This window comes from Hakea prostrata, chromosome 6, assembly GCF_041222555.1.
Source record: "Hakea prostrata isolate BN-2017 chromosome 6, UWA_Hpros_2, whole genome shotgun sequence".
In the NCBI taxonomy this organism is placed as follows: Eukaryota; Viridiplantae; Streptophyta; class Magnoliopsida; order Proteales; family Proteaceae; genus Hakea; species Hakea prostrata.
Window position 1 is genome coordinate 29576957 of NC_142605.1, and position 121896 is coordinate 29698852.

Below are 121896 nucleotides of genomic sequence, written 5' to 3' on the forward strand. Positions count from 1 at the left end.
AAGAACGAAGAGGGTTCACCCCGACTAGCTTACATGTACCGTGACTACTCCTATGGTGGATAGCTATTACATATAATTTAGATATTAAGGTTTGCCACAAATAGTTCCTTTAATACTAGACGTCTAAATTAAAACAATTAATTTATATTAAATAAAATATCATAAAATTTTAAGATTTTGTTTTTCCTAACAATGCCATATAAGAGGATTTTGTAAAAGGTGACTTAATTATGTTTCAAGAACCATGTCATAAACAAGGATGGTTACCACATACGAATGTTTCATTCAAAAATCTGGGGTCACTGTTACGAAACAGTGTCTTATATATTGATATTTTTCTACATTTACTATTAGAGGTGGAAAATATGGTCAATGTATGTTAAAACATGAATCACCATTGATTTTATTATTTTAAAATTCTTTATCGGTTAGCTTCGCAATGCCTTTTCACTGAAAATTAAGTTTAGATTGAACCTTTGTTCATTGTGTATACAATACATTTACATCATTTGTTTCATTGCTTGAAGTTTAGAATTCTCAGTGCATGAGTCACGAGGGATAACTATCTACCACCAACCCGACATTTATACAATCTTTTTTGAAATTTTTATCTCCATAATTCAAATATATAAAAAAAAAATTTGGATACTCTTGTATCGTGTTAAACAATAATTAAAGTCAAATAATAACTTTTCCGAATAACAAATTACATCAATTAAATGGGAGCATTGTAAAATGCATCATTTGAATCTGATATACATATGAATCAAATTCTAATTTTTTCCTATTGATTTTTATTTTAGATAAATTATTTCTGAAAATGATAACAAAAGGAACGAGGGTCCAAAATTTTCATTTTCTCTCTCTCTTTTTAATTATATATTATGAAGTCGCCCTAGTGTAAGTGATATAAGTGACAGCAGAAGATGAGCTATCTTTACAGGCCAACAGTGTTGAACGGTCAGATTGCCAGGAGTGAAGCTGTAATTTTTTAAGCTATAAATAAATTTTATAATCAGGATTTGTTCAATGATAATTATGATTAATTAGTATAGAATTAAAAATAAATTGAGAATTAAGCATATGATTTGATAGCCACATAGGGATAACAGCTTCTCATTTTAAGTTTTTCCATAAAATAATTGGGTCAGTGATGAAAAATTCGTGGTCAATATAAGGACTGAATTCCTTATTTTTTTTAATGAGGCTTTAAAATTTGATCTTTCTATTTTTGGTAAAATTACAAGTTTATTCTGGACTTTTTAAATTATCATGTGTTAAATTTCAGCCTATCGTTTGACATCTATGTGCACTGCTGTGCAGACGATTTTTTCCCCAATTTGGCATAGTTTTGAGGCATATGTGTTTTTAGCCAGTAATCTTTTGGTTTCTCTTGAAGTTTTTCCATTTTTTTTTTTGTAAGACCAAATTTTCATTGACTAAGAGAGATGAATTAGTTTAATTTGCGGTCACCTACCTCTTCAATGTTATTAGGGAGATAAACATTCCTAATATATTCAATATTAATAATACTACTCTGACGTTTTTTTATCACACATTTTTTAGGGGCTCCACCTTATTAGTATCCAAAAGTGGACGCCATCTTGAATGTATAGTTAAATGATATAAAAGTGAAAAATCCCAACTACCTATATCTTTAGGTTGTTGTGATTCATATGTCCGATCCTTGGATGCAGGCAATTGTTGCCTTGGATTCCTCGGCTGTATCTCGCTCATTGCTTAATGAAGACTTTTCTACCCAAAAAAAAAAAAAAATTTAATATGTCCAATGAGAGCAATCAATCATTCTAATTCAAATTTTTTATTGTTCCCAATTAGAAAATGGAATGTAAATAATCAATTCATTAGAGATTAGCCAAATAGATGATGCAAACCATGATTTATATTACAATATCTTTAATTGTGGAAGAATGCTTCTTAGAAGCTTTCTTGCCTCCCATGATGTTTGTTTAGTTTTAGCTTATGTATTAGATATTTGATTAGGTGTTTCACTCATAGTTCTTTTAATAATACTAAGTCAACATCAACTTATCAATATCTCTTCTTTTTTTTTCCCAACACAGTCTAATATAGAATTTGGATCCTTTTCGCTGAGCCTCCCCATACAACCATACATTCCTCACTCACATGAGTGTGGGACCTACGCTATGTGGTCCCACACTCGTGTGAGTGTAGAAGTATGAATGTATGGACTTGCTCGATGGAGAGGATTTGGACTCTCTAACATGTATGTGAAATTTACATTTTTCACAAAGTATGATTATTTCAAAATACTTATATTTTGACGTAATATAGGAAATTAATTACATCTTTACTTAACACATGTACAATTTAAAAGGAAGCTTAGCTCTTTCTATTTTGAATTTTCTTCCACATAATTATTTTCTAAAAAAAATTTCGACCCCTAATTTCTTGCCAAGTCGAATCAAGATCGTCTATTCATAGCGTTGACTCTCCTTTACTTTTAGATCTCTCTTATAGTCTTCTTTACTTTTGGTCTCTCCCTGTCCCTTCTAAATGCTCTAGTTCATTCAAAGCTATCTTGAGTCTTCGTGACCATGGTAGTAGATGTATTACCAATTTGATTTATGATGGGAGAAACACTTTGCTTTGGCATGATCCTTGGTTATCGGGTTGTCCCCTCATAGTCAATGACAATGACCTAATTACTACTCTAGGATGGGATTCTATAGCCATAGTGTCATCAATTCATAGTGATGGTAGGGGTTGGCTTGCAAGGATTGAGGATAGCCTCATTCTTAGTAGATGGGGTGAGATTGAGAAACCCTTATTCATTGAAGTCTACCTTGTGACACTGCTATATGGAGGCTTCATCATTCTGGTAAATTTACTTTGAAATCAGCTCTTCTTCAAGTTAGAGAACCCAGATTAATTGATCAAAGGTGGTTTGGGGTAAAAAACATCATCCTCATTTCTCATTTATAACTTGGATTGCTATTCTCAATCAGCTTCCCACAAAGAAGCGTTTGGCCTCTTGGGGAGTGTTGATGGATGTTACCTGCCCCTAATGCAATTCAGGAGAGGAAGACATTGATCATCTCTCATTTAGTTGCTCTTTTCCAACTGATCGTTGGAAATGTATCCTTCATCTCAATGGGTTTTCTATGCATGCTCTTATGCAATGGGGTGAGACAATGCAATGGGTATCGAAACATTTTGCTGGGAACTCCCTAATGAGTGTTGTTCGTTGTTTTAGTTTTAATATCTTAGTTTACTCCAGTTGGCAAAAACGCAAAAATAGAGTATTTGGGAGGGGGCAAAACACTATCACTCAGTTGTTCTGTAGAATCATTTGTATGGTACAATACAGGTTCTTAGATGATGCGCCTTAGGTGGAAGATACCTCTCTTCAACGTGACTTTTTGGGAAGTGGGATATTTATGTTTCATATGCTCTCTGATCGTCGTCGTTTCATCATTGGAATCCTCCGAACAATGGCTAGGTAGTCCTTAATACCGATGGATCGGTTAGAAATAATAGGGGTGGTTATGGTGCTCTATGTCGTAACCATGCTGGTGATGGTGTTTTTGCTATGGCAGGCGGTGTTGAGGTGCAGGATATCACTTCTTGTGAACTCATAGGGATGGCTAGTGGCCTTAGGGAGGTTGTCTCTATAAGATATAGTAAGGTGGTGCTTTATTCAGACTCGAAGTATTGTGTGTACATGGTCAAGAAAGTGGTGACTATTCATTGGAATGTACTTTTTTTACTTGAAGAGATCTAGGATTCAATAGGGAAGTTGAAACAATGTTAGGTGGTTCATTAAGTTAGAGAGACAAATAGAGGTGCTGACTTCTTGGCAAGTTTGATGAATGATAATAAGGAGGTGATTTTTTATCCGGGAAGGTTCTCTGAACGCCTCAAAGCCATTGTGACTGAAGAGGTTGGTGGGAGAGTTTTTATGAGACTATAATTTGCTCTATAATACTATTGTGTTATTTCTCTTATATATATTTATATATTCTCTTTGGCTTAAAAAAAAAAATTTTATTCTACCAAAAAAAATTATAGTATTTTTTATAAATTAAAAAAAAAATTACTTAGCATGCTTTTAACAGGTTTTTTTATTCATGAACCAACATTAAAAACAGAAATGGGTCCACTTAAACCTGATTCGACCAGTCGGTTCACTTTAATTGGTCCAATTTTTTTTCCACCTCATTATTTGAGAACCTTCATTTGTCTTTAGCAAACATGGTTCAGGTTTATTTAATGAAATAATAATTTATTTGACTTTATTTCTCATTTACCTTTTCTAGTCTTCCATGTGAGATTTGGGCTGAGTCTGCTGGCTGAGTGTGTGACATCTCTCTTGATAGGTGTTCCTTCGAGAGCTTTACAACCACAAATTATGTAGGGCCTAGAAATAAAAAATAATAAAATATTAAAAAAAATCCATCATCTTAATCTTGTGGGACCGTTGAGTTTATGTTTTTATGTGATGGCAGCATTAAAAAGAAAGTCTGAATTTTCCACTGTAATTTGTGGTCAATAGTCATCTCGAGAGATCATCTGGAGTCTGCTTGCAAGTTGCAACCAAGATAGAAACCACGAGGCCCACCTATGGCCCAAATTAAAGTGCCAAGGAGTCCACCAGTTATAAATTGGATACTGGCATCTCATCGGGTTTACTTTGTCAACCAACCCAATGAAAACCCCAAAATGGTTTGTATTGGTTTGAATCTAAACCCAATTGAACCATATTACAACAAATATTTACAACAGTAAAAAAAAAAAATCTTAACAATTGAGCTGGATTTTGTTTAACGTTATCAAAATCTAACGGTCATAATTGGTTTGGATTGGTTTGACATTCAAGCAAATATGACCGCAGCCTTTGATTCGGGAATATTGACCTCAAATTATTTAATTTCTGCGACCCCTATTTCCAATCATTGATTCATGTATCATGGCAGGTGGTTGTGGGTGAGTAATCTCTGTTTAATGAATTTATTTATTGATTAATTAGTCAATGGCTTGAGGTGTCTTAGATAAGTTTTTTTTTTTTGGATAAGCATACTAAATAGATAAGTACATACTATAATTAGAAACTTCAATATTAATATAATCTATACTTCTCAGTACAATATAATGATAAAAGCAATATAATGAGGTACGCAAGCTAGCAGATGAACCTCGGATACCAAAAAAAAAAAAAGAGAAGGTAATTTTCATCTGACCCCCTGAGGTTTAATCAATGTCATTTTTAGTCCAAAAAAAATGAGGCTTTACATCTGCCTCCCCTGTACTATAGAAAAAGTCAATTTAAGGACAAATTATCACTTTTATGACCAATTTGTCCTTATTCTTTTTTTTTAATTTAAATTTTTTATTTTTACATTTTAAGAGGTTAAAGTTTATTAATTTACAAAATCAGACCCTTCTTCATTAGCCGATTCTCAAATCCCTAGTTCTACCAATTATGAATTCTTATTTTTTAAATCATAGTTGAAGATTAGGAAATGAAAATGAATGCGCAAACGTAATCTCTAACTCGCGAGCAAATCTTTATTACAATAATGTGCAAGATTTTGCTTCGAACAAAGACTTAATGACGAACACATGACTAATAGTTGAACAATAGATAAAAATCCTAAGCAAATGGAAGGAGCTAAAACGTTGAAACCTAATTTATGCAGAACCCGAAGAACAGAGGCAACCATTATACTAGCTAAAACCATTTAATTTCACAAAAGAAAAGCAACAACGGAAGGAAACTGAGAGGGCTAATGTAAATAAACAGAGGTTGAAACCCACAAACAAGCAACTAGTATTATGGCTATAAACATCAACCAGTAGGTGCCCCACCATATCCGTACATTTCAGGAGTTTCCTGTTCCCAGCAGGAATGACGCCGCCATCATCCTCATCATCATCGTCCATATAATCACTCGGTGGCCTAATCCTACCCTTCTTCTGACCAAACATTGGCGGGGTAGGCTGTTTGGTGAAATGAGCAGGACCACCCAAATGCGACGCAGCTGAAGATGTGGCAACTTGGGACTGGGGCGGAGGATGGTGGGCAGCCATATGGTGAGGAGGAACAGAGCCTCCAAGGATGTTTCGAACAGGGAGTAAGAAGTGCAAGATTTGTTTCACAGGTTGGAGGTTACCTTTCAGTTTTCACCAATTCATTTTTATTTAGGATTTGAAAAATAAGGATTCATAATTGGTAGAACTAGGGATTTGAGAATCGGGTAATGAAGATGGATCTGATTTTGTAAATTAATAAACTTTAATTCTTTAAAATGTAAAAATAAAAAATTTAAATTAAAAAAAAAAGAATAAGGGCAAATTCGTCATAGAAGTGATAATTTGTCCTTAAATTGATTTTTTCTATAGTACAGGAGAGGCAGATGCAAAGTCTCAGTTTTTTTGGACTAAAAATGACATAGACCAACCTCAGGGGGTCAGATGAAAATTACCCAAAAAAAGAAGAAAAAAAGAAAAGAAAAGAAAAGAAAAGAAACTTCAATATTAATATATGTTTCACATCTATATGGAGTGAATCCGAATTTTTTTCTACTAACATTAATTTTTTTTTAATAATGTGAATTTGTGATAGAATTTTATACTCTTCTCTCACCTTTCTCTCACCTTTCTCTCACCTTTCTCTCATACATTAGGAAGAAATCTATTATTAATTTTGACAAAAAATAAAAATAAACCTTTTTAATATGTAATGAAGACTAGAGAAGTGTAATTTTTACCGGTCATAGTGGAAGATTTTTTTTAAAGGTCAACAACATCCAGAATCTAGACTTTATTAAATTTCAAAACAAAATAAATTTCTTATTTATTTTATAAAAAAATGGGCAAATTCGCTGTTGTAGGCTCCCACGCAAGTAGAATTCGTCAGCCAATTCATTAAAAAAGACAATTTTCTTAAACGGTGTTAACCGGTATTTTAACGGAAAGACTCTTTGAATAAAATAAATGGAAATCAAAAATATTTTTAAAGGAAAGCAATTTGCACGCCTCATTTATCATTGGTCTTTTTTTCTTTTTCCCTTTCTCTTCAAAGATGCGTTACATATGGGGATATTACTTTTATATATATATATATATATATATATATATACACGTTGAAAGGGTTTGAATCTTGGACCTCCAATGCTAAACTCCCATGATTCCGAATCTTTTTCATGGTTTTACCATCACAAATTACAGAGGGTTCCAGGAATTGGGTGATAAGATTTTTTTAATATATTTTTTATATGTGGAGCCCACCAATTTTATGGTGGCAAAACCGTCAAAAAGCACTATGTGCTCCCCTGACAAGTGATGATCCGGACTCAACTCTCATCGGACCGATCTATACTTCTACCTTAGAAAACATTTCTTATCCAGAGAGTTTTGGCCCTACAATACATTTGTTGGTTAGCTTCGATGGATAAGGGAAGGAACACACAAGTTTTATAGGAAAAAAACTTCTCCGCAAGAGTATACTTATAATAAATGCTGTTATTAAAAATTTTAACTTTTAAGTTTTTTCAACCAGCATATTTACTGTATGTTTTTTCGTTTTCTAGTTATCTGGAGTGAAAACATAAACCGACTTGTTTAATGCGTTTTGTCACGCTTTCCATAAAAATTTAAATTAAATTTTTTTTTCAACCACTTATTTAACATATTTACTGTACACAAGAGAGTATGTTTTTTCGTTTTCTAGTTCTCTGGATTCTGGAGTAGAAAACATAAACCGACTTGTTTAATGCGTTTTGTCTCGCCTTCCATCTCCCTTCCCTTCTCCAGCGTCTCTGTTTTGAGGTATTCTCTCTAACTCTTTTCTTTTCGTGTTTTGGACTTAAACCCTGTAATTCTTCTTCCTGATCTGAATTCCTGAGTAATTTTTGTTTTCTTTTATGTAAGTAATATGACTAGTAATTCCAAAAATCTCCTGTAACACCTTTTCCTGGAAAAATGATTCGATGTTTGCTGTTTGATGAATTACTTTACAGTTTAAGTGTAATTCTGATGGAACATTGAGAAGATAGAGGTTTGCTTCTGATTGATTATATCCTTTCCTATTTCCATTTAAAAGCGATTACAAATTGGACTCTGCTGTTGTATGAATCTACATTTGAAAACAGTGCGATTAACTAAGGAAATTAGATGTATGCAATACTAGAACCCAATTGCTGATCTTAACTCGAGTCGTATCTTCGTTTTCAGAGAAATTCGGGACTGAAATGATGCTAATTAATAGTTTAGCTCACTAGGTAGAGGGTCTGATGAATTGGTTTATGTTGTACAAGGTTTCATTAGGTTAGTAAAAGACTCATGAATATTTTTGATTGACATGGAAGATGGGTTTGTTGAGTGGTACTTGATTGAATTCATGGTTTGAATTTTAGCTGTGGTGACAAAGCAGCGGTGGTCTACAATCAATTGGTAGTTTCATACAGAGATTACGGATTACATTGTGTTGCGAATGGGTTCATTTGTAATAGTCGCTGATTTTTGGAAATTTTACAACTGAACTGGAAAATATGCTGAGGCTGAATTTGAATTTTGGTGGAGCTTTACTATTAGAATGATGCTTTTGCTCCCCTTTCTTTCATCTGTTCCCTAGTTGCTAGATTCAACAGTAACCTGGCCCCTATGATATCACTTACTTTTCCGCTAGAAGGTCGAAGATTTTATTAGAAAGGAAAATAAAAAGGTACAGATTAGTTAGCCATTATAGGAGACAAACACAAAAGCATAGAAGAATCTAGCTTGCATCCATCGTAAAAGACTAGACAAGTATAAAAATCTGTATTGGGTCAGCATCCCTTTCCAACTTATGATACACTTACAGCTTTTGCAATGTATCTGTGAAAAGGACATACATATTGCTATAATCTTCTTACGAATTCAGTGGTTAAGATGAAAACTTAAGTTGAAACGATTCGGAGAATAGGCTATTAAATCCGTTGACCAACACGACTGCCCTCTTCCCTTGTTTTTGTGTGTGAAATTCAGTAGCAAAGGGATAGAAACTTGAATATAAAAGAAATAATCTTTTTCTAGTTGATCATCCAGTGACCCTGACTTCAGTTGTTTTTTCAATAACAAAAAGTGTAAGCACAATGATCATCTTTATCTGCTAATAAAATTTCACCAATTTGAAGTCATTATGTTTTCCCAAAATTTTCAGACACACAAGGCTCATGGCACAGTCATCAAATGGTAACAGCTCTGGAAAGAAACTCATCCAAATTGATGTGAGTTCAGACTCAGTCTGTCCATGGTGTTTCGTTGGAAAGAGAAATCTGGACAAAGCCATGGATTCAATGAGGGACAAATATGATTTTGAGGTTGGTTCTCTCTTTTTTGCATTTTATGTTTTTCACCTTTGGGTCAAATTTAGTTACAATCAGTCTAAATTTGCAGGTTAAATGGCACCCATTTTTCCTGAATCCTTCTGCACCTAGAGAAGGTGTTCCCAAGAGAGAATACTACCAAAAAAAGTTTGGGAGCCAGAGTGAACAAATCTTTGCTCGGATGACAGAGGTTCCTTTTGCGTGCTCATTTGATCAACCTATATACACAGCACTTACATATTTGGTGTGGTCAGTATGTAAGTAACTTTGAAGTCTTGCAGGTATTCAGAGGGCTTGGTCTTGAGTATGATACTTCTGGACTTACGTAAGCATGGAAAACGATGCCTTCTATATCATTTAGTATTGGAGAGGAGCTCCTTAGTCTTTCTTCTTCTTCTTTTCTTGCCCCCCCCCCCCCCCCCAACCTTTTGGGTTCTTTTTTTTTCTGGGGCGGGGGCAGCTTGTGAAGCTTAACTGATGGCAACCAAAATACGTATGCAGGGGAAATACTCTTGACAGTCATAGACTTATCACATTTGCTGGTCACCAAGGCTTTGAAAAGCAACATACTCTTGTTGAGGAGTTGTTTTTCGGATATTTTACGCAGGGCAAGTACGTTGGTGACCGGTAAGCATAATTTCCTCTTACTAGATATTTTGATTTTGTTTTATTTGTTTTATGTTTTCTTTATATTTAGAGTCACGGAAATGTACATCCTTGTATGACACTTGAGATCTGCATGAATGTGTGAAACTATTTGTTTTCAATATCACCATATCTAAGTCCTAGTATATATTTCAACTCAGCATAAAAACTCAAAACTGTGCAGCATCTGGGTTTAGGTCAGATCAGCTTATGTGGATCTGATCTGCATTGAGACTGGATGATATTACCCGTCTGATTCCTGGATCCTGATCTTTTAAAGCTTGGTTCTTAGTTCCATTTGTAAAAATATCATGAAAAAGAAAAGAAATGGTTTTGTAATGGTTTTGTTCCTTCTCTCCAGAGTAAGGTTGACTTTCTGAGTTTTTTGATGCATTTAAAGTTGTCTAATTTGGTCAGTTGAGGCTCAAAGAATTTTCATTGATTCATGATTGGGTTCTTTGGACCTCCGGCTTTTTTTTTTGGTTTCTTTTGAGTGGTGAATCTTATTTTGGTGTACCAAGGTAAATCTATAAGCTCATAGTGGACACAGAGTTGTAGTTGAGTGTCAGTTATTAGTGATAATGGTAACATGAGGTTGGTAGTTGAATGTTTGAGTTAGATTAGGATACTTCATAGCTAGGTAGAGTTCTGTTTAGAGTTTATTTATGTAATAATTTATAAAAGTAAATGTGACTTGTTTTATAAGTCAAGTTTAGGCCTCTAGTAGGTCTTTATGTATATAATACATCTCCCCCCAATTAGAGATGATATGTAGTAAAGAATAACACTTTTTTTAAAGAGTTTTAGTACTATTAAGGAGCGCATGCAGAATTGTTTCCCAAACATGAATTCTTCACTTTTTTGGTTCTATACCTCCTTCCAAGAAGATAAATCTCATCTCTTTTGCCTCCCCTTCCATCGATTTGGTTTCTTCCCGTTACAGCATAATTTCTTCTACTCGCATCTGAGACCCAGAATATGGACTTTTAGATTTGCATTATTTGGTAGCAGAGCTGAACCTGAGTTTCTAAAGATTCATGTGATTCAATTATTGGTAAATCTCTACACTCCAAGAAAATCTTCATGGGACTTCCTGATTTTCAACCAAGGCTTCTTGAATTTAGGACAGATTGTTGAAAGGTTGTAGGTAATACTGTCCACTTCTACGATGAGATGTTTAGCATGATCAAAGATGTTAAGACACTAAAGTTGAAGGTGTAGGGGTAAAGGAGTTGTAGGATATCAAAGTAACCATGTCAGGGACAAGAACAAGTAGCAACATCCTATTGGGGAGCAGCCTCTCTCTTGTATTGGTCTGTGTGGAAAGTGGGTAGGTAGGGTTTGTTGGGGATCTTTATTGGGGCTATATTAGTGGGCACAGGGATTAGGCAGGGGCGAGGAAAAATAATTTTGTAAATGGAAGGGGCGAGCTGTGGTCGTAGGAGAAGGGAAGACCCTTGGTTGGGGCAGTCGAATGGGGCATTCTGGGGACTGGCTACCTTGTACTCAATCTGATTGAGTTCTCTTAGCGATCAAGCTAATCGATTCATTCCTCCTGTTTATTCCTTTTGGATTGCTCTGTGTGTGTGTGTTTAAGCGATTAGTGAATTACCAGGGCTGCTGTGAGCTGGTTACAGGGGCTGCCAAGAGCTGACTAAGGGGTTGATCAAGAGTCATAAATAGATTGGAGCAGTAACTTTGATCGGCCTTATTTATCTTATTACGGTCAATAAAGTATGTCCACTTTTTAAAAGAGCAAACTGAAGACCACTGGCAGGCGTTCAAGAGGATCTTACGCTACCTTAAGAGCAATGTTCTTGACCTAGGCTACCTTAAGAGCAGTGTAACCCATGGATTAGCCATTTCAAAGACCTGCAAGAACCAATTATCTGCCTACAGTGATGCAGAATGGGTATGATTTGTTGATGATGTCGTTCAATAGGAGGATATGCAATTTAAGCAACTTCATTTCATGGTCTGCATGAAAGCAACATATCATTGCTAGTTCATCCGCAAAAGCAGAGCATTGAGCCATTGACCGAGTTAATTTGGCTTTAAGTCCCTGCTATAAGAACTGCAGATAACACTGCCTCAATCACCATCTCTATGGTGCAAACAACCTAGGTGCTACATACCTTATGACTAGCCTCCGTCTTTCATTAACCAAGCATATCAAAGTAGATTTTCACTGCATCTGCCATCTAATGCCCCAAAAAGAATTGCAGGTCAAACCCATTGCCTCTTAAAGATCAAATAGTGGATGTATACACTAAGCCACTGGTAAGCAAGAGGTATATTAGTGAGAAACAAACTAAACATTTTTACCAAAAAAAAAAAGAGAAACAAACTAAACATTTGCAAGCTACCAACTTCATATTTAGGGAACTCGGAATTTGAAAATTCCATACGTTTCTCACTCTAAAATTCAAATTGTACTCGCCCATTTAAACTGATCTACATGCTGTAAAAACTCATCGCTACCCATCAGTTAGTGTACGCAAGTTCCTTAAAACCCATTCTTTACAGTACCCATCTTGCCAAAGATTGTAATCAGTTTCAACAGTTCGAAGCTTTCTTCGCCTACCAAAGCACACTAGCTGACTTACTGGGTTTAAGTCAACCTTTGGATTGCGTTTCCTTGAATGTAAGTTTGGTACATTGTCCTGAAGCTTTGGTGAGAATCTGAATTTTTGGATCTGGATGCAGGGAATTTCTTGTAGAGGCAGCTGAGAAAGCTGGAGTGGAGGGAGCAGCAGAGTTTCTTGAAGACCCAAACAATGGTGTCGAGGAGGTGCTTTTTCCAACTCTATTTGCCGTACATCCTAAAATATATATAGGTTCCAGTTTTATCCAGTATTTTTATTTCAGCTGATGAACTTTGCTCTTTTATGCCTCAATGAAGGTTAATGAAGGACTGCAAAAATACTCAGCACACATATCAGGAGTTCCATACTTTGTTGTAAGTTTATATTCAATACTCTATTTCCTGACTACATTTTGCATTCCATGAGGCATTTCCTTAGTTGACCAGGGTGTATTGACAGATAAATGGAAAACTGAAGTTGAGTGGTGGCCAACCACCTGAGGTCTTCCTGCGAGCTTTTGACAAGGTGGCTGCCTAGCCTAGTGCAGCTCTTGTTCTTATGGTAATATATATATTCTGAGGATACAACCCCACTTTTCTCACTTTGTGGAAGAAATAATAATGTTGAGCTGTGAATAAAAGAAGCTAGGAGTTGAAATATACTCTCTGTAAATTCCTCCCTATAATATATATTGTTGTACTCTGTAACAGTTTACTAGTTGGAACTTGGAACTTACACAAATAAAGTTGAGCTATGCATATTACTATTATCTTTTGGTTTGTATTTAAGGCAAAATTCACCTCTCTAGTCTCTACATATACATATAAACCCACATCTCATACAGTGTATTAAATCATCATAACCCATTGGTATTACAAGCTTCTTACAGAGGAAACCCTAGCTCACAGACAACACGGTATACATAGAAATTTGGGAAGGGGGAAGAAAGGGGAAAAAACTGTCAAGAGATGTTATTTGATAATTCAAAAGAAGATTTCCAACGTTGTCTGAGTGATGATATGGGAAAGATGGTTTCTAGCTACTAGCGAGAACGGCTGGCTTCACGGTGGGGTTCACTGTAGCTGGCGTTTCCATCGTGCTTGTTCTTGTAAAAGACGAAGTAACCTATGCCGGCAGCAATAGCTGCCCCAACCGCCATCGTTGTTGGTGAGTATGGCAGCCTCCGCCTGGTATTGTATCCGGCCGGCCCAGCCTGCCTCTTCGGTGCATCGTGTTCTGGCATTCTGTCTCTCTGTCTCGCTTTGTCTCTCTATAGAAGCTGAAGCGAAGGAACGAAGAGAATAAAAACTGAGAAGAAGAAACAAGAAGATGACAGCTGAAGGTGATTTCCACGTTAGAGCCATGCAGATGGGCTACGTGGAGTATTATGGAAGCTTCTATTAAGACTGGCGTTCTTTAAAGTTGTTTAGGCGGTTCAAGAACGGAAAATTCTTGTCACATTTTACATCTTTCTTATTTTCTTAAATTTTTTTTAGTATTGTGTATTTTATATTAATTTTGATAAAAAATTAATCTGAAAAAATAATCACAATCATCTTAACTTACAAATTTATAACAATGGAAAAGCATAGACCAGGGCACTTTAATTATACAATTTGTTGATCGATTTGGGGTGTTATTATGTATACGTATCTAATTGGTTTTTAGACGGAAAAACATCTTCTGCTGTGCAAAGCACATATATATCAAATGGTTGGCTGAAAAAACAACATACATACAAGACTTTTTGGATTTTTAAAATTTAAAATTAAACTTTTAACTCAATCAATTAGTTGGTAAAAAAATGTATTGTTGTGCACAGCAAAAAAATGTGCATACTGAATGATATATTTTTTTTTTCCAGACAATTTGAGTTTGATAAAGCATAGATTTTAGCTGTCCATTCTGTATTTATTTATTTTTTTCTTCTATAAGAAGCAATTTCATTGTGATAAGGGCAAGAGGAGCATGAAGCCTCCAAATTATAAGCATAAGAAGCCACGGAGTGGCCAGGGGCCTAATTGTCTTACTTACCAATTAAGAGTGTTAATATGTCTGTATCTAATTGATTTTCAGACCATTCGAATTTTTCTAAACATATACAAATGTGGATTACTAAAGCATATTTTGGCTATCCATTGTTTTTCCCCCTTCTTCTCCTAATAAGAAGCAATTTCATTGCGAAAAAGACGATTCTGATGCTTGAACCTAATGTTCAGGACCTGGATAATTTTGAAAGTCTAATTAACAAGATACTCTGTTTGTTTGTATAGCGTGGACACCTCTTCTTTGAACGTGTGGGGAGAAATTTCAAAAGGGCAGCAAAGTTGCTCACAAATATATTAATTAATGCACAAGATTGGCTGATAATCATTACTGAAACCCCTTTAGATTTGAGAGATTTTAAAGGGAGGACCTCCAGGGAGGTGTCTTGTAGTCTACTCCTTTTCCTTTTGTGCCTTTTGGGTCCTCCTTCTTTATGTACAAAAAAAAAAAAAAAAAAAAAGAGGCAAAGGAGCATGAAGCCTCACGATTACAGGAATCCAAGAAGCCCCAAAGTAACAAAGGCCAAATTGTCTTACTCACCAAAGACAAGGCCTGCTTAGCTAGGTCATCTGCAATAGCGTATCTCTAAAAATACACAACAAGTAACCAAAAAGGGAAGGATTGAGAGTCTTGAGATAATACCCTAAAATCTAAAATACACAACAACTAAGCAAAAAGGGAAGGGTTGAGAGTAATACCCTAAAATCTTCAATCATCGCGTATGCATCTGAGGGAAGAAGAAGAAATCTTTGAGCACAAAAAAAAGAAGCAAGCTATGGATAGTAAGTCTCAAAAACTATGTGGTTCAAATCAGCTTCAATTGCACCCAACATCCTAGCTTTGAGAGCCAACGGCGGCTTTGAGCAAAGAACTGAAGGGCCCACTACAATATTGGAGAAGACGAATATCCCACTTTCTCCCTACAATGAAATTTTGGACCGTCGGATTCAAAATCTCGACCAAGATCTAGATCAGATGGATTGAAATGTACCGCTTGACCATCCAGCACATTAAATGTGTAGGACTGAAGCAATGTCCTTTTTCCTGACACCTTAGAGAAAGAATAATCACAATTGATTTTCACCACCTATGCGGTAGGGCCCAACCTACACTTCAAGCTTGGGCATCACGTCGTGACAGAATATTGGTAGCTCCTCCAAAGCCCAAGCTGGCCCAATACTCCTGACGGGCTTTCGTAGCCCATTGAATAACCAGCTTGTTATGACCTAGCCACAAAGTCTAGCCCAATAAACAGAACAAACCAAACATGGATCAGTCCGTATTCTGGTCCGGGAAATTCCAATTCTTCCAATGATTCATCACCCATACCGGAGAAGCCCCATCTCCAAAGGGAAAGAGCTATCCATTCAAAACCCTACTGGCCTACTCACATAAGACATGGTTTTCTTAGACAAAAATCAGAAACAATGTTAATTACTCTAGCAAATAAGAGTGCCAATCTCTAAAATGGTTTACAATAACTTTTGGTAACTTCTTGGACATTGATAATTTTGAATCCGGTTCATGTTCTTGTTTGGTGAAGTCTACGATTTTTTAAGGTTAATTATTAAGAATTCAACCTCCATAAACTTTAGTATTTGGTAGAAATTTAAAGTCTAACTGTATATGTACTTTGACATACTGGTCCAATCTCCTAAGTAGAAGTAGTAAGACCAACGAGGTCTTGGTTCGAACTTTAAGTTGATCCTCTCTCCATCCCTTGTATACATATCTGGTGTTGGAATTTATTAATATGATTAATAAATTAAATGCCCAAGGGCAATATTGAAAACTCACTATTAGGGCAGTTACAAAATAGGGTTATATATTTTGGTAACCACCGCATTAGTGAGAAAAGGTGTGATTCATTCGCACGAGATTTATCTCTGAGAAACGGCGGCTCCATCTCTCTCTCCTAGAATCGCAGGCCAAAGAAGCTTTTTTCCTTTCCTCGCCTTTGATCTTCATTCCATTAATAGACTTCCGCTGCGAATACTTCATAAAAGGGAAAGGGAAAGCGAATTCAGGTAAATAATCTTTTCCCTATCAATTAATTGAATTGAACTATTTTTGAAGTATTACCTACATCTGGATTTAAAATTTACGCCATGTCATGGTTGGTGATATATTTTTTTGGTAGAAATATTATGGTTGGTGAATAATTCAAAGAGAACTTTCTCAAAACAGATTTTGTTTTTGTAATATATATATTTTTATGGTAGAAGCTGATTTTTATTGTTGAATTGTAAATGTGAACATTTTATCGGAAGAAAATTCATAGTCAGCACATAGCGAATCAAATCTTACATAGAGCTGTCCTTATTGGCCAATTCGTTTTCGGCTCGTCCAGTCTCTCGGGCGAAAGGTGACTTTTCCAGTTTCGGTCTTCCACGGCACCACCATTGTCCCTTTCTCTATCCTTTTGAAGTGTTTCCAACTTGTTAGCCGCAGACAATCTCCCATTGAGCAACAGTTGCAGAAGAAGTTAGAGCTGATCGCTTAACAAGATGTCGAATTTCTCCTCTCAGCTCCGATTATCTTCTTCGTCACTCATTAAACGCCTTAAGCAGCGGATGACAACGTCGACAATGATCATCAGCAGAAGATCATTCACTACAACTGAAGGCTCTCGACCTTCGATAGTTCACAAGCGCGGCCTCGATATTCTTCACGATCCATGGTTCAATAAGGTGAGTTTTTTATTTCCCTTAACTTGCTGGAACCGAAATGAAACTATGATGACTGGAATGTCAGCTTTAGAACGTAGGATCTCAGAATCTATAGTTTCATCGGTAACTAGTGTTGTTTGGGATAATGAAGTGAAGTATATTTGGAAGTAACTGTGGCTGATTTGTGTAAATCAGGGAACAGCTTTCTCTATGACAGAGCGAGATCGTCTTGATCTTCGTGGTCTACTCCCTCCAAATGTTATGTCCAGCCAACAACAAATCGATCGTTTCAGTAAGTTCCTAATCATTTTTCTGCCTTACTATTGGTTACTGACCCGCAATCTGAATTGATTCATTTTACGTCAATGCTTGAAACGTAGGCTGACAGAGACGGGCAACAATTTTTCTATGAATAGCCTGAAAACTGCTTCCTTTGCCCCATAAGTTGGATGATCTGACTTTTAGGTGACTTCTCTAGTTTTTAGAAAGTGAATTTTTCCCCACGAGTAAAACTATAATTGCCTTTTGACATATTTGGGTATCCAGCAAATGGGATTCTACAACTTCTTACAGTGGGAGTCTTCTATGAAATTAAGAAGAATAGGTCAGAAAGTGAAGATGACAGCGTGATAGGTGATCGTCAACAAGAGATTTAAAATACACTGAAAGGATATATAATAGTGACTATATGGTGCCATGAGGTTCTCAATTAAAATGTGGGTGCTAGCAGAAACTGTTATTGAGTCGATTTTGCACCACCTTGGACAAAGTGATAGTGTTTTGGATTTCTGGAGGTAATAACAGCATATAATCACAAAGAAAAGGAGGAAAGGGTATCCTAATTATAAGAAGGGAAAGTTACTTATGCAGCCCCTGTACTATGCCTATGTGCTTGTGCTCCCCAACTTTTGAAACTATTACTTGAAGCTTCATTAGACCTGACAGTGTTAGTCTGTTGGTAGTGGTTAATTGGGAAGTCCATTTTAACCTTATGAGCTATTCAACTGAAATTTGTGAAGTTATAACTAACTTACCCTTTAAAGATTTTAACCTAAATTGAGAAAAAAACTGAACTTTGTTGGCATTGAATGTTGGAAGAACTAGTTTGGTTCTTCTGACGGCTTTTATTGGAACTATCAGAATCATTGGCATCATTTACCCCTCTTTTAGACGTCTTCTCAATGTCTTCTTTGTCACTCTTGATGTGGAAATTCTGTTTCAACATTGAAAGCATTTTGCCTCTGCTTGAGGTGTACCAAACTATGATCTGAACAATTAAGAGATTGGTATTAAGACTAAAATATTGTTTAAAAATCCAGAAGTGCATGTGGTGGAGTGCCCATGATTTTAGTGCTTGGTATCAGAAGAACTATAGTCAACGTAGAAACTGACATGGTATCGATTCTGGTATTGAAGGGGATCGGCTGTATCGGATAGATTAGCCCTTAATCTTCTTCAAGAAGTTTATTTATTTTGACTTTCTTACTCTTGTCCCTACACTGCAACTAATACACTATCACCAAGGTGCAAAACTAGTACATATTGCCAAATATGGGGGATACTATACTGAAAGTTAGAAGTTAGAACCAGACTAGGGCTAGTTAGGAGGGGGAAACTTGGAAGAAATCAGAGTTGCTCGGGAGGTGAAGAAGGCATAAGAAGCAGAAGAAGAATTTTGCGCTTTATTTTTGTTTTTTTGGTGTTTTTTTTGGGGGGCGGGGATGAGAGGACTGTGACGCACAGCAACACAGGTTCTTAAACCATAATATTTTTATTATCTCCAATCTGTCTTCTGCTATGGGGAAATACATCCTATATGTATTAAGATATGTAAACTTTAAATTAACACCTAGCTCTGTAACTAGGAAACGTAAAGGGATTGGGCTATGCAGCTGACTTCTAAAGTAAATATAATAAATAAACTAAAAGGTATTATTTCCCCAGGTAATATAAATCCCTAAAAGCCTACTAGACCAACGACTCAAATTGTACCTGGTTCATTTCTTTTTGGGAGACCCAACTGACTTTGGGTTGATCAAAGGTAATGTATCTGCATCAATTCCTTTGATGTTGAGAAAAACTAACCCATGAGTTTTGTGAAATTGAGAATTAGCAGCATTCGATCGGCAACCCCAAATATTGACTTTGATGGGGGCATTGATGCAATGCATCTCATGATCAACCGTCAGCATCTGAGATATCTGAGGGTCTTGTGGGAGATGTATTGATGCTTTCAACCCCACACAGAATCGAAAGGAGAATTTGTAACTGTGTATGTTGAAGAGAAGATGAACTTGAGAATGCAACTGTCTCATTACATTTTTGAGAATGCAATATTTTTTGTTATATATATAATTCGTGTCTAAATATGAATAACTGAAATGTATCACAGATTATTTTTTGATGGACTATTGGTCCATGTAATATATTTTTTTTGGTAATATTGGTTCATGTAATATGATGTTCTTGTTTATTTGACTTTCTTTTTGTTGGTGGCCTTGTAATAATTATTTTCACTTGTAAAATAGTATAATTTTTAACATTCTATTGGGAAACGGAGGAGTGTACTAGGAAATGGCCAAATTACAAAAAAATATTTTAAGTAATTTACAGGTTAAAAATGTATTTAATTGGCAGTTAATTAGATATAATAATTAATGAAGTAGAATTTCAATTTTGATATTAGTAACAATTAATGATTATGAATTTCTAGAAAATGGGATGAAATTAATATTAATTAATATTAAAACAATGTAATGTAAAATCACAACTTTGAACATAAATTAGCTATGTTTATTCAATTAATGAATAAGGGATTTTTTTTAAGAAGTGAAAAAGTAGCAATAACTCTTCAGTTTATGTTTTATTAAATAGAGTGCTATATTCACATATAGGTTCAGTTGTTAGGATAACATACTAGAAGTCTTGGTTACACAAGATCATTTGGAACACTTGAAGCATGGGGTAAGAACCAAGAAGAAACCTTAGAACCATGTCTGATTTTGTGATGTAGCTCATTTTTCCTTCTTTATATTATTATGGTATCTTGCTTATGCTCGTTAAGAATTACATTCTGAACCTATACATTAACAGTGGTAGACTTGAAAAGGCTTGAAGTGCAAGCAAGAGATGGACCGTCTGATCCAAATGCTTTGGCCAAGTGGCGAATACTCAACAGGTTGCATGACAGAAATGAAACAATGTACTACAAGGTGAGCTTGTGACTTGCCATTTTGATGGTTGCTTGTATTGCTGATGTTAATGAAGTTTAACTAAGATAGAGACTTCTTTATGTTTAATTTTTTTTTTGGATGGGCGAAAATTAGATTCAAAGAAGGGGGAGGCTTATCCCTCCCAAAAGGAGAAGGATAAAGGAAAAGGAAAAAAATTACGAAGAGTAACCTCTATAATGATTCCCCTCTTAAATCTATTTGTGACTCCCCAAGAAATAGGCGCTTTATTGTTTCCTAGGAGCATGAATACCTCTGTTGGTTTACTTCTTCTTGACTGTGTGGTACCTTTTCTCCCCGACCCCTTCTTTTTTTTTCGCTTCTCTTTCGTCTCTTGTATATTCTCCCCTTTCCTTTTTGAAGTCTCGGTAATATATTTTTTGTTCATTGGAAAAGAGAAGAAGAAGGCTCAACATAGACTAAACAATAACAACCAACCAATAAGTGTTTGTCCCAACTAAATGCGGTTGGCTACATGGATTCTTGCTTCTCAATGAGCTGTGTTTGAGGCCATACTAGATGCAAGGCTTAAGCTATGCATGTCATTTCTCACCACTTCTCTTAAGTTTATCTTAGGTTCAACCCCAGTTCTTCTAATTCCTTTCAAATGAATTAAGTTGCTTTTCCGCATAGGGGCACTTAAAGGCTTCCAATGAATGTGGCCATGCCGCATCAATTGGCTTTCTTATTAGTCGTAACTTATCATTTATCGAAGCTACTTTGAGACTAGCTTTAATATGATCATTCCTTATCCTTCCTAGTTTTGCCACTCATCCATCTCAACATCGTTATTTTTGCTATAGTAAGTTTATTTATATGATGTTTCTTAATGACCCAATGCTTTGCACCATGCATTGTAGCTGGTCATACAAGGGTCTAGTAGAATTTTTCTTTGAGTTTTAAATGAAGAATGTTGATCACGCAAGACCATAGACACACCTCTCCACTTCATTCACCCTGTTTTAAGTCTGTAGGAAACATCATCCTTTATATCATCTTTTTTATTTATGATTCAGCCGAGGTACCTAAAACACTCACTTTGTGGAATTTCCCTCTTGTCAAGTTTCACCACATCATTATCCGTTTGGTCACGACCAAAGTTACATAATAGGTATTCCATTTTCGTTCTACTTAGTTTATGTTGTGAATCAGAATCGTGTGGATGAGGTCTTCCAGATTTGGGTGATTTGACTTAGTTACTTTACTTCTTTTTCTATTGGGAGTAGGTTCCTAGGATCTTATTTTTTTTAAAGATTTTGGGAAGGTTTTATTTGTTCTATATTTGGTAAGTTTCAAGTATAAATAAAGCTCTTGCTGTGTCCTTTAGACACAAGTTAGGATTCATTCAATTCTTCCAACATGGTATTAGAGCCAACTTTGATCCATCATTGAGCACCACCTCCTCTAACCCATCCTCCACCGTGTTCTAAACACAAGAAGGAGAAACATCGCCACCACCTGCAGCCACCAGGAGCAACCACCAGCAATTCATTCTTCCGCTAGATCCTGTACACCCCACATTTGTTGCTGCAATCAGAAGGGGAAAGAAGAGGTAAGTCGCCTCTCCATGTTCTAATCTAATTTTTTTCCCTAGACCGTCCTTTTTGAGTTATTTTATCTCCCACCAAACCTATTTTTTCTCAGTATGTGATTTGTTATTGTTCCTGTGATGGCCGATCCGTTTGCCCTTGCCTCTTTTGGTACATTAGGTGTTGAGGATTCTCTCGCTTCATCTATTTCTTGAGATCATGATTTCTTCTCCTTTCAGATGACCTCTGTTAAGTCTAATGGGACAAATTATCTTCGCTGGTCCCATTTTGTCTCCTTTGCTGTTGGGGCTCATGGCTTGACTAGCCATCTTAATGGAACTTCTATCAAGCCATCTTTATCTGGTATGGTTAGGGATAAATGGGAAACAAATGGGTGTTTGGTTATGAGATTTCTCCTAATCCCATTGAACACAGTACAGCAGAGAGTCACCTTCTTCCTAATGCTGCTATTATTTGGAAAGTTGCCAAGGAAACATATTCTAATGTAGGTAATGATGCACAATGCTTTGAGATCTGAAGGAAGATTCATCAGTTATAACAAAAGGAACTTACCCTGTCTCAGTGCTACAACAGTGTAAAGCTTTTTGATTCCTAAGTTGCTCTCCACTATTCCAACTTGGTATTATCCCCTATTTGTGTCTCATCCATCAAAACAATACCATCAGCAAAAAACATACACCAAAAAACCTAATCTTGAATGTCTTTGGTTAAATGATCCATTATAAGTGCAAATAAATATGGGCTTAAGGTTGATCCTTGATGTAGCCCAATTGTAATAGGGAAATCACTGCCTTGTCCCCCCCTTTATTCTTACACTTATCATTGATCCATATAATATATCTTTAACTATGTCCACATATTTATTTGCAACATTTGTTTTCTTTAGTGTTTGCCAAAGTAACGCTCTAGGGACTTTATTATAAGCTGTTCCTAGGTTAATAAAAACCATACAAAAATCTTTACTACACTCTCTATACCTTTCCATAAGTCCCCTAATAAGATAAATATCTTCAATTGTAGATCTTTCTAGCATAAAATCAAATTGGTTCTCCTAATAGTGATTTTTTTTCCAGACTGGTTTCAAACATTCAATTACTCTCCTCCTATAATTTCATAGTGTGACTCATAAGTTTTATGCCTCTATAGTTATACATCTTTGAATATCTCATTTATTTTTGTAAATTGGAGCCACAATGTTTTCCTTCATTTGTCTGGATTTTCCTGGTGAATATAATTTATTAAACAATTTGGTTAACCAAACTAGCCTGTAGGTTCCTAAGCTTTTCCATGCTTATATTGGATTTCATCAATACCTTGTAGCTTGCCTACTTTCATCCTTAGAGCTTCTTTTACTTCGAATGTTGTAATTCTCCATATGTATGTTTGAAATTGGTGTCATGGCGAATAGTATAATCATTTGGGTCATGAGATACTAGAAGTATGTTCATTTAGTAGTCTAGATAAATAAACATCCCATCTCTACTTGATGTCCTTATTAAGTACTAGTACTTTGCCATCTTTACTTTTAATACATCTAACATGATTTAGATCTCTATTCTTCTAGTCCCTTATTTTAGCCATCTTGTAAATAGCTTTCCCCCCTCCTTTATACCTAGCTTAGTATATAAATCTTTATATATCTTCTCCCTCGCTTTTCCCACAATTTTCTTAGCTTAATTTCTGGTCAACTTGTGTCTCTATACATCCTATACATCCTAGTCCTTTTCTATGGCTTAAAGCTAGCTTTCTTATGCTTAGTGGCTGCTTGAACCTCACCATCTTGCCACCAAGTTTCTCTATAAGAATCTTGCTTTCCTTTTGATTCACTTATGACATCTTTAGCCACCTTCATAATATATGTAGCCATCTCATTCCACATTGTATCGGTGTCCCCCTTAAATTCCCTATTTCCTTGTTTGACTACTTCATTAGTAAAACATTTTAAGCAATCTTCATTTAAGTTCCACTACCTTATCTTAGGATAATTAACCTCACACCTCTTATGAGTTCGTTACGTGAGGCATTACAGCCAAGACCATTGGTCCATGTAGTGCGGTTAAGCTTTCCGTTGGTATTACCTTGCAATCTTTGTATAACAATCTATCCAAACTTTTAGTTAGGAAGAAATCTATTTGGCTTTGATAATGTCCATTTCTAAAGGTAATTAAATACTCCTATCTCTTTTTGAAAGAAGTATTTACAATAGAGAAACCAAAAATGACAACAAAGATCTAAACCATATCCTCCATGTACACTTTCATAGCCTTTCTGATCTTTCTCAATATGTCCATTTAGGTCACCCCTATGATAATCTTTTCTCCTTGACAAATTCCTTGCACTAATCCATCAGTATTTTCCCAAAATTCTAACTTTAGACTTTCATTTAGTCCTACTTGAGGTGCATATGCTCTAATAATATTTATGATCTCTTTTCCAGTACAAGCTTGACATCAATAATCTTATTGCGTATTTTTTTTAACATCCATTAGATCACTCTTTAAATCTTTATTATTATGCCTACTCCACTTTTATTACTTCTATCTGCATTGTTCCAAAGTCTTCATCCAGCTCCTTAGCTTTTTAATCCTTCCATCTAGTCTATTGAATTTAAGCTATACTAATCCTTCTTTTCCTCATAACATCTATTAATTCTAATCTCTTATTTGTTGAGGATCCTATGTTCCAAAATGCTAATATGATCCTGCATTTATGGATTTGCTTCTTTATCCACACTCGTCTATGGTGCAGTAACCCTTGCCTACTTATCACCGAATCTGGGCGCTGATGCGGCACATCGCTTATGGGGGATGCCCTAGATAACCATTTCCCACTTATCTCTACACCAGGCTATAGTATAGTGCATTGCTTATTTTGTTGAAGAATGCACCAGCATTGTGTTTATCATGTAATGTTGTTGAATCCATGTAAAAAGGGTTTGTCTGGGTCCGCCCTCCGGTGCTTGGCGGACAACCCCTTGTCCTTTTCCGGGCTTGGGACCGGCAGCAATCACTGGTGGCGTTGCTTTACATAGACTAACCTACTGCAAAATCAAGCTGCAAGGCAACCACCAAAGTGGAATTAAAGGACAACATCAACTGATTCTAAAGTGGACCTTCTTCCCATTAGGATTTTGGGGAGTAATGGGAGCAATTACCCAGCTCCCGCTTTAGAGGTCACTGTGTTTCATGTTACATAATTCCTCTGTATACTTCAGTCTTGACCATCTTATTTTCCTTGGTTGCATTTCAAATTGACAATGTTCCTTGATTTGACAGGTTTTAATAGAAAACATTGAAGAATATGCCCCAGTTGTGTATACACCGACTGTTGGTCTTGCATGCCAGAACTATAGTGGCTTATTTAGAAGGCCAAGAGGAATGTATTTCAGTGCAGCAGATCGTGGAGAAATGATGTCAATGGTTTATAATTGGCCAGCAGAACAGGTTAGCATAATTCTTTTAGATATTGTAATGGCACATGAATAATGGCATTACAACTGCTGATGATTTACAATGTGTAGGCCTATCATGATTTGGAGCCAAGCATTCAATTATATGGGTTTGTGAACTCATTCTTCTTTCAGAATGAGCAAAAGAAAAAAAGAAGTAATTGGAAAGAAAATGGATTATCATCTTAAAGAACATCAAAGGAAACATTCTTGAAACTTCCTTTTGCAAGTTGTTATTTTATTTGATGGGTTGGCTGCTAAATATTCTTATATAAAACACGACAAACAAAAATGACCCAAGATTTTTAACTATAATATACGTGATGTTGGGCCCAAACAAATATTTCTTTTTGTTTGTAATTGTATGATCAGACTTCCTTTTGTGCATGGTATGTCTTTATTGGATACCAACATTTGTAGAGATTGTTAGCTTGTACACATATGTTGTGTTGCACACTCCATTGGTCAACTAGCCCTTGTTTAGACACTTATGGGGTCCTCTCACATAATCTGCTAGTCTTTTCTTTATTTTTTGATGGCTTGCTTGGTGGTTCTATAACTTACTTCTCGACCTTCATATATGAATAATCTGTAAGTTGAAATGATACATTTGAAGAACCTAATGTGTCAAATATAATATGCACACCTAAAAAGGTAGTTTGCCATCAAAACCCTGGAACTCCCAAAGCCCATTGCAACTGTCCTCTAGGTGGAATATTTGAAAAGAAATTTGAGCCAGGTATGATGCCTTCAAGTCCACCCAAAGTTTGAAGTGGACACTCCACAGTTGATCACTAAGTCTTGGTGATATTTCAGTTGAACTATGATTTGCCTGTTGAGTCTGCCCTTATATCATTTCAAAGCTTCTTGAAAGTATAGATGTTGAAGCATTGCCTAAGTGGTTGGTTGTTACTCTTGGCAGCCTCAGCAACTGTGCTTGACACCTAAATATTTCTCGAACCTGGGTCTCTAAAAATGGTGCTAATTAAGTTCAACTTGGATTCAGGATCACGTTTGTGGAAGTCTGAAACGATTAGTAAGTTATATGATAATTGAAATGGAGTGCATATGTAGGATCTATTTTCAGCCAGACATACACTTTATGAGCCAATATTTTATACATATTTCAACTGTATATTATTCATGTCATCATATAAATATATAATTTTTCCTTGTCTTGGTCTTGCAACTATGGCCCTTTTATTAATTTCCAGTTTATCAACTGGGTTGGTGACAGCTGGTGCATTTTCTGCTTTACATTATGACATTTTTAGCTTTGGATCCTTTGTATCTTAACTCTAGAATTAAATGCTTTTTTTTTCTTCTTCAATATAACTAGTGATTCTAGTACCGTCTATTGTAGGTTGATATGATTGTGGTCACAGATGGTGGGAGAATATTGGGTCTTGGAGATCTTGGTGTTCAGGGGATTGGAATTGCAATTGGGAAGCTGGATTTATATGTTGCTGCTGCTGGGATAAATCCACAAAGGGTAAGTTTGTGTTTCAAACAATCTTCTCCTCCAAGTTCTCGCTCTCTACACTCACACCATATATAGTATATTCTATTTGTGGGAGTGGGAGGCATGGTTTGAGATCTCGGTCTTGACAGGGATCTCTGGCAGTCTGTTGTTCAACCTTTAAAAACTTCTCATAGAATATTTCCACTGGCATGCTTGTTATTGAAATTGTTAATTAAGGATTAATAATTCTTTTTGGAGACCAGATCTGGTCTTACATATACACAAGGAAGGTTATCTAAAACAAAGAACTGAGTTTCTTTCTTTTATCTTTTAGGAACCATGCGAGATGAAAGCTTCATGCATGGTTTTTATTGTCTCTAAATGCTTCTTTCTATTGAATTTGTGGAGTCCTTGAGGAAGGAAAATGACTCCTGACGAATGCTTTTGAAATGTACTGAGGATTTCCTGTTCATGGATCCTGATTACTAATTCCATTGAGTCCCTATACTGGGGAAGTTCTTATCTTTTGGTTTTCTTCCGACAGGTGCTTCCTGTGATGATTGATGTTGGAACTAACAATGAGAGGCTCCTCAAAGACCCTCTGTGTAAGTATCTAAGTTATCTTATTGTTGAAAGACTGGAGACTCCACGGATGGTTAGCCTTGATATTATTAGCAAATGAAATAAATCCTCATATTATTATTACATTAAATAAACCCCTTAGGGTATCAACTATTTCTGCAAAGGGCTGCACAAGATATGCAATGCTCATGCTTGCTACACAACCTATACGGAATTTAGTTATAAACTTCTACTTTGTCTCTATCTTCAATATTTGGAGAAAGAAATGGGTGCCTAAGGGTTGTTGAAGCTACTGACTCGAGGTTCTCAGCCACAACTGGTATCTGTTTTATGCTGAAAAAAGGTTTTCCTGGCCAATCGCTTGGTTTTTTTTCTTCGAGTATTAGTGTATTCAAATCTTTTTTTGTTCTCAACCGGTTTTATTACAGGGTTTTGCTTGGAAGGGAAAATGTATAAACGTTTTTGAACCATTTTTGTTACACTTACTCCTTGAGAAACAAGTCGGGCATTTATACTAGGTATATGATTTACTCCAGCAAGTAGAGTTCTTATATTTCACCAGTTTTAGTCAGAAAATCTTTTGCCTTCCTAAAGATACATAAGAAGTCCACTCCTGAGCTAAACCTGTTAGAATATCAACTAAAGTCTTAAGAACTGTAGAATTTCTTCAGCATTTTCTATGGGAGCCATCAAAGGGGCAGAGGCCTTGGTGCAGTGGTCGGTGGACTACAGTTGTAGCCTGAGGTCAAGGTATTGAAACAGCCTCCCACCAAAAACTGCTGGGGTAAGGCTGCATAGAAAAATGCCCCCTTGGACTCTGCTTGTGTGGAAACCTTCGGCATTTGTTCACCCTTTTCTTTTCTATAGGAGCCTTCAGGGAATCTACCATGTTCAATTTACTCTGTTTTCTTGATTTTCTTTACTTATTTCCTGCCTCCTCCTTTATAAATGGAGCAGGGTACTGTATTAAAGTTGGTTTGTTTTCCTGCGGAATCAAATGAGAAAGTTGTATACATTTTTAGAACAGGCATTTGGTTGCTTTCCCTAGGAAAGAAAGATCCCTAATGAGAATCTTCGTAGGAAGGTGGTTTCCATTAAATTTGTCTGATAATGGAGGTGGGAAGTTTTTCTGAAGGAATTTCTTCCTGATTTTTGCCCTGTATTCTGACAATCTGACTGCAGTCAAACAACATTGCAAGTGAAACCCCTTCTTAATTTTTGCCCTTCCTGCAGCCTAAGAAGCACCACAAAGGATATAGTGCTTATTAACAAAATGATGAGCTATACAGCTTTTATATGAAACTGAAGGTGATAAAAAGTAGAAGCCATCATTAATGAAACCCTTATTTTCAAAATTTTTTTGTTAGTTTAAAACTGTTATAATAATACCTTAGTTTTGGTTTTCATTAATTCACATGTCCAAATTATAACTTCCTACAGCCAAGAGAAAAAAAAAAAAAAAAAAAAAAAAAAAGAAGCTCACATGCCATCCATGTATTCTGAGCTCATTATTTCTTTTCATGCTTCTTAATGTGTTAGTCTGAAAGAAACTTCGCGTTGAGGTTGATTTTGAGAGTAGACTCTCTCTAGCATAAGCCTTTGTGAGGAGTTGCTTCTTCCCAAAATTGAAATGCCAACATTATAATATTTTTTCAATTACTTTAGCATTCTTTTTTTTCCCTTTCTTGGAACACATTTTAAATGAGGAAGCACCTCTATTTTACCAAATTTGTAGCTACTGTAAATTTTTTTGGAAAATTTGCTCAAAATTTCAAACATTACCTTCGAGTTTTTTTACCCCCTGGGGTAGGGCAGGGAAGGGGAAAGAAGCAGAGTTAACTTTTGGATCTGTGGAAGATCATACTATTTTCTTTCCCACCTTTTGAGAGTGGACTCTGCTAGGGTTGTCATGCCTTTGGATGTCACTGTCCAAGTCTGGCATTCTCTGGATACTCCGACGGTCACCATCGATGGAGAATGACACAGGTTGGTTTCTGGCTTGTGTCTCTCCCTTGCAAGGTGAATGCACAGTTCAAAATCTTGTCATGATTTGGTGTCTTGAGTCTCTTGACTTGGTGTCTTGAGTCTCTTGACCCAGTGCAGACAACCGAAATCTTGAAATTTACTTTCGGCTTGATGTTCCAGTTGGCATTTTGGCTCAGAAACTTTAGGGGAAGCTTGTTTAGGTTTAATCAAACATATTTAAATGTTCAAATTGTAGAAAAAGGCACCTAGATCTGTAACAAGTACTAGGTAGAGAGAAGAAGAAAGAGAGGTTGAGGGAGAACAGGAGAGAATAGTTGGAGAACAGGGCTGGGCAATAGAATCTGTGTATTCTACCGTACCAGCCAGCACATGTATATAATAGACTGAAATAGGATTATAAAAGGATACTCAAATATAACTCTTCACACTTTTCTAATTAAACCTAAATCTTAGTAGGAAACCTACTTAGACTAGGACACTAATGACCATAGACCCAACAAGGAAACCACTAGAACCAAAGACCTAAACCAATAAGGAAACCAAGATAGGGGGACTCCCTCTATAGTGTTACATCATGTTTACTCTCATTATCTCTAACAGGACCCATGGTTGGGAATAAATATTGAACTCTTGTCTACATTGCCTATTCTAGACATTATTTGAATAATTGAATCCTGTGAGACATAATTGGTGAGTGAAACAAGTAAATTATGCAAAAATGAATGAAGTGCAGTGAACTATGCATTCCACCTAGACACCCAACCAAAGTACAGTAAAACACTTATGCCAAAGACCGCCCAGTTGATATCTTGAAAACCTTGATGCAATCTCAAAAACTCTAAAAAATTTGATTGAGACAATGCAGGTTTGATATTCTTTATGCAGTTTACCTGGTCAGCTCTCCAAGATTTCTAAATTGTGTTGAGATGTTGATGAGTTTTTGAACTATGAGATAATGGAAAGTGTTGTAATCTTGACTCTTAGACATGCCCAATATTTGGGTCGCTCCCATCCATTTATTACAACAAGCTATTACTTCTTTAGTTGTGTCCAGACTACTTGAAATGATTGGGTATGCACAATAATCTGGTCTTCAGCCTTTTTAACATTTTGAGATGTCAATTGTGTATAGACTTAGGATTGCAGCAAAATCGCCTTGATGGTGAGGAGTACCTTTCGGTTATTGATGAGTTTATGGAAGCTGTTTTTACTCGTTGGCCCCATGTTATTGTACAGGTACATTCTATCCTTATGTCAAATAAAACCCTTTATGTGTACCTGCAATGGTGGATAGTAACTTGATTTTATGTTCATAGTTTGAGGATTTTCAGAGTAAATGGGCGTTCAAGTTATTGCAGCGGTATAGGAATACTTACCGTATGTTCAATGACGATGTTCAGGTATAAAAATTTGTGCATTGCTTGTTTTCTGATAGATGTTATTGTTGTTGGGTCCACAATTTGCAGGAGTCCCTTATCGTGCATCATCTGACCCTTTTTTTTTTTTTGGGATGAATAAAGAAATATATTAAAGTCAACAACGTCAAGAATACAAAGGGAGAATGAGAGGGGAGGGGAGAACAAGCCTCTCATGGGGTAGGCCTAAAGGAGGAGGTGAGATTCCAAGTACTAACAGTTAGCCTATTCCTGGGAGAGTCAATCACCGGGGGATGGGGAGAAAAAAAAGTCTAGATGAGACCTCAAAATAGATAGCCGTCCAAATCATATCAAGGGAACGAGATTTGGAAGACCAATGCCTGAGATTTTGCTCCCACCAGAACATACTTGTCAAAGCTTCAAGGTGACCAAAGCGATTGGGGATCTGCCTAGGCAATTAGGCGACAAAGCGGCGCCTAGGCGACCAAAGCGGTTGCGTCAATTTGTTTTCTTCAATATAACTACTTTTAAACTACTTTTCAATACAAGTACTTTCTATAATAAGCTAAACAAATAGTCAATAGTCACATTCATCCAAAAAAAACAAGCATTTAAGAATCATAATTATGAAAAATTATTCAAAAATAGAACACAAACATAAGTTCATCTCTTCAAACCATGGTTGTCAAAGGTTCGCCTAGGCATTTACTGATTCAGTGATTCTTGATGTTGAGTATGGCTTATGCTTCATGTTCTGTTGCCGACGGGCACGGGCCTTGGAGTTCCTTTGCAGATTGGGCGTCAATTAAGCGGTTGAAAAACCGCATTGCCGCCTAGGTGGACGTTTTGACAACTATGCACCAGAAGTGGTGTATAATCGCACTAAACACTAGCTTATTAACTCGGTCGCAAAGAGAGGAGCTCGAGAAAACTCGCAAGCACCAGGCCCTATTTGGTGCAAAACCATAAGAGCGCCTCGACCTAGGTCAAATGGAGGCAAGGGCTTTCTCCCAAAGAGATTGAGAGAAGGGGCATAAAAAGAAAAGGTGCTTAAGGTCTTCAGGACAGTTCCAACAAAGGTTGCAGTTAGGGTTAACAGGGATGTGACGGCTAATGAGGAAGGCTTGGGTAGGTAGGGCTAGGTTAAGAGCTCTCTATAGGGTAAGGAATGATGGGAAATGTGAACTTTAAACCAAACTAGGGGGGCCCAAGGTGCAAGGGTAGAGGGGAGTTTGAGGAGATTCTAGGTAGAGGAGGTGGAGGTAGGCAACTAGGTGGAGTCACGAGAGATGCCAACATTGAGGGGGGGGGGACCGAGAACCATTAGAGAATAGAGATGAAGGTAGAGAGTGGGGTGAGTTTGGGTATGCGGGTATCATAGATAAAGCGGGGGCCAAGGAGGGTAAAGAGAATTCCCGACGGATGCCATGGGTCAAGCCAGAAGGAGGTGGAGGATCCGGTGGAGATTTGGGTAGAAGTGGCAGGAAGAGTCGGGGGCGAAGAAGGAGAAGCTTTCTCCAGACCCACGAAGGGTTGGAGGGGATGGGAGCAGTCCAGATTGAATCATATTTTAGCAAGTGGGAATACACCCAAGAAACCCAAATGGAATTTTCCAGATGAGTTTAAGGAGACAGGCAAGATTGATATCAGAGGTGCATTGTCTGACCTTGGTTTTGGTCATGGTACAAAAAGTCGGCGATATATTGCCTTGTCGAAAGGACCCGACACGAACCAAGGTGTGACATGTGCCAAATATCAACGACATATCGACAAATTGCGACAATTTCGGCGAACAATCGCCATATATATACGACAATTTCTTGAATTCTTGTCTTGTTTTTCTCCAATCTTCAACATCTACTTGTAGGAAGAGAATATAATTGGGGACCATTAGCGTTGACTTGGGGGTTACTATGGATGTCATCTTCCATTTGTGTCTCTAAATTCACACCATGAACTCCTCTTTCCATTCTAACTCTCCTCCAATCTACATGAGAGTTTCCTTTCAATGGTCGCACACTAGAATTTTAGTTTCCTTGAATGTAAGATTGATTAGAATCATGCATGACTCCATGCATAGGAATATTGTCAGAATTATACATGTTACCTTGTAAATTCTCACCATCTATACTATACCTTCCATATATCCTTCCGTCAACGCAGAGAATCTGGATCCACCATTACTTCTATCAATAACTCCTTGCATTGAAGAAGGAAAGTTTAGATTGTTGCTGATTGGTCTCTTTCCTTGGGGGGCGAAATTTGGGCCGACACAACCCCAAATGTCGGCGAAATGTTGCTGACATTTTGAACCTTGGTTCTGGTTCAACCTAGTGTAGTTGAAAGTAGAACCAACAACCAGTGTTTTTCTTGTCATTCTTAAATACACTCAGGCTATATGTGAATCACGAATCTATGCATTTTTTTAGTGCTTTGTCTTGGGACAGGATTACAGGAATAAGCGGAAGTATAATCTGTCTTTCATTCTATTTGGTCATGTTTTTGTTTTGATCCACCAGAATTACAATATCTTCAGAGAGCCAATAACTATTTGCTTAATCAGTACATGTAATAGAAGACAGCTGGCAAAATTTGCTACACCGTTACTTCCATTGGGTTCAATTGACTTCTTCTACTGGTTTATTTGGAAAGCAATAAACTTCTGATGGTCTGGATCAAAGAAGGCACTATTGATTGTTTATGAGAGGTGGGGATGGAAGGAATGTATCCTTATCGAGTGGTCTGATGTCTCCCAGTTGGTTGTCCATATTTTTTCCTGGTTTTGATTATCAATTATTATCAAAGTCTAAAAACTTCAAAAGAAGTAACTGAAAATTACAATTATTAGTTATCTTTTGAGGTGAGACAAAATTTCCTAGTTTTTGTGGTTTTGCTTATGTAGTGATCTTGATATTTGAACATTGAAGCGTTTGGCTTCAGGGCTAGACATAGAGTTTTATGTTATAATAGGTGAAAATATTACTGTTATTGTTGGATTCTACTAGGAGTTAAATTAGAATTTGTATTCATGTAAAATTCTATTCCTTGTAATAGTGTACTTTCCACTTAATTATAAATAGAGGGCTTGAGATCATTGATCAATAAACCATTCTACCAATATCGTGTTTCTCAACATGGCATTAGAGCCTAAGTTCGATTAGGGAAGAGAGGGAAAAAAATCTCGCTGAGAAGACCAGACCTACCTCCATTGCCGAGATATTTCTCCAGAAGCTATCGTCGCTACAATTGTACCATCACCGCTGCAACCGAACTTCTTCTTCTTCATCTGCATCATCCCATCGCACCTAACAGAGCTTTCACTTCAACCTTGCTTCCGCCATCGACCAAAGAAACCAAAAGGGAAGAAAAAAAGTCCATCGACTCTGCTTGCTTCTTCCAGTGATACTCAGATTTGTTTCTTCCATCGAACCATCGCCATCGCCTCCGCCATCACCATCGACATCGATTTGCTTCTTCCATCGAACCACCGCCAAGTCTGCTTCTTCCATCGATTTGCTTCTTCCGTCGAACCACCGCCATCACACAGGTAAACCTTCTGAAATTGATTTGCTTCTTCCATTCTCGATTTGGGACGATACTTTTGAAATCCCATTAAGCCCATCGCTTGCTCTGGTTTTCTTCCATTCTCGATTTGGGACGATGCTTCGATTTAGGACGATGCTTCTGCGATCCCATTAAACCTATCGCCTGGACTAAACCATACCAGACCTCCTTAGGTTGAACCATATTTTATTCCTACGGTTCAAAATCCTATATATATATATATATATATATATAGATGTTTTAAGGGCTCATACTTTTCAGGGTTTATTAGTAATTTTTTTATATAGTCAAAAAAAAAAAAAAAAGGAGAGAGAAAAATTGGCTCATTACTTAGAATTGTTTGGGTTGTTCGGCTATTGCATTCTGGCGACGTTTCGTTACTTCGAAAGGGTGAAGACTAAAGAACTGCAGAAAATTTAGTCAACATGACAACTATTGATGGTACTCCTGTTCCCACTAGCTCCGAACATTATCCCACACTTCATCCTCTTTCAGTGAGATTTGATGGAACAAATTATTTGATCTAGTCTCAATCTGCTTACCTGACTATTGCTGGAAGAGGACTTCTTGGACATTATGTGCACCACTATCAAACCTCCTACCATAGGTGTTTTACAGGATAAATGGATCTTGACCGACTCTCTTATAATGTCATTTTTTTTGAATTCCATGAATCTAAATATTGCCCGTGGATATCTATTACTTGATATTGCAGCCCAAATCTGGAAGGCTACTACTGAAACATATGGGCAGTTGGGGAATGATGCCCAGATTTATGAGCTCCAGAAAAAGCTTCATGAGACTACCCAAAAGGAACTGACTGTGGCCCACTATTATGCTGAGTTGTGATCTCTTTGGCAAGAGTTGGATCATTATGGGGATTATCACCCAACTAATCCAGATGATGTGGTTACTTATAAGAAGCACATTGATAAGATTCGAGTATATGACTTCTTGGCAGGTTTCAACGTGGAGTACGATCATATCAGAGTGCAAGTATTAAGTCATTCTCCCTTTCCTACACTTGAACAGTCTTATGCCCTTGTTCAATGTGAGGAAAGCCGTCGTTTAGCCATGTTTCATGCTCCTATTGTGGAGAAATCAGCCTTACAGTTTGTTAGCACTAAATCTGATTCAGCTAAGGAGATTGTCAAGTGTGAGCACTGTCACAAACCATATCATTCCAAGGCAAAATTGTTGGAAGCTCCATGGGAAGCCTACTGATTTTGAGCAAAAAAGAGCACAAAGAAAGGGAAAACCAAAGGCTAATCTTTTTGAGACAGTCGCCACCACACCCTCTGCAGACGTTGGTTTTTCACATGAGTTCGCTACTCTGCGGTATATTTTGTAGTCTTCTACTGCCGGTACAGCCTCTACCACTGCTTCCTCTACCTACTCCTACCTTGCTACTTCGGGTAAAACTTTTACAGGCTTCCAAGTTTCTTCTATTTCTACTCTCTGGATCATTGATACAGGAGCCATAGATCATATGACATGTTTATCCTCATTTTTCTTACAATATTCTCCAACTTCTGGAAAGGATAAAGTTCGAATTGCTGATGGCTCCTATTCTTCCATTGCTGGAAAAGGGACCGTTCAGCATTCTCCATCACTTTCTTTGTCTAAAGTTTTACATGTTCCCTCTTTTCTACTAAATTGCTCTCTATCAGTAGTCTTACACATGACTTCAATTGTAAAGTGACATTTTTCCCATCTTACTGTGTCTTCCAGGATCTGGTCACGGGGAAGGAGATTGGATGTGGTAAACTAGACAATGGACTTTATTTGCTTGAGCTGATTGGAGGATCTACTTCTGCTCTGACTACATCTTCTAATCCGGTCCATTCGGTAACATCAGACCTTCATTAGTGGCACCGTAGGTTAGGTCACCCCCTCTAGGAACTCTTAAGAAAATATTTCATGATTTGGTTTTTTCTTGTAATGATGTTGATTTTTTTTTGTGAAGCCTGCATTTTTGCGAAGCAGACTCGTTCTACTTATTTACCTTCTCTTCATAATAGAAAATCTATTCCTTTTATGCTCATTCATATTGATGTGTGGGGCCTTTGCTGACGTGTGTTTATTACTGGCCATAGGTACTTTGTTACTTTTATTGATTGTCATTCTCGTTCTACATGGATTTATCTTTTAAAACAAAAAAATGAGGTTTTTCGATGTTTTCGTGATTTTCATAATATGATTAAAACTCAGTTCAATGCCACTGTGAAGATCCTTCGCAGTGACAATGACACAAAGTATATTGATGGTGAATTTTATATATCTCTCTCTGACTCTGGCATAATACACCGGACTAGTTGTGTTGATACGGCTGCCCAAAATGGGGTTGCTGAATGGAAGAATCGGCATCTTTTAAAGATAGCCTGTTCAATTATGATTGCTATGAATGTACCTGACCAATATTGGAGTGATGCTATACTCATTGCTTCTTACCTTATGAATAGGATGCCCAGTAGGATACTTGGTTTTAAATGTCCTAATGAGATTCTCCAGGGAGTCTCTTTTTTTATTATTCCCCCAAAGATTTTTGGATGTGTGTGTTATTCCAGAATCACAACCCACCAGAGTAAGTTGGCTCCCTGCTGCCTACGCTGCATTTTTTTGAGTTATTTTGCTACTCAGAAAGGGTACAAATGTTATGATCCTCCTTCCAAGAAAACCATTGTATCCATGGATGTAATTTTTAATGAGTCTTGCCCTTACTATACACCTCTCCAGGGGGAGAGTCCTAGAGGAGAGGTTTTCTTTCCAACTCTAGATCTTCCTATCACACACAAACACAACTTAAGAGTTCAAAAAGAGTTTCTTGACTAGGGGGAGACTTCGACCAGTATACCTGAGGACTCTAATCCTCCCCCTTCATTTTCTGAACCATGTGAAGAACCTAGCCAGGGGGAGACCACTCCTGTGAGACAAACTGTTCAGGTCTTTCAAAATCAGATTGACCAGAATAAGGAGGTGCAGGCTTATTAGAGGAAGAATTACAACCAGCTAAAGCATGTGGAGAAAGGTGATACGTTACCACTTCAGTCTCTTGCTCCAGAATCAGATTCTACTGTTCCCTTTAAGGTATCTTCTTCTAATCTTCCTATTGCTGTTAGAAAAAGGAGTCAGATCTTGTACTCAACATCCCATAGCTAAATATGTTTCTTATTAACTCTTTGTCTGACTCTTACCGTGCTTTTATATCCTCTCTGTCATCTGTATCTGTTCCTAAAAGTTGGCAGGAAGCCTATGCTGATAAGAGATGGAAGGTAGCTATGGTAGATGAAATGCAGGTAATAAAGAAAAATGACACTTGGGAGCTGGTTACACTTCCTCCAGGAAAAAAACCATTGGGCTGCAAATGGGTATTTGTGATTAAACAAAATATGGATGGATCAGTCAACAAGTTGAAAGCTAGACTAGTTGCAAAGGGGTTTACCCAGACCTATGAGATTGATTATTAGGTGACTTTTGCCCTGTTGCAAAACTAAACACTGTCGAGTTCTGGTTGTCTGTAGCTGTGAACAAAGACTGGAACTTGCACCAACTAGACGTAAAGAATGCCTTCTTATATGGGGAGTTAGTGGAAGAAGTCTATATGGAAATCCCACATGGTTTCTCCGATGACAATACTGCAGGGAAAGTTTGTCGGTTGAAGAGGTCAATTTATGGGTTAAAGCAGTCTCCTAGATGCTGGTTTGGACGCCTCCTGAAGGCAATGATTTCTATTGGGTACAAGCAAAGCAATGCTGATCATACACTATTTGTCAAGAAGTCAGGTACTAACATCACACTTCTCATTGTCTATGTAGACGATATCGTCATCACAGGGAATGATGGTGAAGAAATTCAAAAGTTGAAGGACTTTCTTAGCAGAGAGTTTGAAATTAAAGATCTAGGGAAGTTACAGTATTTCTTAGGGATTGAGGTGGCTCAATCAAAGAAAGGTATATTCCTATCCCAAAGAAAGTATGCTTTAGATTTATTAACAGAAGTGGGAATGTTGGGGTGTAAAGTAGTTGATACCCCTATGAAGCTGGAGCTAAACTTAAAGAAAAAGAGGGAGAACCAGTGGACAAAGGAAGATACCAAAGGCTGGTAGGGAAGCTTATTTATTTGTCCCACACCAGGCCAGACATCGCTTATGGATAGTGAGTTAATTCATGCATGATCCATATTTAGCTCATATGAAGGCTGTTATCAGAATACTATAGTATTTGAAGGGAACTCCTGGAAAATGAATACTTTTGCCACCCATTGATAATCTAATAGTAGAAGCATACACTGATGCAGACTGGGCTGGATCTCCAGACAGGAAGTCAATTTCAGATTACTGTACCTTTGTTGGAGGTAATCTAGTTACTTGGAGAAGTAAGAAACAGAATGTGATAGCTTTATCTAGTACCGAAGCTGAATGTAGAGCTATGGTTCGTGGAGTTTGCTACTATGGTTGAAAGGCTTGCTGCAAGATATTGGAGTCCAAGTTCCAAACCCTATGATGTTATATTGTGCCAACAAGGTTGCTATTAGTATTGCTAATAATCCGGTGCAACATGATCGAACTAAACACATTGAAATTGACAGGTTTTTTGTCAAAGGAAAGTTGGAACAATGGCATATCTGCATGTCTTTTGTAAGATCTGGAGACCAAGTAGCAAATGTTTTCACTAAGGGTTTGAAAGAAAGAGATTTCCTTCCTATTGTAGGCAAGTTGGGCATGACTAATATCTATGCCTCAACTTGAGAGGGAGTGTTGGATTCTACTAAGAGTTAAATTAGAGTTTGTATTCATGTAAAATTCTATTCCTTGTAATAGTGTGCTTTCCACTTAATTATAAATATAGAGGGTTTGAGATCATTGATCAATAAGCCATTCTACCAATATCGTGTTTCTCAATTGTTAATTGTTATTTTATTTTGTATGATACTTGGTTCAAAATAGTGAAACCATGTAAAGTGTATACACCAAATGCTGAAAATGTTTGAGTAATGTCCTTCTGTCATATTCAAAGAAAGGAGGTGTCTCCTCTTTGTCTGACTTCAAGCTGATATCTCTCTGTGCAATCTCCTGTACAAGTCTGCAAAAATCCTTACCAATCGTTTATAGTTGGTAATTAACTCTTTGATGGCGCAAATCAGTTGGCCTGCATTGCTGGGTCACATGTGGAGTCAATTGAGTCTAATATTGGTATAATCACATTAGGCTTCAGTTTCTCATTCTCATGTGAAATATGAGAACTATCATGCTTCAGCCAAAACAAAAATTTTCAATAGTTAATGTTACAACCATTGTGAAAATCTGACATTTTTGTTTCTTTGAAATAATTACAAGTTACAACCTGTGCTTTAAGATTTTCTTTATGTATTTGAGGCAAGTTCCTTGAGTAAATCATTGAATGCACATGCTTTATGATAATTATGTATCTGATTTAATGTCAAAATACTTCTCAGGGAACGGCAGGGGTTGCTGTAGCAGGTCTTTTAGGAGCTGTAAGAGCACAAGGAAAACCGATGATAGATTTCCCAAAGCAAAAGATAGTTGTTGCTGGTGCTGGAAGGTTTTATACTTATCCAATGTCTCAAGCTGAGATTCATTAGGCATTTATTTCCTGGATACAAACCATTGCTCTACAAAATTCATATCCTCATAGATTCATTTCGAAGCTTTCTTCTGAAATCCATCTTGTCTTAAACTATCCATTAACACTTCCATGTTCCATTTAGAGCATCAGTGTTTTCTTATGCAAAAAACATGGCATTCCATAGTTACTAGAAAACCTGTCTCTTCCATGAACTTTCACAAGTGAAAATTTTAATGGCTTTTAATGATTTGTGTCATCTTATAATTTCAGTGGGTTTCATCATAATGGATGGGTTCAACTGTAAAAGTGCATATATTAAGTTCTAGAAGGAACAAAAATTCAGTTGAGTTTTAAGTCATGAGTTTTTGATGTCTATAAGAAAGCTTTAGTTTCTATGTCAATGTTTCTACTACAGGAGCTTCTTTTTTTCAAAAGGAGATTAATATAAAAATCATTGAGTAATTAAGAAACTTGACTTTAATTTTTTGCACAACAAGAATCTTACATGTTGATGCAACTCCCATGGTTAATTAAGAAATTATGAAATTAAATTTATTTTGTGTGAGCTTTGCTCATAGTGGCAATTGAAGGTTGTATTCTCTCTCTCTTTTTCTCACCCCTTTTCTGTTTTCGTCTCTTCTCTTTGTCCTTTCTTCTTCTTGAGAAATGATATCCATGTGTACTGTTGACACTGCCTGATTTTCTTATTACTTCCGCTAGTCAATTGCATCCTTTTTCCCACCCACTCGGCCACTCTTCTTTTATTTTGGTTACCCTTCATCAGGATGCTTCTAGTACATCCTTTTCTGTTTGTTCGTTCTTTTTAGAGCAAATTACACGACACCCGCTATAAAGGGGGTAAAACTCTTGACCACCCGCTATTACCACTTAAATTACATGGCACCCACACTCAAAATTACAAGTTACCCATAGTTACATTTTCAGTTAAATGGACGTGTAAAATGACCGAAATACCCTTACTATATATAAAGCATTTAGAATGATCCACCCAACCCCTAGCTGGGTGAAGAGATTCTCCCTTCGCCCATCTTTTTCCCATTCCTTACCGGAAAATACTCACCACTACCGGAAATCACCCACCGCCGGCGATGATCAGATCCCCTCCCGCCGGCGACCACAACCCACCCCTATTTCTCTCTCTCTCTCTCTCTCTCTTTCACCCACCTAGATTAGGTTTTTATGACCTACCCTGAAGGAACAATGGTGGCTTCTTGTTCTCTAATATAAGTATCTGGAAGCATATAAGCCAGATGCACCCCCATGATTAATGGGTAAGACAACCTAGTGAGATTAGTGTGTTCATACAAAATCTGGCCGACCCATTGAAGTCAAGCATCAAAGCCACATCCGACTGTTTGGATCAACTTGCCTTGGGTAGGAAATTACTTCAGTGATTGGAAGGTAGACATAATGAGTATTGCATATGCCCACTGTAATGCCACTATATCCAGCAAACGCTCCATGAACCTACCAAATCATGCAAGCAATAAAGTCAGACTTAACACCCACCAGAAATTTGCTGCTGGACTTCTTTTATTCCTTGTTCTCTTTCTCACTTTCTTGTCTCCCGTGTACTGATCTGAAAACCTAATCTAGGTGGGAGAGAGAGAGAGAGGGGCGGGCTGTGGTCGCAGGCAGGGAGGGGATCTGGTCGTCGCTAGCGGTGGGCGATTTCCGGTAGTGGTGAGTATTTTCTGGCGAGGGATGGAAAGAAGATGGGTGAAGGGATTCCCTTCACCTAGGGATTGGGTGAATCACTTTAAATGCTTTAAATATAAGTAATGGTATTTTGGTCATTTTACACACCCATTTAACTGAAAATGTAACTGTGGGTAACTTGTAATTTTGAGTGTGGGTGCCATGTAATTTAAGAGGTAATACCGGGTGGTCAAGGGTTTTTCCCCCTTTATAGCGGGTGCCGTGTTATTTGCTCTTCTTTTTAAGAATGCATAACCATTCGATATGCAGGTGTTCCTTTCTTCTATTTAGAAGATCCCACACATATTCTTTCATTATAAGAAATACCAGCTGATTAACATTGAATTTAAAGATCATAATATGACAGCATGTAAAATATTTAAAAGAAAATGGCATAGCCATTGCAGAAGGCTCCTGCCACTACAGGGTCTGGAGAGGGTCATAATTGTTGGGCAACATAGGTGCAAGTTGTCCTCGTTGCAACTATAGACTTGATGGTGTTGGTTGAAAGTGTTTGTCTGTGGTTTGTGAGCTTTGAGGAGGCCCTGATGGCTTAATTTAGCTTCAGAAGTTTTTGGCTGTTGTACTATGATTTTAAGGGTGAATAGCAGTGTTCTGAAAGTTTTGGTTGGGAAGCTTTCAGAGCATTGGGTGAAGTGAAGGTTTCCATTGTATGGTTGATCTCACAGGTCACCACATGGGTCATGTTCAACAAATTTTTTCTTGGTCATACAACTATTTTCAAGGTCTGACTTGAACTGGAAAAGCTAGCGTGTGAGTCTTCTTGTTGCTATACTTTTCAGATTGTGATTCACCGATTCCAACATTAAATGGAGTTATGATGTTTTTTTGTGAGGTTGCACAAAATAGAAGCAAATCTGGGCATTGTGAAATTCACAAAAAAATCTCAGCTTTGCTCTCTATGACTACTTTTTCTTTCTGAGATTAATTCTATAAATTTGGAGAGTTTTGGGGGCTTTTTTAATGAAGAGTCGAGTCTCAGGGGGTTGTTTACAATTTCACGAAGTTAATTTTCTTATTCTATAGTTAGATGATGTATATCCAAGGTTGTGAGAAATCCAAGCAGCTAGATCCAATTTAAAGGGCTTGGATAAAATATTGCACAGCAAGCTCACTAGTTGGTCACGTGCATGCAGCTTCTGTGGGCTGCAAAGCACGGTGAATGGATATGATCTGGTATAGCACAATTTTAAAGATTGATCAACGAAGATTCCATTTAACATTTAAAATAATCTTATGCATAGTGCACTGATCCAACTTGATCGGAATAGGCAACTTATCAATGATGGGTTTCTGATTCAGTCATACTAACCAGATGAAGTAGGACAACTGGGGGGGGGGGGGGAGGCACAGCAGCAAAACACCGGGAAAAGAAAGGATTCATGACAATAGAATGACCAAAAACAGAGGTTTAGATCAGCCATACAACAGGTGATGAAATTTCATGAAGTTAATTTTCTTATTCTATAGTCAGATGATGTATATCCAAGGTTGTGAGAAATCCAAGCAGCTAGATCCAATTTGAAGGGCTTGGATAAAATATTGCACAGCATGCTCACTAGTTGGTCACGTGCATGCAGCTTCTGTGGGCTGCAAAGCACGGTGAATGGATATGATCTGGTATAGCACAATTTTAAAGATTGATCAAAGAAGATTCCATTTAACATTTAAAATAATCTTATGCATAGTGCACTGATCCAACTTGATCGGAATAGGCAACTTATCAATGATGGGTTTCTGATTCAGTCATACTAACCAGATGAAGTAGGACAACTGGGGGGGGGGGAAGGCACAGCAGCAAAACACCGGGAAAAGAAAGGATTCATGGCAATAGAATGATCAAAAACAGAGGTTTAGATCAGCCATACAACAGGTGATGAAAACCCAGATTTAGGGTTAAGGGTAGTTTTATAATTTCCCTAAATCTAAGGGCTGCCTAGGAATTTTCAGCAAGAGAGTGGAGATCCTTAGGGTATTTTAGTACTTTGAAACCCTGCTGTAATGTAGATCTGAAAATTTTAACAGTAACTAGAAAGCTTAGGACAGGGGCTGAACTTGCTGCCATGGAATGTTCAGACATTTTTCCAATGGTTCTGGAGTAAGGTTTCAGATTTCATAAGTTTTAGTTGCAGAAATTTCTGAATTTTTCTGGTTCGCTCATTTCTGCCGAAACAGGGAGCTGAATGAAGGGGGGGGGGGGTTAAGGGGGGCTCACAGGGATTGGACTGGATGGGGGAAGGGCTCAGCAAGGTCGTAGGAGGGTGCTAAGGGTGCCTAGAGGTCTGAAACAGCAAGGGAAAGGGGCTGTGGTGCCTGCAGGGGTTAGGGGAGGGTGTTTCAGATGTGCGCAGGACAGGGGATAGGTGCGATGGGCCTAGTGGAGGTGGGGGAGGATAGAAGACTTGCTGGAACAGAAGGGGAAACGAGAGGGAGAGGGTGCGATGGGGTGGGGGTAGTTTTAGGGGTTGCACAGCAGGAAAGGGGCAGGGAGGAGGTACAATGGCCTAGGATGCAGGGGAAGGGTAGGGGATTGTTGTCTACTTAACTTGGGCTGCTGTGAATGATTGATGGCTGCTTGTTTGAATGCTTGTAGACTCTGCTGGAATGAAGAAGAAGAACCTGAACTTGAAGAAAAACTCTTACTCAACCATGGCCCTCTCAACTAGGAAACTATGATCCTCAACTCAACAATTTTATTAATAATCAAACTGAAGAATTACAATGAGCAATGAGGCTTATTTATAGCCTTTACAAAGAAAGAAGAACTTGACTCAAACTCAACTAAGACCTTGAGACCAACTTAACTACCACTTAAAATAAAAGACTTCTTGGAATAAAAGATTGACTAATCTATAAAAGTCCTTTTTAGGGGGGTGGGGGACTCCCTGCCTAAATAAACGACAACCACTTAATAAAGATAAATTCTAATCAAAGGCAAATTCCTGAAAGACAAGAACCCTTTTTGTAAGAGAGTCTTATCTTATCCACAACTTGATTAGTGGAAACCCACTCAAACACAACTCAAATAAGAATTAAAAATGGACTGGGACTCTTTCATAACTCACAAAATACTAACCCGAATAAAAAAATAAAGCTAGATCCATAACCCTTGGATTGAGGGGGTTCCAACCAAACCCTTCTTGAGCCCTAAAAGGGCTGGAAAATGACCAAAATACCACTGGATGGGGTTTGGCCAGCATGTTTAGGTGCGTGTTGGGTCCCACTTTGGGTTTCAGCCAAGGGAAGGTCCCTGTGTTCCCATTAGCAGGTTCTTAATGAGATCCATAATGGGAGGCAAAGTTTGTATGTAGAGGGGAGAATGAAAGTCAAATGGGGAGCTGAGAAAATTACCATATCAGAAATTCTGAAGTGAATTGCAGGCCTAAAAAATCAGATTATCGATGAGGTTTATAGAGAAGCAGAAGTAGTTTATCAGGCTAGCATTAGGAAATTAAACTTGGGTCAAGACTTCCCTCCAGGTAGGCACCATAATACCCAAAAACTTTAGCAACATCAATTGGGTGGTAGTAGATGGATTGGTCTTCAAGAAATCTGGAAGAACTGCCCAGAAACACCAATCATAGACATGGTCTCCCTAGAATAGGGTACTAAAACTTCAATCTTTCATAAGCCTTCCATGTTTGATAAGAGGAAGGTCTTGTTTATAGCTTAAATAGCTAGTAGTAGAATAGCAACAGGTAGGTCAGATGCATATATTCAGAAGATTGCCCGTTTGCGAAAGGATGCTGGAATAGGTTGGTTCCGTAGGCCTTTAAGAGAAGGTTTTTTAACCTAGATTATGTTGACTGGATGTACGAGAATGTCTGCAGGTCTATGGCGGCAAGAATTCCAAACTGGCTGATGACTTTTGCGGCTTTGCTGTATCTGCTTTGGGGATGGAGGCATGAGGAAGCACATGATGTAAAGCGCACTCGACCTAGTCAGAATGTGGAAATTTTGAATGGGTTTGTGAAAGAAATAAGGGAAGCTTGGACTCCTTGCATTGTCAAAACTAGAAATCTTATCAACAACAGAGGGATCCTCCTTTTAGAGGGTGGTTTAAATACAATACGGATGGTGCGTCAGGCAGGAGAGGAGGTTTTGCCCAAGCTTCTTGTGTGATACGCGGCTTGGTAAGTGATTTCGTTGGGGGCGCTCCCCATCGATTACATTCTGGTACTGCTCTGGACGCTGAGCTTAAAGCGATTTTCTTAGTACACCTGATTTTGGATTTGGGAAAGAGCCCAGTGATAGTGGAAACCGAGTCCAGGAAAGCTCTACAGATGATTCATTCCACGAAGAAGCAATGAGGAAAGCATGCGGGTATTCTGCAGCAGATTAAGACTCTTGTCCAGGAAACCATTTTTTATGATTCGTTTCTACGCTTAGAGGGGCGAATAAGGCTCTGCTGATTGGATGGCGAGGGTTCATGTGCAGGCTGGAACCACCATGTCATCATGGTTGGATATCTCGCTCTCGAGCTAGATCTTGCCACTTAAAAAAACCAAGATCTCGGTCGAGATATACAAATTTTCTGGCATAAACTTGGTGGCCCATCTTGGTTTTAGAGCCCCAGTTGGGCTGAAACTTGGTATTTATCCTATCTAAGGCCTTTTGAACACAATGGTGGCCTTGAATTTGTGAAAAAATAATCCTAAGTATGTCTTCTAAGTCGACCCTATGTGTAAAACCAAAATGCTGTGAAAGCAAGGTTAGACAACATGTAATGTAGAGATATCAACTGATTCAAGTTATCAACTATTAAGTATCATATACATTACACATCAAACTATCAAAGAACTTAAATGTCTTAGACAACATGTAATGTAGAGATATCAAGTAATTCAAATTATCAACTATTAAGTATCAAATACAATACACATCAAACTATCAAAGAACTTAAATGTCTAAAATTTTTTACAACCATTAGAAGTTTTAGACTTTTAGTAAGTCATAAATCATAATCCATAAGTTCACAAGAGTACAAGAGTAACAAGACTACAAGACAACGAGAGCATTACTCAGCATTCCGCATCAACTGATTCTGAACGGTAGCCATATATGACTCCAAAGTCAAGTCATCACTATAATTTGTCACATATCGGTTTATGTGGGACCGATATGTCTCCATGTCAGAATACTGGAGGAATAATACTCTAGGGTATCTATCAATTGTGGGTGGGTGAAAGAGCCATTGCTGCTCTTGTTGTTCGTGTTGCTGTTGAATGTATGGGTAGGGGTTTCTAAACCAGTCAGTCAACAACCCACCTTCACTCTCATATGTGTACTCTCCAGGTGCAGGGTCTTGAGGAATAGCATGATCTCCATAAGAAGAATACCTAGTGTAATCTGACCCGGTGCTGTGATCCTCGTATAGGTACTCGATTGACTGCCAACTGGCCAAACTTTGCTGTTGTAAACCATTGTGACCATGATCTAGGCTCATGCTTCCCATGTTCAATTCAAGATCCTGCATGCTCGCATCATCATTCTTTTGCCCTTGGTTTGATCTGCGCTTCCTACTCCTAGTATAAGTTCGGGAGATAGGGGAACTATGGCTTGCATGTGTCGGATGACTCGGACTTGGTGGAGGTGACTCCCTTTATTGACCCTGGCTTCCACCAGCAATGCCACCAACTTGATTGCCTCCATGACTCAATGGCTGACTTGGAGGGATGGTATCATCGGCATCATCTGAACTCCTACTACTAGACATCACCGCAGCTGTTTCAAGTCGATCAGGCCCATCCAGCTTTGGGCCACCTCGATCCCTAACCCACTGATATATAGCATCATCTTCCTCATCCTTTGTGGGGGGCTCGTGGAATATATTAGTCAACTCAATCGGTTCCTGATTTTCCTCATCCATATCATCTCGTATGTGCCCTACTCTCTATCTCATGTTGCAAGGCACATACACTTAAGTCCTCGAGCCTCCTACTCCCCAATCTGTTCCATACCTTATTGTGGATGAGCGAGAAGGTGCTCCAGTTCCTCTCTCAACCAGAGGATGAGCAAGTCTGTGAGAGTACTTTAATTGCTATGTCGTTGAGATTTGGCTAACTAGTTCCATATAACACCCACCAATCAGCTACATAACCAAATATAAGAATGCATTAGGCAAGTAAATCTTAATACTTATATAACTTATCAGTTATCACTTATATAGTTATAGACTTATTAATGTAGATACTGAATTTGATTGACCAAAACAGTACCCAAATAAGACCTTTTCACAGGGAGTCAATTGCAAATTTGATGGACTTAAGGTGAAACAAAGTTTAGATGGGAAAGAGGGCTGAAAACTAGAATGGTATTATAACGGGCTGAATAGATCTTCAAATAGGGGCAGGACTATAATGGAGAAAGTGACAATAACAATGTAACATGTAACACCCGAGCTTCACACCGCAAGGTGGATCGACTGGATCGAACACCAACCTACCTTGATCAAACACAAGGGTTCTCCAAAGAGGAGGAATGCTAGCAAGCAATTTGATTTCAATTTATAAGTTGTCTCTTCACCACTTACATAAGTCTCTTTATATCGCATTCTAAAGAGACATAAACATTAATGGCAACATCCAACCACTAGCTAACACCACCTACCTATTAATAACTCAATTACTACCTAACTCTTGACAAAGGAGAACACCTTTGACAATGATTTCTCTTATTTTCAAACCAAAGTCCCTTTTATTGACTTTCCAAAAACTAGACTTAGGCTTAGGTCTAGACTATGAAGTTCAACATATGTGGGCTAACTTTAACCCACTAAAACAGCCCTAGCCCATGAAAGCCATGGGCTGATTCAGGTGACAACTTTAGGCCTTTGATGGGCCTGACCCAATGGGCTTCTTCTTTCGTAAATATGTCTTCAATTTTGCATCACTTATAATAATGGACTGTTGACCAGGATCATTTTTTTGCCTAGTTGCAACCGCAAAAGGCTTTCCAAAACTCCCAGAGGCATCCCTGAACTCTCTGATCTGGACACCAATTGTTTAATTATTGTACTTGGACTATTGTATATGCACTAAAGTAAGAAGTTGAAGAAACAATTGAATAAGTTCTCATCTCTCCATTAATTCTCCCTTGCATGACGGGATTTGGCACAAGCTTCTCCACCACGTCTTGCACCGCATTCAATAATGTTACATTAAGCCTCAGATCATTCTTGTAATGGTACTTTGGGTTGAGGTAGTAAGCTTGTATTGTGGAAATAAAACATTTGGTTAGTATTTGGTTGTTTACTTGTTTATAAATTTTAAGTTATAACTTATAACAAATTAAAATGGAAATTAAAGTATACAAAAAAAACTTAAAGACTTAACAGTGACTCACCAGCCAAGTGCAAAGGATGCATCAAGTGCGTCTCCCATCAATCATCGATGATCCTCTCGAAGGATTTGAAGGAGGCAGGGGCAGCAGCGCTAACAAACTCTTTCATTTGCTGGAGGACAGCATATATATGGGGCATTGTGGGCTTCTTCTCTGAATCCACCATCCTTAAAACAAACACAATAGGCTCTAAAATGCCCACTGCCCTATTCAACTACCTCCAAAAGGAATCATCAGGAATGGTTTATTGGACTACTACTGCATCAGGATGGCTAGATCCACGCCAATTAAATCACTCCTCGCTTGTAAACATGTGCCGTAGACCCACCACTTTCTTTTGGAAGCTTTTTTTAGAGCTACATAGTTGGTGGTGAATCTAGTCAATCCAAGTCTGACTAGATCACCCTTACAGTGGTTCCTCATCATCTTCAACACATAACCATGGTTATAAATAAAATTCCCTTCTAGCCCTGTCAACCACAACATTGATTGACTTTCTCTTTCCTAAGTCCTTCAACATAAGATCAATTGAGTGTGCTGCATGGTGTCCAAAAGAGGTGGATCCTACTGCTCTTCTTCTTCATCAACATTTTACTAGCTTTCTTGGAGTTAGCACCGTTATCTATGATAATTTGGACAACATTGCTTGGCCCTACCTCGAGGACAACTTGCCTAAGAAGCTTGTAAAGGTAATTAGCATCTTTGATTTTATCTAAGGCATCCACTGACTTAAGGAAGGATGTCTTTCCATTGCAGCTCAGTATGAAATTAATGATGGAATGTCTAGTAGGATCAGTCCATCCATCAACCATCACAGTAACACCATATGTTGTCCATCTTTCCTTCAATGAACCAATGTATTCCCCCACCTCTTGCTTCACCTTTGATAAATGTTATTCATTACTTCCCAAGCTATTGGGCCTTTAACCCCTACACTTGCCATAGCAACTGCATTGATCATCCCCTGATAGTATGGTGTTTTGGCTACATTGGCTGCAATGTTGTTGTAGATCTGAATTTGCTGATCGCCAACCTAGCTTCCTCCTCCCTACTGCCTTCTCTACCTCCAACAAACATATATGAAATGTTTCTTTGATAGGTGTCTTGATGCTTGAAAAGGGAGGGGTCTTGGTCAAATGTGGCATCATAATGTGCTGTCTTCCTCCTCCTTTCAGTCCTCTCACTTTGAAAACTATGTCTAGGTGGCATGGATGCCCTTGACCCTTAACCACCTGCTCCTGTTGTCTGTTCGTATTGCCTCACATTCTCAAAATGTAAGGACTGTGTGCTAGCTTCCATTGCAGCCTTCATCTATCTCCACTCGGCCTATAACTCAATACCCATAACCCTCCTCCTCTCCTCATCGTTGTCTGACTCCTCATCAACATCAACTAAAGGTCTACACAACACTGTATCCTCAAATTCCCTTTGTTTTTGTGCCATCTCATCCTTTTTTTGTCTCCCTCCCTTTAAAGTTGTTGCAATTGCTTTTTGCACTTCATAGGGAAGCTTGGGACACTTGGCAATATCTTTGTAGTCACCAGCCAAATGTTGCTTTAAATATGGCTGAACCACCAGAATTCAAGGTCTTGAGGCAATACTTGCATTGGGATTTTTTTTTGTCGGTAGTTAGTGGATCCCCATGTTGCCAAGCAATGTCCTGAGTCCCACTGGCAGTGCCGCCACTCCCACTAGTTGCCATTTAAACTACAAGTCTACAACACTAAAATACATACATGAATGTTCCCAAATAATCATTAGAATAATTTTTAGATAAATAAAAACATGTAAAAATAATTTATAAAACAACAAAACACACACTTTGTTCTAAGATAACATTTATACAATGCTCAAACAGACATGTTTGTATTTTTAAAATAAACTACATAATATGAACATCATTTAAAAAAATAAAAGATAAATTTTTTATAAAATATTATTTTTCATAATTATTTTATTCAATTATTTAAATAAAAAATAAAAATAAGTACAGCAAGCATGATAATCAAAATATGACTACATGGGGTTGTAGCCCTCCCAATATAGTTTAATATAAGTGATAATCACATTCATATCATAAGTATTTTTTAATTTTTTAGATAATATATTTTTTAAATACGAAAATTCAAAAAATAAATTAATTGCAGAAAAAGAAATTTGTTTCCGTGAAAGTATAGATCGAGGCTAGTAGATCAACATATATTTATACTAGACTCACACACCTATTGTAAAACATTCTATTTGAAAAAATTCAAATTTGGGGGAAAATCTTACCTTTGTTGAAGATCTAGTTGAAATAGGCTTGAATGATGATAATCTGATGTTGTAGATGTGTTAAGGATGTTTAGAAGTTGAATCCCCAAAAAATTCTGCCAAAAAATCAAGTTTCGGGCGACTTTTGATAGTTACAGTGAGAGAGAGGTGAGATATGCCTCTCTCGAACGAGATAGGTGGTTTTAAAACCCCCTAAAGCAGGTGATTGGACCAGATTTGGCGAGATATCGCCGAGAGATGGTGAGATCTCTCTTGGCGAGATCTCCCATCTCTCCCAACTCGACCCTCATCTTGTCTCACCCTCTCCAAATAACGAGATATCTCGTGAGATCTCCCACCATGCATTTCATCTTATCTAGAACCTCCTTCTGGTCTTGAGAAGATCCTTCAGACGGATATCATGTGATCTCCCTCTTTTTTGTGTTTCGGTTTTTTGTTACCTTTTTTTTTCCTTGGGACTTTTGACCTCGTTTATGTACCTGGAAAGAAAAAAAAGAAATAAAGAAAAGAAAAAGGAAAAAAAAGGGAGAATAGCACAAGGGCTCCAACATGTAAATCAAGAATCCCTTGAGAAGACTCTCAAAATAGCATATAATAGATTGAATTGATTTTTCATTCTCGGTGCTATGATTCTATGTTGCAAAATTGTAACTAAACAAACCAGAGATTAGATGCAAAGAAAAGGAGGAAGAAGAAGAGGTGGATAGAACTAGGTTGTGTTGGATTAGCATCACTCTTCCCCATGGTTCATGTGTGTATATATATATATATATAGGTGAAGTAGTACACAATATTCCTAATAGATTACGAACACCAAAATGGAAAAAGTCTCCTAATCTAGTAAGTAGAAATCAAGGAAATATAATAAAACTTGGGCAGAATAAAATCAGATCTTAGCCAATCTGGGGGAGGGACCCCACATAATGTGGTTACCACTGAAGTGGTAAATCACGTGTATCTTATGCTCCCCCTCAAGTTGGAGTATACATATTAATAGCTCCAGCTTGGAATAACAGGAACATATTTTAAACTTCACAATCTTGAGAACAAGTAGCAATAGTGGATGCTGACAAACACAAAACTTCACCCAGGAGATAATCAACATCAACTTAAATAATCATCATGTCGAACAAACAATCCAACAATGAGAACAAAGGGCAGCAGTGAATGAAAACCACATCCACAACATAGCAGAAACAATTTTATCTAAGGCAGTATCCAAATGATGCCAGTACCAGCAATTGCCTCAAAACTGTAGCATCTCAAATGGCTACAGCACAAGAGGCAAATGGTAGGTAGGAATCTCCACAAGAGAAGATCAAAGTGCAGCTCCAATGTCCATACAAGTAGATAAAAAAGTTAGCTTCAATGTCAACCACAAGTAGATAAAAAGTGCAGCTCCAATGTCTGCACATAAGATCTTCGCAAGAAGACAAGTAGTAAGTGGTAGGTAGTTACCTAGTTCTCTCCACTTCTTATCCATCTTTTTCTCCTGTTCCTTGGTTTATTTACTGCTCATATTATCACATTGTCCTTTTATCATATTCTCATCGTTTCTAACACTATACAGTTAGACCATTCCCATCTATGAACTCACTTGGTAAGATATCTTAACAACCTTGTGGAAAGATAGTATGGACATAAAGGTTGAAGTCATAGTCTACTAAGTTTCATAGGTCATAAGAAGATTGGATCTCCACTAATTGTTGCATGGCAATGTGCATTTAATGGTTAATTGTCCAAGAATAATCCTTGATGTTACTGGATCTCCACTAATTGTTGCATGGCAATGTGCATTTAATGGTTAATTGTCCAAGAATAATCCTTGATGTTACTGCCTACCTAGTATACTGTATTACTTCTTTCTTTTACATATTGAAATCCAAACAATATACTTAGGCTCCTGGTATTAGATTTTGAGACATGTTTTCCTTGATGATGTTGCAGTGCAGGATTAGGAGTTGTAAATGCTGCAAGAAAGACCATGAAAAGGATGCTGGGTAATAATGAGTCTGCTTTTGAGAGTGCACGGAGTCAATTCTGGGTGGTTGATGCCATGGTGATTATGTTTTCTTTATCATTTCAGAATTGGACTTAGAATAAGACATGGAAGATTACTCCTCACCCCTAATACTCTTGGAGTGATAGGATTGAATTATTTGTGCAGTAAAAGCTAAGCCAGCTGTTGAATGCTTCTCTGTCTATCTATTTAATGCTTTGTTTTGTATACTTCCAAAGTGTTTTCTTAATTATTATTCAAATGCACCCATGGGTAATGGATCTGGCTGCTGAATTTTAATCAACAGGCTTAGAGAAGCATATATGTGTAAGCTGTCTACTTGTGTTAGTGTTTCATATAAGGTAAATGGTGCTAGATGTCTAGTTGCTATTTTCATTAGTTTCTTGACCTGTATGGTACATACTCACTCATCCCAAATCATGGGCCTAGCTGCCCCTGCCCTCTAAACGGAGGAAAAAAAAAATCATAAATGCTACATTACTACATATGGCCAAAGCTAAAAATAGGGTGATGGGGATGATAACCGTCGACATTTATTAGGAAAAATATGATTCACTGGAAAGGTCTTGAGACTAATCCTGACCTCCATTAGATAGAGAACCTGGATTGCCTACATGGAAAGTTGGAAACCTCAACTGTATAATTGCTCGTGTACTGAAATTTAATACAAATGGAGGGTGAATTTATTAACTACAACTGTCTGCATGTTTGTGTGTGTGAAGTTCTTAGTTTCTGTTGTCTGGTTTTACTCAGGTCGGATTTGCTGGGTCTCATAACCCTAGGAGTTGATGCCTTGATTTCTATAGCTATGGAAACCTATGGTCAAAGAAACTCCTTGATATCTGGAATGATCTATCTGATAGCCGGATGTCTAGAAATAAGTTACTCATAATTGAATCTCTAATCAATTTCGTCAATGATTGCATCTGCACTGATGACGTATACTGCTTGTAAACCTAATGAAACCTGTTGATTGGCATCACACTTAATTTCCAATATGTTCAGTTACCTAGGTTGATTAGTGTATAAGAATGTGTCTTTTATCTACAAAATACACAAGGGCGAGAGGCATTATTGGGGGACAGAATAGAGAAGAGAGAAGAAAGAAGATAGGGGGAAGAAGGGAAATCTTAGAAGAATTAGTCTTGAAGAAGGGGAAGAGGGAGAAGAAAACTCATAAGAAGAAGAAGAGAAGAGGAGCAGAAGGGGGGGGGGGCTGCAAACGCACAAAGCTCAAGCTTCAATTCATTTTTACTATTCCATCCTCAATAAGCTGATTACAAGTGTTTAAATAACAAAACAAACATACTTGATAAGAAAACAACTATAATAGGACTCTTGGTAATTTAAAACTAACAAAAGACTCATCCTACTAGGACTCTTAGGAATTTAAAACTAACTAAAACTTATCCTAGATATCCTACCCAAATAAAAACTTTGATTACATGATTATCCCAATAATAAATAACAAAATTCTAAATTATTTATAGAACTCCCACAAAAACAGTTCCTATTGTATCTCCTTGCAAGCTGGAGTTTGGGCCCACCAAATTTGAATCTATTTCCATGCAAGCTGGACTTGGGGCCCACCAAATATGAAATTATCATCTAATTTACTGTTCACGCTACTGTAGCGTGAACAGTAACTTCTGGTTGTGCTGCATCAGGCATTCTTCCCCAGGTTGTGTGGCATGTGTTCAACCGATTTATAGAAGATAGTGGGTTCTGTCTTGCTGCAGGCGTGAGCCCATCCTAAATTTTGGGAATGAGTATTTGCTATTAATAAATTGGAAACTGCCAGGGACATGAATTCAAATGCTAGATTTGACCATCCTCTATAACTTTGTATGCAGCACTGTCTGTCAACAATTTTGTGCTGCTTCTTTTGCAAGAGCTTTGCTAATGTGTGGGCTTTCTTTTCAGGTTTAGACCTTTGAATGGAAATTCTTCTTTTGGTTCCTACTTCCTTGTATTTAGTGGTCTATACTTGGGTTATTTTCCATATTACCAATTTCTGTGGAAAACTTTCTTCTATTCCTGGTTTAGTAAATTGATATGAAGCACGACTTATCTTTGCAATTCTAGCATTTTGGTATTGATTACGTAGTGGAGATATATATACGCTATAACCTCTACATGTTTTACCATTTCTAAGAAAATATAATGGTTTATAAGAAGACACTCCTATTGAACAGTAACAAGATACATGGGAGATGATATTAATTCATTAGCTTCCTCAGCCAGTAAATAATTTGGGTCATCAAGTGTCTCAGTTGCTTTGGGGTTTCTAAGAGAGTGGCTACCTTTTACTATTATTTTTTCCCCTTTTGGGTGGTTTGGTGTTAGTAGTGAACTCTCTTATTCCTTAAGCATTCTTCTCTCTCCAGGATCTTCTTTTACTGGTCTGTTAAAAACATTTGCATGTTTTGCTGCCTATAAAAAAGCCCAAATGTTATATAGGATATAATACGGGTAATTGATTTTGTTTTCTTTTATTAGAAGCTAAGTTTTATAATTGAAGTTTTTTATAGTAAGGTAGTCAAGTATGCTGTTCCCTGAGCTGAAGAAATAACTTGAACCTTTTCTTTCAGTGCTGTAGGCTAAGTTTTCTTATATTATGGTTTGTAACTCTATTTCCCGTTGAAACTGTATAAATCTGATGCTGCCCTTAGATCATGTTTGCATTTGATAAATTGTGTCGATGGAGTTTTCTTTGATTAATCTGGTAATATAACAATTAATAATTTTGGAATTCTAGGGGCTAATTACAGAAGGGCGTGAGAATATTGATCCAAATGCACGTCCATTTACAAGAAAGGTAAATGAGGTTGAGCGTCAAGGACTAAGAGAGGGGGCAAGCCTTGTTGAAGTGGTATTTACTCTATCCAAATTTCAATATTTCATATGTTTATCTATTGGAAAATAAATGTTGCACTGGTAAACACACTGTTGTTCACATGTAATGTGTTGTTGAAGGTTGTTTTACAAGTTATAGGGGAAGAAGATTGCTATAGAGGCTGTTTTGGTTGAAAAGTCTATTGAGGAGTGGTCTTATGTGCCCACACATCAGGGATTTTCCAAGTAATTTATTGTTGAAGATTATTTTGTACGTTATAGGGGAAGAGTATTGCTGAACCATCTATCTATTTTCATTGAAAAGTCTACTAAGGACTGGGAATTTTCCTTTTACTTTCTTTTGATATACATGATTCTGGACCCTTTTTTTGAGTTCAAAATTCAAACTTAAAGTCTCCAATGGGGAGGAAATTACTTTAGTGCCCATTCACATACCTAATGATTAAAATATAAATGAAACGAACATAGTAGAAAGAAATCTTTAGGGATGGTGAAAAATGCACTCTTGTAATTGTGTCGTTGAATACAGTGGGATAGTAAATGCTGCTACACATTCATTAGAGTAGTATCTCTTTTCAGGTGGGTGGAAAACTGTAGAAGATACAACATGGGTTGGAGTCCTATCAAATACATTTGTCAATCTCTTTCTTAGAATTATTACCTGTTCTGGTTGAGTGAACATTAGTAGTGTGGTCTCCAAGAATCCAAGTCAAAGTCGTATTTGTTATGCTTCCACTAAGGCACCCATAGGAAATAATCCTCCACCAATACATGGAGATCATTGACAACATCTGTTTCTGTACCACTGTTTAGGCAGATCCACATATCTGTATCCACAAGAAGTTCAAGAAGCTGCTTCCTAAGTTGTAATACAAACAGTAGTACTAGTAGTAAATAATAATACTAGTAGTAAATAATAATGTAAGTGTGAAGTAGGTTTCTTTTTGTTTCTGACAACATCTGTTTCGTTTGGAGCAGGTTTGTTGGTTCAGCTCAGTCAATTAGGAAGTCAATCTAAGTGGTCATGTGACTCACTTAAGTTGCCATATGACTATGTTATCAGTCTGTGAGCAACTCCAAAATGGGGGGGGGGGTTATGAGCTGGCCCAACTTACCTGGGTCAATTTCTAGTTTTTTCCTTAGTCCAAGTCATGTCCTATTAGCACTAGGACACCTTTTGTTTCCCATTTGATGGAAAAATACAATCAGTTTGGGTTTATGTTATTTACTAAGCAATTGTGTGTTAGATGTCTTAATTGAATAGAGATCTGCTGGTGTTTGAAGTCAAGTATTTCTTGTTAGCAGATCAAGTGAGATCTTCCTTCCAAAAGGCCAAAAAGAAACCCAATGGGTTACAAGGGTATGACTCTGTTAGGAAAGGGCAATTTGGGAAAGGACAGATCCATCAAGTGCACTAACTCTCGATAGGAAAAAGAGGCTGTAATTAAGAGTTTTATACCAATCGAAATTGGTTGATGCTTCCCTATATAGAATAGACTTGTAAATTAGCCTATAAATAGTGAAGTTATTTTGAGGAGTGCTTATAAGTTCAATCTGAGCCTCCACAACTAAATCGTGGCTTCCATCTTCTCTTCTCCCTCATTCTTCACCTTATTCTTTCTCAAAATAACATGGTATCAGAGCTAACAATTGATTCTATAGAAGGGAAAGAAATTGTACCTGATGTGAGAGTCGTTTCCAGAAATTAAAGGGATGCAGCACCGTATGTTGCACTTGTTGGTGATTTTTATTTGAAGATTGATGCAACTTCATATGCTGCCATTACTTTGGTGATTGGTATTGAAGATCGGTGTAAGAGAATGCCCAGCTTGGTGTCAGATCTGCATTTTTTCAGGTACGAATAAACTGCGCTTGATTGAGATATTTTTTGTTTTGTGATTTGGGGTTGAGGAAGAGTGTCTGTCGTCCTCCTCACTCTCGATCTGTTTAGAGTTGAGAGAATAACCATTCTTTGGAGAAGAAGAAGCCGCCGGAGTAGTTGCTGGTGCTGTGATTTTTCACTTCCGACGTTGTTTTAGATCAGAGAGAGAGAGAGAGTGAGAGAGAAAGAGAAGAGTGACCTGCGACGCTGCTTTAGATCAGAAACTGTGCTGTGATTTTTCGTTTCCGATCGTTGCTTTAGATCAGAAAGAGAGAGTGAGAGAGTGAGAGAGAGAGAGAGTCTTCGAGAAAGAGATGAGAGTAACCTGCAGTGAGCAAGTTCGATTGGTATTTTAACTTGGTTTTAACTTGTTTTTTGGTTCGGTTGGTTCAAGTGGTCCAAGTGGTCCAAGTTTGATTGATATAGGTTTATTTATAGTTATGAGATTAATCTGATTTTGGGATTAAGATTAATTTGGGAATAATTCTGATTCTAGAATTTATTCTGATTCTAATTCTGATTTCTGATTTCTGATTCTGATTTCTGGGATTTGATTTTAATTGTGTTGGAAATGGGAGAAACTTCAAGTAAAAATACCATGACTGAAATTATTTCTTCATCCTCTCATCGGTTAACTGAGAAGAAATTGGAGGGTGTATCAAATTTCCACCAATGGAGGGCTATAGTTAAAATTGTTCTTACTGGACGGGACAAATAGATCATTTGACTAAGACTATACCTAAAGATGATGATACTTGGGCAATTGTTGATGCATGAATACTTGGGCAGATGTTTAATTCCTTGGCCGATAATATTATATATTTGGTTACTCACTTACAAACTGTGAAGGAATTATGGGAGTATTTGAATGTGTTGTATTAAGTCGAATAATCGGCTAGAATCTACGAATTGTCCCAGGAATTTTATCGAGTAGATAGGAAAGGTAGAGATATTACCCAATATTTTGCAGATTTTAAAAGAATGTATGAAGAACTAAACTCTATTCTACCTATCTCCTATGATATCAAAACTATGCAAAATCAAAGAGAGCAATTAGCTGTTATGGGTTTCTTGGGAGGTCTTGGAAAGGAGTTTGAGGCAGTTAGAGCACAAATTCTTGGTAGTGATCAAGTACCTACGTTAGCTGACACATTTTCAAGAGTCTTCGTGTTGCAACAGAGAGTACCAATAACTCTACAGAAAATTCAGCTTTGGCAACAGTTTCTTGAGGCACTTCTAGAGGACATGCCCCTAGTGGACAGAATATAGGACGAACTTGAGAAAATAATACTGGAAAATATCCAGGTTCACACAACTCTACTGACAGTACAGGACAAGTTAAGACTTGTCATCATTGTGGTCGTCCAGGACATATTCAACGATATTGTTGGAAGCTTCATAGGAAGCCCCCACACATGGCGAATGCAATCATCACCTCTGAATCAGCATCTCCAACTACTACCGTTCATCTTGAGGGTAAGACTGTAAAGATGACTGATGCAGATTATATTCGTTTCACTCAGTTTCAGGCCACTCAACCACATTCAGCCGCTGCCACCGTTGTTCAGACAGGTAATGCTACTGCTTGCCTTTCAACCACATCTCGCCCATGGATCATTGATTCAGGAGCTTCTGATCATATGACCGGGGCTACAGGTATATTTTCCTCTTTTGTTCCATCATCCTCTTTGGTTACACTTGCTGATGGCTCTCATATAAATGTAAAAGGAGTGGTACAGTTCAATTCACTCCATCCATTACCCTACCCTCAGTTCTTTACGTACCGAATTTGCCATTTAACTTATTATTTGTTCATAAATTTACCTCCACTAATAAATGTTTGGTGAAATTCTTTCCTGGATATTGTTTATTTCAGGATCTTACGACGAAGAAGATGCTTTGTAGAGGCCGTATGTCTGGGGGGTTGTATCTATTCGAGGAGATATCCTCTACTGCGTGTTCTAGTATTTCCATCCCCCATCAAATACATTGTCGATTGGGGCATCCCTCTTTGGAAAACCTAAAATTGGTAGATAAAAGTTTTCATTCTCTTTCTAAGTTGGAATTGTGAGTCTTGTCAGTTTGGAAAACTTCATCGTGTGAGTTTTCCTCCTCGTATAAATAACAGATCAGATCACCCTTCTCTCTAGTTCATTCTGATGTGTGGGGACTCTGTCCTGTTAGTTCTACTTCAGGTTACAGATACTTTGTTACATTTGTGGATGACTTTTCAAGAGTCACTTGGCTTTATTTAATGAAAAATCGTTCAGAATTATTTGACATATTTTGCAATTTTGTTATTGAAATTTGTACTCAATTTGGTGTTCCTATTCGTACTTTTCATAGTGATAATGCCAAAGAATATTTCTCTGATCCTTTTTGTAAATTTATGGCTTCTAATGGGACTCTTCACCAATCCTCCTATGTTGATACTCCTCAACAAAATGGGGTTGCAGAAAGAAAAAATAGACACTTATTGGAGGTCACCCGTTCTCTCTTATTTGAGATGAAGGTTCCTAAATCCTTTTGGGCTGATGTAGTTTCAACTGCTTGTTATCTTATTAACAGGATACCTTCATTTGTCTTAAAAGGTGGCATTCCTCATTCTCTCTTATTTCCTTCATCTCCCTTATTTACTTTGCCTCATAACGTATTTGGTTGTGTATGTTACATTTGTAATCATTGCCTAGAGATCTCTAAACTTGATCCTTGTGCACTTAAGTGTATTTTTTGGGGGTACTCTCGCACTCAAAAGGGATATCGTTGTTATTCTTCTGACTTACGAAGATATTTTGTTACTGCAGATGTGTCATTTTTTGAGTGCACTCCTTTTTCTACTGAGTCTCATAGTTTAACTGACCTAAATGATGATCTATGTATTTTTCAAAGTGTGTTTCCACAGGGTACAGTTCCTTCACCTCCACCTCTGCCAAACATCACCAAAGTATACATGCGCCGTCCAAAACCACCGGCTCCCCCTCTTGCACCTACGGTCTCTACCTCTGTGCCGACTTCGTCTGTTGATCCTACGGACGTTCCTGCCAAATCTGACCTTGATATTCCAATTGCTCTTCGGAAGGGTACTCGTTCTTGTGTTCAGTATCCCATCTCTAACTTTATTCCATATTCTACTTTATCACCTGGATTCTCTACTGCTCTATCTACTATGGAGACTTATCCTATTCCTAAGAATGTTCTTGAAGCCTTGTCTAATCCTGGGTGGGTCAGTGCAATGAACGAAGAATTACAAGCCTTAGAGGACAATCAGACTTGGGATCTTGTGTCTTTACCCTCAAGAAAGAAAGCTATTGGTTGTAGGTGGATATTCACTGTGAAAGTTAATCTTGATGGTTCTTTAGCTCGCCTGAAAGCTCGTCTTGTTGCCAAGGGCTATGCTCAAGTTTATGGCGTAGATTATGTTGATACTTTTTCGCTTGTTGCCAAGCTTACTTCCATCCGCATTTTAATCTCTCTTGCCGCTACCTACCAGTGGCCCTTGTTTCAGTTGGATGTGAAGAATGCCTTCCTTCATGGAGATCTGCATGAGGAAGTGTATATGGAGCAACCACCTGGGTTTTTTGCTCAGGGGTAGAAGAATAAGGTTATATGGTCTCAAGCAGTCACCTCGAGCATGGTTTGGACGATTCACTACTGTTGTAATAGAATTTGGGATGACTCGTTGAGAAAGTGATCACTCTGTATTCTTTAAAAACTCTGATGCAGGCAAAATCTTTCTTGTAGTTTATGTTGATGATATTGTCATTACAGGAAATGACACTTCAGGAATTGATAGATTAAAGACCTATTTGCAAGAGAAATTTCAGACCAAAGACTTGGGCAAGTTAAAGTATTTTCTAGGAGTTGAAGTTGCTCAATCAACAAAGGGCATCTTCTTATCTCAACGGAAGTATGTACTAGATTTGCTTTCTGAAACAAGAATGTTGGGATCAAAACCCATATACGCTCCCATGGAATGTAACTTAAAGTTAATGCCAGAAGATGGAACCATTCTTGATGATCCAGAGAAGTACAAAAGCTTGTTGGAAAGCTGAATTATCTGACTGTGACTAGACCTGACATTGCCTTTCCAGTCAGTGTTGTGAATCAATTTTTGTCTGCCCCACGAACATCACATTGGGATGCAGTTATACGAATTATGAGGTATCTTAAGAAAGCACCAGGACGTGGACTTCTTTACACTAATCATGGGCATAGAAATGTTGAAGGATTCTCTGATGCTGATTGGGCTGGATCACCTATTGATAGAAGATCGACTTGGAGGAAATCTTGTATCATGGAACAGTAAGAAACAAACTGTGGTAGCAAGATCAAGCGCAGAATCTGAGTATTGTGCTATGGCACAGGTAACATGCGAGATGGTATGGATAAAACAATTACTCCAGGAATTAGGAATTATTGATGACACACCAATGAAGTTATGGTGTGTTAATCAAGCTGCGATTCATATAGCATCAAATCCAGTTTTTCATGAACGTACCAAGCATATTGAAGTTGATTGCCACTTTGTTCGTGAGAAGTTACTACAAGGCATAATATCCCCCAAGCATGTGAGGACTGGAGAACAACTCGTAGATTTGTTCACCAAAGCTCTAGGGAATACAAGAGTTACCTATATTTGTAACAAGCTGGGCATGAGTAATATATATGCTCTAGCTTGAGGGGGAGTGTTAGGAAAGGGCAATTTGGGAAAGGACAGATCCATCGAAAGTTAGTGCAAGGCACTAACTCTCGATAGGAAAAAGAGGCGGTAATTAAGAGTTTTATACCAATCGAAATTGGTTGATGCTTTCCTATATAGAATAGGCTTGTAAATTAGCCTATAAATAGTGAAGTTATTTGAGGAGTGCTTATGAGTTCAATCTGAGCCTCCACAACTAAATCGTGGCTTCCATCTTCTCTTCTCCCTCATTCTTCACCTTATTCTTTCTCAAAATAACTGACTCTAATCAGCCCATGACTTTCATGGGCTAGGACTACTTTGGTGGGTTAAAGTGAGCTTACATATTTTAATCTTTATAGGCTAGACTTAAGTCCAAGTCTAGTTCTTGAAAAAGTCAACAAAAAGGGGTTGTACTTTGAAAATAAAGGAACTCTTGTCAAAGGACTTTTCCTTTGTCAAGAGTTAAATAGTGGTTGAGTCATTATTAGGTGGGTGCTAGCTAGTGGTTGGATGATGTATTTAATGCTTATGTCTTAGATGCTGGCTATATAAAGGAATTAATGTAAGAGGGCGGAACTCACTCATCATTTGGTATCAAAATTGCTTTGATAGCTATTCTTCTCTATGGAGAAACCTTGTGTTTGATCAAGGTGGTTTGGTGCCTGATCCAATTGATCCATGTTGCCATGTGAAGCCTGGGTGTTACTTTGTTGTTCTTATTGTTCTCTCAATTCCCTCATATTGTTCCTTCAATTTCTTCATCTATTATCAGATCAAGTTGGTGATCTATTTCTTTTTTTAGTAACTAACCAGATCTGCCCATCCATTTTACATTAAAATTCTAAGGCAGCTTTGCTCATCTCTGGTTGCTCATCTATAGTTCATCTCATTTTAGTTCTAGTCTACAGATCTGCCTCCACTGTGTGTTTGCAATTCTGTCCCTATTATCACAATGTTGTTCTAAAGTTACCCTTAAAATATCACGCTAGGTCTTGTTTATCTTTGTGCTATAGATAACCTTTCAAATCTGAAATTTATTCCTTGTGAAAAGACTTTGATTAGCTACTGTTTTCGATCATTCAAATACAGTACTACATTAGAAGGTACAACCCTATAGTTCACAACCCTGTTAGTGCATTCCATGCTTCAAGTTGAGCTGGCTCAGGACAGATTGTCCCGACTCCTGCCCTTAGCAGATACACTACTAGAGGAGGACTTGAATCCCATGACCACCTGCTCTGATACTATTTTGGCGGATCAAGTGCAACCAATCATACAAAAGGCTGATATTGTGGATAAGGTGCTATTTGATTTCCTTATAGCCAATCAGTGCAGTCTGTGCTTCAAGTTGAGCTGACTCGGGTCCGAACTGTTCCTACTCTCTGCTGGCTCAATGTCCAGGAGGAATCAGTCTACATCTTTGTTTGAGGGCCTGGTGGAATCACTCTGCATCCACATAGAGTTCTGTCAAATTTTGCTGGCTGCCTTCTATTAGGATAGGCCATTGCACCACTGTTATTGGGCTATTCTGAGTTCTTTGTTTTGTCACATGGAATTCTCCAGATTCTGGGTCTACTTTCTCTGTTTTGTGATACTGTCAGTACAGTCATGCTGGATTTATGGCTCAGGATTTAGTTGACATTACAAATTCTTTAAAATGTGAGTGCTGCAACTCTGATGTTTGGCCTTCACTTTCAATATCTTGTTTCTTGTGTGAATAGGTGGCTAATAGATGTTAACCTTCCTATGAATTAGACATAAAATGTTCAAGTTGCTGCAAATTGAGTGTATGTGGCTACTTGGTAATCTAGTAACACCGAGTTCTATTTTTTGAGCAAATGTTGAGATGGAAACGGGTGCAATTTGTAAAATGATTGAGCAACTACTAGTCTACTAGTCTCTAAAATAACATCAAAAAACATGTAATTGTTGCTAACCAATTCACTGCAGTAGTCCCTATGTTAATCTATCTTATTTGTCAACCAGATCCAACAAGTAAAGCCTGATGTACTGCTTGGCTTATCCGCAGTTGGAAGCTTGTTCTCAAGAGAGGTACATAATAGTCAGTAGGAACTAGGATTTCTGATGAGCTTTCATGCTTGTTCATACTATAGTTCTATTCAAAAGGCTCGTGACAGATTTCCGATAACGAACTATTTTGCTCTTGTGAGTTACAGTTACTTTAGACTGTTTTAGTTGTTCATAATAAAGAAGCTGGTGTGGTACTGCATGTTGCTCTCAGGTTTTAGAAGCCATGAAAGGTTCGACTTCAACCAGACCAGCTATATTTGCAATGTCAAATCCTACTAAAAATGGTATGTGAACTTGGGGTACTTCGTAAGTTCAAGATTAACCTGTTAATATGCCTCGAGACTTAGATACTTTTAATGTTTTGTTCAACAGCTGAATGCACCCCAGAAGAAGCATTCTCCATTGTAGGTGACAATGTCATATTTGCAAGTGGAAGTCCATTCAATGATGTTGATCTCGGTACGTACTGTAGTACCTTCATGGCCATCAGCAACTCTGTTCATTTTTTTTTGGGTAACACTGATGTATGCAACTGGAATGCTAGAAGAGAAGAAATGTAGGATTCATGGAATACTTAATTGGACACATGCAGTATTGTAGAAAAAGGGATAAATAAAGATGCTGAATTCTACATGTTTATGGAGACCATCTTTCAAGGATCAAGATCTCAGCCTCAAGGTTGGTTTCCACCAGCCAGAAACTGAGATATGGTTGAAACCAGGGAACTTTTCCAAGCCATCTAGAGGTGATGGTTTCGAGGCCCTTCTGTGGTCGGGCATTTTTTTCTTTTCAAACTTGGCCTCAAGTTGGTATGCATATAGATTCAAACCCTCTATATATATATATATATATATATATATATCTAATGTGCCTTAAAATAAGTGTAGGGGCTGCTGTGGGATCAGTCTAGTAGGATTATTTGAGTCTTTTCTCATATTATTAATTAGCCAAGTCCAAGTCACAGAATCATTATGAGTTTATTCTATATTTAGAATAATTAAAAAGTTTCTGTTAATTTTGTACAGTGCACCCTTGTTTTCTGTTTGAATCAGGGTATTCTTATACTTTATTTACTACATTAAGTCTACTGTAAAGTTAGTTAAAGATTTGCTTATATTACTCTATGAAGCACTGTTTGAAGTTTCTAATGCGATGCGGAATGAGATGGCTATGTATATCAAGAAGGTGGCTAAAGATGTCCTAGGTGAATCAAAAGGAAAGCTCCATTCTTATAGAGAGACTTGGGGGTGGGATAGTGAGGTTCAAGCTACCATTAGGAATAAGAAGTTAGTTTTAAGACATGGTAAAGAACTAAGGATGTTGAAGATCTTCAAAGGTATAGGTTGGCTATAAATGAAGTTAAAAAATTTGTGGGAAAAGCAATGAAGAAGAAGTATGCAGAGTTATACAATAAGTTGGGCACGAAGGAGGGGGAAAAATCTATTTATAAGATAGCAAAGATAAGGGATAGGTAGAGTAGAGATCTTGATCATGTTAAATGTATTAAAAATAGAGATGGTAAAGTACTAGTATGTGATGAGAACATTAAGAAAAGATGGGAAATCTATTTCTTTAGTGTACCAAATGAGCATACTTCAAGTGATTCAGACGATTACACCATTCATCAAGGCACTAATTTTTGAACTTATATACGGAGAATTTTGATGTCCTAAGTAAAAGAAGCACTAAAGAGGATGAAACTAGGTAAGATGCAAAGCCTGATGAAATCCCAATATAAGTATGGAAGAGCTTAGAAACCCACCAGCTAGTTTGGTTGACTAAGTTGTTTAATAGGATTATGAGCACAGGGAAAATGTCAGATGAATGGAGGAGAAGCATTGTGGTTCCAATTACAAAAATAAAGGAGATACTCAAAGTTAGAATAACTATAGGGGCGTTAAACTTTTGAGCCATATTATGAAATTATGAGAGAGAGTAATTGAAACCCATTTAAAACACTTAAACACAAATTTGGAGAACCAATTTGGTTTTATGTCGGGAAGATCTACAATGGAGGCTATTTACCTAATTAGGAGACTTATGGAAAGGTATAAAGAGTGTAGGAAAGACCTTTATAAAGAAAGACCTTTATATAGTATTTATTGACCTAGAAAAAGCTTATGATAGAGTTCCTAGAGCTTTAATTTGGCAAGTACTAGAGAAAAGAAGTGTTGCAAGTAGATATGTGGACATAGTTAAGGATATGTATGATGGATCAGTGACAAGTGTAAGAACAGTGGGGGGGGACAAAGTAATGAATTCTCAGTTACAGTTGGGCTACATCAAGGATCAACTTTAAACACATATTTATTTGCACTTGTAATGGATGAATTAACCAAAGACATTCAAGACGAGGTCCTTTGGTGTATGCTTTTTGCTGATGATATTGTGTTGATAAATGAGCCTCAAGTAGGGATTAATACTAAGTTAGAATCATGAAGAGCAGCTTTGTAACTTTAGTCATGATTGGACAGATGATGAGGTGATGAAACTTGACGATAAGGAGATTCCTCAAAGTGATTGCTTTAAGTATCTAGGTTCAATCATTAATACTAGAGGTGATATAGAGGATGATATTTCCCAAAGAATTAAAATAGGGTGGATGAAGTGGAGAGGTGTGTTCGGGGTCTTGTGTGATCGACGTATTCGATTAAAGATTAAAAGAAAAATTCTATAGGACCGTCGTTCGACCAGCTATGATGTACGGTGAAGAGTGTTGGGCTGTTAAAAAGAATCATATAGATAAACTCAATGTAGCAGAAATGAGGATGCTAAGATGGCAGCAGTTCTCCTTCACCTCCCTTCTTTATGTATAGTGTTGGTTCATTCTCACTCCTCTTGAACCCATATTGCAGAAAATAGGTGTCAATCTTCATATACCAAGCTCTAAGAGCTTGTTTTAATCCATACAATGCCTTCGTCAGCTTGTAGACCTTAGCAGAATGTTTTTCATTTATAAAACCTTCAGGCTGTAAGACATATACATCTTCACTTAGCTCTCCATTCTAGAAAGCTGATTTCACATCAAACTGATAAACTGGCCACTTCAAATGTGCTGCTAAGGCAAGAAGAATCCTAACAGTTTCAAATCTTGCAACATGAGAGAAAGTTTCTTCAAATTCTATACGTTGTTTCTGTGAGTATCCTCTTGTAACTAGTCGAGCCTTGTGTTTCTGGAGTGAACCGTCAGCATTATACTTGGATTTAAAAACCCATTTGAGTCCTACAATTTGTTTTCCATGTGGAGGATCCACCAACTCCCAAGTTTGATTTATCTCAATTGCTGAAATTTCCTCTTGCATGGCTCTCCTCCATTCTTCTTTATCTGCAGCTTCATTAAACTAATAGGATCTGAGGCATACAATGCAAAAGTACATGTCTCCTATATCTCCCGAATTGACCTATACTTCCTGGGAGGAGTTTCTTCGCTCTCTGAAGCGTCTTCACTCTCTGATGTGCTTTTGGGAGTTTTTAAGCTGCTTGTTGGAGTAGAAACATCGATCCTTGAGCCATTTATTGGCGATGGAGTATCTTGAGTACCTACTGCAGAATTTTCAACAGTAACTTCAACTGCTGCCTTTGACATAGTTTCTTCATCAAGTTGAAGTTGTGTTGTTGGTTGCTTTCCCTTATCATCTCAAGTCCAGGCATCATTCTCATTAAAGATGACATCCCTACTAACCATGACTTTACAATTTGTTGGATTATAAAGTCTATATGCCTTAGAATGTGAGCAATAACCAACAAAGATGCATTTAATAGATTTTGCATCAAACTTCTGTCGATTTTGCGGATTTACCATTGTATATGCTACACAACCAAATACCTTCAAATGGCTCACTGAAGGCTTCCTCTTGTACCAAGCTTCAAATGGTGTTTTATACATCACTGCCTTTGTTGGGGACATATTCAACAAATATACTGCTGTAGTGACACCTTCTGCCCAAAATTCATCTGGAACTCTTCTTTTCTTCATCATACTCCTTGCCATTTCAATAATGGTTCTATTATTCCTTTCTGCAATTCCATTTTTCTCTGGCGTATACAGGGATGTCAATTCCCTGTGAATACCATTGCCTTCACAAAAAGAATTAAACTCAGTTGAGAGAAATTCACCACCTCTATCTGTTCTCAATACTTTGATGGAACTCCCACTTTGCTTCTCAACTAGAGCTTTGAATTTGAGAAAATGTTCAAAAGCTTCTGATTTATACTTTAAAAAATATACCCGATTCTTACGTGTGAAATCATCAATGAATAGTAGAAAATACTTACTTCCTCCCAGTGATTCGATCTTCATGGGTCCACAAAGATCTGAGTGCACAAGTTCTAGGGGTGTAGATGCTCTCCATCTCTGTCCAACAGGAAAAGATCTTCTCTTGTGTTTGCCAAGTACACAACTTTCACATACTTTATTAGACTCCTCAATCAGTGGTAATCCAGTTACCATATCATTTCGATTTAAAAGTTTAAGCCCATTTACATTCAGATGCCCATATCTTAGATGCCATAACTCAGAAATACTCTCATCAATGACAACAAAAGAATTACTTTCCAAATCAGTAATTTTAAGAGGAAACATAAAATTCTCTGTCATGCATACTTTAGCAAGTATATGGTTAGTTCTCTTTTCAGTAATACTGCATATGTCATCGTCAAATACAATTGAATACCCACATTTCATCAATTGTCCAACACTAAGCAAGTTATGTGCCAATTCTGAAGCAAACAAAACATTAGAAATAAGCATGCTCTTTGCTAGAACAGTCCCCTTTCCTTTCCTTGAATCTTTTTATTGTTGCCCAGCCGAATCAGCTTATTATATTCTTCATCTAGATCCTTGAATAGAGACTTTGAGCCAGTCATGTGATTTGAGCAACCGCCGTCTATAAACCACGTGTTTCTCTCCTTCTTCTCATGGTCTAGAAGGGCCATGAATAGATATGTTTCTTCATCTTCATCTGCTTCTTCTGCAAAGTCAGCTTGATTCACCTTGCTTCTGCAATCTCTTGAGAAATGCCCTATTTTGTTACATGTATAGCATCTCCTCGGCTCTTTAAACCATCCTCTCCCACGGCTTCTTCCTCTATAGTTTCCTCTTCCACGACCTCTACTGATAATTCTCCTATCAGATGAGCCATCCCTTGCTTGGAAGGCTTTTTCTTCTCCTTTTCCGTTTGACCTGTTCATCCTATCTTCATGGGCTTGTAGAGATCCCATTAGTTCATCAAAGGACAATACAGAAAGGTCCTTTGATTCCTCAATTGCGGCAACCACATGATCAAACTTTGAACTCAAACTCCTTAATACTTTAGCAACAACAGTAGCATCTGAGATTTGTTCTCCATAAGATTTCATTTGATTCACTATTGCTTTAGTTCTAGATAGAAAATCTAGTATAGCTTCATTATTTTGCATAAAAGGAGTCTCAAAGTCTCTACGGAGGGATTGCAACTTAACAATAATTACCTTACTAGTGCCTTGGAACTCTTGCATCAAGATTGTCCACGCTTCTTTGGCTGTCTCTGCAGCAGAAATTCTGGAGAAGATTGTGTCGTGCACCCCTTGCTGAATACAGAATAAGGCCTTTTCATCTTTCTTCTTGTTCTCCTTGAGCTTCCCATCGTCATCTGTGTTGTTGTACCCTTCTTCTACAACTTCCCAAAGTTCTTGAGATTTGAATAGTGTCTTCATCTTAATTTTTCAAAAATCATAATTTTCTCCTTTGAAGATTGGAATCATGGATTGCTAATTCAAGCTTCCAGATGTTGCCATCACGATTTGAGTCAAGGATTGCAGCCTGGCTATGATACCACAATGTTGGAGAATTATGTAGTCTATGCTATTCAAAACACAGAACAGGGGATTACAAGCAGCCTGCAACTTTTCAAGAAGGAAGAGAAGAAAAAACAAAGCATACGAAGCTCTTGATAACTTGTTGTTGCAACTTCCTTAATTAACAAAAAAGAAACTGCTCTTAATACAGAGCTTGTACACTCCACATTTCTTATCAACACTCCACAAAATAACAAACTCCAATCACAAGTAAATGACTAACTAACTTCCTAAAAAGGTGGAACAACCTAATGACTGTTGAACAACTTGCTGACTTCTTCAAACTCCAATTTATTGTGTCGTGCACCCCTTGCTGAATAAAGAATAAGGCCTTTGCATCTTTCTGTATTGTCCTTTGATGAACTAATGGGATCTCTGCAAGCCCATAAAGATAGGATGAATAGGTCAAACGGAAAAGGAGAAGAAAAAGCCTTCCAAGCAAGGGATGGCTCATCTGATAGGAGAATTATCAGTAGAGGTCGTGGAAGAGGAAACTATAGAGGAAGAAGCCGTGGGAGAGGATGGTCTAAAGAGCCGAGGAGATGCTATACATGTAACAAAATAGGGCATTTCTCAAGAGATTGCAGAAGCAAGGTGAATCAAGCTGACTTTGCAGAAGAAGCAGATGAAGATGAAGAAACATATCTATTCATGGCCCTTCTAGACCATGAGAAGAAGGAGAGAAACACGTGGTTTATAGACGGCGGTTGCTCAAATCACATGACTGGCTCAAAGTCTCTATTCAAGGATCTAGATGAAGAATATAATAAGCTGATTCGGCTGGGCAACAATAAAAAGATTCAAGGAAAGGAAAGGGGACTGTTCTAGTAAAGAGCATGCTTATTTCTAATGTTTTGTTTGCTTCAGAATTGGCACATAACTTGCTTAGTGTTGGACAATTGATGAAATGTGGGTATTCAATTGTATTTGACGATGACATATGCAGATATTCGAAAAAGAGAACTAACCATATACTTGCTAAAGTATGCATGACAAAGAATTTTATGTTTCCTCTTAAAATTACTGATTTGGAAAGTAATTCTTTTGTTGTCATTGATGAGAGTATTTCTGAGTTATGGCATCTAAGATATGGGCATCTGAATGTAAATGGGCTTAAGCTTTTAAATCGAAATGATATGGTAACTGGATTACCACTGATTGAGGAGTCTAATAAAGTATGTGAAAGTTGTGTACTTGGCAAACACAAGAGAAGATCTTTTCCTGTTGGACAGAGATGGAGAGCATCTACACCCCTAGAACTTGTGCACTCAGATCTTTGTGGACCCATGAAGATCGAATCACTGGGAGGAAGTAAGTATTTTCTACTATTCATTGATGATTTCACACGTAAGAATCGGGTATATTTTTTAAAGTATAAATCAGAAGCTTTTGAACATTTTCTCAAATTCAAAGCTCTAGTTGAGAAGCAAAGTGGGAGTTCCATCAAAGTATTGAGAACAGATAGAGGTGGTGAATTTCTCTCAACTGAGTTTAATTCTTTTTGTGAAAGCAATGGTATTCACAGGGAATTGACATCCCCGTATACGCCAGAGAAAAATGGAATTGCAGAAAGGAATAATAGAACCATTATTGAAATGGCAAGGAGTATGATGAAGAAAAGAAGAGTTCCAGATGAATTTTGGGCAGAAGGTGTCACTACAGCAGTATATTTGTTGAATATGTCCCCAACAAAGGCAGTGATGTATAAAACACCATTTGAAGCTTGGTACAAGAGGAAGCCTTCAGTGAGCCATTTGAAGGTATTTGGTTGTGTAGCATATACAATGGTAAATCCGCAAAATCGACAGAAGTTTGATGCAAAATCTATTAAATGCATCTTTGTTGGTTATTGCTCACATTCTAAGGCATATAGACTTTATAATCCAACAAATTGTAAAGTCATGGTTAGTAGGGATGTCATCTTTAATGAGAATGATGCCTGGACTTGAGATGATAAGGGAAAGCAACCAACAACACAACTTCAACTTGATGAAGAAACTATGTCAAAGGCAGCAGTTGAAGTTACTGTTGAAAATTCTGCAGTAGGTACTCAAGATACTCCATCGCCAATAAATGGCTCAAGGATCGATGTTTCTACTCCAACAAGCAGCTTAAAAACTCCCAAAAGCACATCAGAGAGTGAAGACGCTTCAGAGAGCGAAGAAACTCCTCCCAGGAAGTATAGGTCAATTCGGGAGATATAGGAGACATGTACTTTTGCATTGTATGCCTCAGATCCTATTAGTTTAATGAAGCTGCAGATAAAGAAGAATGGAGGAGAGCCATGCAAGAGGAAATTTCAGCAATTGAGATAAATCAAACTTGGGAGTTGGTGGATCCTCCACATGGAAAACAAGTTGTAGGACTCAAATGGGTTTTTAAATCCAAGTATAATGCTGACGGTTCACTCCAGAAACACAAGGCTCGACTAGTTACAAGAGGATACTCACAGAAACAACGTATAGAATTTGAAGAAACTTTCTCTCATGTTGCAAGATTTGAAACTGTTAGGATTCTTCTTGCCTTAGCAGCACATTTGAAGTGGCCAGTTTATCAGTTTGATGTGAAATCAGCTTTCTAGAATGGAGAGCTAAGTGAAGATGTATATGTCTTACAGCCTGAAGGTTTTATAAATGAAAAACATTCTGCTAAGGTCTACAAGCTGATGAAGGCATTGTATGGATTAAAACAAGCTCCTAGAGCTTGGTATATGAAGATTGACACCTATTTTCTGCAATATGGGTTCAAGAGGAGTGAGAATGAACCAACAGTATACATGATCTATTTTGGCTCTACTGATGGTTTAATTGCAGATTTTAAGAGTTCCATGATGAAGCAATTTGAAATGACAGATTTGGGTTTGCTCCATTACTTTATTGAGATGGAAATAATCCAACAGCCTGATGGAATATTTATCTCCCAAAAGAAATATGCAGCTTATCTCTTGAAGAAGTTCCATATGCAGAATTGCAAAAAGTCTACTACGCCAATGAATGTCAATGAAAATCTAAAAGAAGATGATGGCACAGAGAAGGTGGATGCTAAGTTATTCAGAAGCTTAGTGGGAGGTTTGATCTACTTGACACATACTTGCCCATATATTGCTTATTCTGTCAGTCACGTGTCCAGATATATGCATCAACTCGGAGCTGCGAAAAGAATTTTGCACTATGTGGCAGGAATGTTAGACTTTGGTATTTGGTATTCATGCACTTTATATTTTATTTTAAAGGGGTTTTCTGACAATGACTGAGCAGGTGCTGTTGATGATAGAAAAAGCACTTCTGGTTATTGTTTTAATTTTGGCTCAGGAGTTGTGGTTTCGAGTTCTAAGAAGCAAGCAACAGTTGCATTATCAACATGTGAAGCTGAATATGTTGCAGGAACAACAACTACGTGTGAAGCGGTTTGGATGAGAAAGATGTTATCTGATCTTGGCAAGGAGCAAACAGAGGCTACTGAAGTTATGTGTGATAGTTCTTCTGCAATTGCAATGAGTAAAAATCCAATTTTTCATGAATGAACTAAGCATATTGAAATCAAACATCACTACATTAGAGAGTTGGTGGCAAAAGGAGAAGTTGTGTTAAAATACTGCAGCACTAAGAAGCAAACTGCAGATATATTAACTAAATCTCTCCCAGTGAAGAAACATGAATATTTCATAATGAAGTTAGGGGTGTGCAGTTTTGAATCAAGGAGGGTGTTGGAATATGATTTAGAAACTGCAATGGGAATAAACAGATCTTGAAGAAGTCAGCAAGTTGTTCAGCAATCATTAGGTTGTTCCACCTTTTTAGGAAGTTAGTTAGTCATTTACTTGTGATTGGAGTTTGTTATTTTGTGGAGTGTTGATAGGAGACGTGGAGTGTACAAGCTCTATATTAAGAGCAGTTTCTTTTTTGTTAATTAAGGAAGTTGTAACAGCAAGTTATCAAGAGCATCGTATGCTCTGTTTTTTCTTCTCTTCCTTCTTGAAAAGTTGCAGGCTGCTTATGATCCCCTGTTCTGTGTTTTTTCTTGATGAGTGGCAAAACTATGAAGGATAAGATAAGGAATGATCATATTAGAGTTGGTCTGAGAGTTGCTCCCATAAGTGATAAGCTTCGAGAAAGTCGTTTGAGGTGGTACGACCACGTTCAATGGAAACCTGTAAATGCCCCTGCATGGAGAAGTGATATAATCTGATTGAAGGAACTAGAAGAGCTAGGGACAGACCTAAGATAGCCTTAAGAGAAGTGGTGAGAAAGGATATGCATAGCTTAGGCCTTGTATCTAGCATGGCCTCAAACAAAACTGATTGGAAGGCAAGAATCCATGTAGCCGACTCCATTTAGTTAGGACAAGGCTTATTGTTGTTGATGTTGTAGACTTCAGATTGATTCTAAAGTTCTAGACCTGCTGCATGAAATTCTATATTTATGGTCATACAAGAACTCCATAACTCCCATATTCTGTTTCAAGAATTCTGTCAAATTTGCGGGTATGTTTTACTGATAGAGTAGATGACATCAGCTAGTTCTGTAGCCATTCTGAATTCTCTTCCAAGTCGCAGGCTTTATCATTTTCTGTTCTATATATATTATTTGTTCTGCGATCTGGTTGTGTACTAGTTTTGCAGGATTTTTCTGGTTTGAGACTGGTTTTACTAGGAACTTCTAGAAGGTAAGGATGATTTATGTTCCTCCAATTTCAAATTATTCAAATTTCTACAGAAGGTTGGATTCTGCTCTCTTCTCACAGGAATCTCATCCACAGCTTGAAAACTAGAAAAGGGCAGCTCTTCTTCTAGGCCTAGTTGGTAGAGTCTTTGCCATAGATATTCTTCCTATTCTACACTAATCATATTACCAGAGCAGTCGTATTCTGTTTTTCTCCTTCAGTGGTTGATCTATAGAGTCACTGGATTGCACCCTATATCATATGCTCTTGTTTGACACACTATCCTTCTCTGGCTCCTAAAACCAATGTCTTTTGACTCATCCCTTGCTTCCTATGCAGTAAACAAAAGTCACAGATCTTCTTCAATCTTTAAATAAGTTGCAACTTCTAAATTATTCTGTGACATGCTTTGCATTTCACCTGTGATTTAGATTTTAATGAATGGTTTTAATACAACGTTTTGCATTTGAATCATAATTATTTGATGGTGAAAGCCCTTTGCCTGTGAATTGTCTTAGGAAATGGTCAAATAGGTCACAGCAACCAGGGAAACAATATGTACCTCTTTCCAGGGTAAGTGTTTAATTATTTTTTATTTATATAGAGAGTCAGCATCCCTAGGCTTGAAATGTCTATCTGATAATGTGCAGGATTGGGCTAGGCACTCTTCTATCTGGTTCACGCATCATCTCTGATGGCATGCTACAGGTTGCAGCAGAATGGTAATCCTCAGATATGACTTGCCTGACCAAACAATTTTGGGAGATGATCAATTTCAAATTTTCAAAGTTCACCTTTGCATTTTCTGGTCACAGCTTAGCTGCATATATGAAAGAAGAAGATGTTCTTAAGGGGATCATATATCCTTCAATATCCAGGTATACCCTCTCATTTGATTTTGCTGTAGACCCATCGTGCACCATTTTTCCGTGACAAAAATGCCTATCATTTACCCGCTTTGGTACATTGTAGTATACGTGATATAACGATACAAGTAGCAGCAGCGGTGGTGAAAGAAGCTATAAGAGAGGATCTAGCAGAGGGATATCGTGACATGGATGGCAGAGAGCTTAGAAAACTAAATGAGGTATCGTCATCATCAATGGCATGAGTTAACTCTTTCTTTAACTATGATATCTTGACATCATGATGTTTGCTAAGGGCATTTTGCATTGATGATATTAATTGAAACCCATGGAGTGCACAGATTAAACAAATTTATAAAAGATTAGAGAGATAAACACAAGAGTAAGTTTGGGGGTTAAATTTGTTAGTGGCTACCCAAGTGAATGAAAATATAGCAACATAAACCCAATGTAAAACTTTAGAACTATTGTATTAATATAATGAACTGCAATATGGTCAACAAAAATGATCATTGAAAGTTGAGTTCATAAAAATTATCAGACAAAAGTATTATGATAAAAAAATTCAATTTAGTATGGGGTGGATGGGTAAGCAGTCAGTGAAAGAACCTGCTATCCTATAAAGACGCTCCTTCCCATTTTGTTCTTCCTAGATTATTTGTCATTATTTAAAATCATGTAATAATTTTCTTCAACTAATTTTTTCCTGTTTGATCCCTTGTGTTGATTACCACAACTAATTTAATAGATTTTTGAATAATTAGTGGAGGGTGAAATTGCAAAATGACGTTATTTTTTAATACCATGACTTCCCCCTTATAGTTTCTCTTTTTTGTCAAAGGATATGGTCTCTGTGGGATGGAGTAAAACACATGTTTTGGGATGAAAAGTAAGGATTGGGGACTTGAATATGAGAGATTAAGGAAAGTGCCATGAATGGAGATTTTCTTATATTGGATGAATTAACCAAAGACATTCAGACAAGGTTCCTTGGTGTATGTTTTTTGCTAATGATATTCTATTGATAGATGAGACTCAAGTAGGAATTAATACCAAGTTAGAATTATAGAGAGTTGATGTATCCAAGGTTGGAACACCCCCCCCCCCCCAAAAAAAAAAAAAAAAAGGCCCAAGCCCAACAATGAGCCAGGGAGGCCAAATCCATCTTAGGGGTAGAATGGTCAATTCCTACCCCTAGATTGAGCTACAGTGAAGACCAAAGTCAAGTAGTTTAGTTTATTGAAGAGAGTCATAGAATTGTAAAGCAGTGTTTCCTTTTAAGAAGTTCTATTTTAAGGATAACTTAAATTTAGAAACTTTATTTCCTTTTGAAGTCCAGTTTGTCTGGTATCTAATTAATATTAGGTAACTTAAGTGTGATCTCAGATACAAGGGCTGAGATTGCGTACTAATTAGATACCTTGTGAGAGTCCAGTTTAAGTTGTGGAGTTGTGGTGGGGACCTAGCAGTCAGGGTAACCCAGTGAGAGTCTTAAGTCTTTTGTTCAGGCGATAAATAGCCTTTCTAGTCTTAAGTTTTTTCTTTCGAGTTGATTGAATGAGAAAGACTTTGGAGAAAATAGACACAGCAAAGTCGTGAGGATCCTGGGAGGAGATCCTGCGGCTGTCTTGGTGTTTTGTTTCTTCTACTTTCAAGACATTCATTCACAGTTTTCAGCTTTCAACTGAAGCTCCTGCAGTTCATCATCAACCAAGTAACTAAGTATTAAGCCCCTCCCCTAGACTTTCCACTCCTCCTCCTGCCTGCAGCCATCCCAGCCCCCCCCCCCCCCCCCCTAGTTTCAGACCTTAGAATTACTCCCTTCCCAATTGCAAATCACCCCCACATTTCCCCCTCACTTTTCCCTGCATCCTAGATCACTCCCTTGAGTTTGCAAGCCTTCCCTTTTTTCTGCGCAAGCAGCAGAAATAGTCCATTAAAAACCCTAATTCCCCAGCCCCGTAGACTCCCAAAACCCTTTTCTAGAATCGCACCAAGCTTAGGATTACATTCCCCAAGCCATCAGCCCTTTTAAACCATTAAACCCTAATCTGAAATTTTTTTGCAACTCATCTTCTTCATAGAAAGTTGCAGAAAATTTGAATTTTCAGATTTTTCTGAAACTTATTTATTTCTGTCCCAACTTCCCAGATCTATCTTAGCCCTTAATAAACCCTTATTAATATCCCTAAACTACCAAATCAGTAACCCTAGACCCACTACCAGCCCTAGCCAAAGCCCTAAACCTACCAATTAGTTGCTGCAACTTGTATACAAGGAAGGTCCTGGAAGTGAACCCTAATTTTTGGGATTACATGAAGAGCAACTTTGGAATCAAAAGGCTTTAAACTAAGTAGAATGAATACAAAATATCGAATTTGTAACTTTGGTCATGATTGGGTGGACAATGAGGTGGTGAATGATAAGGACATTTCTTAGATCGATTGTTTTAGGTACCTTGGTTCAATCATAAATAAAAAAGGTGATATAGAAAATGAGGTTTCCCAAAGAATTAAAATAGGGTGGATGAAATGGAGAGGTGCGTTCGGGGTCTTGTGTGATCGATATATTCCTTTAAAGCTCAAAGGAAAATTCTACGCGATCATCGTTTGATAAGTTTTTTGATGTGCGGTGTAGAGTGTTGGGCTGTTAAAAAGAATTATATAGATAAACCAGTGTAACAAAAATGAGGATGCTAAGATGATGAGTGGCAAAACTAGGAAGGATAAGATGAGGAATGGTTATATTAGAGTTGGTATAGGAGTTGCTCCAATAAATGATAAGCTACGAGAAAGTCATTTGAGGTGTCACGGCCACGTTCAACGGAGGCTTGTAAATGCTCGTGTATGGAGAAGTAATATAATCAGATTGAAGGAATTAGAAGAGCTAGGGACAGGCCGAAGATGACCTTAAGAGAAGTAGTGAGAAATGATATGCATAGCTTAGGCCTTGTATCTAGCATGACTTCAAATAGAGTTGATTGGAAGGCAAGAATCCATGTAACCGACCCCATTTAGTTGGGACAAGGCTTGATGATGATGATGATGACAACAAGGCCATTCAACCCCCCCCCCCCCCCCCCAAAAAAAAAAATCTTGGGTTAATTTTCAGGCATATTGATTCATGTGTAAGCATGTTGTGTTGAAAGATTTGAGGAAAGCTTAATATATTTACAACAAATTATTGAAAGAAAGCAGGGGATGCCCCGAAACAATGGTCAGGATACCTAATTTTGATTTAACATGTGGCCTCACACAGCTCCATCCTGGAATCAGGACCTCACCTTTCATTGGACCAATGGATCCTTCCACCAAAACTGTCCTTCCATAGTGGCTCCTTTTCATTCATTTGTTGATTTAAAGTTCTTTTAGCCTGTTTCCTAATATAGAACTCCCATAGGCTATGCAATGGTTAGAACGAAGAAGTCATTTGTTTACATTACCTTACAATCAGCCTGTGGAAAACATTTTCCCTTCTGGAAGCAGGGATTAAACATTGGGCTTTGGCAATTGAAGACCACTACCTGACTCTTTTGCTCATGAATACAGGAGGAAATTGTTACTTTCGTGAAGAACAATATGTGGAGTCCAGTCTACCCAACACTAGTATATAAAGAGGATTGAAGCTCTATGCAGCCATTCATCAGATCAGACAACTTCATGGTGATGAGACCCACTTCAACCAAAGGAAATTTGATGTAATGCAGACTTGTCTGAGCTCCTAGTAGGTTTGGTGGTACCAAAGAAAGAAGCAATGTCCTACAATTATGTGTTTGGTATAGGGACTGGGAATTGTGTGTGGCCCCTAGTGTTTTTAGATGGGCTAATTTATCACACTTTTTCAACCTTCCACCCACTTTCTTGTTTGCTCTTCTTTCTAATAGGTACATGTAACTTCATTGATTGAATAAGGAATTCGGATTCTGTAATAAATTTATGTTTAGAGCATCTCCCTGATGGCTGACAGTCTGGGTTCACACCTGGTAAATCGTGAATCTGTTCGTTATTTTTTTTTCAAAGTCAACCTTGACCGTTTATGTAACCATACAGAGGATGGTTTTATCCAATTACGTTTTGAGGCATGAATTAGGGCTTGTCATTTATTCTCTTGAATCTTGTATATGCTATGTGGGATGAACATTTGAATTCATGCCGTTTGAATTAATTTATTTTCTACCAAAAAATTTAACGAACTACCTTTGAATATGGAAAATGGGAGTCCAAACTTTTCTCATACACAAAAATTTGATAATACTGAAGCGGGAAAGAGTCTAGATCCTCTACCTATATGGAGAGAGAAAGTTTTAACTTAGTTGAATTCTCAACTAGTGTCCAATCTCAAGGATTTCAATTTGAGACTGGACACATGTCAAGCGTCCAACTATATGGATTACAAAATTTGAGTTCGGATTCTCTAATGGTCAAGGTAGAGTATGTGCTTTTTTCGCACTTCTTCATCACATAGTGAGCTGCACTTCTAATTCATTTTATTAATTTTATTAATTTATGGGAAAGATTTATCTTTAATTCATTTTATTAGCATCTAAAATTGGGCTTAACTTCTATCGTGTAATTGAGAAATGTGAAAGAAAAAAAAATCTCTATTCAGACAGGCAGATCCTGACTAAAAAATTTTCCTTTCCCTTCTTTTTTTTGGATAAAGCTTTCCATGTATTAGAATATCCATAAATTTATCCATGTCGTACCAGTAACGTTTCCAAGATTTAAAGTATTTCACAATACCATACGATATTAGTCGATATGTATTCATATTTGACCAATTGATACAATTACGTTTCTTCATTGAATTACATTAATATATATTAATTAGAGCGATATTATATTCGATACAGGATACGTCTCTTAAGATATAATATTCAATACCGATACTTTAAATTTTTTCTATACGTTGAACGAATTTGAGAACCTAAAAGTTGGAAAAGCGTTCCGCCGTTCCGTTCAGTCACAATCAGTGAATCACGTTTAACACGTGTAATGGAAACGTTACGTCCACGGAGCCTCCTCTTGCTCCCCATAGGGTTACACACAAGCATCTCACGAAAGCCATCGAACATGAGCGTGTCTCCACTTGTCCTTTATATCCACGTCAGCACCGACCTCTCGTGAGCCTTACAGGCTGGCAACTGCGTGACCCCTTTCCCCGTTCTTTCGCAAACCGCCTATATAAATACTCTCGCTTCTCTTCGGTTAAACGACTTCGTCATTTCTTCGCTAAATCTCGTGTTCATTCACCTAACACACCGTTTTTATTGCTGAATATAATTTGCTGTTTCGTACAGAATTCAAAGAGTTAATTTTTTTTCCTTCTTCTGTAACGGTGTTTTCTGATCGATCAGATTCCAGGGGTTTTGAAGGAGAAGACGACCTTTATTGCCTTTGTTTTTGAGTTTTAGGATTTTTTTCGGCGATTCCTGGTATAGTCTGATACTAGCCGAACCAGCCATGGTAAGTCGTTTCTTCAATCTCCTTTTTTATTTTCGATTGTAAACGAAAAACAAATGTCGAATGTGTCCATAGGTGGTGGTGGTGTAGTCTGTGGTGAATGACCGTAGCTGGTTTATCTTATTGTTGTGATTGTTTCCAGGTGTTCAAAGTGATTTTTAATCATTAGTTTTCTTTTTAATGTCCGATTTGTTTCTGGATCATATGAGAGTCGTTTGGTGAATTGTATTTTTCTTTCCCTCCTTTGTTGAATGGACTTTATTTGATTTTAGCAGTAGGTTTACTAACCTTTTGGGCGAATTGAGCAGAAAGGGGAAAAAGAAAGTAGAATTTAGGGCAAAACCTTTGAATTTCACTATATTAGGAGATACATGGGATTAACTGAAAACAAGCATAGAGCAGAACACCTGATATGTGCATGGAGAATTGCAGACGATGTAAACACAGGTGAAGTCCTAAGGGGGTGAAAAATAATTGACTAACAATAGTTGAGTTTCAGCTTGCTTCGAAATTATTCAATCTAACGGCCTCCATTGTCTGGAGGAACGGTTGCCAGATTTCATTAAAACTACTGTATAAGGGTCTTTCTTAGGGTTGACATAAGTACTTATCCTCAAGCTTCTCATTGTCCAAGTTTTGCACAAAAAAGCAAAACGGAAAATGCTCCATCAGGACTTTCTTGTTGGCCATACCATTTAGAGAAGCCAACCTAGTGTTCTCCGAACAAGCTAATAAAGAACCTGAAACATAATTTGCTACATAGGTTACCTCTACTGTGTTTTCTAAATTTTCTTGCAAGAATTTATGCATGTTCTTTAATTGCATTGTTATCACTTGAATTGCTGTATGTAATTTGATACAAAAACTGTTAGTTCATTTCTACTTCTCTTACTTCTTGCTGGTACATGGTCTCTATCAAAGCTTTGTGCCTGAATCCCTGTAATTGGTTTGGTCTTCTCATAGGATGGAAGTGCAATGAAAGGAAACGTTCTTGCCCTTACAGATGGAGTGGTCTTGCCACTGGGTACAGTTATGTCTGCAGTTAAGGCGGTTGAAAGTGAAGGCGCTGTATATAGTGATCCTCTCATCATCACCCAATCCTCATCTTTAAGTAATCTCTCAATTTTCCCTTAAGATCCATCTTGTTTCCAGGCTGGCATTGGATTTTTGTTTGTTGCCTTCTATCCTTTTCCTAATTACTGTGTTGGGAGGAAAATGTAGTGCGCCATATGGCAGTTAAAGCTCATGTTGGGCTGCTTATCTTTCTCCATAACCTAATATGATAAGAGGCTCTGTATCTGATTTTGGGTTTGATGAACTAACAGAAGAGCTACCGGTTCAGTCTTCCACTGTGGATGTTGTTGTCTCAATCTCAACGACAGTTGATCTTGGTGATAAACTGCTTGAAGAGATATCCAGAGTTTTGAAACCTGGTGGGACAGTCCTAATTCAGAGTCTGCAACAACCAAGCTCTACTCTAGAACGCAAAATCCTGATGGCAGGATTCCTTCAACCAGAAGTTCTGCCTCTTTCGGTGAGCTTGGCATCTTCCTTTCTATTTAGCTTTAACAAACAGGTTACCATGGCTAAACACAATTTTTGGCATTCTGTGTTCCCCTAGAATGTGGGTGACATTATATACCTTTGATCTTGTGGATCAGGTGAAAGAAACCTCCTTGTCAAAAATGATTGGATTCCTATTTTCTGGTTGTTTTACATCCAGAAGAATTTTACAATTGGATTTTGTGCACGGGAGATATCCTGTGATGGGACCCTAACTTGGCCCTAACTTGAGGGTCAAGGTGTGGTATAAGATATGGATTGCTCACTTGGTTAGGTAGTGTTCCCATATAGTGTTATTTTATGCTTTTCACATATTTCATCCATATATTTGTTCATTCCCACAGATTAAGGCTAAAAAGCCTTCTTGGAAGATTGGCTCATCATTCTCCATCAAGAAGAAATCACAAAGTTTGCCAAAGGTTCAAATCGATGATGACACAGATCTTATTGATGAAGACAGTCTTCTAACTGAGGAAGACTTGAAGAAACCACAATTTCTGCCTGGTATATTAAAACAACCACAATGGTCTTCTGTGCAAAATACTCTCTTTTTCTCATGTATATGATCTTTCAAAAGCTTTTATGGGTCTTTAAAGATTTCATCACTGTGCAGTTGGTGATTGTGAAGTTGGAAGTACTAGGAAAGCCTGCAAGAATTGCACATGTGGACGGGCTGAGGCAGAGGAGAAAGTGGAGAAACTAGGGATCACTGCCGAACAGCTGAACAACCCTCAATCTGCATGTGGCAGTGTAAGTGTCAACTTTGTTGCTAGCGTAGTCACCTGGGATTGTTGCTCCATTACCAGAAAGTTAGAAAATGGTTTAGTGCTTGGTTCATTTTCTTTGGTCAGCACAATGTTCTCTTGGTGGTGAAAGGTGTCTATTGAATTGCATTGTTAGTGTGTCATCCTTTTCTTGAGTTGTTACTTGGTAGCATTTTTCTGATAGCAGTCCCGAGTTGTCACATGGAAAGTGACACAACAATCAAAATTATTGAGTTCATGTTATAGTGGATCCGTCGTTGATCCAGTGGGCAAGCTTCAGTGCAATATTTTCCCTCAGCAGGACATTATAAAGATTTTCGGACCACTGACCTTATGACATATAGTGTGTAAATTTTCAGCAAGATGAGTTCCATTTTTCAGTTGCTTAGCTTTTAATCGTTTGAGCTGGATTTTGTCCATAGATTGGCAGTCCTCTTACAACATCGGGGGCATACTCATGCATCCACCACATGCCATTTCAAAGCTTGTGAATTTTATAAAGGCTATCCTATCTTTGGTAGATCAAGTATCTCAAAATAGGAGCACGTGGAAAAATACTCACACAGCTAGGCAGTAGAACATGTAACATATTTTTTATGTGATGATCATTGTTCATACCAACTATAAAGCCAGTTGAAACCAAACACTTAGCCATGCCACTCTCCAATATCACTGCCTAAGCTATTCTTTTGTTCCTTGTATGCATCATCTTGAAGCTTAATCGGCTCTTGGTATCATGCTGATGGCATGGAGACATGCTCATCCAACCCGCTTAAATTTTTTGACCAGACTGCACTGCTTAAATATTTCATTTACGTTTTATGTTCCAAGCATGCTGCTGTTTTTTTCATGATCTAGCAGATGTTAGTATAATTAATATGTAAGTTAAGTTATCCCTCTTACATTTTTATTTATATATTTTTCAACTTTACGCCCTGCAGTGTGGACTAGGAGATGCATTCCGATGCAGTACATGCCCTTACAAGGGTCTCCCTCCGTTCAAGTTGGGCGAGAAGGTATTGAAAGAATTGAAACCAAGTTCCCTTTTCTTGCTCTTCTTATGAGAATAACCAGTTACAGCTGTGTAGCTTACTGCCTTAACTGATGCAGGTATCGCTTTCTGAGAACTTCCTTCTTGCTGACATTTGATTTTGGAGGAGATATTGGTACTTTTCTCGTTGTTGAGGACCTGGAGTTTCTAGGTTTTGGAGTGCACAGGCATGCTGCTACTGTCTTAAAGTTAGTAGATGTACCGTTGTTGTTGGACCATATAGGAATCAGATTCAAGTGTTGAAAGTCTTTTGACATTCTGATTTCTTTGGAAGTCGATTATTGTTAATGGGTAGGAAAAGAAAATTTTCTCAAATTTTGCGTCTCTCTCTGTTGACCCAACTACATCTATATTGTGAGTATAACATTTCAGATAGCATTTGAAGATAGAATATATTCTTGTGTTGAAGGGAGTTTTCCTTTGAAGGATTCAGACTACTATCATGGGGTTGTATTATATGTCCGTGCTCTGCTGTCTTGTGATACCTTATTACCCTCCCCCAACCAGACTTGAGTAATGGTTAACAGATTGTCCTTCACCATGCCTCAATAAAAATTCTTGCCCATTCATGAGCAGTAATTTGATTTGAGGGATTCTTATGCCTTTTTTCGATTTTGAATCACTGCGTCCATCTGAAAATTAATTACAATGACTTGTGTTTGAGCTTTGAGTAATATTGCTAAGGCTGAAAAACGAGTTCTTCTCCCTCACTCGTTAAGAAGGCTTTATTATGATCAATCTACCCCGAATAGCCAAAGCTGGATGACACTGTGGTTGAGAAAAATAATCTTTCAAAGATAGGAAATGATTTGTATGAATCATTAATGTTCCTTTCATGAGTTTCTCAATTATTCATACAGTTCCTAAACTATGGAACTAAAAAATCATTTAAGCATAATAAGCACGCCAAATACTATTTTTACCCCTTTGGGTATTTTAACTAAATTACAGCAATCCACAATATTGGTACCCGCTCAATTTTTAAGGGTATCAATTGATTCAGCAATTGGATTGGATTATTGGAGTTATCATGTCATTAGTCAAGGAAGTTTTCTTGGAAACTAAATTTCCAAAATCTGATAATGATGGTGTTGAAATTTTTACAGAATTAAAGACAAGCTAGATGGAAGAGTTAAATTGCAACCTGGAACTCGTTAAGTGTACATCACTATTCCGAGTATCCTCTGCAAACTGAAGCCAGGCCTCAATTTAACTAGCTGACCCTTTACGCTCTTGCAAAAGCTCAATTTTCAAGTATTCAGCACCTATTATCCATTTTACCATCATCTCAGTCCCATATGGAACCAATTTAAAGCAGAGCAGCAATGTGAATCACCTGGTATAAGAAAATACAAAATTTCATCTCAATACGTACAATCCTGCATATCCCTATCTATTGTTTGTCAAACGGCTAAACCTGTTGAGAAAGGAGAACAAGAAGCCCTTGTGGTCCTAGTAAGATTTCATTTAAGAAACTTAGCAGTCCAAACCAGACCACAGGAGTTACATCCACTCCTCCAAGAGGTGGAATCACCTTACGGGTTGGTACAAGAAGTGGTTCTGTTGGAGCATAAGCTAACACATAGGGGAACTTCCCCACAGGCAGCTTGGGATACCAGGACATAACTATTCTAACAATGAAAAGAAAGGCAAATGCTGAGAGGAATGGCCCCAGGACTCCGATTGCTAGCTTAGCTGATGCTGGATCAAGGTCTGCTACCATGATTCTTTGCTTGTAGTATGAGATGGTTTGTGATGCATTTGGTATGTTAACATGGAAACTCTGCATACTCTTTGATATATCAAATGAACTTTGTGAAATGGTTGCATTTGACGCTGAGAGTTCAGCACCAGTGCCTGCTGCAGCCTCCAGCAAACAATATGTGCCACATCGCATTATTGTGCCATCAAGTTTTCTCCTTTTGGTCGGGCATATGAACCTTTCCTGTCATGAAATAGGTGAAATATCAGTCTTATAAGCATTGTGAGAAGAAAAAAGAAGGGGGGGGGGGGGAAGGCAACAAAAATTGAACATATCTTAACAAAGAAACATTGAGTATCCCATTAAACGTTGGAGTCTTAACTCTTGCAACTACATATAGGTTGGAATTAGATATAATTTCGTAGGCAGTTTCTTGGTATACAAATGTTTGAGATTCCCAGGATGCTCCACAATGAGTGTAAACATGAGCATCTGTCAGCAATGTAGATTCCATAGATCCGAACATCCAAGAAAGAGGTCCTATTGTGACAATTAGAAGCTGCTCACTGCTGCTCCCTATGCTTGACAAAGTACTTCCACACTCTCATAGAAAGAAGAACATAGAATATTTAAAGAAGTTAAAGCAAGAGCAGGTACTGAATTAAGTCAAGGTTAACACTAATTATTTTGATGGTATTGAAGAAACACAAGGTTAGACTGAATTTAGGCTAAATTTTGATTTTTCATTGTTATTTAAAAAATAATAATAAATAACAAAATTTGATGTCAAGGTTGCTCTTTACAATGTGAAATTTGAAATTCTTTTCTAGGGGTTTCCACTCTAAAGTGAATTGTTGTTGCCTTGCTAAATGTCTTCAGCAGTAACCAGAGCTAAGCCAACTCCTTTACTAACCATTTATGTAGAAATGACACTAATTTGTGGACACTAAAGAATGAAGTTATGTTTATAATCTGGTCTTCCTGTCAGCCTTGGAAATGGAAGTTAATAACAGATTCTATCTCACAAGTAACTAGTGAATTTAGATGCCATCCCCAATCAAAATTTGTTGATCAGAAGAAGTTGCATTATCTATGACAACTAGGTCTGTTGATATCTAACACAGGAACCCATGATTTGATGTAGTAGATCTGGCTTCAATACGATTTAAAGCTCAATAAAGTCACATGAAGTTCTGGGGAATCAAATACCAGTCCTATCACCTACAAACTTCAACATGGTAAACCCACTCTCTCTCAATCTTCCCTCCGCAATATAACTTAAGGAAGAAAGGCCAGCTCAATTAGTGCAGGTCAATCTATCCGGGGTCTGGGAAGGGTGATGTTGTAAACTTGTAATGAGTCCTAAACTTTGGCTTTTTTCGCACAAAGGGGTTGCCTTCAAAGACTTGAATCTGGGCATTCCCTGGAACCCAAAAACATGTTCTCTGTTGCAAGGACTGACCCAATAAACTAATTTACATAGGAATTGATAAAATGAGGAGCTCCTGTCAGCCGTCTCTTTAGGTGTGTTGCCTGTATTCTCAATTTCAATGCCATTGCTTTCACTGGTACCTATACCAGGGGTGTGGGTCTGGCCCCTCGTATTAAAGTGGTGTTTTTCAACTGGGTTCAGATTAATGTTCATATCTCCTTCTATTTGCATACCTAAAACCTTCTTACCCAATCTAGTGCTACTTGAAATCGAAGTTATGTTGCTTTCCTCAAATCTAACCTAGTTTCCCACCATTATTCTATAGCTAGCCCACATGGATTCTGTCAACAAGCAGAAGTTTCTGGCACAAAACAATAAGACAATACAGAGAAGACATTCTTTTTAAGGAAAAAAAAACCAAGCAGAGCTAAGGAAAGTTTGGAAGCTTACAGAGATACAGAAGTTCGGTTGTCCGTGAAGCAGAGGAGGCAACCCTTTAAAGAACAAAAAAGAGTAGAAAAATTAATTCGGAATCAAATCTAACAATTGCACAGTAAGAAGAGAGAAGAAAAGGTTTCAATTGAACAGCAAGCTTACCTTTGATTTGAGGGCGACAATGAAGAGCAGAAGAAATCGCCATTTTAGGAGGTCAAGAAAAGAGAGAAACTGAGAGGTATTGAGTGTAACAGAGACTCAGAGAGGGACAGAAGGTTAGCTCTTCCAACCGTATCTCTAATAAATGGACAGGATAAATCGCCGTGGCATGCCGGTTTTTCCATTTTACTGAAATAATAAGGAGAAAGGGACAGAATAATACATTCAGGTATTATACGCATATTTCTCCTTATCATTGAAAAATCATATTATGTATTTCTGGCACAAAAGTAGCAACTAGTAACCTCTTAGGTAGAGTCAGTAAGTCCAAGGAAGTTTTAGAATCGATGGCGGAATGAACTGATCAATCTGTACAAAACTGATCCGACAATAAAAACAGAAAATAAAATTAATAAAGGAGCAAAGACGATGATTTACGTGGTTTGGCACGATGGCCTACGTCCACAAAGCAATATCACTGAAACAATTCAATAATTAGCAAAAAATTACAATTGACACACCTCACTCATTCATTCTCTATCACACTCACACCTCGTACAGTTCAAATGTAGTGTGTTGTAGTTTGAGGGGCGAAATCCTCTCTATTTGTAGTTGCTGCCAACCGCACCGTTTTTCTACAATATCCTCTCACTTGAAGACTAGTTGAAAAATAATCTTCATAATTCTGTATCCCCGAGAGTCACCTTCAATCAGGTAACAACAAGCCCAAGCAAAGTTCTGCACCATATGAACTTCTCCTTTGCAAAAGGCTTCGTCAAAGTATCTGCCACGTTGTAGCTTGTATAAATCTTTCGCAGAGATATTCTTCCTTCTTCCACCACATCCCGAACAAAGTAATATTTCACGTTAATGTGCTTTGTCTAAAGTGAAATATCAGATTTAGCATCAAATGCAATGCACTTTGACTGTCACAATGAACATTGATCATCTTCTGTTTGATTCTCAATTCATCAAGCAATCTCTCTAGCTAAATACTTTCTTTACATGCATTTGTCACCACAGATTGTAACTTTGACATCCAACTAATCGCACCACTCGCTAAAGTAAAAGAATATTCGATGGTAGATACTAGATCTCCATTTATCATCGTCTCCTACAAGAATCTGCATCCACAAAACCAACCAACTACAAATTTTGGCCACTATAGCAGATAGCCATATCATGGGTATCCTTCAAGTAACAAAGGATCCACTTCACAGTAGTCCAATGATCTCAACCCAGCTTTGCCATGCATTTACTAACTACTCCCACTGCTTGTGCAATATTTGGCTTGGTGCACACCTTGACAAACATTAGGCTTCCTTCTGCCGAAGAATATGGTACTCAAGACGTCTCTGTATTCTCCGTTTCTGTGCAAGGACTTTGTTCATAAGACAGTTTACAGCCAATAGGAAGTGGGGAGTTAACTAGTATAGCATTCTGCAAATTGAAGCGATGCAGAACCTTTTCAACATAACCCTTATGAGTTATACAGATGATCTTCCTATTTTCACGATCTTTGAATACAGTTATCTTGAGAATATAATTGATGGCACCGAGGTGTTTTATATCGAATTCCCTTGCAAAACAAACTTTTAGGTTTGCATATACCATCTCTATTGCAGAACCAAGGTCTTTCGCCTCATTTGGTTTTTCCCCACCTAGTTTTTAACTGTATATATTTTTTTCATGGCTATATAGATTGTTAAATGACTATGTTTTATCCAATCTCTAATGGATTTTACCAAAAGAATCTAATCTTTGATAGCCTAGGCTAGCATGATCAACAGAATACTTTTGCATATCTTCTTCTCTAACAGTTCCAGAATAAATTACATTTATACAATTTGACATTATTGTGGGGGTTCACAAATGATTCCAAATGACTTCATCAGGCACGAAGAAAATAGCTGATGTTGTGTAGTTCTCAAGATCCCATTGGGAGGAAGTGGGAAGTAGAAGTTAAGAAAGAGGAGTTACATTTCAGATTTTTTGCAATTTTTAGATGATTTTTCTCGCGATTCTATAATAAGTATTCAAGGTCAATGGACAAACTTTACCAATTCTATCCCAATAATTCAAGCCTCAAAAGGCAATGTGGCAAATGTAGTTAGGTAGAGAATCTACATAGAATAATTTTTGGAAGTAATTTAAATTAGAAAGACATTTTATAGAAAAATCTTCAAAATCAATGAACAATCTTACCAATTATATTCCAATGACTTAAGTCTCAAAAGTCAATGTGCCAAATGTGTTTGGGAAATAATACATACATGAAACTAATGGTGGATTAGTAGAGCACTTAAAAGCCGAGCTTGTGGATGCAAAAAATCCCCGCTGGGAGACTCACCCACCACAGCCAGGTGTGCGACGCGGGTCGAACACCGGTTTATAAAAAACCGGGGTTGGCAAAAAAAAAAAAAAAAAAAAAAAAAAAAAAAAAAAAAGAAGAAGAAGAAAAGCCCAGCTTGTTTTGGGGAGGTCATGAGTTCGTGCCCATCTAATTTGATCTGATTCTATTATTTTCTTTTTCTTTTCTTTTTTGGGTTTGAGATCTGTCTTAATTATCATTACAGCATTACTTTCCTTTCTTTTTGCACCCACTACTGATATAAATACAGCTCAAAAAGATTACATTTTTCATGATATCAAATTGATCTCCACGGTAATCATTTATTGAAAAGGTTAATGCATCACTTCATTACCATGTGTTGGATATGTTGATAACAACAATGAGAAATACCATAATCAAGCCATGCACATTGCTCAACTTGGGACATATGATATATGGATTATTTTCAAAGAAAAATAAAAAAGAATGCGATCAGACTTTAAAATACATGTATTGAAGCTTATATTATGTGATAAATCACTTATCTTTCACATCTTTGTTATTTTTCTATAGAAAACGTTTCAGGTATTCATCCACTCGGGTGTATTTGATCTCTGGATATAACTTCGAAGCCTCTTCTTGGCCTTCTCCAATCTCAAAATTTGCTAGACAACCTTCATAAAAGATGTGGTAGAAATGTCCAATCCCAACTTGAGCAGCATAATCCATTCCTGAAGGAGGAGAAAACAAAAATTAGCAATTCAACTTAAAAAGAACTTATCTGGGTTGTCTTCATCAGGTCATTTTAATGTAAAGCTGGCCAAAGTACCATATTTATATATCAACTCAGTAAAGATTATATCACCAAACAACATTCTTTACATTCTTTAGATTCCTAAGCTGTTTTTGGGTTTTCAAGCTACTCTCCACTGTAACCAGAAGGAAATTAAAGGAAATAAAAAGTTTAGATGGAGGAAGAAAATGAAACCTTTCATGGCAGCAAGAAAGTCTTCTTCTGAAATGGTGGATTTCTTTAGTTGCTTTCCACTTAGTTTCTCCCAGATTCCGACCAGTTCTCTCTGGGTAAGGATGTTTTCCGGCGGCCTCAGATAAACTGTTTTATTCAAAGTGCGTGGATCATCTAAAGTTTTTATGGTGTATGTTGCAATGTCATCTTCATCCAAGAAAATTGCTGCAACGACCAGTGACAATAAAAATTTAACTGACTCAGTTGGTTCTAACTAAACGAGTCAAATGGTCCAATTACAGACTCAGGTCCGATTCCTTTACCTTTGACATCACCATCTCCATATATGGTTACTTGTTGCTTTGGAGGTGTAAGGGTACCCATCTGGCACAGGTTCCCAACAAAATAACCAGCAAAGCAGTTGGCTGAGATATAAGTGAAGGGAATTTTTGCATCTTCAATTGCCTTTCTCACAGTCATCTTCTCATCAAAAGTTACCCTACCAGGTTCAAGTGCATCACCCATCCGAGCCGGGTCGATTCCAAACTCAGATGGCAAGAATCGCTGCAATTAAACGTTTAAGAACACATGAATGGATAGGATAGAAATCAAATAATCATACACAAAAGAAACAACTAGTGGAGATAATTAATCAGACCTTGATGTTTCCAGCTTCTTTTATGGCATCAACAAGCTTGAGTTGGTAAAGGATATTATGACTCCTGAAATGCACACCAGAGATGGCACATATAACCACATCAACTTGTTTCACGGCGTCCACGAGGCTCCGGTGATCGGAAAATGATCCTTCTATTAGACGAGCTCCAAGCTCCTTGAATGACATGAGCATCTGAAGCTTGTCTATGTCTAATCCAATCTCTGGCCTTTGAAGAACGTAGGTGGGGTGACCTTGAGCTAAGCTTGCCTTCACAAGCCTCTTTCCAAGATACCCAGTTCCACCTACTACCAGAACTTTGCTTTTAGCACCCATTATCTCCTCCTCTCTTTCTTTCTTTCTTTCTTTCTTTCTTTCTTTCTTCTTCTTCGATCTTCTTCTTCTTCTTCCTCTTCATTCTCTTATATACTAGTCCTGTGCTTCGCTGAATCTATTTTTAACAATTTACATGACCCAATTGGTTGGTGAATTGATGACTTTAAAGTTCTAAGCATTTGGTTGTTTTCTAAACCTAACTTGGAAAAATGGGTTACCCAATTAGGTCAACCTTTATGCGCTGCCTAAGGATTAATGATTACGTTAATCTTAAATTGGTTTACTAAAGAAGATTATATTAAAAGTTAGACATTAAGAAGAGAGTATCCAAATTAAAACTTGTTAAATCTGTCACTGCTTTAGCTTAAATACCTGAAAGTCTTCACGTCTCACTAGAAATCCTTATTCTTTTGCATCATTTGTGTGAAGCCGATCACTGAAAAGCTGTGGGAACTAGCTAGAAATCCTTTAAAACTCATATTTACAAAATTTAGTGAGAATTATTTCAGTAGTTATATAAGATAAATCATAACCAAAATAGGGCTAGCTGCTGCTTGTGCTAGCTTGACGTCTAAGTTCTCTTCCAAGTTCCAACCCACTTGGTGGTAGGTGGAAGGTGGTAGGTTAATATATCTGGCGCAGTGGGAATGGTTGCAGACACTCAGGTGGTTTTTTATTCTGTCACCGATGAGTTGCTTTATAATGATATTTATATTTTCATCGATGATTACCCAAAAAAAAATCTTTTCATCAACCTCTTTTAAATGATTTTTTTTTTTGGTGTTAAATTGTTAATGATTTGTTAAAAATGTTGATTAAGAAGAAAGAAGGCAAATTTTAAATGGCATGTCGAATGGGTCTTGTTTGGGTCATGCGCATTTAATGCACAGACTGTCAGCCATGCATTTGGGATGGTCAGATCGAGATTTTAGTTGAAATTTTGATCTCAACCGTCCAAATTCAACGATAAAATCAAAATCAAGACCGAAATTTCAGATCCAATAGCCGAAATTTTGGCTTGATGGTCATGTGCATTTAACACGCATGACCCAAGCTTTTTCCATGTTGAATTCCATAGTTATTTCTTTGGCCCAGCCCCAGCATCATTAGAGCTCAAAGTCAATTTCCTGCGTGGCTCTACAAAAGGTAGTTGACAGAGTGACAGATAGAAAACGATATATTTTTAAGAGATGTTTGGCTATTTAAGACAATGATAGGATAATTGAAATGAAAGGAGTCCATTGATCGTAAAATTTTAAAACATGTTATAATGGATGAAGAGGAATATTCCATCCTCCATTTCAAAATATGAAAGGGATAGATTTGTTACCTTCACCAAATAAATAAGAGGGGATGTAACTATTTATCCAACTAAAAGTGAGTCTAGATGTTATTTTCTTGTTAGATAGCGTGATGATCTTCCCCAAGATGTAAAGAATATATTAGAGAAGGTTCTAAGATTAGGTGAATTAATGAGTGATGTGAGTTTGTGTATATTCCGAGGGTATCAAATGCCTTTGCAGACGTTCAGACAAGGAAGACCATGTCAATTCTGTGCTCAACTATGTGTTCATTTTTCGATCCCTAATTATAAGGCATTTTGCTCACCGGGTGCTATGCACAGTAACCTTGTTCGTATTTTCTTCTTAATATAGATTCTTGTTGTCCCCCAAAAAAATTATTTGACCAATTAAGAAAGAAAATAAGTAACTACCACTACCAACAAAGAAAGAAAAAAGTCTCATACGTATACAAATAAAGTCCAGTCTCACTTCTGACTTGTGGTTAGATCTGATCTCCACATGATTTTGAAATAAGAATTCCATAGATGATGATGGTTTACCTAATACATTAATTTGAATCCCTGCTGGATGCCTTCTCTCTCTTACTCTTATTTCCCAATAAACCCTTATAGAATTTTATTTATTTATTTTCAAAAAAGATAAAAAATAAAAAATAAAAACTTGAAACTGAGAAATTATTCTTTAAATAGCACCAAAGAAAGTTTATGCCAATTAATGAAGAAAACTGGCATAGCAAATCTCATCAACCATAAATATATGTTTGTCAAATTCAACATGGACTTTTTAATAAATAAAATAAAATAATAAATAAATTCAACATGGACTGTATATTTCAAAGTATAATTTCAAGAGCAATACTCCATACTCCATTAATAAATTATGGTTGTTTTCATTCCCCACAAGGAAGCATAGTACAGCATGCACTCAGCTTGATTGTTTTTACATTCTTTTGGATGGGTTGTGAGGCACTTGATCTTGTTAAATAATTTAATTTATCTGATGAAATTATCATATTAATTTCTTTATGATTAACTATGCAATGGTGCTTCCAACTCCAAATACTTTTAGGTTTTGTAATCATCTTGGTTTGTCTCGTCTTTATTGGAAGCAAAAGGAATATAGAATACAATAATCCCAAGTTGATGCCATGCAGTATATGAAATTCTTATATACTCCAATATTATATGTGTTCTGGCCTTCCACTATGGTTTGTTACTATTAGGAATTACAAGCGTGTCTCATCTCTATCATCACTACCACTTAAAAGCATCTCACAGATAATATTGCCCGCTTGGTGGTGAGGTAGTTGTTCAAACAGCTCCAAATGACTTGGATCTAATAGCTTCCTTGAGCCTGGATAGAACCTGCCTAAGCTGAATCCTTGGGTTGAACCCAGCTCGGACCACTTCGACCCTAATTTTATGTTTGTGATGTCTCATTTACCAACAAAATCATAATGGGAGGACTGTCCCAAGCTGCTTTAGAAACAAACAAAGAAACTCGGTTCACCAAAAACTAAGAAAGAAATGCCTCACCTCACAGAACTACACGGTAGTGATATCCTTGTTGCCTTGTTGAAACCATATTACAAAGCCCGGGTAGTAGATGTAGTTGCTATTTTCATCAATCTTGATTGTTATATTATGATTTGGGTAACTGCATGAAACACTGCAAAGGAAGGAAGCCCAGAGATTCTGTAAACAGAGAACATCTCATGGTTAAAGCTGTAAATTATGGATGGGTTCAGCCATGCATTCGAGATTTGGGTTTTGGTTCTAATTAATGGCAACTTTGATTAAGATTAAGTTCACCGTCTATATTCAATATCAACCACACATCAAGGGCCAACAGTGATGCAGCCGAAAAAAAAAAAAAAGCAGTAGCCTGTGATGACTAATCATCAATTGAAAAAGATTAACTTCTAAAATTAGACATGTTTTGAAGGTTATATAATGTGATAAAATCACTTATCTTTTACATCTTTGTTATTTTTTACAGAAAACGTTTCAGGTATTCATCCAATCGGGTGTATCTGATCTCTGGATATAACTTTGAAGCTTCTTCCTGGCCTTCTCCAATCTCAAAATTTGTCAGGCAACCATCATAAAAGATGTGGTAGAAATGGCCAACCCCAACCTGAGAAGCAAAATCCATACCTAAAGAGAAGAAAATAAAAATTAGTAATTAATTCAACTCTTAAAAGAATTTATCTGCGTTGTTTTTATGAAGGAATAGGATAGGATGATTTTATTCATTCGATATATATTGTCTACATCATAAGCTCAATATCCCCCTCAAACATAACCGAGTATCAAGGCCAAGTGTGCAACAAAAAGCATAAATTCCTACCTAGACAAGGGTTTGATAAACAAATATGCTAACTGATGTCAGGATAAAACATATCTAAGTGATGAGATGACCTAGAGTCACTTTCTCCTTCATAAAGTGTTAGTCTAACTCAATAGGTTTGGTTCTGACTTTAAAAACATGATTGACATACGGTCATATGGAGAGCGTCAACATTGTCTTAATAGAGAGTAAGAGAAGACATAGGAATGACAATATCCCAAAGAAGAAAACTAAGCCAGGTCAACTCAATAGTCGTAGAGGCCATAGCATGATACTCAGCCTCCATACTAGAATGTGATACAGTAAGCTACTTCTTGGTACTCCAAGAAATAAGGTTGGATCCCAAAAATGTACAAAATTCAATAGTGGATCGTTGGGTGAGGGGAGAACCACCCCAATCAGCATCAAAGAACCCATAAAGTGGGAAGGAACTCTATTGAAGAATACGAAGCCCAATATCCAAAGTACCCTTGGTATAGCAGAGAATGCATTTAACCACTACAAAGTTACTCATAAAGGAACATGCATGAACAGACAAACGTGACAAGTATCATAAGATATTCATATCTCGACGTGTCATAGTCAAATACTGAATTCCTCCAATGATGCAATGATACAACGTAACATTAGAAAATGGCTCAGAGGATACTAAAGAAGAGTGAGAAACCATGGGGAGTAGCCATGGGGTTATAGTCCTCCATGTGAACTTGTCTAAGTAAATCTGAAGCATACTTAGTTTTTAGATAAAAGCAAGCCTGAATAAGTACAGAGAACCTCAATCCCCAAAAAAATAGTGAAGGTCACCGAGGTCCTTCATAGCAAAAGGAGCTCCTAAGGTGGCAAGAAGAGATGCTAGGAAAGTTGAATCATTACCAGTAAGCAATATATTGTCAATATAGAGGAAAAATAACAACACATGCCCGTCAGCCCAATACATGAAAAGGGATCTATAAACCATACTACAAGTGAACCCAAACTCAAGTATTAACTTACTAAAGTGGTCAAATCAAGCTCGTGGGGCTCGTTTAAGTCCATAAAGAGAGCGATGCAACAGATAAACATATCAAGGCTGGGAAGCACCAATAAATTCAGGGCCTATGACATATAAACAGGTTTAGACAAATGCTTAGATAAAAATGCATTTTTGACATCAAGTTGTCGCGTAGATCAGCCCCAAAACAGTAGTAGTAATACTCAAGACATGTTGAATGGTGCCAGACTTAATATCCGAGCTAAATGGTTCTGAAAATCAACACCCTCGTGCTGCATGTGTGTACCCACAAGTTACTAATCGGGCTTTTAGTTGTTCTAAAGACCATTTCAGATGATCTCGACCACACAACAGTCCATGTATTGTTAGACTTCAAGGCATCCATTTCCTCCTTCGTAGACTCAAGCCAACCTGGGTGTTCAAGAGCAGTCTTAACCGACTTAGGCTCACTAGGTATATAATGCTTAGCCACAAGGGTATATCAAGGACCCAATAGTTTTGAGGTTCCCCTTTCAACAGCGACTGAGGGCCTACATGCTCGAGGGGGGGGGGGGAGGGGAAGGTGTGGTACGAGTGGAGGTTGTAAATCTCGCTGAACAGTTCTGCCATGGTTGTACTAGATAAACCTTTATTTTACAGGTCATTTTCATGTAGCAACAGATCGATGTTGGATCTTATCCCATGTATTAAAATAGTAAGGGTCATATTACAAACAACATTCTTCATATTCTTACCGACAAACCATCAATTTTGGCTACTGTGCTGTTTTTGGGTTTTCTAGGTACTTTCTACTGTAACAAGAAGTAAATTAAAGGAAGCAAAGACTTTAAGTGGAAGAAGATAATGGAACCTTTCATGGAAGCAAGGAAGTCTTCTTTTGAAATGGTGGATTTCTTTAGTTGCTTTCCACTTAGTTTCTCCCATATTCCGACCAGTTCTCTCTGGGTAAGGATGTTTTCCGGCGGCCTCAGATAAACTGTTTTATTTAAAGTGCGTGGATCATCTATAGTTTTTATGGCGTATGTTGCAATATCATCTTCAACCAAGAAAATTGCTGCAACCAGTGATAATAGAAACAATTAACTCAGCTGGGTTCTAACTAACCGAATCAAATGATTCAACTTTACACTCAGATCCGATTCCCTTACCTTTGACGTCACCATCTCCATATATGGTTACTTGTTCTTTTGGAGGTGTGAGGGTACGCATCTGGCAAAGGTTCCCAACAAAATACCCAGCAAAGCAGTTGGCTGAGACATAAGTGAAGGGGATTTTTGCATCTTCAATTGCCTTTCTCACATTCATCTTCTCATCAAAAGATACCCTACCAGGTTCAAGTGCATCACCCATCCGAGCTGGGTCAGTTCCAAACTCAGATGGCAAGAATCGCTGCAAAATGTCAAGTGTTTAAGAAAAGTGAATGGGTAGATGAAAAGAAGTCATGCACAAAAGAAAGAATAAGTTTGTGAGTAATAATTAATGAAACCTTGATGTTTCCAGCTTCTTTTATGGCATCGACAAGCTTGAGTTGAAGAAGGAGATTATGACTCCTGAAGTGCACACCAGAGATGGCACATATAACCACATCAACTTGTTTCACGGCGTCCACGAGGCTCCGGTGATCGGAAAACGATCCTTCAATTAGATGAGCTCCAAGTTCCTTGAATGACATGAGCATCTGAAGCTTTTCTATGTCTAACCCAATCTCCGGCCTCTGAAGAACATAGGTGGGGTGACCTTGAGCTAAGCTCGCCATCACAAACCTCTTTCCAAGATACCCAGTTCCACCAACTACCAGGACTTTGCTTTTTGCTACCATGATCTCTCCTCCTAACACACACACAGAGATATATACCTCTCTCTCTCTCTCTCTCTCTCTCTCTCTCTCTCCCCTTCTTTGATCTCCTATATATATCCGAGCTAGTTGTATGCTTCAGTGAATCTATTGTCTACAAATTACACGCCCCAAACGGTTGTTGAATTCAAACTTCTAACATTGGCTGTTTTCTTACCTAACGTGGAAAATGGTTATTTAGGTCAACTTTTATGCGTTACTTAAGGATTAAGGTACTTAAACGGGTTTAGTTAAAACTTAAAAGAGAAGACCATATGAAGTAAGCGATTGAGAAGAGTATATGTCCAAGAACTTACTAAGCCTGTAGACCTTATTGTTTTCCAGCATTCACATGAAACCCAACACCAAAAAGCTCTCGAACTTACATTTACAAAATTCAGAGAGCATTATTGAAGCAATTATAATAAGATAAATCAGATCCAAAATAGGGCTTTGAAGTCTAATTTCTCTTCCAAGTTCCAACCCAGTTGGTAGACGGTGGTAGGTCATGAAGTATAGACCTTCAGGTGCGGTGGAATGGTAGCTGATTATATAAAACGGCAACTCTGCATGTGGTTGTTTTATTGACACCTTGATGGTTGGTTTTTCTTCGAGATGATGAATTGAAATCTTTCTTTTCTCATCTATCATTTGTTTCCCTGTTGTTGACGATTTAAGAAATGTTGAATAACAAGAAAGAAGACAAATTGATCTAAGAATCTTGTCAAATTCTGAAGTTACTCCTTTGGCGCAGCATCATCAGAGCTCAAAATCAATTTCCTGTTTAATTGGCTCTTTAAAAATGACGCTGACCAAGAGAAAATGACATAACTTTAAAAAACTTATGGCGTTTTGTTTCCTTCGTCGGCCATGATAAGATGTAATTATTATTACCTAACTCTGAGAGAAGGTTTAAGTGTTATCTGATTGATTAAATTAGTGGTCGAAATTCGTCACCCGCTGGGGAACTCGAGAATTGCCAAAATTTCGGTGATATATGATCATGTTTCCGCCAGCTTTCAACCCCCTATTTTGGGGGTATTTTAGGTCATTTTATACCCAAATTTGGTATCTACCATAATTTGATGTTAATAAATACACTATAATTGCTGGTTTTGCCTAAAACCTCACCCAAATTTGTGCTCTTGATTGACATATATCCGACTATATATGGGCAAAACTGAATTTTTATAACATTATTTTAAACGATTAAATCAAAATAAATATGCACAAAGGCAATAAAAATCATTATAAAATACTAATATACAAATACAACTAAGCATATACCTACGTTAACACCACCTATATTCTGTCAATATCAAATATTATGCCTCAGTGGATCCATCCGTTTGATCTCATGCTATAAGGCCCAAAGGCTACATTATTTTATGAGCTTGCTCTTCCATTAACTTTGTTAAAGTTACTCCATGACATTTCATGCTAATGGTTATTGAGGTACAGAGAAACAAGAGCTCTATAATTGGTGTCATCTATGGATGCAAAACTACTCCCATTAGGAGAGTAATGTGAATAGAGATATGGAAGGAAGTCAAGAGACCCTACTGGGTGTGGTGGTGCTGGTGCTGGTTCATATATTGGTAAGTATGGTTTCATACCATATTGGTATATTGCCTCCAACATACCAGTTGTCCTCGAGCGACTGGGAGGGATAATCGGGATACTTTGATGATGCTGACCCTAATCATCCTAACCCCCATAAGTAGATGTAGAGCCTCTAGAGTCGTCCAAGCTCATGGATGATCCATCATTGTACCCATAGTAGTGCGAACTCCTAGAAGACGGATATAAACCATTGTGTCCATGAGCACAAGGGACACCATAACTATAAACCCCATAGCTATAAGCAAATGTGGAGGTCAAGTTTGCTATGGCTGGGCTGGGATGGGCTGAGATATCTATCCCCAACCTTAGGGCCTAATTGGCACTACAAGAAAAAGTAGAATTAGTGACGTTTAATTAGTGGCGGTTTACCATAAACCGCCACTAGTAATGTATGTCTAGTGGTGATTTTTAAAAAATCGCCACTAATTAGAAAAACACACGGGTTCGGAATGGGAGGAAGAGGGGCGGGTAAAAGATCCAAGGGTTTAGTGGCGATTTTGTAAAACCGTCGGTAATTATTAAGATATTAGTGGTGTTTTTAATATTAACGCCACTAAATATCAAGATATTAGTGGCGTTTTTAATATTACCGCCACTGAATATCAAGATAGCAACGGTTTTATCAGAACCGCTGCAAATAACCCTAGATTTCGTCATCTCCTTTTACCAACGGCTTTTCCCTCCCTCCTCCCGCCCAACCCTGCCCCAATTTTTCACTATTTCAGTTTTGATTTTCATTTTCAGCAGTAGTTGTGAAATAGGATTCTCGGGTTCTTGCGTTGCAAGCCTCTCCCATCATTTCGCTGGCAACGAAGCTCATCCTCAGGTACAGTGCACAACTTAGCCTCCTCATTTTCTTCTTCCCAAGACGAATTCATCCTGTAATGTGCTTCGCAGATTTTCTGTGGCCCTAATCTCGGCTTCCTCTAACGCCCTCTGCCTTTCGTCTTACCACATTGCACCTCATCCCCTTCCGATTCTACGAGCTCAACCGAAGCAGTGTGAGTTTGAGCTTTCATCTGTCCCTCGGCTTCGTCTTCTTCTTCTTCTTCTTCTTCTTCTTCTTTTGCTTCTACTTCGGGTTTTAGAGATGAACTTCTACGAAATCTAAAACGCTTAGAAAAGGATTTTGGTCTATGACAAAGTTTGAATTTGCTATGCTTACTGCAATATTCTCTACCTTCGAGTCTCAGCTCAGAGCATTTCCAATCACCGTTTCTACGAGCGCATCGAGGAGCAGAATCTGAAAAGCAAAGTCCCTCAGCGTTGTCTGCTTCTTCGGCTTCTTTAGATGACTTTTTATGAAACCTAAACGGCTTAGAAGAAGAATTTGCATCATCAACATTTTCAAACCAAATATCCAGTTGTTTGGTTTGGTACATCGATTTGTTTTCAAGTGTATTTGAATCCAATTTCTTCCATTTGCAATTGAAGAGAAGATATCCGTTCTCAAGCTTGGTCGTTGTATATCTCGCATACAAAACTTGGTAATTCCTTGTTTTTCCTTTCGCATACAAAAACTTGTTAGATTAGTCTGTCGTCCTTTGCGATTGAAGCAAGTTTTGTGGTTTTTTCATTGTTAGATTAGTCTGTCATCCTTGAATGTTTACTCTGGTTTGGCTTGTGTGCATTGTGGAGCTAGGTAGTAACGAATACCATTGTTTGGATTCTCTAATGTTGTTTGCCTGTGGTTTATTAATTGATTGATCATTGGATTGAAAAATCATTTTGTGGTGGGTTTGGCTCCACTTGGATTGTGTTTTTGCTCATAAAATAAACTTGTTTATGGAATGCAAAATCAGATTTTGCAATTCCTCGCTGCTTGTCGTTGTAATTTGTTTTGATTGAGTTGGACAGGTATGATTGGTTTTGGAAACCCAAACCCAAAACCAAACAAAACCATCCAAGGGTTTTTGGTCCAACAAGGACTAGAATTAGTTATAAGTTATTTTAAGTTTCTTAATTGTTTGGGTAAATTATGTAGGAATAACTTGGCAGTTTGGCTTTCTTAGCATTAGCTTACTTTGGTGGTTTCCAATTTTAGTTGATTCCTATTTTGTGCAAGGCCTATTGCCTATATATTCATTGTAAATAAAGACCTTACTTATGAGATTTCATTATTGAAATCTAGTAGAAAAGCTGAAGAGGAATTATAGCCTTATAGGGTTGGACTGGGATTTAGGAACAGCTAGCCTAAATTGATCCCCTAATTGGAAGGGTGGAGAGTCATGAAATTAGGCTCTTGGGTAGGATCAAGTCAGTCACTAATTCTGTTTAGCCATTTCATTTCCCTTTGGTGATTTGGTTAGGAAGATTTGATTCAAGGCAAATTGTTCATGGTCAGTATGTACCCAATACGAGAGCCCACCATTAAAAAGGTTAAGAAGGTCAAACCAACACAAATCCTAATAGGAGGACTGACCCAAGCTGCTTTAGAAACAAGAAACTCAGTTTACCAAAAACTAAGCAAGAAGTGCCTCACCTCACAGAGCTACACGGTAGTGATATCCTTGTTGCTTTGTTGAAACCATATTACAAAGCCCGGGTAGTAGAGGTAGTTGCTATTTTCATCAATCTTGATGGTCATATTATGATTTGGGTGACTGCATAAAACACTGCAAAGGAAGGAAGCCCAGAGATTCTGTAAACAGTGAACATCTCATGGTTAAAGCTGTAAAATTATGGATGGGTTCAGCCATGCCTCAACCACATCACAGTGATGCAGCCGCATCTTTGGTCCAAGCCATCTAGCTGAAGAATTGTTGACTAAGTATGAAGTCAGTGTTATTGCTTGAGTTCTACCAAAAAAAAAAAAAAAATGTGTGATTGGCCGTCTGCGATGACTACATGGTAATCTTCAATTGAAAAAAGATTAATTTCTAAAATGTTACTCCCAATAAAAGTTCCATCACTTCATTGATATGTGTTGATAATAACAATAAGCAATACTTAATCAAGCCACGTTGCTCAACTTGGGTCATATAACATATGAATTTAGAGAAAAATAATATTAGATGACATGTTTTGAAGGTTATATAATGTGATAAAATCACTTATTTTTTACATCTTTGTTATTTTTTATAGAAAACGTTTCAGGTATTCATCCAATCGGGTGTATCTGATCTCTGGATATAACTTCGAAGCTTCTTCCTGGCCTTCTCCAATCTCAAAATTTGTCAGGCAACCTTCATAAAAGAAGTGGTAGAAATGGCTGAACAGAAGCTGAGAAGCATAATCCGCACCTAAAGAGAAGAAAATAAAATTAACAATTCAATTATTAAAAGAATTTATCTGGGCTGTTTTTATGAAGGAATAGAATAGAATGATTTATTCATTCGATATATATTGTCTACATCATAAGCTCAGTACCCCCTCAAACATAGCCGACTACCAAAGCCAAGTGTATAACAAAGAGCACGCCTAGACAAGGGTTTGGTAAACAAATATGCTAACTAGCATCAAGATGAAACATATCTAGTGATGAGATGACCTAAAGTCACTTTCTCTCTCATAAAGTGGTAGTCTAATTCAATATGTTTGTTCCTGACTTTAAAAACAAGATTGACATACGGTCATACAGAGAGCGCCAACATTATCATAATAGAGAGTTAGAGAAGACATAGGAATGACAATATCCCGAAGAAGACAACTAAGCCAGGTTAACTCAGTAGTTTTAGAGGTCATAGCACGATATTCAGCCTGCATACCAGAGTGCGATACAATAGGCTACTTCTTGGAACTCCAAGAAATAAGGTTGGATCCCAAAAATGTACAAAATCCAATAGTGGGTCATTGGTGAGGGGGGGACCACCCCAATCAACATCAGAGAACCCATAAAGTGGGAGGAATTCTATTGAAAAATACAAAGCCCAGTATCCAAAGTACCTTTGATATAGCGAAGAATGCATTTAACCACTATAAAGTCACTCATAAAGGGAACATGCATGAACTGACAAACGTGACGAACATCATAAGAAATATCTTGACGTGTCGACATTGTCAAATACTGAATTCCTCCAATGATGCAAACGATACAACCTAACATTAGAAAATGGCTCAAAGGATACTAAAGAAGAGTGAGAGACCATGAGAATAGCCATATGGGGTTATAGTCCTCCATGTGAACTCATCTAAGTAAATCTGAAGCATACTTGGTTTTGAGACAAGAACAAGCCTGAATACGTATAGAGAACCTCAATCCCCAGAAAAATAGTGAAGGTCACTGAGGTCTTTCATAGCAAAAGGAGCTCCTAAGGTGGTAAGAAAAAGTGCTAGGAAAGTTGAATAATTACTAGCAAGCACTATATCGTCAATATAGAGGAGAAATGACATCACATGCCAATCAGCCCAATACATGAAAAGGGAATCATAAACCGTACTACAAGTGAACCCAGACTCAAATATGAACCGATTAAAGCGGTTCACATCAAGCTCGTGGGACTTGTTTAAACCCATAAAGAGAGCGATGCAACAGATAAGCATTTCAAAACTTGGAAACACCAAAATTCAGGGGCTATTACATATAAACAGGTTTAGACAAAATGCTTAAATAGAAATGCAATTTTGACATCAAGCTGTCGAGTAGACAAGCCCAAAACAGTGGTAATAATATTTCTAAAAATCAACACCCTCTTGCTGTGTGTACCCACGAGTTACTAATACTTTTAATTGCTCTAAAGACCCATTTACAAGTGATAATATTCATACCAGATGATCTCAGACAACACAACAGTCCACGCATTGTTAGACTTCAAGGCATCCATTTCCTCCTTGGTAGACTCAAGCCAACCTGGTGGTTCAAGAACAGTCTTAACCGACTTAGGCTCACTAGGAGAATATAATGCTTAGCCATGAGGGCATATCTGGGATTTGGTCATCTAATGCCAGATTTAGCGCGAGTCAACATGGGGTGACTCGGTCGAGGTGCGAAAACTCTCACACCAGCAGACGCGGAACCAACTAGATCAAAAGTATTCAGTGGACCATTATAATCATAGACCCAATAGTCTTGAGGGGTTTTTTTCTCCTTCATCATCAATCAGCAACAGCGACTGGGGGCCCACAGGCTGGGGGTGGGGTGGCGTGGCGTGGTACGAACGGAGGTTGTAAATCTCGCTGAACAGTTTAATGCATTTGTGGTGGTGAACGAAAGCAACATCGGGTTCAAACCCATGAGCTCACTCTACATATATAAAACCCTACCACCACTCTTCTAGAAGAACATCCACCACCAATAATTTTCAGGTCATTTTCATGTAAAGCTAGCCTCATATTAGATGTTGGATCTTGTCCCATGTATTTATAAGTAAACTTAGTTGTTGAACATTAAATGCGCAATACCTGCCGCCAACTGTCGAGATCGAAGTTGAACCCTGTATTTATATAGCAACCCAGTAAGTAGAGGTGTAAATGGATAACCGAAATCCGATTCCAAATTTGCATTTGCAGCCATTTAAAGGTATCCATCCGATTACTAATAGAACGCGGATATAGTATACCCCTTTATTACCGATTATTATAAAATTATTTGATTAAGATACTTATTTCTTATTTTTATAAATTTTTTACTTATGATTTGTGACTATTTTTCTAGATTTTCTACTAAAATAGCTACAAAGTTGCTAAATTCTTAAATTTCAATCCTAGCCTTTCACAAATAAAATGGTAAAGATATAAAAAAATAATCAGAAACTTGTATTCAATCTATATAATGCCCATTTAGAAGAAACTATTGAAAAAAAATAACTATCCGATTATCATTCGAATTCGACTGAATCCGTCCGAAAACCAATAGAATATTATCCGAATCCGTCCAAATATAATAGGATACGGATATGGTATTTCCACTATCCGATCCGTTTACACCACACCAGTAAGGGCCATATAACAAAGAACATTCTTCAGATTCTTACTGACTAAACTATCAATTTTGGCTACTGTGCTGTTTTTGGGCTTTCAAGCTATTTCTACTGTAACAAGAAGGAAATTGAAGGAAACAAAGAGTCTAAGTGGAAGAAGAAGATGGAACCTTTCATGGAACCAAGGAATTCTTCTTTCGAAACGGTGGATTTCTTTAGTTGCTTCCCACTTAGTTTCTCCCAGATTCCGACCAGTTGTCTCTGGGTAAGGATGTTTTCCGGCGGCCTCAGATAAACCGTTTTATTCAAAGTGCGTGGATCATCTACAGTTCGTATGGTGTATGTTGCAACATCATCTTCATCCAAGAAAATTGCTGCAACCAGTGACACGATAGAAATTTAACTGAGTTGAATTCTAATTAACCGAGTAAAATTGTCCAATTTACAAACTCAGATCCGATTCCTCTACCTTTGACATCACCATCCCCATATATGGTTACTTGTTCTTTTGCAGGCATGAGGGTACCTATCTGGCACAGGCTCGCACCAAAATAACCAGCAAAGCAGTTGGCTGAGACATAAGTGAAGGGAATTTGTGCATCTTCAATTGCCTTTCTCACAGTCATCTTCTCATCGAAAGTTACCCTACCGGGTTCAAGTGCATCACCCATCCGAGCCGGGTCTGTTCCAAACTCAGATGGTAAGAATCGCTGCAAAATGTTTTAAGAACACATGAATGGAGATAGGATAAAAACTAATCATACACAAAAGAAAGAATATGTTTGTGAGTGATAATTAATGAAACCTTGATGTTTCCAGCTTCTTTTATGGCATCAACGAGCTTGAGTTGAAGAAGGATATTATGACTCCTGAAGTGCAAACCAGAGATGGCACATATAACCACATCAACTTGTTTCACGGCGTCCACGAGGCTCCGGTGATCGGAAAACGATCCTTCAATTAGATGAGCTCCAAGCTCCTTGAATGACAAGAGCATCTGAAGCTTTTCTATGTCTAACCCAATCTCCGGCCTCTGAAGAACATAGGTGGGGTGATCTTGAGCTAAGCTCGCCTTCACAAGCCTCTTTCCAAGATACCCAGTTCCACCAACTACCAGGACTTTGCTTTTTGCTTCCATGATCTCTCCTCCTAACACACACACACTGCAGAGATACCTCTCTCTCTCTCTCTCTCTCTCTCCCTCCCTCCCCTTCTTTGATCTCTTATTTCCGAGCTAGTTGTATGCTTCAGTGAATCTATTGTCTACAACTTACACGCACCAAATGGTTGTTGAATTGAATCAATTGATGACTTCAAACTTCTAAGCGATTGTCTGTTTTCTTACCTAACGTGGAAAATGGGCCATCCCATCTATGTGAACTTTTATGCGCTACTTAAGGATTAAGTAAGCCATTGAGAAGAGTATATGTCCAAGAACTTACTAAGTCTGTCATTGCCTTAGCTTAAATACCTGTAGATCTTATTGTTTTCCAGCATTCACAAGAAACCCAACACCAAAAAGCTCTGGAACTTACATTTACAAAATTCAGTGAGCATTATTGAAGCAATAATATAAGATAAATCAGATCCAAAATAGGGCTTATGCTAGTATTTGAAGTCTAATTTCTAATATCTTTTCAAATTCTAAAGGTACTCCTTTAGCTTAGCATCATCAGAGCTCAAAGTCTTGCATCTTCCTGTTTAATATAATTGGCTCTTTAAAGATGATGCTGACTCAGAGAAAATGATGTCTTTAAAAGATGATGGTGTTTTGTTAGCTTTGTCGGCAATGATAAGATGTAACTATTATTACCTAACCAAGAGAGGATTTAAGTGTCATTTGATTAGCAAGGGGATAAACACCAACCAAGAGAGAAAAAAAGAAAGAAAAAAATTCTTATACATACACGGTCAAAAGTCTAGATCTAAAAGTCTCATTTCTCACTTGTGTTTAGGTCTCGTCTCCAAAGGCTTTGGCAACAAGAACTTTATAGGTGTCGATTGATTAACTAAAAGATTCAAACATACACCATGAAAGAGCGAATTGAAACAAATAAAACAAAAATACAGAGATTTAACGTAATTCATCATACCAATGCAGTATAAACATTTACAGACGAAAAAAAAAATACATGTTTTCACCATGTAGAAGAAGTACAGAAGAATATCTCATAATCAATTACCAAGAACAGCGTTATCAGAACACTCACCTATAACCCTAATTGAAAATCTAAAATCTCTCAATAATACGATAGGCAAACATAAGAAAAATATATATAGACTACAATTGGGTAAACAGGTCAACCCATTGGGTCGGGTCATACTGTACCATAGAGACTATGCCCCCGCACCCCTTCCATAGACCGAGATCAATGGTGTGATAGGCTCTCTACTTCCACTACATATATCAAAAAACGGATCACTCAAGTCGTCCACCAAAATATATTGGTGTAGGTCCAATGTCCTTCTTCGAAATCAGGTACTAAAATTTGAGTCACAATATAACTCTTAAATATTGATCAGGTAATATATTAATTTTGAATCCTTGCTTTTTACCAAGGAACTTAATTTTGCCAAATTTCGGGCGAAATTTTGCCGAAATTCGATGGTTTCGCCCCCTGGCGAAACGATACCAAGGGGCGAAACGATATTTGATTTCTTGCCAAACTGGCGAAATATCGCGATATATCGGTATTTCTCGCTATTTTTCGTGTTTTTTAATTTGCGGTTGAGTACTATTTGAAATTTGAGCCACACGTGGCTGTTGTTAAACCACAGGATTATAAAAAACAAAAAAAAAAAAACAAAACATAAACATAAGTGTATTGATTTAACAAGTTTAATATTTTATTATTTTTTAAAATTTTCTATCAATGTTTTGCAGTTTGTAGGTACATGATGTGACTTATTGAAATGTTTTTGTTATTTTTTTAAATTTTGTATTAATGATATGCAGAGAAAAAAATCAGACTAATATTATTTTATGTTTTTAAAATTTTAAATAGAGATTGACGTTGACGAGTGGGTGTGTATTATATATATAATATATAACTAAGGAACTTTTTTTTCGCCAAAATTCGCTGATTTCGCCCGGTTCACCGCCCAGCGAATCGGGCGAAACGAACAAAAGTTCGTTCCTTGCTTTTTACGATAAAAACAATCCTTCCTTGCGTAACTTCTCTCTTACTTTTATTTCACAACAAACCCTATTAGCATTCTATTTCTAGGAGGAAAGAGAGAAAAGTTGAAACCGACAAATTATTCTTTAAACAGCACAACCAAAGTTTTTGACTTTTTGCTACTTAATGGAGGAAAGGTGGGGCATAGAGAATCTCATCAACCAAGAATGTCTATTTATGAAATTCAAAATGGATTGTTTAACATTCTAAAGTATTTACAAAAGCAACCAGAATTTCTAATTGTTTGCCCATTTTCTCAATCCCCAGAAGAAAACCTATTACATACAGCACTCATTTGGTTGTCTTTACATTTTTTATTTTTTTTTGGGATAGGTTGTAAATGGACATGGTTTGATTAAATAAGTTTAAGCGATGGAATTATTATTAATTTTTTTAGTAATTAACCATAATGATTAAATTAAGCAATGTGTGCTTCCAACTCTAAATACTTTTGAATTTTGTAATAGTTTTGCTTGTCAACAGATTGATTTTTGCTGTTTTTATAAAAAAGAAGCAAAAAGAAAATAAATTACAACAAGTAAAGGCCCTGAGTATAATATAAAATTCTTTCTTAATAAATAGAGTACAATCAAAGGTTAAAACTTCCTAAACATCCCTATCAAATTATAACTTACAGATACATCAACCTTAGAAAAAGAAGAAAGAATCATCAGTAGGTTGAGACTGATCATATTGTTTCAGCTTGTTGATCATATTTCTACTTGTACTCCAGTATCGTATGTGGCTCCGGCCTTCCACTCCTCTGGTATGTTATCATTAGGAACTACCCATGTCTCATCTCCATCATCACTACCGCTTAAAAGCATTCTTACAGATAACGCCCCGCTTGGTGGTGAGGTAGTCGCCCAAACTGCTCCGTGACTTCGATCTAACAGCTTGCATGAATAATTTTGGGTCTGCAAATTAAAAGATTGTTCACTATATGAGTTATTTGAAGCTTACTAGTGCCACAAATCAGGTGTTGTGAATCTGAGCACATCCCTGAGCCTAGAGAAGACATGCCCTGGGCTGAAGCTTGATATCTCATTTTTCTTTTCCTTTTCCTTTTTGGAAATTAAAAAAAAAAAGTCTAGCCGGGTCAACCACGGCCAAACCGCTTCTGCTGGGCTTAGATATCTCTCCCCAGCCTCAGGGCTGGTTAGACTTTGGCTGAGTGAAATTAGGCTCATGGGTTGGGTCGAATCAATCTCTAATCCTGTTACTGTCAATCACTATGAAAGGAATTGCGCAGCACTGAGCTACGAACAGTGAGGATAAAATGTTGGGGTCGAGATTGACCCGTTTTGCTTTTGTTTTTTTGTTTTTTTACTTTTTGAAATACACTGGCTAAAAGAAGAAAAAAAATAAATCTCTACCACCACTTTGAATCCTCACCAAAAACCGCTAAATACGCAGCACTGGAGTTGAGCCCCTATGAAAGAGCCCAACATAAAAAAGGTTAAGAAGCTCAACCAACAGAAGACCCAATAGGAGGACTGACCCAAGCTACTTTGGAAACTTAGAAAGTCAGTTAACCAGAAATTAAGGAAGAAATGCCTCACCTCGCAGAGCTGCACAGCAGTGATATCCTTGTTGCCTTGTTGATACCATATTACAAAGCCCAAGTAGTAGGGGTAGCTGCTGCTTTCATCAATCTTGATTGTCATATTATGGTTTGGATAACTGCATGAAACACTGCAAAGGAAAGAACCCAGAGTGTTTGTGAATAAAGAACATCTCATGGTTGAACTGTAAATTATGCATGGGTTTTGTAGCCATGAATTCAAGACTTGGGTTTTGTTTAATATTAAGCTCACCGTCTATATTCAATATCAACCACACCAAGGCCCAACAGTGATGCAGCTGCATCTTTGGTCTGAGCCATCTTGCTGAAGGCATGTTGACTAAGTATGAAGTCTGTGTTGTCGCTTGTGCCACTATCAGTGATGACTACAGTTGCTCCATTGTCTGAGCAGTACTCAGAATTGGTACATCTCACCTGTTGCAGGAAAATAATGGTTCAGTTTCCCTGTAAGTATATATATAAACTCTACAGCTGAAGCTTGATCTATGATCACCTGATAGCAAGCACCACAACCTACACCGTTTCTATAGAGAGCAGATGTAGCTGACACATCACCACCATTGATTGTTGCTCCAAATGATCCATACTCACATGCACCAGCTGCAATTCAATATATAAGAAAAGATAAAATTAGAATCTTAGCTTCTATGTACTATCACTATGCAGAATAGAAAGCAGTTTTGGGTTTTGATTCAATTTTACTTTCTGTTCCCTTCTCTTCAGAGTTTGGGTAGTAAGCAGCCCTTGATTTTGTGAAGCAATCACTGCATGTTGAAGCATCAATCTGGGTTTGCAATAGAAGCAGAAGGACAAGGAGGAGAGCAAGGGGCTGGAGAGGAAAATCCATTCTGAGACAAAATTAAGCAACACAGAAGCAGAGAATGAAAAATATGCTGATGGTGCTAAAACTCACAAGGCTGGTAGTACTTATAGAGTTTTGAGAAGATCTTAGTCAAGTTGACCTACTGTTGTGAAAGGTTTTGATGAAAAGAATTTTGTCAATGTTCAAATGAAAGATGGTTTCGTACTCTTCCCAGCAACCTTGTTAGATAAATAATTAGTTTAAAGAGAAATGTGGACAATGTGATTTTTTTTCTCTTATTCTATCTACATTTTATTATTGCACCTTTAACCTTTTCTTCATTAGTTTGAAAGCTCAAATAATAAGTTGAGATATAATCATTTACTTTGGTTGATTAAGATGGTCCACTACTATCAAGTTCATAATTTAGTGTACACTGTTACAAGACTACATAATGTATCTTTGATTTAATTTCTAGGAATAGGAGCTGGTTGACAATTACCTTTGCAGATCTTCCATAGTCAAATTTGTGCAGTTTCTAATGTTCTTTGGTCAAGTCTGTGGTTCATATGAACAATGGCCCAGATTGGATCTCTGATCTAGTTGCCACTTACCTAACAATGGAAAATAAGAAAGGAGCAAGAAGACCAAGGAAATGTTCAGATTAGAAGAACCGAAAATTATGTTCTTGCTGGGTATTGAAGGAAGGAAAAGGGTCAGTTTGGTGGATTTGCACTATGATAAAGCCAGCGGTATAGCTTCTGTTAGCGTTCTCAGTACGTACCAGTCTATTATATCTGGGTTTGAGAATTTTGAGAATTCTTGGTATGGAAGGCAAGAGGAAACACACTGCTGCTGCTTTTGCCACAAAAAGCAATGACCAACCATAATCATGAACCTAGCTAGCTTTATATAAATTCCTACTTGTCTTTGTTAATTTATTGCTTTAATTAGTAAGTAGTTAATCTAATTAAAGTCTTATCTTGTCTTCTGTTAGTTCTGATCAGAAATTCAGAATCTAGTTTGGCAGGTTGGAGTTCAAAGGCCATGGCTTGGTAGGCTTTAAAAGAGGATGAGAATGTCCTGTTTGACATCACAGATGACTTGGATAGCACTTACTTGAAAGAGACAATTCCAGGAATCTATCATGAATTTGTAGAATTGTCATCATCGAGTTGGTATAGACTGCCACTGTTTCTTCATGAACATTTGGCTACTTGTCCACAACGAAATTATGAATGGCCTAGCTAGCCCAATATCCTTGAATGGCTGTTTGTTTTGCTATTGTGATTTTGTTCTTTGCAGATTTTGTTTCGTATCTACAGAAGGGATGGTTATGTCCACTCTTTAGCTAGGAAGGCGTTGTCTATTTCCAGTATGTTAATTGCATAATCAATATAAAATCAATGAAGAAGATGTAAGATCTAGAAGGAACAAGAGGAGATTACGTGGTTCGGCCAGAGGCTTACGTCCACGGGAGAAAGGAAGCTACTGTTTTCATTAAGTTTTAGGGTTTTACATTGATCTACAATTTATAAGCTTATTTCCACCGCCTTACCCTCTCTACCTGGGTACGGGTTATGACCCGACCCAATACAATTTAACACTCCCCCTCAAGTTGGAGCATGAACATCATGAACGCCCAACTTGCTCAGAAGAAAATGATATTGTTATTGACTCAAAGTTTTAGCAAAAATATCCACCACTTGATGCTTAGAAGGAACATAAACTGTTTGAATTTGCCGAGCCTGAAGTTTTTCACGAATCACATGACAATCAATCTCAATATGCTTTGTTCGTTCATGGAAGACTGGATTTGCAACGATGTATATAGCCGTTTTATTGTCACAAAATAGATCCATAGGTTCCAGATGCAAAAACTCCTAAATCCATAAGTAAATAACGCAACCAATTGGGGTGGAGTAAGATTAGGAGGGGATACAAGATCATCAATTACAGGACAAGGAAGGACAAGTGGGGAAGAGGAGTGGGGAGAAGGAATGGATTGAGAGAATACCGGTAGCATGCGGGTATAGAAATATCGTCTCATGAAATATGACATCCCTACTAGTGAATATCTTACGAGTGACAAGGTTGTAAATACGATATGCCTTTTGCCCAAATGGATACCCAACAAAAATGCCTGGAATAGAACGTGGAGAAAACTTAGATTGATGAGGAGTTAAATTCTTAGCATAACATAAATAACCAAAAACACGAAGATGAGAATACTTAGGTGAAACACCAGTCACAAGCTCATTTGGAGTTTACCCTTTAACAAGGGGGTAGGAAGACAATTAATGAGATAAATTGCAGTTTGAACACATTTCCCCAAAAAAGTTAAAGATAGATGTGCTTGAAAACGTAAAGCTCGAGTAACCTTAAGGATATGTCGATGTTTACGTTCAGCAACTCCATTTTGTTCTTAGGTTCGCAAGAATACTTTATGAAATCAAAAATTACGAAGAGTGTTTGAACCTCTTATTGAAACTGAAACTGGGAGCATCAAGAAACGAACGTCATTTGTTAATTAAGGTTTACGGAAAGATCATCAACGAATGTCATGACGATCATAGGAGGGTTCGAGGTCGAGAAGAACGGCCGCATACCGAAATTGTAGATTCGTATATGTCAAGAATCTGCAAGAAGATTGAAGATTCATCGGCACAGCTTCTGGTTCATGTGAGTAGATCCCTGCAAGAACATGCCTCTACAGAAGAACTGGCTCGTTATAGCTAGCTCGAGGCCGATCAATGGCGCTACTTGGCATATATACGCTGCGGAGAAAACAAGGAACTGGCAGCTTGTAACTTGAGAATCATCACAAAGCTGAGAACTACTGTATTCACACCCTTGAGGTTACACATCCCATACGCATTCGAGTATCTGTTAACCTAGGACTCTTACTGGAAGAGATCTGGGACAAAGGCTCGGTTGCTCTTAGAGTGATGGAGGTTTTCAGAGAGACAGCTAGAGCATATGATGGTATGAACATGGAAGCAAAGCTCTACATGCGATATATGGTTAAGAGCATTAATAGGATCCTCAATGGGCAGGGAGTCGTGACCATAGAAAACGAAGAAATCCTATGTTCTGATACCATGTTAATTGTATAATTAATATAAAATCAATGAAGAAGATGTAAGATCTAAAATGAACAAAAGGAGATTATGTGGTTCGGCCAGAGGCCTACGTCCACGGGAGAAAGGAAGCTACTATTTTTATTAAGTTTTAGGGTTTTATAATGATCCACAATTTATAGGCTTATTTCCACCACCTTACCCTCTCTACCTGGGTACGGGTTATGACGCGACCCAATACAATTTAGAGTTCTGATTGAGGTTTTCAGAGAGACAGCTAGAGCATACGGCGGTATGAACTTGGAAGCGAAGCTCTACATGCCATATATGGTTAAGAGCATTAATAGGATTCTCAATGGGCAGGGAGTCGTGACCATAGAAAACGAAGAAATCCTATGCTCTGATACCATGTTAATTGTATAATTAATATAAAATCAATGAAGAAGATGTAAGATCTAAAATAAACAAGAGGAGATTACGTGGTTCGGCCAGCGGCCTACGTCCACGGGTGAAAGCAGGCTACCGTTTTCATTAAGTTTTCGGGTTTTACAATGATCCACAATTTATAGGCTTATTTCCACCGCCTTACCCTCTCTACCTAAGTATGAGTTATGACCCGACCCAATACAATTTAACATATTAGGACTAGCTAAGCATGATTCCATTCCGTGGATCATTGACTTAGTTGCTTAGTTTCCGCTATATCTTGGTGGTTTTCTTCAATTTATCAAAAAAAAAAAAAAAAAAAAAAAAAGTGGCTCAAGATTACAAGTAATCCTTCCAAATTAAAAGAGCAAACCCAACGTTGAAGGCTTCAACATAAAAGAATAACTCTTTTAGAATATAAAAGAAAATCGAAATCGCCTTCAACATAAAATAATAACTCTTTTAGAATATAAAAGAAAATTGAAATCTAGAATTTGGGCAACTGTATGAAGTTTCTTAAGATTTGTCTTGAGGAGATCCATGTGGTCTAGGAAAATGAATATTTAAGATGACATATATACTCGTTAAAGAATGAGAGGTTTTAATTTTTCATGAATCTTTGATTTTTTTTTTCTCTTTTATTTAAAATTTATATACAATTGATATATGTATCATCTAAACCCAGAGAAAAAAAAAAAAAAAAGTAATTTTTGTTGATTTTTATTGATTAAAAGAGGAGCAACAGCAATTGATAAGCAAACAAACATGAGTATCGATGACCAATTCAAAATGATTTATAGGAATTGTTCATGTAATTAAGTTGGCTTGGCAAAACTGCTAGAGAAAGAAATGGGAGCATTGCAAAATGTATATAGATTTATTTAGGTCGATAATTATTAAAAAAATATCTAATTAGTTTTGATAACTATCCGAAACAAGAGTTATTTAGGTTCAATAACAATCTAAAACGAGTTATCTTAACATATATTTAAATAAAAATAAAAATAATAAAAATAAAGTGTTAAACATATTTCCAATATACTTTCTTAAAGAGAATCTAATATTATAAAATCATACTCGTATTCTGAACGTATTTTGTGTTTTTACAGGTGCAAAAAACAAACTACTAAGCAGAGATAGGGGGGAAATCCTCTACTGTGCACAGCACATAGATGCAAAATAATTTGTTGAAATTTAAAGCATGATTTTAAATTTAAAAACTCCAAAATAGACGTATAATTTTTATGTTTTTTTAGCCTATTATTTGGTATCTATGTGCATTGTTGTGCATAGCAGAGAAGATGATGTTTTCCCACATAGATAGAGGCATTAATTAGTATATGTGGTCTAGAAGTGGCAACGAAATTGACTTTTAAGAAGTTTTGAGTGGAAACTGACTCTGTAGCACTGGTGACTACGATAATCAATAAAAAGTCCCTACGATTTAGTTACAAAGGTAGCTAGTCTTTTTTTTGGTAAGAAATTATTGAAAGGAAAAACTTTTATTAAAACCTAAACCTAACAAATCAAACAATAAAAGCCAGTAAATAAGGGGGGGGGGGGGGGGAGAGCTAATAGTTAAGAATGCTTCTTGAGTGAGAGCATTATCCTTTGCTAAAGAATTCACCACTATATTAGCCTTGCGTAGAACGTGCCTGAATGAGATAGACTCAAAGGATTCTTTAAGGTGCAAATGTCTGCAACTATTGGTATACCTCCCAAGGCGCCTTTGTGAAGGAATTTTGTAGGATATTGATGATCCTTTGGTTATTAAATTCTACCTCAATATTTGCTAATTTGAAGTAAAGAGCTCAGATTAGTGCTTGACGAATGGCTAATGCTTCCACCTTAAGAATATCATGAGCTTCCACTCCTCTTCCGAAGTAAAAAAGCATGTGTCCTTGGTAATCTCTCGTTATACCTCCATATCCCACTACTCATCTGATGTGGAAGAGCAACCCATCTACATTTAACTTAATTTGAAGTAAATAGGTGCCACCCATTTAATGTTGTTGTGACTTTTGTGAGTGGAAATTTCCTCATTTTGTGGACAATAGAACTAGAGGCCTTTCCATATTTGAAAGTATGCCAGAGTAGTAATTGGGTTCTCAGATGAGTGTTTTAATCTAGTATAAGCTTTCCAAAATAACCAGATAGTAGTTAAGATCATGGTTGTGGACACTGGAGCTGGGTGGCTAGACTTGAAACTTTCTAGGATTTGATAGGATGGAAAACAATATATTGTTACACAGAAACAAATAGGATTGGTGAGTATTTGACAAGCTCTACGGCTAAAAAATAGCCTTCTACTTTAATACGAATTTGGCCAGCTTTGATAATTGAGGAAATGAAAATTGATGTAATGTGTAAACTTAGGTTCAAATTTATTGAATAAGTTATAATTTGACCAACACCAAAGGTGGAGTGGGTGTCTTTTCTTTTCTTTTTCTTTTTTTCTCTTTTAATATAACTGATGCTTTACCTAAAAAAAAAATTTAACTGTGGTGGATTTTTCTAAGTCCGGATCATCTCCTCCCAAACTGGAGGCTCATAGGATTAGAGTGATGGATTTTTTTTTTTTTTAACATTTTATTATTTTTACTTGTGAGCCCTACATAATTTGTGGTTATAAAACCGTCTGAAAAATAAAGTCCGGATCTGCACCCTATCAGGGGAGCGCTCTGTGCTCCCCCAACGGATTTTCCACCACAAAAACATATGGGGCTCACAGGGTAAAAATCATAAAACATAAAAATAAAATAAAAAAACATCATTTTTACCCAGTGGGTCCCTCTTGTTTTGCTGTGGAAAACCCGTCGGGGAGCACAGAGAGCTCCCCTGACAGGGTGCAGATCCGGACTCTAAAAAACATAAAGTACTTTCCGTCAAGGGAGATGATTCACACTTGATTTTCTTTTTTATTTTTAATAATGAATGAGTCATGCTTCATGATGCTTGTTTCTTTCTTTGATTATTTTGAATTTTCTATTAAATTAACCATTCTATGGGAGCCCTTTACGGTTCTTCTAGGGCCAATTATCACTTGAGGAAATTTCCTCTGCAAATTCAGTTCTTCGTGAAATTCCCCACCATGAACCTAGAAAATTTCATATCGAAATTCGACCGGTTTTCTGGATCGGTCTGAATCGGGAATTGAAAGTGACTAATCCGATTCATAATGGACCTAGTTTTAAAGCCCAGTTCCACAACCAAACTTTATACCCGCCTACCGAGCTTTTAAGTGGGCTTTCATTTCCAGCCCATCTTTTAACGAATGCAAGCCCAACAATCCATGAAAATATCATTTAGTTCGTTTTAAATGAGTTGGGAACATCTATATGCACAAAGAGAATTTTATCCTGTCCATTTCTGACAAGGAAATGAACCATTTATTTACTCATGGATAACCGACATGAGTTCATAAGTCAGATATAAGGCTTGAGATCAGATTTGGAAGATGGAATTTTTTTTTTTCTTTTAATCTAATTTTAACCCTTAGATCTGACCAATGGATGCATATTACTAATGGTTATGATGAAAATCCCCCATGATAGAGGACTATGCTCTCCTCACACCTCTCTAACAGATATTTATGAGGAGGCCCATCTCTACTTTATATTCTCAATGTTTAGGTGGGTTTTCTTCTTGAATGTGTCAAAAAAGAGAATGAAGAGACATAGTTAGGGGTGCCAGTTTGGCCTCGACGACCCTAACCTGCCCTAAGTCTTCCATGAGCCTGAATAGGGCTTGGGTTTAAGATTTTGGTCCTAAGGGCAGGTTAGAGCCAAGGGTGGGCCTGGGATTACTCTTCGGCAAGTCGAGCCTGTCCCGACCCATCCTTGATTTTTTGCCCTGACCCAGTCCCTGATTTTTGCACTAGTCCTGACCCTAATTTTGCCCCTGATACTAAATCTCAATGAATTAGGAACAATGACAAGGATAGGGCCAATAGGATCATAGCCAAGTATATGGTCAATCAAGGACAGGGCTAGGGCTAAGGATAAGCCAATCAGGGCCAAAGACAGAGTCAATTTCAGGGTCAGATACTAGGCCAATCAGGACAAGAATGGATTTGACTTGGCCCTATAGGGTTTGGGGTCAGTGACAATAATCTTGGCACTAAATTAGGGTTAAGGTAAGAATGAGCTTAGATTATAATATATAGAACTAAGTTTGAGATTACAAAAGTCTGACCAAATTGATATTTTACACAGTGTTTACACATGGAAGTAAAACATCTGAACTCATATCGAATAGATCAGAGTACACAAAATGATTGATGAAAGATTTTGTTGAGAAAAATATTTTGTCTTGCCTACCCAATATATAAAGCCAGAAAATCTTAAAGATATGGATTTCTCATCATATGCATGCATGGATAGATTTTTTCTTTCTCTGGTATAATGGATGGAATTTGTTTCATCTCACAATTATCTTAACATGTAAGACACCGACCATAAAAAATAAAATCTTTTTTTTTTCTTGATATTTTATGTTAATAAAAATGGAATCTGCAAACTTCCGGGAAATCATAAATTTCTTATTTTCCCTACACCTAACATGTACCATTGTTTTGGCTTTTCTATTGCTTCTTCTTTTGACCTTTTTTTATTCTCAAATAAAATATATAAATGACAGTATAATTTAGGACAAAAGGGGAAAAAAGGATTAGGTAAGATTTTTTTTTCCCTTGGTAGGGAAAAAATTAGGTAAGATAAAAGTTTGAACAAAATAATTAATAGAACCTAGATTTGGTAAACGACAGAAGGAGTCAAATAAATAAAATGACAAATAGGTGGAGATAGATATGATAAATAATCTTATCTGGGGGCTGAAGAACTTAGACCTAACCAGTGGAATCAGATGGGCTTTGATTTTGAATCTGAATTGATAAAATATTAGAGAGGATTTCTTTATGGGAGCTTTAAAAAAAGCTAGAATTCTCAATTTTCATAAAAGGTGGGCGTTCATTTCATTCTTAATTGTTTGTAACCATAAAAGTCACACTTTGAAAAGGGTCTGTTTTTGCTAAGATATCAACAAAAAAGGATAGGCAAGATGATCATTTCACCCCTTATAAAGTAGAAATATGGCCATTGGTCGTGTTTTTTGCTGTTAAGATTTTTACTAAAATTTATTTTATATTAAGTTTCAAAATTAATTTTTGTTTTTTTTTTTTATTTTAACAGTTTTGTTAGTGCGTGGGACCAATAAGTTAACGATGGTAATGACTAACGAGGCACCCCTGAGTAAAGGAGGCTCTTCGTAATTCTGATTATGAGGTCCTTCATGACATTGATCGCGGGGTGTGAGCTGGTTATGAATATCAATTGTAATTTACATAGAAATCTTAAATGTTCTCATCATAGTGATGAGATAGGCATACTGGTAGGGTGAAATTTATTCAAATTCAATCCATTGACCTTAAGTTCTTATTGCACTTTTATGATCATTCATGACCATTACCATAAGTTGCGGTTAAGGTAATTGAATGGATTAAATCTAATTCATGTAAAAGAGGTGAATATGAGAATTAATTATCCATTTAGAGCGAAGGTTAGGTTAATGTGATTTATGTATTTCTTTTTTTTTTTGTTGCCAACCCTGGTTTCCAAGGCTTTGCCCTGACGAATCCGGTGTTTGACCCAGGTTGCACACCTGGCTGCGGTGGGTGAGTCTTCCAGCGGGGATTTTTTGCATCCACAAGGTTTCGATACCGGAACCTTGCTTAAGCGGACCAA

At 37.4% G+C, this 121896-nt stretch overlaps 8 protein-coding genes across 8 annotated transcripts; 3 read left to right on the forward strand and 5 right to left on the reverse strand.

The window, feature by feature from the left end:
- Window positions 1-7717: 7717 nt before the first annotated feature.
- LOC149013201 (Thioredoxin superfamily protein) lies at window positions 7718-13361 on the forward strand. The gene is made up of 8 exons (XM_089158835.1): window positions 7718-7812; window positions 9185-9344; window positions 9421-9540; window positions 9632-9675; window positions 9852-9977; window positions 12702-12786; window positions 12898-12954; window positions 13040-13361. The coding sequence occupies exons 1-8, from the start codon at window positions 7757-7759 to the stop codon at window positions 13115-13117; spliced, it is 726 nt and encodes a 241-aa protein (XP_089014961.1). The 5' UTR covers window positions 7718-7756; the 3' UTR covers window positions 13118-13361.
- Window positions 13362-16952: 3591 nt separating this feature from the next.
- NAD-ME1 (NAD-dependent malic enzyme 1) lies at window positions 16953-80475 on the forward strand. Its single transcript, XM_089157848.1, has 19 exons — window positions 16953-17316; window positions 17491-17587; window positions 20389-20507; window positions 25351-25518; window positions 26887-27015; window positions 27530-27590; window positions 30686-30789; window positions 30870-30953; window positions 39948-40054; window positions 53381-53492; window positions 56212-56325; window positions 64859-64924; window positions 65115-65187; window positions 65276-65362; window positions 75919-75973; window positions 76051-76122; window positions 76216-76278; window positions 76373-76487; window positions 79815-80475. Exons 1-19 carry the CDS (start codon window positions 17134-17136, stop codon window positions 79887-79889), a joined length of 1884 nt encoding a protein of 627 aa, XP_089013974.1. The 5' UTR covers window positions 16953-17133; the 3' UTR covers window positions 79890-80475.
- A 1016-nt stretch (window positions 80476-81491) lies between these two features.
- Window positions 81492-85864, forward strand: LOC149013203 (anamorsin homolog). Its single transcript, XM_089158774.1, has 7 exons — window positions 81492-81731; window positions 82692-82839; window positions 83054-83262; window positions 83636-83795; window positions 83905-84041; window positions 84997-85071; window positions 85166-85864. The coding sequence occupies exons 1-7, from the start codon at window positions 81729-81731 to the stop codon at window positions 85202-85204; spliced, it is 771 nt and encodes a 256-aa protein (XP_089014900.1). The 5' UTR covers window positions 81492-81728; the 3' UTR covers window positions 85205-85864.
- Window positions 85865-86414: 550 nt separating this feature from the next.
- Window positions 86415-89006, reverse strand: LOC149013204 (protein COFACTOR ASSEMBLY OF COMPLEX C SUBUNIT B CCB3, chloroplastic-like). Its single transcript, XM_089158775.1, has 3 exons — window positions 88838-89006; window positions 88691-88734; window positions 86415-87051 (listed from the first exon to the last, which is right to left on the reverse strand). The coding sequence occupies exons 1-3, from the start codon at window positions 88878-88880 to the stop codon at window positions 86518-86520; spliced, it is 621 nt and encodes a 206-aa protein (XP_089014901.1). The 5' UTR covers window positions 88881-89006; the 3' UTR covers window positions 86415-86517.
- Window positions 89007-91433: 2427 nt separating this feature from the next.
- On the reverse strand, window positions 91434-93601 carry LOC149013205 (isoflavone reductase homolog). Its single transcript, XM_089158349.1, has 5 exons — window positions 93497-93601; window positions 92792-93239; window positions 92457-92697; window positions 92155-92358; window positions 91434-91897 (listed from the first exon to the last, which is right to left on the reverse strand). The coding sequence occupies exons 2-5, from the start codon at window positions 93122-93124 to the stop codon at window positions 91734-91736; spliced, it is 942 nt and encodes a 313-aa protein (XP_089014475.1). The 5' UTR covers window positions 93125-93239; window positions 93497-93601; the 3' UTR covers window positions 91434-91733.
- A 2561-nt stretch (window positions 93602-96162) lies between these two features.
- LOC149013206 (isoflavone reductase homolog) lies at window positions 96163-99994 on the reverse strand. Its single transcript, XM_089160015.1, has 4 exons — window positions 99255-99994; window positions 98917-99157; window positions 98619-98822; window positions 96163-96584 (listed from the first exon to the last, which is right to left on the reverse strand). The coding sequence occupies exons 1-4, from the start codon at window positions 99585-99587 to the stop codon at window positions 96421-96423; spliced, it is 942 nt and encodes a 313-aa protein (XP_089016141.1). The 5' UTR covers window positions 99588-99994; the 3' UTR covers window positions 96163-96420.
- A 4058-nt stretch (window positions 99995-104052) lies between these two features.
- On the reverse strand, window positions 104053-108689 carry LOC149013207 (isoflavone reductase homolog). The gene is made up of 4 exons (XM_089158350.1): window positions 107889-108689; window positions 107553-107793; window positions 107254-107457; window positions 104053-104467 (listed from the first exon to the last, which is right to left on the reverse strand). Exons 1-4 carry the CDS (start codon window positions 108219-108221, stop codon window positions 104304-104306), a joined length of 942 nt encoding a protein of 313 aa, XP_089014476.1. The 5' UTR covers window positions 108222-108689; the 3' UTR covers window positions 104053-104303.
- A 2127-nt stretch (window positions 108690-110816) lies between these two features.
- LOC149013208 (expansin-like B1) lies at window positions 110817-112786 on the reverse strand. The gene is made up of 5 exons (XM_089159610.1): window positions 112550-112786; window positions 112341-112447; window positions 112080-112261; window positions 111825-111957; window positions 110817-111179 (listed from the first exon to the last, which is right to left on the reverse strand). The coding sequence occupies exons 1-5, from the start codon at window positions 112692-112694 to the stop codon at window positions 110973-110975; spliced, it is 774 nt and encodes a 257-aa protein (XP_089015736.1). The 5' UTR covers window positions 112695-112786; the 3' UTR covers window positions 110817-110972.
- Window positions 112787-121896: the final 9110 nt, after the last annotated feature.

Bases quoted from the DNA above. Each gene is read 5' to 3' on its own strand.
- LOC149013201 (XM_089158835.1), top strand. From the start codon at position 7,757: ATGCGTTTTGTCTCGCCTTCCATCTCCCTTCCCTTCTCCAGCGTCTCT. The intron at 7,813-9,184 runs GTATTCTCTCTA...CAAAATTTTCAG, and splicing joins TCCAGCGTCTCTGTTTTGAG to ACACACAAGGCTCATGGCAC. The intron at 9,676-9,851 runs GTAAGCATGGAA...ATACGTATGCAG, and splicing joins TATGATACTTCTGGACTTAC to GGGAAATACTCTTGACAGTC.
- LOC149013207 (XM_089158350.1), bottom strand. From the start codon at position 108,221: ATGGAAGCAAAAAGCAAAGTCCTGGTAGTTGGTGGAACTGGGTATCTT. The intron at 107,794-107,888 runs GTTTCATTAATT...AACATTTTGCAG, and splicing joins AAGAAGCTGGAAACATCAAG to CGATTCTTACCATCTGAGTT. The intron at 107,458-107,552 runs GTAGAGGAATCG...CACTGGTTGCAG, and splicing joins TGGGGATGGTGATGTCAAAG to CAATTTTCTTGGATGAAGAT.
- NAD-ME1 (XM_089157848.1), top strand. From the start codon at position 17,134: ATGTCGAATTTCTCCTCTCAGCTCCGATTATCTTCTTCGTCACTCATT. The intron at 20,508-25,350 runs GTGAGCTTGTGA...TTGATTTGACAG, and splicing joins ATGAAACAATGTACTACAAG to GTTTTAATAGAAAACATTGA. The intron at 27,016-27,529 runs GTAAGTTTGTGT...TTCTTCCGACAG, and splicing joins CTGGGATAAATCCACAAAGG to GTGCTTCCTGTGATGATTGA.
- LOC149013204 (XM_089158775.1), bottom strand. From the start codon at position 88,880: ATGGCGATTTCTTCTGCTCTTCATTGTCGCCCTCAAATCAAAG. The intron at 88,735-88,837 runs GTAAGCTTGCTG...TGTTCTTTAAAG, and splicing joins TTGTCGCCCTCAAATCAAAG to GGTTGCCTCCTCTGCTTCAC. The intron at 87,052-88,690 runs GTAAGCTTCCAA...ATTTCATGACAG, and splicing joins AACCGAACTTCTGTATCTCT to GAAAGGTTCATATGCCCGAC.
- LOC149013203 (XM_089158774.1), top strand. The intron at 83,263-83,635 runs GTGAGCTTGGCA...TCATTCCCACAG, and splicing joins CAGAAGTTCTGCCTCTTTCG to ATTAAGGCTAAAAAGCCTTC. The intron at 83,796-83,904 runs GTATATTAAAAC...ATCACTGTGCAG, and splicing joins GAAACCACAATTTCTGCCTG to TTGGTGATTGTGAAGTTGGA.
- LOC149013206 (XM_089160015.1), bottom strand. From the start codon at position 99,587: ATGGTAGCAAAAAGCAAAGTCCTGGTAGTTGGTGGAACTGGGTATCTT. The intron at 99,158-99,254 runs GTTTCATTAATT...GACATTTTGCAG, and splicing joins AAGAAGCTGGAAACATCAAG to CGATTCTTGCCATCTGAGTT. The intron at 98,823-98,916 runs GTAAGGGAATCG...CACTGGTTGCAG, and splicing joins TGGAGATGGTGACGTCAAAG to CAATTTTCTTGGTTGAAGAT.
- LOC149013205 (XM_089158349.1), bottom strand. From the start codon at position 93,124: ATGGGTGCTAAAAGCAAAGTTCTGGTAGTAGGTGGAACTGGGTATCTT. The intron at 92,359-92,456 runs GTAAAGGAATCG...TGGTCGTTGCAG, and splicing joins TGGAGATGGTGATGTCAAAG to CAATTTTCTTGGATGAAGAT. The intron at 91,898-92,154 runs GTTTCATTTTCT...CTCCTCCTTCAG, and splicing joins CTTTCTTGCTGCCATGAAAG to GAATGGATTATGCTGCTCAA.
- LOC149013208 (XM_089159610.1), bottom strand. From the start codon at position 112,694: ATGGATTTTCCTCTCCAGCCCCTTGCTCTCCTCCTTGTCCTTCTGCTT. The intron at 112,448-112,549 runs GTAAAATTGAAT...ATTGAATTGCAG, and splicing joins TGAAGAGAAGGGAACAGAAA to CTGGTGCATGTGAGTATGGA. The intron at 111,958-112,079 runs GTGAGCTTAATA...TTTCCTTTGCAG, and splicing joins GTTGATATTGAATATAGACG to TGTTTCATGCAGTTATCCAA.